At 46.4% G+C, this 144179-nt stretch overlaps 1 protein-coding gene across 6 annotated transcripts; it reads right to left on the reverse strand.

Annotated features, from left to right (window-relative positions):
• Nucleotides 1-13942: 13942 nt before the first annotated feature.
• Nucleotides 13943-118729, reverse strand: Atp2b4 (ATPase plasma membrane Ca2+ transporting 4). Of its 6 annotated transcripts, none has more exons than XM_021633770.2 (22): nt 118314-118729; nt 72092-72750; nt 59009-59206; nt 58255-58512; nt 57640-57765; nt 57103-57228; nt 55617-55652; nt 54080-54241; nt 45207-45421; nt 44658-44900; nt 43549-43790; nt 42141-42375; nt 41046-41225; nt 40257-40344; nt 39146-39252; nt 31251-31442; nt 30577-30790; nt 29556-29767; nt 28434-28541; nt 26471-26638; nt 23024-23137; nt 13943-18377 (listed from the first exon to the last, which is right to left on the reverse strand). In XM_021633770.2, the coding sequence occupies exons 2-22, from the start codon at nt 72282-72284 to the stop codon at nt 18075-18077; spliced, it is 3720 nt and encodes a 1239-aa protein (XP_021489445.1). In that variant the 5' UTR covers nt 72285-72750; nt 118314-118729; the 3' UTR covers nt 13943-18074. The 6 variants fall into 6 exon arrangements, with proteins under 6 accessions (XP_021489445.1, XP_060220305.1, XP_021489443.1 ...); XM_060364322.1 differs by lacking the exon at nt 23024-23137 and adding an exon at nt 112359-112550; XM_021633769.2 differs by having other exon boundaries at nt 18200-18377; nt 22963-23137; nt 118314-118728.
• Nucleotides 118730-144179: the final 25450 nt, after the last annotated feature.

Here is a 144179-nt window from a genome sequence, read left to right on the forward strand (position 1 = left end):
ACCTGCTTAGCTCAAACAGATGGCTTGATGGCAGCTGGCTATAGGGCTGGAACCTAGGTCTTTGCTTACATTACCTTCAGATCAGGTCTAAATAAAAAGCAGGATTTCTCTAGCTGGGCGGTGGCAGCACATGCCTTTAATTCCAGTAGGCCCATCTGAGCTTGAGGCCAGATTGGTCTAACAGAGCAAGTTCCAGATTTCTCTCTGTGTGTAATGATCTCTGTGGTTTTCTCAGCCTGCTTCAGCCAGAGCAGCCTTCCCTCCATTCTGCTGCCATGCCTGAGTGATACAACCTCAGAGGGATTCTCCCCTCTGCTGCTGGCCCACATCCCTTCACTATCCTGTTCTCCTTCCCTCCCACAAGTCAAATCTGGCTAATAAATTAAGGTAAGAAAGTGGGAGTACTTTCTCAGAATGGTAGGAGGAGAGTGTCTTGGGAAACAGGGTATATGTTTTAAACCAGATTCTTCTAGTGTTCTTTGAAACCTTTCAAAATCATTTTAGGAATTGAGTGTGACATATGATTATAAACTAGTAGGACTAGTTTTATTCTTGCTTATTTTCTTCAGTCAGGGTCTTGCTGACCTTGAACTCCTAAATCCTCCTGCCTCAGAATTCTGAGTGCTGGGATTATAGGCATATGTTGCCAAACTACATTCAGATTGGTTTTAAATATATTGGTGAGCAAAGTTTCTTGACGGAGGTGGAGGGTTGTATGCTGTGTTATGAGTGCCTTGAATACCAGAATCTTTACAGAAGTCTTCAGTATGACACAAATTCTAGTTAAAGGCTTCCTCAACTGCATTCAAATTCTAACCACCCAGAGGATCCTTGTAGCTTTTATTATTTTATTTTTTTATTTTTTGGTGCTATCTTCTTAGATGTAAACTGGCAATAGTAATTATATAATATTGCTGTGAAAATTAATTGGACCACTAACGAAAAATGTCTGGCTCAGAACTTCACACACACACACACAAGCTCATTAAACAGGGCCTATTATGATGTTAAAGTGACATTAATCTCATTCTCTTATATTTATAAACTGTAGCCTCAGTTCTTAGGAGGCTGAGGGAGGAGGATTGAGAGTTTGAGGCCAGTCTGGGCTCTGTTGCAAATAAAACATCCACAACTCTCCTGTCCCATAGTTTTCTACTCATTTCAGGGAGCCAGTCTTAGGTTTTCCCTTGGCATGATATCTGTGCTACATGGCTTCTTGTTAGCGTACTTAAAAAAAAAAAACTTTTCAATTTACATTTCCTTTATCTTTTTCTCCCTACTGCACTCCAATCCCTTCCAACAGCCCTACACCAGATAAGAGAGAGAAAGGGTTAGTGGGGGAGGGGCCGCAGTTCATTCTTAGCTGCTGCTTCATGGTTAGGGTGGCCAGGTGTGGTGGATCCAGTCCAATCCTCATTTCAGATCTCCACCTTCGTGTTTCACAACAGCAACCAGGAACAGCAAGGAGGAAGCAGGAGCAGCCTTGTTCCTTCTCCCAGCTTCTCACTCTCTGGGCTTTGGCATTTATTCTCTCTCCGGAGTCCTCAGAATTAAACTATTTTGCAACTGACAAAGAGCTCTTCTCAGAGCCCGAATGAGGCAAATAGCCTGCTGCTGTGGACCACCTGAATTAGCCCCACATCCCACACCTGGCACCAAAACAAAAACATGTTTATACCCACAACAGCTTCTCCCTTGTGGGCGCTTGTATCACACACAGATCTTACTTACCTTCCCTTGTATGGTCACTGCCCAATTATCTTTATTTTATCAGCATTTTCCCCTTGTACAAGCCCAGTAAAGTCATATCTGAAACTGCGTGCTGGTCCTTTCTGGTTTGCAGGCCTTGAGGTAATTGTTACTATCTTCTTTGGACCCTCACTGCTGGGATTGTCACAACCATCAAACTTTTTTTTTTTTTTTTTTGAGACAGGGTTTCTCTGTGTAGCCTTGGACTGGACTCATTTTGTAGACCAGGCTGGCCTCAAACTCACAGAGATCTGCCTGACTCTGTCTTCTAAAGTGCTGGGATTACAGGTGTGTGCCACTGTGCCTGGCTCAAATGTTATTTTTAGAAACAACAACAACAACAACAACAACAACATAGAAATATATATTTTTAATAAAAGGAAAATGTGGCTCAAGAGTCACCACTGAACAGGGAAAATAAAAAAGAAATAAAAAGGAAGGGCATGACTGCTTCTAGGTATGGTGGAGGAGAAAATCGATTGTAGATAAGAGGGACAGCATAGTTAGAGGCAGGAACATCTGGGGGAGTTCGGAATGGACACAACCCTGAGCCACGCTAGGAGAATGGGGAAGGAAAGGAGTGAAGATGAGAGACCAAAAGATTGGAGATTAGCAGCTATTATTTAAGGCCTGAACTAGCTGGGTGGAGAAGTCCAGTAATGCCCTGAGGGGAAGAACCCACCTTACTGCATTCTTTCCCCACCTACTAGAGTTAACAGTTGCTAGAAAACTGGCTCATCCCCCTAGGGAGGGACACCAGATCATTAATGGTCTGGGGACCTTTCTATAACCAATCAATTTAAAATGTAGCATTTTGACCAATAGATGCTTTCCAGGCAGGAATTGCCCCTGCCTTGGGCATGCTGGGAGGGACCAGAATCTTTAAATCACCCAACTGACTTGAGCACGGGGTGGGAGGTTGGGGGTTGGGGGGTGGGGGGGTGCTCAGCTCTCACCCCTGCGGTGGTGGGGGGTGTGGGCCCAAGCTGCAGCTTGTAATTTACAATAAAAAGAACCTCCTGTATTTACAGAGGAGTCTGCTTATTCCTGGTCTTTTGGGGTTCGTGAACTGGGCAGAACAGAGAGAGGGAACCAGGTACAGCAACCACGAGGGCAAAAGGTAAAAAGAGGTGAGTAACCAAAATGGCTGAAAAAGCCCTGGAGGAAGGGCAACCCAGTCCAGTGGCTGGAGTGTTGGGGGAGGGGCAACGGTAGAGAGCAAAGGATATGGCAGTCATAGCCTATAACAGTTAGGGAGGCTGGGAGAACTGACACCTAGGTCTGCTTTGATATGTTAAATAGGCACCTCAGTCATTTGTCCAGGCTTTGAAACAACCACTGCTGTGAGCTTTCCCCTCTAGGGACCTGGGTCTTCTGTGTCTCCACAGCTCTGTAAGTGACATGGTTGAGGACACCTGCCTTTGATGTGAGTTTGTCTCCCCAAGTGGTCAATGATACCCTTGGGGCAAAAGAGTGGAATTCCTGAGTCTAAGAGCCCAGATTTGCTCACGTAGAGCTAACTGGAGCTCTCTCGACTTTTCTGATTCTTGCTGCTGGGTCTGTGATCCACAGTATGATGGTGTGAGACACTGGACTTCAGTGGCTTTTCATTCTTCCTGCTCTGCACTCTACCAAGGGACAAGGGCAGTGCTGCTCTTACAGGAAGGAAGCCTGGGCTCTTGTGGCTGATCTCTGCCCCACAAAGGTGTTACCTGTCACTCTTACATTTCTGGAAAAAAAAAATGTCTAAGTTGCCTTGTATGAAAGAGTGAAAAACAACCTAAACCTAGCTTCCTTTTTTGGAAGTTTTGGGGGCTGGGAAAGCCCTAGATGACAGGAAAAGTTCTATGGAGTCCTTCCCCTTCACTCTTTTGTCCCTGAGGCCTTTCCAGTCAAGACAGGTCTGAAGCAGAACAAAGGTGGCAAATTCCTTCCTTTTGAGCTAATGATGTGAGAAAATCAGTACAGCCCCCTCCCTATTCTGCTCCAGCCTCCATGCCATCCTAGAACTTTGAGCAGCCTGGGGAACATTCAGAGGGAAGGACTGGGGCCAGGCAGGGGCAGTCCCTGCACACCCACTAAGACTTGGACCTTGACCTGGTTGGTGTTGGTGTTGCTGACAGAAAGGGAAGTTCCAAGGGCAGACCTGGCCTCTGCCTCCTTGGTTCTTCTGGGGTTTTCTATTTAGCAGCCTCTACAGCGTTCCTAGGGACCCATCAGTTTGAGAGCTAGAGAACAGCGGTGCCCAGGTATGGCCTCTGTCTTTTAATAACAACCCAACTCTCCTTGGTCCCCAAGGTGCAAGTGGCCAGAGTTTCTCCTCTGAGAGGACAAGCAGACGACTGCTGACCCGTGGGTCCTGACAGGAAAGGGTAGCACCCAGCATAGGAAACAGTGATAGTCACAGCAGGAACCAGATGGTTGTAGCAAGTCTCAGGGGAGCAGAGCAGGCACAACACCTATTTGTAGCCCAGGTGGTGAATGTGACAGCCACACGATGAAAGGTGTAGGTCAAGGCTGTTTTCTCTGTGTCTTTTGGAAATGAGTAGAGCACTCTGAGCAATAAACCATTGTGTCGTTTCATTGACCGGATGCCCCAAGCACAGGAGGGTGGCGTCTCCATTTTGCTGTTTTGTGTGCCACAAGACAATGGCATGGAATGGGGGACTTTTCTGTTCTCTTAGGAGCTTAGGCCACTGAGGTATGGCTTTCCCTTGTCTTCTGCACCACAGCTGCACAACAGGTGGTGTGAGCCCTTTAAACTGGAGGGCAGATCTTCACACCCTCGTGAGGACCCTCTTCTGAACTCTCATTGCACACTCACCTCCAGGCTCTGATCTGCCAGTTTTGCTCTCCCACACAGTCACTCAATTCCACCTGTGATCTTCTTGCTTCAGGGCCAACCCTTGCTGGTACTTATCCATTCAGTCTTCTAACTTCCTCCAGATATTTTTGGATCCACAAACATCTGTTACAACAGCCTTCCCTGACCATTCTGTTCTCCCCTCTTGTGCTCTCTCTCCCCCCATTTACCTTACTTTCTATCTTGGCCATAATCACCCTTTGACATGGCACATATTTGTTTTGTCTCTTTCCCATAAGAGTAAATTAAAAAGGTTGAGGGTGTGTGTTTCACTTGATTCAACTTTAATGCACACACGCCTGACACGACCAACTTCATTGCTTACTGAATGAGTGGACCAATTTACAAAAACAGGAGAAAAGAGGACAGTGCCCTCACTCAGGTCTTGCTGGCCACAAGCTTGGTCAGTGCCTGAATTGAATTAGAAAAGAATTCTTAGGCTTCAGGGATGTGAAGCATTTGTCTTTGTTAGAGATACAGGTGGCTGGGCCCAAAGGGAAGCCTGCTGGCACATGCCCCAGTGTGTGTAGTGTTCAAAAGCACACGATTACAGTGCATTCCAGGGAGACAAAACAGTGGTAGAGAAATTCCACTCCGCCTCTGATAGTTATTAGTAACAGCTAAAGCCTAGAGCAAGAATGGACAGAGTATCAGAATGGGGAAGACCTGAAGTCACCCAGCAAGTGAGTAGCAAGGTCGGGATCTGACAAGGGCCTTTTAATTCCCAGCAGGCTCTTTCCACCTCAAGTGGCTCCTCCTCACTTCTCTCAAATTAACAATATTTGAGCTGGATTACATCTTTGGGTTTCCAAACAACTGCTCTTTCTACATCAAATTCCAAAACAGTTTTTCATTCTACTATACAATCAGCTAGATAATACTATCAACAGGCTCCAATCACTAAGTTTTATAGATTTTATTTGTGTGTATGTTTGCTAAAAAAAGGTGGGGGAGATACTTGAGGTGTCTAAATTAGGCTTGTTTTCAAACGTATATTTAGATCTGTGAAAGGCAGAGGTCAGTGGTCTGGTCTGAACACCTTGAATGATGTTCTCAGTAGCCACCCATCTAGGTTTTGTTTTTTGTTTTTTCTTTTAAAGAGAGGTTTCTCTGTGTAACAGCCCTGGCTGTCCTGTAACTCCCTCTGTAGACCAGGCTGTCCTTGAACTCAAAGATCTGCCTGCCTCTGCCTCCTGTGCACTGTGATGAAAGGAGTGTGCCACTACCTCCTGGCCTTCCTAACTTTGTGGGAGAGGGTCTTTATCTGCTCACTGGTTAGGCTTGCATGGCTGGCAGGCCAGCGAGCCCTAGTTTTCTGTCTATCTTTGTCACCCCAGCTAGGTAAACTGTGTCTGCTACAGGCAACTGTGCCCTTGGTCTCTGGCTAACGCTGACAAGCTGTTGGAACAGATTGTACCATACCAACCTACTGAGTCAAACCTTGCTCTTGTTACACCTTGACAGGTCACTACTCCTATCTGACCAATGGGAACAGACCATTTGTCTATTCCTCCAGATTCTCCTCTGGGATGTCTTCTGGAGAATTTCAGATTTCTCCACCTAGCACCTACTTTAAGGGTATCTAAGCTTACAGCCTCTTCAACCAGACTTGGCCTCAGTATCCCTTAGATGACAGATCCAAAACAAAATGTTTTTGAATTATTGCCAGCAATCGGGTTAATGGAGGTCCCATGTTCAAGTCTCTTCTTCAATCCAAAACCTTCCCTCTCTACTTGCTCTCCCCAAAGTTTCAAATGTACACCTAAAGGGAATTTTCTCTATAACCTACGTAACTTTTCCTTCTGCCCATATATACATTCTAGTATCCTGCAGGTCATTCCTACACCTAAGACAGCACCAAGGCAGCTCCCCACAGATGCTCCAGTCTAACTCTGTAGACTGCATCAAGCCAGACCTGCACTCTCCCTCCCAGCCTCAGATATTCTCAGATTCTGGATAGCAAATACTATAGCCTGCTCTTCCTGGACTTGGCCAACATTCCAGACTTGTGGCTTCCCTATGACCACCCCAGTGTCAGCAGGAAGTAGCCAGAAGAGAGTCATCACCCATTCTCTGTTCATCATCAACAAAAGGCTAAAATAGTGTGCTTCAAGACAAACAGCTCCAGGTTCTCCCAGCATTCCTTGGTCCCTATATGCTGGAGTGCATGGCTGGAAAACCCCAACCCTTATCTTGAACTTTCCAGGGCCGGGGCTTCCCCTCCTCTTCACCATGTAATCTGGACGTTTTGGTGCTCTTTTCTCTCTTTCTCGATCTCTTACCCCCCTTCCACGGTGATCAAGAGCTTCCAATAAACCTACGTTTATATGCTTTAACTTGCCTTGCATGAGAAGCAGTCCAAAGTCCTCATTCCCACCTCAGCACCCCTCCCTATTTTCTCATTTTTTAATTAAACAAAAGGAGAGGAATGTTATGTTGTACAAACAATTCAACCGGCCCGCCCTCACAGGCCTTTAGAGTCCTGACAACATCCAATGTCAGTACCTGTGTAAGACCAGGGGTCTCACAGCTCAGGAGTTTAAGATCGCACCCTTCCCAGAAACTCCCCCAGACCAAGACTCGTTGCAAAAGCAAGAGGTTTATTAACCATTGCACAATGGGGTCACCCCTGCCGGTCAGCAAAGAGTGGCACCGGGAGACAAAGGCCTTTAGGTTTTTAAAAGAAAAATTGCGGGAAATTTGAAGTTGCAGTTTTGGCAATTTAGGATTGGATAAGGAAGTTATAAAGTAAGATAATTGGTTAGTCTTAGGTGCTCAAGCTTGGCCAGTCCTGCCAAGTGTGGATGCAGCTGCAATTTAAGGTGGGGTGGTTAGCTCATCCTTGAAGATTAGGGGCTGCTGACTTTTGGCTGGAGGTCAAAAGCTACTCAGAAGAAGTCTAGGTTTGTTTCTAAGAAACGCTATCTCAAGGACAAGGGTCTGGTCCTTCTTTTGCTGAGTGAAGGTCATTGCTTGCTTGCCCTTTTTTTTATATTTGTCCTCACAGATAGGGTCACATTCCTTCACTCTCTGGAAAGGTACTAAGAGGCTTTAGCTTAACCTGGACCTAAAACTCAAAACTATAGGCTTTAGAAGACATACAGGTTACAAAGTTATTCTAACCCTTTCACCTGCGTCCTATGTCATCTTCCTGGGCAGCTGCTTCAGACAGAACCAGTCTGCTACCCCCACCCTCGCCCTCTTGCTCTCCTCTTTTGCTCTCTCTGCTTTTGTTTCTCTGTCGTCCCCCCTCCCATCTCTCTGCCCTCATGGCTCACTCAGGTCCTAACTCTCTTCCACTTCCCTTCCCCCGAAAAAACTCTTTCATATAAGATTTGTTGTGTGCATGGCATCATTTCTATGTAAATACTAACAATCACTATGCCTGTTTTTTGTTTGTTTGTTTGTTTGTTTGTTTTTTCAAGGAGCTTCTGGGGACTGAACTCAGGTCTTCTTGCTCGCATGGCAAGCACTTTGCTGACTTATCTCCCCAGCCCTCTGTTTAATTTTGTTGTTGTTGTTAAATTAGAATCAACATTTTAGAGATGGCAAAGTCCTTCTAGATAAGCTAGTTCAATGTCCTTTTTAAAATTTTTTGTTCATTTAAATTTGTATGCATGTATGTATGTCTGCTGTAAATACATGTACCATGTGTGTGCAGGCACCCATGGAGGCCAGAATTTCAGATGCCCTGAAAATGACATTACCAGATAGTTGCAAGCTGCCTGATGTCAGTGCTGGGACCTGAACAGGAGTCCTTGGAAAAAGCAGCAGATGCCTGGATTGCTGAGTCATCTCTTCAGTCCCTAGTTCAATGTTTGTAAGTCATTTAGAAAGGTACAGCTACTCTGGAGGACAAACCCAAAGCAAACCAAACAACAAACAAACAAACAAAAAATCAAACAAAGGGGCTAGAGAGATAGCTCAGCACTTAAGAGCACTTTTTGCTCTTACAGAGGACCTGAGTTCGTTTTCCAGCACCCATATGGAGGTTCACAACCACCTGTAACTCCTGTTCTAAAGTATCTGCCCTCTTCTTACTCCTTAGTCACCAGGAGGTACACACATAGATAGATATAGTCAAATACTCATACACATGAAATAAAACAAACCCTACAAACAAACGTCTGTCTTTTGACACAGGGACTTACTTACTCTGTAGTTTAGGTGGTTCTTGACTCAACGTGTAGCATAGACTTTTGTTCTTGAATGCATTGCAATTCTGCCTCAGGCTTCCAAGTGCCTGGATTACAGGCCCCAGTCACATGGGTCAAAAACAAACAAAACAAAACAAAACACTTTTTAAAAAGAACCACTATTTTTGTCAAACACCTGTGCTCTGAATCATCTTTGAGGATTTTCTGAGCTTCAACATGTAGTTTTTAAACCAGCCATGTATCTTGATGCCCTTACAGAGCTTGGAAAACCCAGGTAGTGAAGAAGCAAAGCTGAGATCAGAGTCCTCTTATCTCAGTGCTCCTTAATCCACCTGAACTTTGTTACTGCAGTTTCCTCACCACTGGGCAAGCAGGCATATGCTCAGCCTTCTTCCTTCTCCTGCCTTCTTAGCAGCAACTGGCTCAAAGGGTTGACAGAAAAGATGTAGAAATTCTTGCTCAAGTAGAAGTATTTATCACATGTGATGTGTGATGCATGTGTCCCTGCGTCAGTGTATGAACTGGTTGTGAGCTGCTTGATGTGAGTTGTGGAACCCGAACCTGGGTCTCCTGTAAGAGCAGTAAGCTCTCCTAACTGCCTCCCCCACCACACACACACCCTGAGAGATGACTATAGAGGCATTTTTTCTTCCTCTCAGGCATGAAGGCGCTTCCCTCCCAGCTGTGGTGGTCGGAGTAACAATGGCCCCCATAGGTTCATGTTTAAATGCCTGGTCCTTTGTTGGTGCAGCTGGGTGTAACTGGGAAGGATTAGGAGGTGTGGCCTTATTGGAAGAAATGTGCTACTCAGGAAGTTTGAGGTTTCAAAAGACTGGTGTCATTCCCAGTTAGTGCCACCCCCACCTCTCTCCCCCTGTATATGTAAAGTCTCAGCTATGTGAAGGCCATGACTGCCTGTCTGCTGCCATGCTTCATTCTATGATGACCATGAACGCTGGAGCTGTGAGCCCCCAGATTAAACACTTTTGTTTATAAAGTTGCCGTAGTCATGATGTCTCTTCACATCAACAGAAAAATAACTAGTATACCAGCCTTCTTTTTTTTCAAATAAAATTTCAGATACCTATTTAGTTTTTGAGATGCTGTCTTATAGATCCTAGGCATCAAACTTATGGTAGCTGAGGGTGACCTTGAACTGATTCTCCTGCCTCGCCCTAAGTACTGGGATTACAAGCATGCACTACCACAGCAGTTTATGGTAGAGGGCACTAGTCCCCTAAGATCCATGGGCCTAAAGAACTGGGGGTAGCTCTCTGTGTGTGTCTGGGTTTTGTATTTAGTCCCACAAACAAGACTTTTAAATAGACCTCCTGCGAACGCCTGCAGTTCAGAACAGATCTCTTTCAGAGGAAGTCCCTGAGCATACTAGCAGAGATGAATCTAAGTACTTGTGCTGTGTTGGGAAGGGGTGTATGCTAAAAGGAGTTGGCTCTCTATGGCAGACACGTGGAAGAAACCGAGTAACCACTGAGTTTCTACACAGCCTGGGTCTGCTGACAAGTAGAGACAGAACATCCCTTGAGGGTGGTGGTAGCAACAATGCCAGTGGTTTTCAACCTGTGGGTTGCGACCCCTTTGGGGAGGTCGAATGACCCTTTACAGGGGTCACATAAGACCATCAGAAATATTTACATTACCATTCATAATGTAAGAAGGAACCAAACTGGAGCCATTTTGGATAAAACTTCCATTTTGAATAGGGATCAAATAAAATTTAAGTTTACAAGATCTTCTCGGGGAACTGACATCCTGCTTGATAGAGAGACCTGTACATGGGTAACTGACATCCATCCTGGTTGACAAGTCACCCCACCTCAGTTGAATAACCCAACCAATGGGAACAGGGTAAGTGTACCACAAAGACATGTTCCTAAGGAAGCCCCCCACCCCTAAATACTGATTGGTGGGATAATTTGGCACAGATGTTTGTGGTTTTGAAGCTTAAAAACTCTGTAACATTTTGGCTGGGGTGGCAGGGCTAGGGAATGGGGATTGTAGTTCAGTTCCTAAGTCTGCAGCCCTGATCGATCAGTAGCGGCCTGAGTACACTATAAATTTTTGTCATCTGCTTAAATACTTACTAAGATGAATATTTAAGGATGCAATCAGCTCCTGAGTCTGTGCTATTGTCCCTGATTGGTCAGTTTTTGCTGCCTAATTCAAATAAACATCTTGCTTTGCTGGACTCTTGTGATTTCACAGGTTGCATTGGATTTTCACTAATTAATTTTACACTAACACTCGTAAAATTAAACTTGTGAATCGGCAACAAAAATAACTTTATGGTTGGGGCTTACCACAACATGAGGACCTGTATTAAAGAGCTGTAGCATTAAGAAGGTTGAGAACCACTGGGCCATGCAGACAGTTCAAGTATTTGCTCTGCTTAGATTTCATGAGAAGACGCTTAAATTCTGGTTGTCGTTTGATTTCCCAAACACATGGATTATTTAATGCCTTAGTTTAAATGAAGAGCTGCTGTGTTGTGTCTGTGACATCATCCTCTTAGAGATGGCAGAGAGAGCATTATTTCGAGGGGCTCTCTTGTACTTTCTAGGGCCAGAGAAGTGGTACTGGTCCAGAGAGCTATTTCTTGAAAACAGTTTTAATAGAGAAGTCAAGCCTTGCTTTTAACTGGCTCCACATCAGGATTCAGAGCCAAAAAGTACCTGTTTCCAAAATGAATGTTTCCTGGTTTACACACATAGCAGGGTCTTTCTTTCTTTCTTTCTTTCTTTCTTTCTTTCTTTCTTTCTTTCTTTCTTTCTCTCTCTCTCTCTCTCTTTCTCCCTTCCTTCCTTCCTTCCTTCCTTTCTTCCTTTCCCTTTATTTTATGTGCATTGGTGTTTTGCCTGCATGTCTGTCTGTCTGAGGGTGCCTGATCTTGGAGTTATAAACAGTTGTGAGCTCACATGTGGATGCTCGGATTTGAACTGGGGTCCTTTGTAATAGTAGACAGTGCCCTTAACCACTGAGCCATCTCTACAACCCAGGATATTTCTTTTTCTTTTTCTTTTCTTTCTTTTCTTTTTTCTTCTTTCTTTCTTTCTTTCTTTCTTTCTTTCTTTCTTTCTTTCTTTCTTCCTTCCTTCCTTCCTTCCTTCCTTCCCTCCCTTCTTTCTTTTTTTGAGACAGGGTCTCCTACATAGCCCTGGCTATCCTGGAACTCACTCTGTAGGCCTTGAACTCACAGAGATCTGCCTGCTTCTGCCTTTCAATGTGGGGATTAAAGGCACATGCCACCATGCCCAACCTATTTCTTATGACTTAGGTTCACACTGAAGGCAGTTAGAAGTTCAGGACACCACACAGCAATAAGGACATATTTGTTTTATTCATAGTAAAGTTGTAAAATCATTTGCCTGTCAAGACAGACCATTCCTCTTCTTCCTGCCTCCAGTGACAAGATCATGTCCTGACAGATGCAGAGCAGGAGCTGGTAACCACAGGGGTTATCTGTGGACCTGCTGCAGCACCCTGGCTTGGGAAGGAATCAGGCAGACACAGCAATAACTTTAAACTACTCAGTGACTACATTGAGAAGACATATAACCAAGAGAGGAGAACTTTCGAATTACTAAAGATGCAATTATTATTATTATCTTCTAAAACTGGAAGTAAAGAAGGTAAGAACCTGCTCTCTTTCATGTTCAACTGTGCCAGAGGAACCAAAGTGGCCTTTATGCTCCACAGAACTAATATCTTAAGAAACAGCAGTCTTGGCCAGACACCATTCCTTACTACCCAAATTGGGAGGTTGTGTTTTTAAGATCTGATGTCTTAGCAGAAAGGCTCAGATATACGCCCAGTAATGACAAGATGGGAGGGTAAAAGGAGAAATATGGGGTCAAAGGATCTTACACTTACACTTGTGTGTGTGTGTGTGTGTGTGTGTGTGTGTGTGTGTGTGAGACATCCTTTCTAGCAAGGGTATTTAGGAAGGCACTTACAATGGGAAAAAAAAGTAAGTTCTATTGTGACTCTTTTATGGCTTTCGTTATCAAATAAGGCTCCAATTCCTTTAAAATTTAAATTTGTTTAAATTAACTACCTTCCAGCCTCCATTTAAAAGAAACTAAATGGTCCATATGTCAGTGCCTATGGAAAGCAATCAGGGACAAATGAGAAAGCTGGGGATAATCCTTAGGCTGAGGGCTGGAGAGATGGCTCAGTAGTTACGAGCACTTGCTGCTCCCAGCACCCACATAGAGGCTCAAAACCATCTGTAAGTCCAATTCCAGGAATCCAAAGATATCCTCTGGCTTCCCTGGGCATCAGGCATAAGGTATATAGACATACACGAAGGAAAACCCTCATATACATAAAAACAAAAAACTTTTTTTTTTTTGAGACAGTTTTGTCTGTGTATTCTTGGCTGTTCTGGAACTCACTCTGTAGAACAGGCTGGCCTTGAACTCACAGTGATCCTCCTGTCTCTCCTTCCTGAGTGCTGGGATTAAAGGCATGTGCCACCACTACCCAACCTTTTTTTTTTTTTTTTTTTAAGAGACATAGCCTGAGTCTTTTCATTCAGGTTGGTCCTACTTTTGAACCAGTACCTTTAGAAACTACCAGTGAATGCTGGCTGTCCTTCACTAACATACTTTTCCTAAGGAAACCAAGGAAAGAGACAGGGGGTGGTTTTCTAGAGGGGGTGACTTAAAAGGGAGCAGGGAATGTGGCTGTATACCTGGGTGAGAGCTACAAGGACTCATCAGGGTCTAATGCCAGCCATGCCCAAAGGCAATGAAAGGGATGGTTAAAAACAAAAACAACCATGGAGACTGTCTCCCTGAAAAAAGCAGTCACTATAGGGAAGGACTAACTTTGTCAAAAAGCATTTTAAGAAGGGAAGGGGGCAATGTGAGAAGGGGGAAGAGATGGGGAGGAGGGGAAGAATGAGAAGAAGGAGGGCTTATGCCAGGCATCGTCTAGCTCATCCTTCTCAAGACCTCAGCTTTCCACGACCTGGATTGTGCACTCTACCCAACTTTAACTGTGCACAAAAACGCTGCTTCTTCAAAGGAATGAGGCTGGTCCTCAGGGTAGTGAGCCCTAAGCTTGCTCCAAAGGTGGTAAAGGGAAAACCGTTCTCAGCTCCAGCAGCTCCAGCGGTGCGACCCAAAAGTATAAACACATGGACCACAGCACATTACAAGTGGGCACGGGTTTTTATTCTCAGTGCATGGCATTGGTTTCTGTTCATCAGCAAAAAGCTTTATTGGTTCCAAAAAAATTACCCCCTTTAAAACTCCTTTTCATCCTGTGTCAATGGGATAACACATTTGCAGTACAGATTTGTCAGTTTATAGCTTCCCCCCTCCCAAGAACCACATAAATACATGCAAAAAACATTATACATAGAGCTTAAATAATATCAAATGCAAATACAGATTGGGTGCACTGTTAAGCTGAACTGCAAACTATAGCAACACACGCTGGGATATACATTGCTTTGATATCATGTCTGTCATGCAGACCACAAAAGTCAATTTTCTGGTTTTTTTTTTTTCCTTTTTCTTTTGTACAAAAATACCAGTGCTCATTATACTAGTTAATGAGAAGAAACTCAAAATTCCTATCTGCATGCCGATTAGAAAAGATGGCGTAGATCAATTTGTTGGCACATATATGGCATATTTACATATGGCATATATACATACGGGGAGAAAACATGAACCAAAGGCTGATTCAGTTGCAGGGAGCTCATCTCCCGTCACCTCTCCCAACCAAGAAGAAAGGGGACAGCAGGCCTAACTGCAGAGCTGGGAAGGCAAAAGTTCTGGCTCTGAGCTAACGGAAGGGAGGGAGGGTGGGTGTCTGGTCTATTCTGAGGAGGAGGCTGGAATGGCTTTAGAACAGTAGGCATTGTAAGTGTCCATTCCCCCAGTGCCACGGGGCGGGCCCTGGATGCAGAAGGGGATTGGGTGTGCAGATGGGGATGGTACCACAGGTATCCTCAACTGTAAGGCGGGGGTGGGGGGGAAGGGAAGGGTACAGGAGAGGATTCTGGCACGCTCAAGTTCCAGTGCCCCTCTGGGTTTTCGGCAGTGAGGTAGTCACTCTGATTGAGCTGTGCAACTCTCCCCTAAAGCCTGAAGGCAAAAAAAAAAAAAAAAAAAATCTAAACCCAAGGAATCCATGAGTGCCCAGAGGGAGCCTAGCTGGTCTCTCTTAAGTCTTTTGGGATGAGGATAGTATGTTAAAGACAGCGAAGGACAATTGAGAAGGACCTAGCCTAAGACTGTCAGACAGAGCTGGAAGTAGCCATTGTCGTATTTATCTTTTCCAATTTGGAGCTCTGTCTCCAGTCTGCTGTATCATATGAAACAGAAGGATGTCACAACTCAGATCTCACAACACAGAAACTCACTGATGGGGTCACTCCAGGGGAAAGAGGAAGTGAAAGAAGAATAAAGAAATGAAAACTCCATATCAGAGTAGCCTTGACAACCAGGAGGGACCAGACTGTCATACCATTCTGCCATCTAATTCCTCAAGAGACAGAAACCCAACTGATCCTCAAGCCTGGTTACCAACAAGCCTGGCACTTTCTCTCCATGGCAGCATACACCCATGTCCTGACAGCTGAGAAACCTCTTTGTAGGTGTTTCCTTTGCTACCTGCAGGTTCTTACCCATTTTTCCTAGGTTTATCAAACAAGGGCTCTAGGATATAGTCTCTTTCTCCCCATCAGACCTCTTTCAAATCCGAAGCACCATTTAGGGGAAAGTGTTATTAACTTATGTCATATTTACTCACTGCTACCTGGATCACTGAAACCGAATAGAAAAAACATATAAAAACATAAGCACAGAAACACTTGAACTCATTCAATTCCATATCAACAAAATTCATATTAAAAAAGTCTAGAACCCAACAATTTTTTTTCCCTAAATATAAAGATGGCTGCTCGGAGAAACGAAGTATGTTATAGTTTTTTTTTTAAAACCAATTACAAATATACTGAGTCACCTGTCATGTCAAACAGCTGGTTGTGTGCTCCCTTCCACAGTGTTACATGACGGCACTCTATTTGAAATTCTTTCAACAACATACATACATATATATATATATATATATATATATATATATATATATATATGGCTGACTCAAAAACATCAGTTTCTGATCTAAAGAAAACTATAGTTTTTTTGCATAATATTTCCCTATTTTCTCTCTTACTATGGAAACTAGAACATGCACACACACAAAAACCTGTTGACTTTGAAAAAGTAGACATAAGCCCTCGGAGTAGCCTGCCAGGCACCACAAGATCCTTGGAAGCAAGGATGGTGAAATGGCCCTCGAAGCTGGTTATTGGCTTGCTTTTACAAAATTATCTGAGGTAATCAAATCTTCTAAAGTACTTAAATACACATTTTTAGATAACTAACACCTCAAGTGAGATGCTTTTTCCTCCACAAGATGATTACTGAAGTGTGTAATTTCACAAAATCCAACTTAAACTTTTTCCCTACTTCCTATAATGATGGGTTACGCTGGAATGAGAGTGGAATGGCGACTGTTTCTTTACTCATGCTATCTGGGCAGCTTGGGTGACAAGTGGGGAAAGAAGATCTATAGAAGAAAAGGCTAAGAGTGGACAAGTCCATCTTGCCTTTCTCTCCCAAGTGGAAACCTGTCAGTTCTCATGAGCCTCATGTACCCTCTCTTATTCCCATCCCCTTAGAAAGAGGGAGGCAGGCTTCACTGACCTAATGGGAGACAGGACTAAGGGACATGAATCCACCTGCACAAAAATGCTTAAATCAGCACAGCAGGGATACAAACGGAGCACCTGGGAATGTGCCTCCACCTTGTCCCAGTAAGGCGAAGTCCCTTTTGGTGAACTTTCCAGCTCTTGAGAGGAAGGTGGGCAGAGGATGCTCTGGGCAGTGTTCAGGGCAGAAAGGCACGGGCTTTCCCAGGCTGCCATGGAGCAGGCTGCTGAAGGCTGGAAGAGGGTGTGTGAAAGCCAGGAGAGGGGACAGAGAGCTTTCCAGGGAGGGCCTTTGCACCTTGAATCTGGGCACTGTCAGAAAGTCTCCTCTTTTGGCTATGCATTTTCAACATTGAAGTATTTGCAAAAGTTAGGGACCTCCTTAGAGATGGAAAGCAAAACAAAGCATAGAATAAGGACAAAACAAAGCATAGAATAAGGAAAGTGAAGAGAATGGCAAAGCTGGTACCCAGGCATCTAGCCTGCAGGGAGATTTTCTTAGACCTGGGAAGGATTGGCTCTTTAGTCCCTCCCAAGGATTTGTAACACTCATTCCCCCAACAGTAGTTTCTGCCCTGAAAGAACCTTGGCAAATGCTCTTGAAAATAGTCTGCTTCTTGATTTCTGGTCCTAGGCCTGCCCCATATTGGTCCTGAAACTCTTCATCTAGCTAGAAGGCAGGGTCATGCCCCATTCATTCTCTTGCTACTCTACAAGGAGGAAGCTCAGGCTTATGGTAAAAACTGTCTATTACACATATGCAAGCTTCACGGTCATGGCTGATTTCCCTGGCACTTAGAAACCCCTATGCACCCAAGAAGATTGACATTCAGAAGTCGGAGCTGACCCGGTAACAACAGGGAACTATTTCACCAACTCATTTGCTCCAAAGAGACCATTTTAGCCAAGAAACCTGCCAGCCTCTAGAATTAAAATGAAAGGTTCTCTTGGGGCCAGAAGGGCCACAGTTGACTCAACATGTCCATGTCCTTTCAATTCTTGTAACTACCACAGCTTTTAAAAAAAGAATAAAAGGAAAGATGATAAGGGTCATAGAGAATCTAAGATCCAGAGAACCTTGGAGAGGTCAGACTGAAGGGCAGGAAGAGCTTGAGGCCTTAGAGCATACATTTTCAAAATAGAAAAAAAAATGTTTTGAGAATAATCACTCTACTGAAGCACAAACACAGGGTATTTGTCTCTCCCTGAGCCCACAACTTAGCTTGTAAATGGCAGAAACTCAGAGAATAAAATCTCCGAGTCAGGAGGTGGTGACACATGTGGGAATGCTGTGGAATCTTTGGGTTGGGTGATGCCAAGGAGTACTATCATTGTTTCTTTAAAAATGACAACTGGTATACCTAAGGAGGAGATCTACCATTACCTGCCCAGGGTTTGAATCCTTGTAGGTCTCTGCTCTTGCTTCTTCATGGTCAGGTGGGGGTTCTCACACACTTAGGTGCAGCTGACATAACAGTGACAAGTCCCATCATTACCTTATAGATGGGACAGAAGAGAAAAGAAACAGGGAAAGCAGGGACGGGAATTAGAGAACAGAAGTTCAAACTGATGTCTCCAGGCTTTGCAGAGGGCTGCCGGAATGGGAGGCAATGATTTGCTCTTGGTTGCAATCCACGGCATTGTTGTTTGTGTTGTCTTGAGGAGCAGCCTCACCATCCAACAGGAGCACCCTAGTCTCCTCCTTAGTAGTTGATATATTATCTTCTTTATCACCTATTAATGTCTGTGGACATTCCTCTTCTGCAGTATATTCAGGCGAGGTCATGAAACTGTGGATGGAGCTTTGGTTGTTGGAATTTTGAATGGCGTCTTGGACATTATGGAACATTTTGACCACTTTGATCTATACCAGGGGAACAAGAAAGAGGATGAGAAGATAGGGAGGTGAGAATTTACAAGCAGAACAAGAAAACTTGAGTGGTTAGGGGAGAAAAACAAAACCCGAGCCACCAAACATGATGGCTCAACGACCCAAACCATTGCACACTTCAGATCTCAAGCACAAGGGGTGGAGTGAGTGATGCAGACAATAAGAACACTTCAAAGGTTGCATTCCAAGAAGCAGCACAAAGCAAACTTAGCATTTCCAAACAACCCTCTCTTAAAATGAAGTCAAACCAGGAATTTCATTAGTTCTTTTGGATGTAGTGCAGCATGTAGGAACCAAGTTGACATTAATGAATGAACTTAAAAGACAATTCACATGGTGACTTTCTGTATGGAGGCCAAACCTTTTGTGAATGTGGAATGGGAAAATTACACACTGCAGTTTTGTGATATGTTTAAACCCCTCAAAAGCCAACATTCACCAATCTGCGCACGATAAACACCGGGTGATGCGTGACCCTGGGTACTGTGCACAGGCAGACAAACTAACCTTCATTCTACAGCATGCGGGAAATTAAACGTCCCTAACTGTTGGTTCAGAAGACATGCACATCTTTACATCCCACAACCTCCACTGTGTCCCCTCTGCCACAAAAGCCTCCCCGCTATGCGCTCGTCCTCTAGAAGATGCAGATAAATCATCGGTGGGAAAAGAAGCCTTTCCCTGTCTATTGAGGAAGGCCTGGTGTTCACCATTCAAGTGCACGTCTATGCCCAATCTACAGCAATGTTGCTCAAACCCGAAGTGTAAATTCATGCTGCTTTGCCCAGCCATTTGCATAGTGTGAAGAGGAACATGACCCAGTGTGAAAGAAGCAGAGGATCTGGACAGAAACCTAATCCAGGAGGCCAGAATTAAATGACTGGCTTTTCTGACAGGACAGTGGAAAATAATGAAGAAAGGAGACACTTTGCAGTGTTCCTGGGGAGAGGACAAACATGTTGCCCTGTCAGTCTTCAGTCTGCTGCTGAGAAGAAGGGGCTCAGTCAGTCAGTCAGTCAGTAAGGAGTCTAGAGAAGACTGGCTGCAATCAATACTGGGAGTAGCTTTTGCTTAATCATTAGCATTTATCCTTTTGGTGTCTCCCCCTCCACTGTTATTGTTTTGCTAATTCTACATTTCTGAACTGTGTTACTCAAGCATGGTTTATAATCTGGGTTGATTATAAACTGGAGTTGATTATAGACTGGAGTGCGGTGTTGGGGAGGGTTAGATGCCAGAGGGAGGCCAGGAAAGGCTGGGGGTTATAAGATGGTTTTTGTTGGGGGAAGTGGTCAATCCTTGTCTGGTTCAGATGCATTCTCAGAAAAGAAATGAGAGTAATGCAAAAGAAATTGCTAGGTCAGGAGGAGGTTAGGAAGGAGTAGAAGACATTGGGGTAAGAGTGTCTCTTTCATTCTTCTGCTGTTAAATAAAAATAATTCCTACAGAAGAAGCAAGAGTATGGAGGTAGCATCACACAGTCAGCCAAATAAACCAGCTGGATTTCCTGTCCTGGGACCTCTCATAATTTTACTGATCCCTCAAAGACATTGCCTACAGCAGCCTCACCATCAGAACTGTGGTTCTCTCTTCTCTGCTGAGGCTTTCCTTCTGTGGCCTCTCTCCTCTATAGTAGCTACAAACCCATCCATGACTAGAGTGTTCAGAGCTTGGAAGGCAAGGGACTCTTGTCACTCAACTGTCAACTCAACGTTGCAGCATACATGAGAAGCGTAAAGGCATCTGGGACCTCCTGGAAGACAGTGAGGGACTGCTTTCCATCCTTCTGTAGATCTACTGACCATCTATCTGGTGGTGGCTTTCACCAGTCAGGTTGCCTCTGTTCAAATCTGGGTAAGATCAGGCAGAATGGAGGCTCCTAACGTCTGGGTGGTCCCAAGTTAGCCTATACTTGAAATATTTGCACAAGATAAGTTAGATTAAATGAGCTCAAACTCAGTGTCTTCTCCCTTAGCCCTGGTATAGATACTCTGGTGTGGGGAAAAGTCCAAAGCCTCCTCTCCTTGGTAGGTGCATAGCAGTATTTTTGTTGTATGCTGTTGTATGCTGTTGTATGCTCCACATTTCTCAGGGTCTTACAGAAGGGAAGGGACCTTTATATCTATCGCTAGTTCATTGTCTTCTAGTTTTTTGTTTGTTTGTTTGTTTTGTTTTGTTTGTTTTTAAGCAACTGGACAGTTTATTGTAGCAATTATATGTGAAATCCATTATAAAACAAGAGTTTAGTTTTGAAAATTAGGGTTGAAGAGTCTGGGGCTTGTCTGTGGGCTTTTTCTTTCCCCTGTTGGGGTGATTCATAACACTCTTATGGGCAAACAAATAAAGGAGATAGAGTGAAGAGGGATGGGCAGGTGGGAAGCAAAGAACAGTCATCTATTAGATATCAAGACTTCTAGAGACTTCGGGGAGCCAGGCACCTGTAAGGGACCTCAAGCAAGGAGTCACGGAACTGGGGAGAACCACCTGGACCAGGGGGTAGGGGAAAGGGTGAGGGAGAGAGGCAGGGGCCTGGGCCAGAGTACTCAACTCCAATACTGGCTCAGAGAACATGTGCTGATGGACAGTCACCAGTGGACGCCAGGCTGGCATCCCGTGCCAGGAGCACAGGGTCTGGTGTGTGAGCAGTTTGTGGGGACAAGGAGGGCTGGTAGAGCTCGCACAGGGAGAGTCACACATTCCCCACTTAGCCAGCCACCTGGAACATCATTTCTCAAAAGCTCTGGGCAATGTTTCTTGAGGGGCTGATTGAAGAGTAATTCCTTCAAGAGGCAGGAGCTGGCCCATCAGGGGAGAGTGGAGCACACTCTGAGCTCAGTGTAGATCTGAGGAAGGTGCTATTTATCCGCTGGAATATTTTACTTTTCTACTCGCCTTTCATAGGCTAGGGTTAGAGACGTCCTTCTAGAGGGAAGCCTTTGGGACCTTAGGAAGAGCACATGCCCAATTGAAGCCATTTAAAGCACCCTGGAATGGGAAAGTGGGCTTTGAAAATATACAACTTCAACTCCTAGGACCTCCAGGGAAGGGACATGCTAGAGAAGGAGCACACGTGGCCCATCTCTTCTATGGTCTAAACTTTTGGGGGCTCAGGGCACATGGCTTACAAGCTCCTCTGAGCCCACTGGTCTCTGGCCTCTGCCATTGAGTCCCTGGGCAGCCAGCACTAGCCCTTTCTACCACAGAAATGAATGGTAAAGCAGGACAGAAACTAGTTAGAAAGGATGGGAGAACTAAGAAAAAAAGGGATTAAGAAAGGAATGTGGAAGGACTAGAGTGAGAGGCTTTTGCACTTTGCAGGGCAAGACTTATTTAGTGCCTTCAGGCCTGTCTTTGAGGGGTGTGGGGGGACAGAAGGTATCACTATATCACTATAACTCAACTCCCATTCCCAACTCATACCAGAATTCTGGAAAACCTGCCCCACAGTCATGTGAAACACAGACAATGCGACGTAGGGCTGACGGGGGCGGCGGGGGAATCCCTGTGATGTGTGAGACGGTGGAGCATGGAATCGCCTCGCTGGACAGCAAGCTGAATGCCTCTCCTCTGCTCCACAAAGGGAAGTTAAACCAGCCAGAAAGAGGAAGGCATTAGCAAGTGCCCGGCAACCTCCCAGCGAGAGTAGCCAGGTCTGAGGCTGAAACCTGACAGGTGCTAATTAAGCCTGGGCAGTCAGGGTTTCCTGAAACAGAATGTACAAAATACAATACACAGGGTTGGCTGGTTCACAATCAAACTAGATGAAAAGATGAGAAAACAGGGGGGCTCTTAAGAAACTTCTAAACTCATAACCCTCTTGCCTCAGCTTCCTGAGAGCTGGGATGCCATAGACCACCAAGTGGGCCAAAAGGTTTTATTTCTGCTGCTCATGTGTGCATTAAATAGTTCTTGAACGAGCGTTTGATTTAACCATCTCTGAGAGGTTAAGAAAACAGAGGCTGGACTAACTTCTTCTTTCCAGTGGAGTTATAACTTTCGTTGCCAGCTAACAGTGTAGTGGTAGCGGAAAGAAATGTAACTAGTCAACAAGTTCAGTCCTGGCTCCATTAGCACAGGCCCTGGTGAAGGGTCCCGGGATAGGCTCCCACACGTCCAAGAGAGTTCCTAGGTCTTTGTTGTAACTAATCTCATATCTAAAGAGGCAGAGTCAGAAGAGGAGGGAAGGAACAAAGCAGCAAGCAAAATCTGAGGCTAAACAAAGCAAAGCAAAGCAAAACAAACAAACAAACAAGAAAAGAAGCAGCAAGCAATGCAGAGGAACAATCAGAAAATAGGGTTATTGTCTTTAAAACAGTTAAGGTATAACTTTCCAACATAAAAAAATTAAATAAAAGGGCATACAGCCTGGTTTTAGCTGGAGTTGGGGGAGGATTGTTTTTTGTTTTTTTTTTTGTCTTTTCTTTCCTTAAGTCAAAAGATCAAAGGTGGAAAAAAAAAAACACAAAAGGACAAGTAACCACGGTTGGTTAAAGTGGATGTCACGTGCTCTCTTGTGGTCGATTTAGCAAATCATGCATTGTAACAGGCTCTGACTCACTGCCCACAGGAGGAGGTGGACCGGCAGAGGAGGTGGAAGGGGAAGATTTGACTGGTGCCACTGCTTCTGAATAGGAGCTAGGAGCCAGCTTTACATCAAGGTGTTGGTTCATGTTCTGTCGCTTTAGGACTCCCTTAAAAGAAGCTCCCGTCTGGAATGTGTTAATTACTTCAATCTGTAAAGAATCAGAGAGTGAGACAGCTTTGCTCCACAGAGAGAAGGAAGAGGAAGGCGGGGTGAGGAGGGCTGGGGAAAGGGGTTGGAGAGCAAGAGTGATAACCCTCAAACTAAGAGCAACAGGTGAAAAAGAGGTGGAAGAGGGCATTAATTGCAAACCACACTTCGTTTAAAGAATTATTTGCTATGGATTTTCAAACACTCAGCTACAGTTCAGTTTTCTTTTCTCTGTAGCCCAGATTGGACAGGTGTCCAAAGGCCTTTAAAATGTAAAAGAACTTCTCCCCACAACTAAAAGCTAGGCAGAGACCAGTGGCTTATTCATTATTTTGACTTGTACTCTTAAAAATAAGGCAAGCAATTTGACATACCAGAAACAAAATATGTAGTACTGAAATTTAAGGCTCGAGAGCCTCTAAGTCAATCAATTTTTTTTTTTTTTTGCAAAATTTCCAGGAAAATAACTTGTGTTTAAAGAAAAATGGGGAATACGTAGTCTACACACAGTGGCCATGGTGAAAAGACTCCTACACTCGGCTGCTTAGTTTGGATGACTTTCCTGATCCTTCCTCTGGCTGCAGTGAAGCTCAGGATTCTGAGGCAGAATTCGGCTCATTGCCACAAAGCCCTGGAGACCTTTCCTGGCAGGCTGGTGCCCCACGGGTGGCAGTGCTGGAAGGCTGGAACTCTTGGACCACTTGTCTATCAGATCAGGCCGTTGGCTTTCAGCTTACTCCTCAGGGATGCAGGCAATTAATAACCACCACTTTCCCCGAAGATGCACTGCTCTGGGTCTTAATCAATCTACTACCCTTTTTCTTGACTCCTAAGTACTGAGGAACAAATAGAAAGGGATTCATTTATCCTTCACAGATCAGTTGGGATCCTCTTAGGACTACCGGGGATGGGGGTGGCAGAAAGAAGGTGCTGACTCTGTCCTTTGACTCTACCCTAGAAGATGGGATGGCAGGTGCCTCCTGAGTCAGGCTCCTGTTCCTGTATACAAGCCTCTGGAGAAGCCGAGAAATGCTTAGGAAGAGACCAAGCTTGAGCTAAAACACCACCCTTAAGGTGGTCTGAGGGCTGAAGATGTAGGAGGTGAGGGCTGCCCTTGAGAAGGCTGTAGCCCCATAAAGAAGTCAGAGGCTCCTTCCTAGGTGCTTACAGTGTTATACTGTCCATTCTGCACAAATGAAATTGCACTCCACATTTACTGTGCTAGGAGTACAGCCCTTTAATTCTTCAAATATTTGCTCTCTAGCGTTTTTATCTTCCCCAAACTACAGGGTAAAGGTGAAAAGAACTGCCTAGAATCAGGTAAAGGGACAATCCAAACCAGGCCTGGACAGGAGCTTTGCAGCATTTCCCCTCCCCAACCCCTGCCCCCATGCTGCAATATGACGGACGATGGACAATCCGATCAGCAGCCAGACAGTACGTGTTTTGTAGGGATCCAGCTGAGGCTGAGCAATCGGTGGGGGTGGGAGGACTTTGGACATGGAAGGTGCAGTTAGCACACTAGCCTCATTTGCTCAATCAGGTGCCAATCATAACAGACCGGATGGATCTTGTCAGTGGCATCTTTAACAGGTTGCCTTTAGAGCCTAAATTTAGGCCTTTGATTATCTGTTTTTGAAGTCGGATCTAGCTAATATAGCCCAGGCTGGCCTGGAACTAGGAATCCTTCCATCTCTGCCTCCTGAGTGCTGAGATTACAGACATGTGCCACCATGCTTGGCCTCAAATTTAGGCTTAAAAGCCATTCTGGCCCAGCTACCATATGCTCTAGTAGGGAAAGAAGTATGCCTAAAGCTATGTGTGCAGTGGGATTAAACAGAGGAGTACAGGCAAGGGAATGGAAACTGGCAGTGAAGGAAAAGGAAGGTCCATGAATCTCAGCTCCCCAGAAGGAAAACTGCCAAGAAGAAAGGAGGTCCTGGAATGAGGGATCCTGGCTAGGAAAACACAACAAAACAAAACAGTCACACAGTAGAAGAGGAGGCAGGTGATCCTGGATGGAAGAAAAGCAAAGAGGTTATTTTGAAAAAAGCAGACCTGAAAGACGGCAACAGGGACTTTAGAGGTGGGAGGCAAGGTGCTAAGATCTACAGGCACCGGAAGGACTCAGAGGGAGGGCTGGTGGAGGTGGGGACCATCATGAGGCAGTCTTTGCTGGTCACAATTTGATTCCCTTCCTGGGAGAGAGAGGAAAGGAGCCCCAGGGTTTTCTACCTATATCTTGCCCACTGTTCTACGTGGTGTCTTGCTCCAGGGAGGATAGTTCCTATCAGGTAGTTTAGAGTGTGCATTTGCTTATCTTCTCTGTGCACCAACGAGGGGAGGAGGATAGTCAAGCAGTTCTCTAAACCAGCCGAAGGCCAGTTTTTGAAAATGAAATATTTTGGAGATCTCTATCCAACTGGGAGGAAGGAATAGGCCTTACTCAGGATAGCCCCCTCAAGATCTTGGAATTGATGGTTTGTTCAGGAATCTTGGCAGTAAAACAATAAAGGGTCAAAGAAAAGAGCAGAGGAAAAGCATTATCAATGCCAAGGCCAGCCTGCTCACCCAGAAGGTAGCTATGCACGGAAAATGTGTGTGTATGTGTGTGTGTGGGGAGGGGTTGTTATGGTTAGGGCTACAAGCAGGGGACTCATTTGTACTCCATTTCAGAAATTATGAGAATGGAAAGGGGTTAGAAGAAAAAACAGCCTCTTCCTTTTTGAGAAATAAGTCTGAATCCTTTCAAGGATATCAGGCACTGACAGACAGCTGTTTATAGCCACTTAATCTTCAGATTCCCCAGAGAGGCCTTGCATCAAGGCAGGACGATAGAAGAAGGTGAGCCCCTTTAACAAAGACCTCCCCAGACAACAGCACTCACCACAAAGGCAGCACAAAGGTCACACCCAGTGACTGCCAGGATGCTAGCTGTTCCTTCCAATTTTATAAAATCACGGTCTTTTATTTCTTCCTTCAAGGCAGGGAAGGCCTACACATTCCCTATCCTGGGGTCATGACTGGAGCTAGAATAGACCTATGTGGGAAGACAGCTCCGAGGACAGACCTGGGATGGGCTGTAGCCAACCAAAGCTAAGAAACTTTGTGGATAGTGGCCCCTGGTCCCATCTGTTGACTATTCCCTCCCAGAAGAATCCCTCCGAGACCTCTGGCCCTGTTGGCCTTGAAGCTAAGGAGCACAGGCTGCCCTTGAGCAGCGAGCCTTACGAAGGGGAAAGGGTGTTGGCTGCCAGGAATTGCTGCTTACCCACCCTTTCCCATGATGGAGAGATTTCTTCCCCCAGGGTGAGGACAAGCTACTACAGAGTACCTGAGTCTGAATCCGGTTTAGACCACGGAACCAGAGGACCTGGCCTCGGCGCAGCTCCATCTCAGCAAGATCAATCTCTTCCTGTCCCTCTTGGAACTCCTCCTTGATAGTGCCATGCCCAGCCTCCTTCAGGAACTTCAGAGAATTGGTTGGTATTGCAGAGATGACCTGAGAGCAGCCACAGCAAAGGGCAGGGCAGACAGCCAAATTGGAGAAGAAAAGATGTTAGCTGGCCTGGGCCAGGCCCTTGAGTGGTTTGTCAGCCACACGCTTTGCCCATCAGGATAGCACCAAGAAGCACCAATCTCTAACCAGTTGTTCCAGCCTCAGCTCTTAGGAAGGTGCCAGCATTCACAGACACACAGAAGGGGGCTTGATTCCTGTCATCTCCCAGCCATGTGCATCGATACACTTCACGATACTCACGCTCAGTCTTTGTCTGGGTTCTTTTTCCCAGTGTGACCCTTGTCTTTTAAGACAGCAGAACAGAAGTACAAAGCAGGCACACAGCGGGAAGAAATGGGGCTGGGGCAAACCAAGCTGGGTGACAGGCACATTGTATATATGGAGTTGAAGGACTGAGAAAGGAACTGGAAGACAGTTAGCTAAGAGTTTCACCCCTTCCTTACTCCCATCCTTAGCTTCTGAAGGGGGCACTAAGGGATTCTCAGCAGAGACATTACATCTGCAGAGAAAAGGCCAGGCTGGAGCTAAGGCTGGTACTAACAGAAGGGTGAAACTTGTTGGAGATTGGTCTGATGCTAATTACTGGCCCTCTGCATAAAAACCTGCCTAAGTCATTAGACCCAACTGGCTAATTAAACAGCCTATACCTGTGCAGGGAAGAATGGGGTAGGCGTGGCTACATTTCCCTGGCTTTGGAGAATACCATAAGGAATCACAGGAGGAGAGGAAGGAGGAGGATGCCACGATGGGTTAGTGTGGAGAAACAACCATGTGGGCCGAGGAAGTATTCCAATAATGGAGTGAAAAGACCCAGATGAAGAATATAAGCAAGTATCATGGGATTATGGATGAAAGGTAGTTCAAGTGAGGAGGATTAGGGTGGATGGCACTGGATGGGGGCTGGGAAATGGATGGTGAGGATACTGAGACAGTGTAAGTGAAATATCTGCTCAACTCAAGGTAAAAAGGCAATTATAAATCTAACAGGTGTTATTTGTGATAGCGGGTTAAATGATACCGTCATGATAATTTTAGGGCTAATAATAAACATTACATAGCCCAACACTCTTTTCTATTATTTACTACAAAAGAAACTCAGCTAAGATGACATTAGTGTCCTTAATATTAACAGTCACAGTACTTTCAACAGGTACTGTCATATTTTTTTGTATAGTAACTATTTACTGGTTAACAACAATTAGTGATGCCTCTTATCCTATATGGGATAAACGGAGCGGTTAAGTGACCTGCCCTGCTCAGCCTGTGAAAAGGAGCAGGGTGATTCAGCCGCCAGAGGCTGTGCTGATCAATGAGCCATACTTCTCTGGAGCATTTGTAGTACTGATTTCTCTCACGAGGTGGTTGGTTATTTAACCGGCCATCATGAAGCACAGGAGGGAGAAGCCCTGAACCAAAGCAGTTCAATAGCTCCTGGCCAGACTGCTGCTTTGTTAGCATGACGTCTGTCCTGTAAACTCTTCTACTTTTAAGATTTTAAGATTCTCAGATTTAATTGCTAAGGAAAAAATTCCACCTTTGTTTAAAAAAAACTTATTATTATTTTTTTTTCTAATCTCTAGGCATGGGCAAAGAACCTAAAGCCCCTCAAGTAAAGGTAAAGATTACCCCAAGATAGAAGTTACCTTGAAATTGTGGAGGGGAGGGGGAAAGAGGGAGAATCAGGTGAAACAAGGACCTGGGAGGCTAGCCACGTGTCCCTCTCGTTCAGAGCAAAGTCTGCAGCACTGGCGATCTGCAGAGGGCACAGCACACTCACCTGGCCCCACAAAAGTTCTCCAATCCCTATGAAGATGCACCACAACCACTGTTCCAGGCTGAGGCTGGTACAGCTGAAGGGCTTACCCCCTAACTCCACGATCAAAATCTGAAACAGAGGAAAATAATGGGCAGTCCAATCACAGGGGGTCAGCCTTCCAGGATCATCAGGGTGGCAGAGACCACAGCGACCACTGCAGGGCCCTTGTGGTGCAAGTCCTATTTTCTTGTGGAACAGGAAAGATTAACTAACAGTGGAGAAGGGTGACAGAAATAGTTTTTATAGAACACTTTGATGGGAATCATGCTGTCACTATGACTATTGTGACAGTGATTAGCAAATGGTCTGGCAGAAGTAGAAGACACTGGAGGCTTCCTGTGACTGAGCCTAGTGTGTGACAGAGAGAAGGCACTGCAGAAGAGGAACGTGTGTGTGTGTGTGTGTGTACGTGTGCCACAGAAATCAGAAGAGTGTCAGATCCCCTGGAGCTAGAGTTACAGGTGATTGTGAGTCAAGTGATGTGGGTGCCAGAATTCAAACTCTGGTCTTTTCGTAACTGCTCAACCATGTCTTCAGCCCCAAGAAGATGTCCTTGGGGCCTGCTCATAACCCTTGGTAGCCACATGTCTTAGTGAGCCTCTGATTAGGGCGAGAAGGAAGGAGCCCATCTTTCCACTACCAGGTAACCATAACAGTTCCCATAACAGGAGCCCAGGCCAGGGTTAGCCCAGCAGCTGCACATGCAGCAGCCATCCCTTCTTCTGTGAATAGTGCAGCATTTTCAATCATAAGCCCATTCAGAACAAAAGGGCAGGGATGGGGAGCCTACACTACCAGTACACACAGATTTCATGCGCACTGACACGGAAAGAAGATAGGAGAGAGTGCACATTTATAAAGATCATGAATGTATATAAGTCATATTTGCAGGTAACATGCTGACTGGGCTCAGTTCTAGAACAAGGTGCACACGGAAGCAAACTGAGGATCCCAAAGTGTTTACTCATAGCCTTGGTCCCCATAACCTCCCCTCTTTCATCTTGGGCACATTAGAGAGTTGTGGCTGTAAGCTTCTGCCCTGTGTCTCCCAGCCCTCCTACTCCAGCTCCTGAGGGATCTCACCTGGCAGAAGAAGGTGCCCAGAACCACAGTGCAGAAGATGATGTTGTGGTGGATGCCTGCAAAGATGTTCTTCTCGCCGTGGATCTTCCGGGAGTTGATCTCGTTGAAGAGCTGCATGAGCACAAAGGTATTGAAAACAATGGTATAATGCTGGCTGGGTGGTGAGTGGAGAGGTGCCTTCCGTCCGCTGTCGATGTCAAACAGCTTCTCACCTAGTAGGAGCAGGACACATGTTAGAGGATGACTGTGGTCTCGGTGAGGGTTCAGGGTGAGACAGAAAGTGTTGGGAGAGCCATGCTGGTGGCTTCTGGTCATTAGAAGATTCACATTGATCAGTTTCTGAGTTACACAAGTTACTGAACATTTACTTTTTTTAAAATAACCCATTAAAATTATCTTAGATTTATTTTTTTTTGTTGTTGTTGTTTTTTGAGACAGGATTCCTCCGTGTAGTCTTGGCTGTCTGGACTTACTTTGTAGACCAGGCTGGCCTTGAACTCCCCTGCCTCTGCCTTCCGAGTGCTGGGATTAAGTGTGTGCCACAACACCTGGCCCATATTTATATCTTTTATTTTATGTGTATGAGTGTTTTGCCTATCTGTATGTATGTGCCACTGGAGGTCAGAAGGGGGCATCAGATCCCATGGAACTGTATTTACAGATGGTTGTAAACCACCATGTGGGTGCTGAGAGCTGAACTTGGGTCCTCTGCAAGAGCAACAGTGCTTTTAGTTGCACTTCCTCCAGCCTGCCTTAATGAAGTATTTTAAATGTTGGCTCTGGTCTCAACCTATCTGATCTTGCCTGCCGGTTGGCTTCACTGGTATTTGTTTCCCTGTGTTGTGGCATGATGGAAGGCTATGTCTGGCCTGGGAATACTCAGTGAACACTCACTGATGAAGATGCTATTGCACCTGTCTGTACTTCACTAGCTCCCATGCTATGTTCTCTTTCAGCCATCTCTGGCCCTAACTAAATCTAGCACCTAACAGCTGTCCTCCGTCTCCCAACCATGGCTCACCAGCAAAGACAAGGAGGAAGATGACTGTGAGCTGATACACTGCATGGCCCAAGATGTTCTTCATCATAGTGCGCGAGATCAGAGGCTTGTTTCGTCCATAGGGGCGACGCTTCAGCAGAGAATCGGTTGGGGGCTCTGTGGCCAGGGCCAGGGAGGCAAACGTGTCCATGATCAGGTTAACCCACAACATCTGCACCGCTTTCAGTGGGGAATCCTAGTGGGAAGAAGAACCAGTCCTTTCAGCTTGCTCAAGAACCAAACCCATCGCATTCTCCAGCTCCATCATCCTGTTGAGGTGGCCTAGCTCCAGCTACCCACTAGACCTTGAATTTGGCTACCTGGGTACAGAGTGACCTTGACAAATTTACATATCTGACATGAAAGCTTGCTTTGAAAAGACAAAGATAATCCATGTAAGTGTACTTCATAGCTGCTGACCAAACCAAACCAAACCAAACTAAACCAAACCAAACCAAAAACCACTCAAAAAACTAAATGAATGGTAGGTAAATCATTATTCTGACCAAGCAGATAGAGACTGTAGACCTGGTCCAGCGAAGTGTCCACACAGCATTAGGACATCCTTGTCCTCACTTCTAAGTAGATACACTGTACCCCCTACCCTCTGTTCCTGAGCTCCTTGCGTCATCCCTGCCATCCAAGCCCTGCCCTACCTGAGTGATACAGGCTCCAGTGAAGGCCACAATAACTGCCACCACATTGACGGTGAGCTGGAACTGCAGAAACTTGGAGATGCTGTCATACACATTTCGTCCCCACATCACTGCCTTCACAATGCTGGTGAAGTTGTCGTCAGTCAGGATGATGTCTGACGCCTCCTTAGCCACATCTGTGCCTGCAATGCCCTGAAGGGGGAGAGGGAGGCAGACAGTGAGCAGTTAAAGAGTAGGTAGCACACTGAACCCAGGGTTTAAGGACGGGAAGCCTCAGAACCAGGTGCAGGCACTAGAGGGCACTGTAGCCACAACAGAAAACAGAGGGCACCCACTTGTCTGCCCTCTCAGAGCCTCTTGCAAACACCCTGTGAAAGGTATGTGCGCATGAAGCTCGGCCTCCCTCATTGCCTCTGCTCTTCGTTCTGAAGAGACTCTGGGTTGCAAACGCTGCACAGGTGACAGAGAAGTGATGGGTTGATGCACTTTTGTTGGAAGTGCTGAGCTTGGCTAGGCTCCCACTGTGACAGCTGGGTCCATGGCTGCTTGATGGTAGAAGAGAGAGACTATTACTCACCTGGGGGTCTGACATCATTGCCTGGCTCCTCTCCCAGATGAGGAGTTAGGCGTCTTCGAATAGTCTCTTTCCCTACCCTATTACTTCCTCACCCCAGAATTGAAAGGGATTGGGCAAGTCCCATTTATGCTACCTTCAAATTCCTGCATTTCTTTCAACACGAGCAGGACTGAAGTCCATGCCTCCTAAGCACCTTTCGGAAACCCTGCAGTTTGTTCTAGGAGGAACCGTCCTGTAACATAACATGTTCTGTCCTTGTTTGGAGCCCTGTCACTGGGAACCTATGGAGGACTTCTGAATAGATGGCATGGAACTCTCTAGCTGACAGTCCATGTCCTCACAGTGACCCTGTATTTATGCCCCAGCCTGCTCTCAGGCAAGCTTTCTGCTCAAAACTTACTGGTTTATTAAAAATCTCCAGAATCACCCTTACCTTTTTAGTCTGGGCTTTTATTCCCATCATTTTTCTAAATCAGAAACATCCTCCTTGATTATATGTTTGACTCCTACGATCTTTATTATCTGGGTCAATTAAACACTGCCATTCTAGCACATATGTCACTGCTATACACAGCTTCTCCCTCTTCCTCCTCTTCTTTGCGTTACAGTCTCATGTAATTCAGGCTGGTTTCAGATTCGCTAGGTAGTCAAGGCTGGTCCCAGATTCCTGGTTTTCCTGTGTCTACTTTCCAAGTGCTGGTGAACAGTACAGCCCCAGTCTGTGCTTCTATTATACATCTTGCAACTTTAACCCAAAAGAGCTTATTCTTTTGTAGAATCTTTAAACTTTAAAAAATCTTTATGTGTTTCTGTGTGTATGTACCTGCAGAGTCCAGGGTAGGATGCTGGATTCCCCGAATAAGGAATTACAGGTGGTTATGAGCCAGCCAATGTGGGTGCTGGAAACTAAACTCAGGTCCTTGCAAGAGCACCAGTCATTCTTTTTTTTCCCCCCAGCAATCACTCTTCTTCTTCTTCTTCTTCTTTTTTTTTTCACCAATCATTCTTAACTGCTGAACCATCTCTCTATCTCTCTAGCCCCAGGAACTTATTCTTTATTTTGGTGTATACTTGATTGTTCTGTTTATCTAGTAATATTAGTTTACTATCTAGATTGCAGCAAATGAAGACTATCTAGATAAGAGAATGCAATTCAGTTTCCCTACCAAAAAGTTCTATAGTGTAGGGCATGGTAGCATGTCTATAACCTCAAGGCAGGAGGTTAGCCTAGGCAATCCTGTCCTCTCCCCCTAAACCTCAAATACAGATACATGCTGCCCTCTGTGCAGCATCTGTGCCCTGTGGAAAGAAAAAGGAGGGTAGTTTGCTTGCATCTACTCACTACTATGATGTAATATTCAGGCCACACTGTTTCTTTTATATTTTTCTAAGATTTATTTATTATGTATACAATGTTCTGTCTGCACATATACCTGCACACCAGAAAAGGGCACCAGATCTCATTATATATAGTTGTGAGCCAGCATGTGGTTGCTGGGACTTGAACTCAGGACCTATGGAAGAACAGACAGTGCTTTTAGCCTCTAAGCCACCTGTCCAGCCCCAGGAAATACTGTTAACTGAAGAAAAGAGAGGTGGGAAAGAACATATACCATTTTATCTAGGAGGATGAAGTAGAAATATATTGTATTCACAAAAAAAGATTTATTTTTATTTTGTATATATGGGTTGGTGCATGCCTGTTGGTGCATCACAGGCATGCCTGGTACCTGTGGAGAGCAGAAGAGGGCACCGTGCCCCCTGGAACTGGAGTTACTGATGGTTGTAAACTGTCATGTTGGTTGCTAGAACCCAAACCAGGGTCCTCTGGACAAGCAGCCAGTGCTCTTAACTGCCACGCCATCTCTCTAGCCCCTATTTGATATTTTTGGAGCTGAGTGGGGTTTGAGACAGGGTTTCTCTGTATAGCCCTGTTTGTCTTAGAACTCACTCTGCAGACCAGAGGCTGGCCTCGAACTCATAGAGACCCACCTGCCCCTGCCTCCTGAGTGCTGAGATTAAGGTGTCTGCCAACACCACCACACAGCTCAACTGCTATTTTTTTAATTTAAAGACTTAAATTATTTCATTATATATGCACTGGTGTTTTGCTTGCGTGTATGTCTGTGCACCAATGCCTGATGTCTCCAGAAACCAGAAGGGGGCAGCAGATTCCATGGAACTGGAGTTACAGGCAGTTGTAAGCCACCATGTGGATGCTGGGATTAGAACCTTAGTCCTCTGGAAAAACAGTCTGTTTTTAATCTCTAGACTCTTTCCAGCCTCTATTTTTTCATTTAAAAATTATGTTTTTTAGATGTATTTCTAGTAAGAGATCACTACAGATAAAAGACAATAAGAATAATATATATGTACAGAATTGTCAAACAATAACAAATATTTTTAAAAAAACTAAATAAAAAGATAAATATTTAGCTCAGTGTGGTGGTACATGCCCAAAATTTCAGTACTTAGAAGGCTGAGGCAGGGGCATTGTGAGTTTAAGGCTTTCCTGGGCTATATAGTAAGGGTGTAACCAACCTAGGTTCATAGTAAAACCCTGTCTCAAAACAAAATGATAAAAGATTTTTTTTTAGTAATTCTTTTTTTTTCTTTTATTTTATAACTATTACATATGTTTTTAGACAAAGTCAATAATTACATTAAAAGCACTAGGAGTCACAGTTTTTTATCTGAAGAACCACAAACATAAAATTAGGGAACCTAGAAACAAATTAGAGAATTAGAAATAAAGTAGGTGCTTAGCATTCCAGAATTTTAAATTTGGGTGAGAAACATGAACATCAATTTAGGAAGTATTTTTTTTTCTTAAACACAGGTATAGAAACAAAACTGGGCCGTGAAATCTCATTTTTTTTGCCTCGTTATCCACTAACTAGAATTAGAAATGGAGTGTGCTCAGAGAGAAGGTGCATCTTCATGTTATGATTGTGTTCCCAATATGGCTTGTCACTAAAATCAGGCAGAGCACACTTAAGGAGTGCGGGATGCCAGACCTGAGAAAAAGAGTAGGTCCAGCCAGGTGGTAAGTAAGTCCAGCCAGGTGGTAGCAGTGCACGCTTTTAATACCAGCATTTGGAGGCGGGGGCAGGCAGATCTCTGTGAGTTCGAGGCCAGTCTAATCTACAGAGCAAGTTCCAGGACAGCCAGGGCTACACAGAAAGATACTGCCTCAAAACTCAAAACAAGACAACAAAAGGCCCAACCTCTCTGCAGTGTCCTATCAGGCAAGAAACTGGGAAAGTGATAAGAGACACTGAGGGTTACATCAAAAGGACTCAGAGACATGGAAGAGGTTTCTCTTGGCTAATGATGGATCAAATTTGAGCATAAAGACAATAATAATAAGAACAATGGGTTAAAATGCATCATACATATATTCAAATTCCCTTGTTTTGGCTGAGGCATTTCAGTGGTAGAGCACTTTTCTGACATGCATGAGGCCCTAGGTTCAATCCAAATACTAAAAAACAAAACAAAATAAAACATGTGTCTGTAATAATACTTAAAGAATGAAACAAGACATCAGTGGTAAGGAAAGAAAAAGAGTCAAACATTTAACCACCTTTCATGTGGGAACTGAAGCAGAGAGTAAGGACAGAGGTAAAGGGAAATCTCCTTCTGTGTAAGCATTCAGGTTAATAAATAAAATGGAAACTGTCATTTCACAGCTCCCAATGAGCTCTAGAACTTGATTGCTTCTAGACTAACCTACATAAAACACAAGGGACAAACCAGTGTTGTACAGTGTGATTCCAGCACTCAGGATACACAGGCAGGAGAACTGCTTTAATTTTCAGGATAGCCTGGGCTACAGACTCAGGGGAAGGCCTGACCATGTCTGAAACCCAAAATGAGGCAGAAAAACTAAACAAAATGAAATAAACAAACAAGCAAAACAAGCCAGATGTGGGATGCAGGACCCCTTTCATCCCAGTGCTTGAGGTAGGGGCAGGCTTGGTCTATGCAGCCAGTTTCAGGCCAGGCAGGTAGAGCAAGACACAGTCTCACAAGACGCACTTGTCATGCAAATCTGTTAAATTGAGTTTGATGCTAGGATCCCACAGTGGAAGAAGAAAACCAATTTCCAAAAACTGTTCTCTGACCTCCACACCCATACTTTGGTGGGTCCAAGACACACACAGACACAAAGACATACAAACATACACAGACACACGGGGGCGAGGTGCAAACAAAATCATAAAATCCCACCCTAAATCAAAACCAAGGGATCAAACATTTAACATTGACATTATGTTAAAGGAGAACACATTTGTGCTGTTGGAACAGCCTGTGTAGACAATAAATCCAGTTTCTTCAACATGCTAGCCATGCCAAAGGTGAAAGAGAACTGTGCAAAATCTCAGCGCAGTGGCCCCGAGGCCGCCATCCTTGGAAAGGCCTACTTGCAAGGCTGGCTCCTGGGAACATGGCTCTCAGAACACTCCCTGTGGTCAGCACTTAACTGAGGCAGGCGGTCGCTCTGCCAGGTATCCAACCTTTTGACACTGTGACAACACTGTTATCTACAAAGTTCACACTCAGAAAGGGTGTAACGGAGTTATAACAACAACAACAAACACCACAAACCCTCCGAAAAAAATCTCACGGTATTTAGAGTACATTTTCTAATTTCGTGTTGGGCCTCTGTCCTTGGCCGCACGGCGCCCACAGACCGGCAGACCATGCTGAAGTCATCTGGCTCCTGCTTCCCATTCGGGGGTCTGGAAGCTTGATATGTGTTAGGAACTCCCCAAAGCCAGTACTAATAAAGTCTTTGGGAACTGATGTGACAGGTTCCCTGTCAGAGGCGTTACACACACGAGAATGAACTCCCCCCGCCCCTCTGTGGCAGGGAGAGCACAAAGAGACTGCTCCCGAATCCCCTGGATTCTGTTAGTGTCTTTTTCTCTTGTGATCTAACTCTATCCTCAGTACGTGTCTGTGATAAAGGCCTTCCATGTGTGAGCACATAGGCCGGGTTCCACTGAGCCCTAGTAAATCTGTGAATACAAGGACATCTTTGGGACACAGGCTGAATCAGTGGTTCTTAAACATTAGGGCACACTAGGATTCCCAACTCCAGGTCTTCTGACCCAGTAGGCTTGGGTGGTGCCTGAGAATCTGCATTTCCATAGGTTTCCAGTTACTGCTCTTGCACTGGAAGTTGGGCTACATTTTTTTTTAATTAATTTTATGTGTATAGGTGTTTTGCCTGTATGTATGTATATGTACCCTATGTGTGCCTAATATGTCTGCTAGAAAAGGGAGTCAAATCCCCTGGAACTGGAGTTACAATCACTTTGTAGGTGCTGGGACTTGAACCTTCATCCTCTGTTAGAGCAGAAAATGCTCTTCTCCACTGAACTGTCTCAACAAGCCCACAAAGGACACACTTTAAGGTCCACTGATGTGGATTTAGAGACGTCTTAGAAAACTATAAGGCATGGATTCTATTTGGATTCTGACTCGGACAGATAAACTATAAAAACATTTATGAGTCATTGGGGGAAATTTAAACACCAACTAGAATTTGACAATAGTGAGGAATTATCAGGTTTGTTTTTTCTTTAACATTTACTTATTTTTATGTGCATTTATTTATTTTTAATGTATTGCCTGCATGTGTTCCTGTGTGAAGGTGGAACTGGAATTAGAGACAGTTGTGAGTTGCCATGTGGGTGCTAGGAATTGAACTGCAGTACTCTAGAAGAGCAGCCAGCCATCTTTCTGTCCCTGTTTCCCCCCCCCTTCTCCTAGACAGGATTTTTCTAGATAGCCCTGGCTGTCCTGGAACTCGCTCTGTAGACCAGGCTGGCCTCTGCCTCCCAAGTAATGGTATTAAAGGCATGTGCCACCACCACCTGGCTAGAATTAGCTGATTTCCTGCCCCAGAGAAGGGCTCTCTGTGTAGCCTTGGCTGTCCTAGACTCATTTTGTAGACCAGGCTGTCCATGAACTCACACTGATCTGCCTGTCTCTGCTTCCCTGAGTGCTGGGGTTAAAGGCATGTGCCACCATGCCCTGCCTGAATTATCAGGTTTTTTTTTTAAATGAAAAATTCTATTATAATTCTCTACAAGCATTTATTGATATATATTATTTAGAAGATATATTCAAAATTTTATGAATACAAATGACAAAATGTCTTAGATGGACTACAAAATAATTCTGCTGGATAGCGGAAGCTGATGGGAGTACCTACTGATGCACAGTGACAAGTCTGTGAGGACCCATTATATGATTCTAACTTCTTTAGCATATTTAAAAGTTTCTTAGAATTAAAACTGTGGTTTTGTTTCATCTTGTTTTAGGGCTTCCTAGGAAAGAGAGAACTGGTGGTTAAGGGCATGCACTCTTGGGGGCCAGAGTTTGATCCCAGGCTCATACGTGGAGTGGCTCACAACTGTGTCTAACCTTCATGGGCCTCCTCCTACTTGTGCATATACTTACAAACAGATGCACATATATCCATCTAATTACAAAAAAAAAAAAAAACTACAAAAAAAATTTTTTTAAAGAGTTCCACAGAAGTTGGTTATTTTCTTTCTTTTTGAGATAGAGCCTTAGTAAGTATCCAAGATGATTTGGAACTGGTTTGGACTGGGCTGGTTTTGAACCTGAGATCCTCCTGCCTCAGCTTCCCAAATGTTGGAATTATAGGTATGTACCTCCAAATCTGGCTAGTCTCTCACTCTCACACACCCCTTCCTAAATTCCCTTCCACTGCTTAGATCCCAACAACAGTTAGACAAGGACAGAGGCTAGGAGCAATAACCTGCTTGAGTGTGAGGATGCGCTTTGTACTCAGAACTTCTAACCCTCTCTGGACATCAGAATCAACTGCTGTACTTGCAACAATCATCACACCTCCTGTAGCACCAACAAAAACCTCAGACTGAACCAAAGCCCCAAGCACTTTTGGCACCCACCCTCCTGTACTGAAGCAAGATGCCTCTTTGGGACACTTGACTTTAAAAGGAATTTGCCAAAAGATCCAGATACTCCTGATCTCACATGTGAAGGGCACAACACTGAACATGTTCTATGTGGAAGCTGAAGCTCCTGGAATTCGCTCAGGCAAACAGCATCACCGCAGTGCTCTTGTTTTTCTGGGTAAGCCACTTTGTGATTTCCTCAACAGCCACCATCTGTTTTTCACACACATACTACTGGCCAGGTAGGCGGGAAGAGATGGAGGTGGGGAGAGGCCACAGGTGGGATGTGAAGGCAGAGGAAGCAGATGCTTGCCTGGCTCCTGATGAAGGCAACCCAAGGGGGGACCTGGTGAGCTTACCATGGCAAAACCGACGTCTGCTTTCTTTAGGGCGGGTCCATCATTTGTTCCATCACCAGTGACAGCCACCACCTGCCGATGCTCCCCAACAGTGCTGTCAATGATACCTGGGATAAACAGACACACACCCAATAGTGAACACACATGTGCTACCTGAGGTCATGTGGCAAGTACTGTTTCCCATCAGAAAGACATTTTTGGTCTCCTCCCCCATCTCTATCATTCTGCCTCTACTCTCTCCTCCCCCTTTCTCTCTGCTGCTGGGTCTACAGTGACCACCCAAGGGCAATTGTTTCATTAAGGTCATTCTGAGCTGAGAAAGGCAGTCTTCGCCCAGTGCCTTATGAAGCTGCTCGGTAGCTGGGAAGGCATGAGATGGCTTTGAAGACAGACACCTGGGTTCAAGTGTCCTACTTCAGCCTACCAGCTGCAGACTAATAATGCCACCCTCAGCTCTAGAAGCTGTGATGGCCTATCCCTCAACTCTAGTACTTGGGTAGTAATGGTAGGAGGATCAAGAGTTCGAGGCCATCTTCAGCTATTTAGGGAATTAAGGTCAATCTGGTCTACACAAGAACCTGTCTCATCCCCTCCCCCACCCCATCCCCTGCAAACAACAGCAAACAAAGAACTCCCAAACCCTACTAAAACCTTAAACCAAAAACCACAACTCTATATATAATATACTTGCCAGGAGCTCAGACATTTGCTAAACTCAATGCTCTCCGTATTAGCCTGGGACCGCTCCCAGGATTCCTTACTGGGGACAGGAGAAGAGTTTGGCTGATGGCTCTTTTTGTTTTGAGACAAGGTCCCATGTAGCTCAGGCTGGCCTTGAACTCACTATGTAGCCAAAGATGACCAAACTTTGGACCCTTCTGCCTCCACCTCCTCCTGAGTTTTAGGACCACAGGTGTAACTCTTCAATGGGTATACCTTTTCTATTCCTTTTGTGTGTGTGTGTTGGGGGGACAGTGTTGGGAATTGTGTATACTAAGCAAGCACTCTGCCCCTGGCTACATTTCCAGCTTGGCCTAGGATTGCTCTTTAACTTTCCTTTTCCTGCCCTGCCCTCATCTATGGCAGGCACATACTCACAGGCTGACCTCACCTTTCACCAGTGTGTGCTTGTCCGTGGGAGAAGACCGGGCCAGTACCCGAAGCCTGGGCCAGACCTTGTCCAGCTTTTCTTGTTCAACCTGTCAATACCAGAGGCACCTTGATCAGTTAAACTCGGTGCAGCTTGTTTAGTGAAATCTTGCCCCTTCACATTATCCCTGCTTCCAAGAGTGCTCGAACTTTGTAGCCCTGGAGAGACCCTTACCCCCTGGCCTCTGAGGAGATGAAATAGCCAGTATGGTTTCACTGATGGTGGCCATGCAGGGCCTTATCTTCTTTCCCCTCCCAATTTCCTGTCTGGAAGCCAATCCTTATATCTCAGCCCCATTTCAGGAGGAGGGTCAGGGTTGATGCCTTGCTTGGGAGGCTACCATGAAACTGCTGGGGTCTTGGGTCTGATTCCATGTAGACCAGGATGCTTTTGTCTATTCTCTAGTCACACTGCATCCAAGCACAAGCCTGTGCTACCCACAGCCACAGGTTGGTGACATTGGAGGGGTAGGGTAGGGGAAAAGCAGCACAGAAATTATTCTATGAGTTAAAAAAATAAAACAAAACAGAAAGCTAATGAAGTTAGTGATTCTATTCCCCAGAGGTAACTGAATGAAGATAAGATGACTCCCCAGTCACCGGAGGAGCAGCTGTGGTGGGAAGGGCTGTTTCCCGACGAACAGACTTCAGTTTAGAAGCCGCCGCCTGCTCCCACAGCCGAAGGCGCTGCGCACCGGGACCAGCCATTCCCCTGTAGGTGGTGCCCTTGCTGGTCCCTCCACCAACCTACCTCACCCTTCTCGTTGCGGATAAGCCTATTAAATTCTTTGCCTTCTAAGCACAAGAAGTCATCTCCAGGGGTCAGAATGCCACATTTGGTGGCGATGGCCCGTGCTGTGTTGACGTTATCACCTGTCACCATTCTGACAGTAATGCCAGCCTGTTTGCACTTGGCAATTGCAGCTGGTACCTAAGGAGAGTAAAGAAGAAGAGAAAAAGAAAAGAGAAAAACAGAAAAGTGGTTATGAGGCTGGTTATGAGTGTGGTTATGAATATGGCTCACTGCCCTGGTTCAGCTCTCACTTCACTGCAGATGGACAGAAGCTATGTCTGGTTGTCTTTATAGTATGCAGTGACCCCTCTGCGCCTGTCATTCTCACAGGAGCCATTTGAATTTCACTCCTGGTCCCCTAGGTAGAGGGGGAATTTACTCTGAGAGGTAGATGTGAACACTTGTGCCTCCCTTTCCTTCAGGCTCCCTGGGAGGCTTGGTCAGCATCCAGTGATACAGTCACTGCTCTCCTTCCCAGAAGCAGCTCTGACCACTCTCTATCCACCTGGTCCAGGCTCCACTCCATGAGCTCATGGTGGTGATAGGACACCTCACCATCTCAGCCTTCATAGGTACTGGTCCTACCTAGCTGAGATTTTTAGCTTTTCATTCTCTTGTGCCTAGAGAATGAAAAAGCTGAACATAGGGACTGCTCAAAAAGAATATGCTGGTTGAAAGAAGATGGCTGAAGAATTGCCTTCTGATTAATTCCCAACTATTCCCGTGTACCAAGCAAAAAGCCCAACAGAACTGTGACTGCTTGCTCCTCAGATAGCATGGACCCTCGGGATGCTGCCTTTGACCCACGTGGCACTCCACAGCTGATGTGTGTGGAAAGCAGGTATTGGAGAGTTGTCTTTCTCTGCAAGTGACAAGTAGTTAGGCAACGTGTCTGGGGTCACAGCTAGGCCTTAAATCCCTGCCTTCTTCTTGTGACTCCCAGGTGGCTCATTAGGTCACACTGGATCCTGTACCCTAACCAGTGACCAGTGGGAGACAAGCATCTCTGCTTTCATACCTTTTCTCTTCGGTTTAGAAACTGACAAGGCTTACCTCTGGGCGCACAGGGTCCTCAATGCCCACCACTGTAATGCAGGTCAGCTCAGTGAGGACTTCAGCCTCATTATCCCACGTGGGCTCTGCATCATCATCAAAATCCCGGTAAGCTATGCAGATAGTTCGGAGTCCGTCACTAGCCATGGGCTCAATGACATTGTGTATCATATTGTCTCGGTCCTTATTTTTGAATGGTATGGCTTTTCCTCCCTTGTCCAGAATCCGATTACATCTGGGCAGATGTGTAGTGAGAAATCAGTGTCTGCCTTCCCACTATATACATTTCAACAATCACAGGCATTACGATGATTCTGTATTTTTCCTAGAGACACTATTTCTTGGTCAATACATCTTTTATCTGTCATCCATCCAACTCTATCTCTCTCTCCTTTGAGATAGGGTCTCAAATAACTGAGGTTAGCCTCAAACTTGTTATATAGGTTGACCTTGAACTTTTGGTCATCCTGCTGCTATCTTTCAGGTTTTGGATTTATACAGGTCTGTACCACACCTGCTTTAGTACCCATTTGGCAAACACTGTTCCAACTAAGATATACCCCTAGTTCCTAGTTTCTTTTTGAGGAGTCTTTTTTCTTTTTCCTCTCTCTCTCTCTTTGACAGGCTCTCTCATCCTGCCAGTACTAGCACTTGCTATGCACATGAGGCTGGCCTTGAACTCACAGAGATCCTCTTGCCTCTGCCTTCCAAGTGCTGGGATTAAAGGCATATGCCACTATGCTAAACTTTCTTTCTTTTTTCCTTCTCTGTCTCTCCCTCCTTTCCTTTCTTTTTTGAGATGGACTACCCTAGAATGACCCTGAACTTGTAACTCTTCTGCCTCAGCCTCCCCAAAGCTTGGGTCATGGGTATGTCCCATCCCTCCTGGCTACATACGGAAGTTGGGTTGACTGGGACAAGCTATAGGCAGCTTAGCTACTTTTAAAGATACACAGCGTGTAATCAGACTTGAGAATGGGAAGGAAAGGGATCAGAGAAGCAGCACTGCTAGCTCTTAGTATACACAGGGCATCTTATGCTCACCGACTCTTTTGAGCACAGTGACACAGGACATATTCTGACTACCTCCACGAACTCGCTAGGAAATGGAAGCTCAGGCTGTTCCAGGCTGAATCCTGGCTGTAGCACTGTTAACTGCTCTCTCTATGAGAAAGTTACACAACTTCACTGCTTCTATTTTCTCATCTGCAAAAAAGTCAAAATAATACCCACCTTGCCGAGTTGCAATAATTAAATAAAAGGAATCAGCAAAGTTCTTAAAAACAATTACTATCCTGAGTAAAAGCTCAGATGTCACTACCTGGCTGGAGGGTCACTCATCTTTCAGACTGGTTTGGCATGGGCCCTCAGACCTTCCTGAGGGGAAAAACGGGAGGAGGGGGCTCACCTGCGCAGCATTATCTCCGAGGCTCCCTTGCTGAACATGCGGAAGCCCCCTTCAGGTCTCCTGATGACAGTGCTCATGGACTTGCGCACCGAGTTGAAGGTGTACACCTTGAAGAACTTCTCCTCTGGCACCTCTTTGCGAACTGCCTGGTAGTCCTGCTTCAGATCTGTGACAAAGCCCAGCAGAGCACACTCTGTCTTGTTGCCTACTTGCCGGGGTAGGCCTCCCTCCTTTTCTGGAGGCTGAGAGAGAAAAGAAAAACAGAAACAAAAACAGACATGGAAGCGATGAGTGAGATCCCTGGACAGAGAAAGAGCTGAGGCAGGTAAATGTGGTAGGCATGCCAGTGCCCACAGGGGAGGCAGCAGTTGATTTTGCTCTTTCAAAGGTGACCTTGTCTCATAGCAGTACAGGTCTTGGTACCTTACAGTTGTTCTATGGTAATGGGGTGCCCCATCCTCTGGACACCATATTCTAATGCTTTCTCTCTGTTTCTGAAAAGTTAGTAATTAAATCTGGATAAGTGCAAGTCTGCTGTAGGCATGAGGTTCCTTCTCAGAGACACTGCCATAGGTTCACACTGAACACCTTCAGTCAGCAGTAAGAAGAGGAATGGAATGTAGGATGGCAATTCAGATGAAATAAATAATAGAGGGTGTGGTGGTTTGAGTGAGAATGTCCCCCATAGGCTTAAATGAATACTTGGTCCCCAGTTGGCAGAACTGTTTAGGAAGGATCAGAAGGTAAGGCCTTGTTGAAGGAGGCGTGTCAATGGGGGGAATCTAGGGAGAGAGTTTGAAGTTTCAAAACACTCATGTCATCTCCAGCATGCTTTCTGCCTCCTGCTTGTGAATCAAGATGTGAGCCCTCAGCTACTGCTCTGGCACAATGCTTGCCTGTCTGTTGCCATGCCCCCTGCCATAACAGTAATGAGCTCTAACCCTCAGAAACTGTAAGCCCTCAACAAACTCTTTCTTCTGTAAGTTGCTTTGGTCATGGTGTTTTAGCACAGCCATAGAAAAGTAACTAGGACAGAAGATTTATCTCTGGCAAAGTGAATATTGCTCCCCATCACCTATTCTAGGTCCCCAGGCAATGGCAAAGCTTACCAGAATCTTAGAAGTGTAAGCACTGTTGATAGAAATGCCGTTGACTATGAGGTCCAGAACATTGGGTGGGAGGACATCGGGGCTTGGGATCTCGCGGTAATGAGTGTTCCCAATGTAAGTTTGTACCACTGTCATGCGGTTCATGGTCAGCGTGCCTGTCTTATCAGAGCAAATGGCTGTGGCATTGCCCATTGTCTCGCAAGCATCCAAGTGCCGTACCAAGTTGTTGTCCTTCATCATTTTCTACAAAAGAAAAGAGAAAGAAATTGAAAGAAGACCAATGGAGTGCCCTTAAAAATACATCAAAGGTTAAGTCCTAGTCAACATTTTTCACTTTGTTTTCTAGTCCCCCACAAAAATGTAGAGTAGCACTGTTATGAGACTTGAAGATGCTAACTGAAATGTTCATTTCCTAGAGGTAGGGCTTCTGCTTATGGGACCATCTAAAGTATATAAAGGACAGAAGAGCTTTTTCTTTAACTGATGGGCAGATGATAACCTCCTTTTCCATCTCTGTCCTTCTAGAACACAGTATTTTTCCAGTCTTACCTTCACAGAGTAGGCCAGTGAGATAGTGACAGCCAGCGGTAGCCCCTCTGGCACAGCCACCACCAATACAGTGACGCCGATGATAAAGAACTTCACAAAATACTGGATGTAGACAGGAGTGCACTCAGGGAGCCATTCTTTGTGTTGTATCACAAAATTGTCAATCACAAAGTATAGAATCAAGATGATAACTGTGATGGTAGACATGATCAGACCTGTCCAGGGCAACAAGGCACATCAATGGGGCTAGCTTGTTATATACCCTTTCTATCATTTTTAACATTCAAAGCATTTTAAAAAATGTATATGAGTGCTCTATTTGTATGTACACCTACATGCCAGAAGAAGGCATCAGATCATAATATAGATGGCTGTGAGCCACTATGTGGTTGCCGGAAATTGAACTCAGAACCTCTGGAAGAGCAGACAGTGCTCTTAGCCACTGAGCCATGTCTCTAACCTAATTTTTAAATCTATGAGCTTTAGAAAGTTGTGTTAAAGTCTTCTCCCCCATTGTCTGTTGTTTGCATACAATGACAGTAGAGGGTTTCTGTTTGTTTGTTTGTTTAGCAAAACAAAGGCTCTAAACCCAGTGTTTCCAAAGGTATAGATTCTGTTCTTGACACAGCACCACCTGAAGCACACCCTTGGATTAGCTGTTCGATTTCTGTGGGTTGAGTTCCTAATTTAAGCTCTTCTTTCATAAAGAAGAGGGTTGCTGGGTACGGTGGCAAACACTTATCCTTTCAGCACTGAAGAGGCCGAGGCAGGAAGGTTGGAAGTTTGAGCCAGCCTGCTCTACCTACAGAGACCTTGTTTCAAAAACAAACAAATTAACACCCCCAACCCCTAAAAACCAACCAAACCAAAACAGTGAAGAGTAAGTTAAGACATGAGTTTCTTCCTAAAAGACCTTGCTTACTCTTAAATGGCCAGATCCCCCAGAGCTCCGGTCATGCCTCCTTGCCAAGAACTAACTCTCCTCCACCCCAGGCAGAGAATTAAGAAGCCGACTATGCAGCGGCTTGAGTGCTGGAAGCTTACAGCACCTGGCTCTTCATTGTGTATGCTACACTGAACCAAATCACGCAATGTGAAACTTCCCACCATAGTCCCTAAACTTCTGGTTTTTCATTTGTTCTTGAGATCTGTTCAGAGGGTCTAGTGCCCCTTCTCTCACTGGGTCATGGCCTCCTCCTAATAAACAGCAACTTCTGAAGGGGACTGTGTGCCAGCTGCATGCGGACTGGCCACCGCTGCGTTATTAGTACTTCTGTTACATTAAAAGGTGGCCTGCTTTGTATGATTGCATTCCATAGTTTACCAAGGAGCAACTGCATCTGTTCACTTATCAGCTTGCCGACGTTGGCTTTCCCTCCACTGGTCTATGAATGTTCCTGGTTACAGGGATGTCCCACAGTGCTAACACAGCACCTACATGATGGCTCCTATCATAGCACGTCATGAGGATGACAATGACAGCAATGGCTTACACAGGGCCTGGCACAGGCCAGCCAAGCATTCATAACCACTTCACAACAGCCCTCGGAGAAAGGGTACTATTAAAAGGGTTAGACTAACTTTGTAACCTGTATGTCTTCTAAAGCCTATAGTTTTGAGTTTTAGGTTCAGGTTAAGCTAAAGCCTCTTAGTACCTTTCCAGAGAATGAAAAAATGTGACCCTATCTACGAGGACAGATAAAAAAAAAAAAAAAAAAAAAAAAAAAAAAAAAAGGCAAGCAAGCAATGACCTTCACTCAGAAAAAAAAACCCTCCTGTCTTTGAGATAGCATTTCTTAGCAATGAACCCAGACTTCTTCTGAGTAGCTTTTGACCTGCAGCCAAAAGTCCGAAGTCCCTAATCTTCAAGGATGAGCTAATCACCCCCACCTTAAATTGCAGCTGCATCCACACTTGGCAGGACTGGCCAAGCTTGAGCACCTAAGACTAACCAATTATCTCACTTTATAGCTTCCTCATCCAATCCTAAATTGCCAAAACTGCAACTTCAAATTTCCCGCAATTTTTCTTTTAAAAACCTAAAGGCCTTTGTCTCCCGGTGCCACTCTTTGCTTACCGGCAGGGGTGACCCCATTGTGCAATGGTTAATAAACCTCTTGCTTTTGCAACGAGTCTTGGTCTGGGGGAGTTTCTGGGAAGGGCGAGATCTTGAACTCCTGAGCTGTGAGACCCCAGGCCTTACATTTTTTGGTGCGTTGGCCGGGAAAGGGCGTGCCCTTTCCCCAACCCTCATCAGACTGAACTCGGAGGTCGAGCTCGGAACAGGTTAGTCTGTTTCTGTCTTACCAATCTGTTTCTTGTCAGAGATGACTGCCATGAGGCAGCCTCTCAATTAGATTTCTGTGGTACCAATCTGTTTCAGTTTAGGCGCCTATCTGGACCTTTTTGGTCATCTGATCAGTCATTGCGATAGACAGACGTGTCAGAATATCGCTTGACTGGGAACTGGGGGATTCCCCAGTTTCTGTTTGGGAGGTTGGATCTGAGATGGTCCTCCTCTCGTCTGATTTTCGTAGAGAACGACTGCCACCAGGCAGCTGTTCTATCAGAGCACTGTGGTACCACTCACAAGGGCGTCCTTGTTTGATTACTTGCCTTATTCTTTGTGTTTCTGTTGTTGTTGCCTCTCTGACTCTTTTGACAGAGAGATGGTCTAGCTCGAGAGCATCTGTAGAAGGGGTTTGAGTCCCCTGAGTGGTTCGAGGCCACTCGCCTGGAACGGTTTCATTAAGGCAGACAAACATGTCATTAATGCCAAGTCCATGGGACATCCTGTAGGATGCTCAGCTTGCCCCTTTCTGTGAACAGGGAGGAGCAGAGAGATTCTTCTCCCCCAGGAATTTAAATCCTGTGTTTCTCATGTATGTATGTATTTTTCTGTTTCTGTTTCTTTGTAGATTTGGACTGATGAAAATTTGGACAGAGGATAGTTAAAATTAGAACTAGTTCTCGGCCCGGGAGTGCACACGGCTGCATGGCAGGACACCAAGCAGTGTGCTCTCCCTCCCGAGGGAACCAAGGAGGGAATGCTTTCGGGTGGCTGGGGAGACATGTGGAGCTGGGGCTGGAGCTTGGGCAGGAGGTGCTCAGGCACTTGAGCGTCTGTGGAATAACAATGCACACCCAGCAGGGCATGGGCTTGATGCGCCATCCCCTTGTTGCGATGGACAGCCAAAGAGCACGGGGGACGGGAGAGGCCCAGCCAGGAAGCAGGTTCAGGACCTACGGGGGAGGTAAGCTACAGTAGAGCTCACAAGGGAGCCAAGGGAGTAGGCAAGGCTCATGGGCTTGCTGGGTGGAAGTCCTTAGACATGGCTAGGCGGGGATTGGCACCATAGCTGCTCCATGATAGGAGCTGCTCTGGCTACGGAGAGTGAGGAAAAACTCCTCTCCCTTGCCTTCATGTCATTAGATCACCACGCCCTCTTGCTCCTCTCTTCCCTCCTCCTACCTAGGGGGCTTGCAACTTACAGATCAAACAGTAATTTAGGAAAAAACTGCACTTGCTGTAATGTTTAGAATTACAACTGAGTCTGTCTGTTTAAATATATGGCCATTATACGATTGTTTTCAACTGGTCTTAAATGGTTAATATGATAAAAAAATAATTGGGTATGTTTTAAGGTTAAATTGAAATTCTTGTTTAAAACACGTATATGTGCCTATGTGTTTGTAGGGTCTATAAATGCATATGTTTAAATAACAACAATGTAAATTGCCACAGGAAAAGAACAAAGGTTGCAAAATCTCTGAGTCAAAATGATTTTATTTCCTTTTAGGATAAGAAGAAAGTCTTGTTCTAAGTTAATATTGGTTCTAAAGATTGGGTTGTTTTCACTGATAAATTTTGGTCTTAAAATCTGGTTTCGACTTTTAAAACTATGGTTATGCTTTGTAAATTCACTCCTAAAGAAGATACTTTGCTTTGATATTGCAGGGACGAGTTTTAAAAATTGTTTAAATGTTTAAGAGGATAAAACATTTATAGTTTATCAGATTTTTTAAGCAATAACTCTTGGGCAGTCTAACAACGAACTTGAAACAGTTTCCCAACCCTTAAAAAAATTAAAAAAAAATTTAATGGGAGTTTTTCTGTTGTCTAAAAAGAAAGAGAGGGTAGTAAGCAAGAGATAATAAAAAAATTCTGGCTGATAGGTTTGGTATGGTTAAAATAATTCATACAGTTTTAAAATGTTCTGTACTGTTTTGTTATGCAGTTGGTTCTAAAACTTACTTAATCACTATGTTAAAACTTTTGGTTGTGGGGGATTATGGATGCTCCACAGTGTTTGCTGTGTCATCAACAGCACCTAATGGCTATGTTTGGTATTGTCAGTCACAGCCTGTGCTAACACATGGCTAGCCGCCATGATGGTTCAGGGATAGAGAGCACGTGAAGCTGTAGTTTTGCTGCCATATTTGTTTAGGGCTTTCAGCTGAGTTCAGTTATACGTGGCCAGCCACCATGCTGGTCCGGAGATAAAGAGGGTGGAGCCATGAGTTTACCACCATTTTGTTTAGGTCTCTCAGTTATGTTCAGTCCTCTAATTAGTGTTAAGTGCAAAGCTTTTTACTGTTCAATTTTAATACAAAGTGGTAGGACCAGCAAGATTTACTAGCCCCTCTATAAACTATATCTGATTAAAATGCTTGCTTTAATTTTAGTTTAAAAAGAGCAGACTTAAAGCTACGCTAACGACTGCAGTTGGTTAAGGTGTTGAGCTTTACCTAGTGTCTTTGTATAGGTTTTTCTAAGGTTAAGCCTAAGATGGATAACTATAAAGTTTGCCTATTTGTCTTAAAATATATAGTTCTAAAACATGCATCTCAGAAATATGCTAGAACTAGATTAAGTAACATTCTGTTTTATAGGACACAGTTGAAAACAGATGATAAAAACAAAGAGTAACTCAGATATGCTGGCCCTCAAGCTTATCAGAGATCTGATAAATATGGCATTTTAACATATGTAAGTTTATTGTGGCAAAAAGTCCCAAAATCCTGGCAGTAGCTCCCCAAGGTCTCCAAAAAGATTTGGACAACGAAGGATGACTGCAACTCTGGATTGTGGTATGCTAACCACTGGGCAATACTGCCCCAACTGGCCCACTGCTAGGGCCCAGCCTAAACTGCGGACAAAGCTGGGGACACCTGAAGAGCCATTGTCTCACACTGTGAGAGGCAAGGGGAGGTCAATCTCTCCTGTTCCTCTTTCCACAGCAGCAGTTTCTCATCCTCTATGCCTGATGGCTGGACTGCCTCTGCTCAGAAAGCCAGGAGACCACATGAGCCAGGGACACTGCCTAGGTGATGGACTAACTAGTCATCTCTGTCATTTTGATTGGTACATTTACTTAGCTTATAATTTATCCTTCTCAGGTCTCTGATCACATTGATGGCTAGGCTGGAAGGCTAGGCTTAGTTAACAGTAACTTGGCAGCTAAAGAGCAGACAGTTAGGTTCACTATCAGCTCATTGGACAGTTCATTAGTTAGTTAAAACTACTAGGTACTATATCTTTTGTGTAAAAAAAAAAAAAAAAAAAAAAAACAAAACAAAACAAAACAGGTTTGCCCTGCTCACAGGCTTTACATCAGTTGCCAATGTTTTATAAGAATAGTTAAATTAAAAAAAATAAAGTTTATATAGGGTCTGAAAATATAGGAGTTCAGGTTATAAAAATCTAAAAAAATGTTGGTCTACATACTGATCAAAGTGTCAATTTAATGGACGTTAGGTTAACACTTAAGTCAAAAAAGAAAAAAAAAGTACAAGCAGTTTCTCATGCAGGCAATTTTACTTAGCCAAAATATAAGAGGGTTTACTCAAGGTTGCACAGAGCCTGCTGTCTGGTTACTATGGTTGCACGGAGTTTTTCAGGGTCAGAGCAGTCCGCTGTAAGACCACCAAGGTCAGTCTGTGAGACACTAGACTTTAAAAAATAGCCAAGAGGCTGTGTTCCGCTGCTCAGATGCCGTTAACTCCAAAAAGGCTGCCACGTGGACACACTTAAGTTGTTTATAAAAGATATAAAACAAACAGATGACTGATACCCATGCTGTTGGATATAGTTTTTACCTGTTACTCTCAAAATGTTGTTGTATTAGATTTGCTGATATGTTTCTTTTCTGGGTTTTTTAAATATATATATATTTCCTTTTGTGTACCAAAAATTCATATGAGTTTATAAAAATCAAAAGGTCATGAGACCTAGATCTGGCATAGGTCAAATGGATCCCAGAAGAGTTTTTCCCTGGTGTTGGGATTCCTCACTTTTTCCATTTAACAGACAAATCTCAACTTCTGTCTCTAGTCTAAATTTGTCTCACAGATTTTCACCTGGTTGACTCTGGGCTGCAAGCTGAAATCTGGACTTGTTGGAAGCTGACATGACTGCTCCCTGTCTCTTCAATTGGATCAACTAACCAGAGGCTGTTAAGGACTGCCTCATTGACCAGCCTTTGACTGGCTCCTAGTAATCTTTACCCATGTACTCTCCCCAACTTTTGACCAGCATTTCAGCCTCTTTCAAACTGAGATATCAACGATCCAATCATCAGCATGAAGAAATTCCAGAAGATGGATCATCGGCCCATTGTCCCATTCTACAGGCTGAAATGTTGAGTCAAAAATTTTTTTTTTCTTAAGATAAAATTCTCACTCTGCAGCTACTTCATGATTGAAGCAGTTACAAGGAGAAGGGGGAAATAAAAGGGTTAGACTAACTTTGTAACCTGTATGTCTTCTAAAGCCTATAGTTTTGAGTTTTAGGTTCAGGTTAAGCTAAAGCCTCTTAGTACCTTTCCAGAGAATGAAAAAATGTGACCCTATCTATGAGGACAGATAAAAAAAAAAAGGCAAGCAAGCAATGACCTTCACTCAGAAAAAAAAAAAAACCCTCCTGTCTTTGAGTTAGCATTTCTTAGCAATGAACCCAGACTTCTTCTGAGTAGCTTTTGACCTGCAGCCAAAAGTCCGCAGTCCCTAATCTTCAAGGGTGAGCTAACCACCCCCACCTTAAATTGCAGCTGCATCCACACTTGGCAGGACTGGCCAAGCTTGAGCACCTAAGACTAACCAATTATCTCACTTTGTAGCTTCCTCATCCAATCCTAAATTGCCAAAACTGCAACTTCAAATTTCCCGCAATTTTTCTTTTAAAAACCTAAAGGCCTTTGTCTCCCGGTGCCACTCTTTGCTTACCGGCAGGGGTGACCCCATTGTGCAATGGTTAATAAACCTCTTGCTTTTGCAACGAGTCTTGGTCTGGGGGAGTTTCTGGGAAGGGCGAGATCTTGAACTCCTGAGCTGTGAGACCCCAGGTCTTACACTATGATCCCTCTTGCTTCAAAGAAGAGAAAGCTAGGGGCCAGTGAAGCTTCCGATAGAGTACACTGGCAGGGTGGCTGTCCTGTTTCTGGGACTTTCAGTGAGAACACTGAGAAAGTTCCAGCCAAATGGGACAGCTGGTAACCTTACATATTGGGGTATCAGTGGCTACCCTGAGGGTTAAGGATCAATATATCCTTATCTGCGGCATAGTATTTGAGAAATACTCATATTACAGCTGCAGTCTGGCCCTGATGTTTGAGGCACTTCACAGCGAGGCCATGGGGGAGGGATGATATCAATGAACGCAGATTAGTTTGGTTTTAGCGTGGTTAAGGCTAGGACCAGAGTAAGGAAATAAAGCTCCCATGGGATATTTAGGGACTCTCTCTCTCTCTCTCTCTCTGGGTTTAAAGGTACCCTGCCTATTTTTCCCAAGTCCTAGCCTAGCCTGATATGTGAAACAAACCACAGGAGCCCAGTGGCTAGTCTGTAGGTAGTTCTTATCCCCAAGGAAGAATGAGGCAGGAATGATGAGAACACTTGAGCTAGGGGAAATGTATTTAATATTTCTGACCTAAGTACTGGGCTCAACAACTGGTGTTTGCACCCACAGCTCATTTCTTCCACAGAGAGTTTATGCATAAGGTTTCAAAGGTAGTCAAAATGAGCTAATTACCAGACTGAAATGAATTGCCCAGGTCAATATACTCCATCCAGAACTTTCTTTGATGCTTAAAATGCTCTCACTTGGTGCTGTTTACTAAGACAGCTGGAAACATGTGGCTATTGAATATCTAAAATGTGGCTCCCTAGGAGCAGGTTGTAGACAGTGGCTGCTGTTATGTCTATCACAGATCTGCACAGACTCTCAGGCCCTGCTACAGACTTTCTGAAGGTAGCCCACACTTTAGCAAGGACCTCTGGAGAACTGTTCCCAGAAAAGCATGCTGACTATGATGGCAACAAGCAGAAGCCGAGGTTAGAGATACTTATTGGTAGACCACACCTGAAGGGACAATGCACAGAGGAGCCATTCTCTTGTCCCCCTTCCTGCTGTTCTCCTTGGCCAGCAGATGGCAGGGAAGTGTAGAGGTGGGTGACAGAGAAGCTACTTGTCACCCTAACTATTAGACCCTTCTTTTGAATAGAGCTGGATAGAGTCTTTCTCGCCTTCCAGTCTTTACTGTGTATTTATTGCTTTATGCTGGGCCACAAGATTCTACCATGGAGGGTGAAGCAACTGCAGCCTCCTCTGTCCTCGAAGGATTTAAAGTTCTTAGGGCCTTCTTTCTTGCTAGCATGACCCTCCCTGTTGTTTAGATGAAAGCAAAGAGAAAATTTCTCTCTTCCAAAGCCCAAGAAGTGGTAAAAAATACAGCTGTCTAGACCCCAGAAGCCACCCAAAGTGACAGCTTCCTTCTGCCAGTCCTGCTTGGCATGGTGAAAAGGAGGAGGCTGTAGTAGCCAGCACACTGGGCAGCAGTTTGAATCAGAAATGGGAGACAGGCTTAGCCACTCACCTGCCTTCCCGATCTGCACGGCCAGGCGTGTGAGCTTTCCCTGTAGCACCGACTTCTCCTTCTTAGGTGCCTTCGTTACTTTCTTCTCCTTTTCCTCACTGTCAAGAGCTTCCTGGCTGTTGAGTGGCTGGATTTCCAAGGCCACTCCATCCTGGGTCTTTGCTAGGGTAGACACACAAAGGAGACCAGTGAGCATGCAACAATGAACAGTGAACAGCAGGCAGGTAGAAGATAAGATGTCCTTCTGTCTTCTTTCCAGAGTGTTCCTTAGGCCCCTGACCCCAGTTCTGACAGGGGACTCCACTAGGGTTTTGGGGGCAACTCTAACACCTGGAGATGAGGTGGAGGATGCTTTTCCGATATGGACTTCCTCTTCATGACAACATTCTGGCACCCCATCAGAGCTACAGGCCAGATTTCTAGCAATAAGGGGATAAATCATACCACTGAGGCACCCACCACAAGCAGCCTTTCTGGAATCCAGAGCTTAAAACAGTGAATGTTTATTACAGAAAGGTACCAAAGGAAAAATCTAGCAGATGTTTCTAGGACATAAGGGTCCTAGTGTGTTCTGTTAGAAAGCTCCCCTCCCCGCAATCAGAAGAGAAACACAGACTTCTCCCACCAAGACCAAAGTTACTTTATTCTTCAGCTGCTTCTTATATAAGCTGAAGGACAAGGGAATAAAGAGCAGGACCTGAGTCGAGTATTCTAGGGGGAAGGAAAGAAGCTGCCATAGAGTAAGGAAAAGCAGAGACGCACAGGACATCAAACCCACTGAATTCTCCTTTAGAAGAAGAATAAAGAGACTTGAAAGTTAAGTTCTTTCTGCTTAAACCCTGGGACTCCGATGGTGACTTTACTCCTAAGAAGTACTATGATGTGTGTAAAAAGGGGGGGAAACTTGAGGAACTACGTCCTGCTGGTCCCCGATTCCCTATCTAGTGCTACCGTTTGCTCAGGAACTCCCCCTGAGATGCAGTCTCTTCTTGTCTGATGCACAAACAAGACAGGGATGGAATACAGACACAGCCACCAAGAGACACAAACCATACCAGGAGGAACAAAACAGACTGTGGCAAGAACAAAGGAAGAAGTGGGCAGAGGAGCGGCAGAGGGAAACATCTGTCTCCAAAGCCTCTGGGACGATGAGCAAAGAAGTAATACAGACCAGAAGACACCGATGAGGCAGCTAGCGGAGGAGGGTGCAGGGACTGTCTGGCCAACGCCCTCCACCATGACTTCCAACCCAGAAACTGCCGGTGTGGACAGTGAAGCAGAGCTCAGCACTCTGGAAAGAACAGAATCTGTGTCCCACACCACAAGAATTCTGGACATGCGCTTCCTCAAGCCAGCAGAGGGTGCTGCTGTTCTGCCTTCAGCCCACCCCCAGATCTCTGCACCGTCCTCAGGATGAGGCACTGGGACACAGCAGCAGATAACAGATGATGGAGAGGACAGGGAGACAGATGGCCTGGAGAGGTGTGGTTTAAGCATGGGCAGGTAGAGATGGTACATGAGTGGATGGAGAGGTTACCTTTGTTGCGATTTTCAGATACTCCTTGTTTTTTACCTGTTTGAACAAGAAAGAAAAAAGTGGGGTGGAGACCAAAGTGACTAGTAAGAGATGATCAGCTATCCAATTTGTTGGTCCTTTCCCAGCATGGAAGGCAGGCTGCAAAGCAGGGATATATTTGTAAAGGATGCTCATGTCTCTGCTCATTCATCCTTCCTATCGATTCAAATGAATTCCTGGGATCCAAGCCTCAGACAGGTACACACATGGTATTGCCTAAGCTTCTCTTGCAGCTAGGAAGGAGGATGCTCTTGGTTTGAGTCAAGTCTCTTAAGAAAATGGGGGTGGAAGTTGGAGGAGGGCAGGAAATGGCAAGGCCCTAAAAGACATCTCCAGGTCATTCAACAGCCCTGGGCAAGCTTCCTAAGGGTTCACTGGAGGGCAGCTGTAAAAATGAGTAGTTGGGCACTGAGAAATTGTTTCTTTTTCATAAACTTTTCTCTACTAAGAATCTAGGATGATCTTTGGCCAAATGGTAGAAACCCTTCTCTCCCCTCAGAAAAAGGCATTTGTTTGGCTTTCAAATCTGGGTCTTTTTCTCCTGTCATCCCCACTCCAGGAACAGTGAGTGACCAAGACTATCTAACTGCAGGATGGATATGGCCTCTCTGTCCCGCTCTGGTAGCTATGTTTCTCTTAAGCGGAGAGCCCACAGTTTCATTGGGATCCATGTTTTCTTTCTTTCTTTCTTTCTTTCTTTCTTTCTTTCTTTCTTTCTTTCTTTCTTTCTCTTTTTTCACTTTGTATCCCCACTGCAGTCCCTTCCCTCCTCTCCTCCCAGTCCCATCCTCACTCCCTCTTCTCCCCCTATGCTCTTTCCCTAGTCACCTGATAGGGGAGGACCTCCTCCCTTTCTACCTGACCCTAGCTACCATGATTTCTTTAAGTAACTTCCCTCTTAGCTGTGATGGTTCATTTACTTCTTAATTCTTGAAGAAGAAAGTAAGGGAAGAGGAGGAGGACATGGGGCAGTGTATTTGGAGTACCTGCCATTCAGGGCAGAGCTAACTCAGCCCTTTACAACCTACCACAGACACAGGAATTAAGGTTCAAAGGCAGTCTGACTTGAGGGCTTTGAGCCAGGATTTGGTGGTTTTCATCAGAGCTCCCTTGTGTGTGTGTTGTACATACGTATCTGCACATATGTGTGTTTGCCATGTGCCTTGGATCCACGCAGGCAAGAAGAAGGCACAAGATCCCCTGGAACTGGAGTTATCAGTGGTTATTATGTGGGGGCTGAAAACTGAACCCAGGTCCTTTGCAAGAACAAGTGCTCTTAACCACTGAGCCATCTCTCTAGCCCCACAACTGATATCTGCATCTTGGCCAGGAGTTGGGTCTGCTTCACCCCAGCAGACTTTTCTGACAGCTTCCCATCGGGATCTGCTCTCTGACCTCCAGGTCGTCCACAGGGCTGAGAGAGAAGCTCAATCAGCATGCCCCTTACCTTTCTTCCTCTTCTCCTCCTCAGCTTCCTCGCCAGTCCCCAGCAGGGTGAAGATGATTCCAGTCTGGGAGTTGATTCCCACAGCAGTCACCACTATCCGGCCAGAGCCTTCCATCACATGAGTCCCTTAGCAAAGGGGAGGAGAAGATGGGAATGAGTGCTGTTTGATATTCTTAGCTGTCATCTAGCATGAAACACAAACTTAGAAGCATGCTGCTCCCTTTTCTCTATGGATAATAATCTATTTTGTAGGCAGTAAGAAAAGGCTAGGGGATGAAGCCATTTAAAACAGACAGAGGTCAAGGTTAACATGGTAACTTCATGCCGTCTTCCTGAACGACAGAGCTCCTACAACATTTCATGGCAAATGTCTCTCCGGTTACTGACATCCCTGCATCAGGGCTACCCATGTGTTTCTACTCCATCTGAACCCAAGAGGAGTGGAAAAGATGGAGCCAATAGAGGGCATTGGATCCAGAACCCTTGCCTGACTATCTGGGGCTGTGCAATGATAACGTGGGCAGTCAGATGCTATACCTGAGAGCAACATGGGGTCTTTCTCCAGAGTCTTCTTGACATGATCTGATTCTCCTGTCAGAGTGCTCTCGTCAATTTTCAGATCATTCCCCTGGATTAGAATCCCATCCGCAGGCAGCAGGTCACCTAGTGTGAAATGAGAAGTGTGACAGTAAGGGCGAGCCGGTAAGACCTGCTGCGGGACTCCACCCAACTCCTCCGCCTTAGGGCTGCTCTCCTGGCAGAACCTAGAGGGCTGTGGTCCCACAAGGATGTCAAGAGCCTCCAGACCTAACTCTAGAGTTGGGGTGGGGCTCAGTGGCAGAGGGCTTACCTACACTGTAAACAACCCTGGGCTTGATCCCTAGTGTCACACATATCTCGAGCTGACACTTTTCTGTGGCCTAAACATTCGATTCTCCTCAGCCATACAGGGTATACATGTGACAATCCCTTGGAAGAGTTTTGGTTACGGCTTTCTTCAGAATTTCTTCTCACAGCCCCCTTAAGTTCTATCTGATAAGTTAGCACAAGCTGGGGGATTATTTTGGAAGGTTTTCAGAGACTCCTAGCCTCTTGTGTCAATGGACCTACTCCTCAGATGTGGTATGTGTCAGAGAAATATGGTGCTCTCACCGTATTTGACCTGGGCGATATCTCCTACCACAATCTCAGCTACCGGGAGTTGGATGATCTGCCCATTCCGGATAACAGAGAACTTTTGCTCGAGTTCAATGCGACTCTGCAGTCCCCGGAACTGCTTCTCTTTGCTCCAGTCATTGAAGGCTGTCACTAATACCACAATGACCACCGAGGCAAGAATGGCTGCTCCCTCAATCCAGCCGGTTTCTGCTTCCTTCTCGTCTTCTGGGTTAATTGAAACGTGACCACAGACTATCCAGGGAGGGAAGAAAAGAGTCAATGAAATGAGGGTGCTGCTTCCACAACCTCCACAAGATGGAAAGTTGTGGAAAGAGAGCAATAGAAAATAAAACTCTGAGGTGGAAGATGTCCTCCAAGGAAATTGGGAGATAGCAGGATGGAGTCTCATCTTGCCATCATTAGATCTAATTTTTGTTAATTACTAAACTGCACAAAGTATGTTGATGCAAGTCACATGAAGTCCAGCTCACTGTCATTTCCCATAATGCGAAGCACTAGGATTGGGACACACTGAGAAGCAGAGGTAAGTACAAGGGACAGGTGGCATTCTGAGTAGGGATGTGGTGGGGAAGGGGAAGAGCTTGCTAGCTGCTGCTCGCTCTCCTCTGCAGGGCCTGCTGGGTAACAGCAACATTTGTTACTATAACCTGTCAACCACTGGTGCTAAATATGGTTGGTGGTGTGGAAAGGACTCAGGTCAGCCACGTGGAGCAGCTCAGACACTCACTTTCATTATCTCCACCGGGAGGTCGATAGAAGGACAGGACCAGGGAGATGATGGCTGCGATCTCCAGGATGATGAGAGTGACATCCTGCAGGGCTTCCCACACTAATTCTAAGAAAGTCTTGGACCTTTTCGGAGGTATCACATTCTTTCCAAAAATAACTTTACGTCTCTCCAGATCTATAGGGTTTCCAGATAGACCTGAGAAGGAGATGAGAGAGAGAGTGAGAGAGAGGGAATGAGAGAGTGAGAGAAAGAAAGAGAGAGACTAGGGGATAGGGGAAGTGATTTCAGACGTCAAGTTAAAGGTCTATTTATTTATTTGTTTACACATCTCTGTGTCTCTCCCTGCAAGTCTATGCCATGCATGTGTGCGCACCTATAGAGGCCAGAAAGGGGCATTGGGGGTCTCTCAAAGCCAGAGTTATAGGTGTTCCTGAGCTGCCTGATGTGGGTGCTACTACCACGATACAGGTTTTTCTAAGTGTTTGACCAGCAAGACTATCATGGTCGAATAACCACAGAAGATGTAAAGGCCAGAATCTAGCAGAAGGAAGCAATTCCTTATCAGCAAAGGTAGATTTTTGCTGAAAAGAACCCCAGTACTCCAAAGGAGACCACACTTGATCTTGTGTTGAGACTTTGTGGTGCTTAGAAAGGGAGGAAAGCCTAAAACTACCCTCAAGAAGTAGAAGAAGGTTAAATTGGCATACTTAAAATACTATAAAATGATGAAAGCATCAAAATGAGTCACCTTCATCAAGAGGGTCCTTTGGAGGGTGCCTTTGAGGTAGCTGCTCTGACAGACATTAATGTTCTAGGCATTGTCCAACTTACAAACCAGAAGGCTGTGTATGGTTAATAAAAGACACAAACTAAAAAACAAATAAAAATAAAGACTCCTTGTCCAGTTGTGAGACTCGGGGTGGGGGTACAGCACGCAAGCGGCCAACCATCCCAGTTTGCTCAGGATTCCAGGATCATGGAACCTTTAACGGCTTAAAAAAATGACCAAATGGTGACAACTTGGCCTCAGGATGAAGGTCTTTTGATTCTAGTGACCAGGCTAAGTAAACTTCCTCCGTTCCTCAAGTGCTGTGCTGCACAGCCAGGCCCTAGTTCTCAGAACAGGAGCACTAGAATGCTCTTGGGATGCACAGAACACCCCTCTCACAGGAGTATGCAAATTCTAGTAATGACCTGAGCATGCTGGCTCCCACACTTGGGCCGGAGAGAGCTAGCTACCTGCCGAGGCTACCCAGGTGTTTTTGCTCCAAGTTCTAGGAGCTGTAGATCACCGAAGCAGAACCCTCAATGCAAGGTGAACAACCCTGCTCTTCTGTCTCTCACACAACTGCCAACAAGCTGTTTTACTCAGCGCTAAGTACTTCATATGGACTAGACAAAGCACTACAGCTCAGGTTGAATAAGAACTAAGCAAGGCCACGAGTTTCCAGATAGTAGCCAGTTCCTGACAACCAGCGCATTCTCCACTAAAACAGAGCACGTAGCATGCCTCCCCCAGCCCCAACGCACACACACAGTCCCAGGGTAGGGTTGGGGAGGCAGAATTATACTCAGTGGCTTCCTGAGATTTTTGGCTCCCCCTTTTTTTTTTTGGACCCTATGAGGGTTAGAGGTTGGGGGGAAACCATTCATTAAGCTGTTTACACACTGCAGCAAATTAGGTTGTTTTTTGTTTGTTTTGTTTTGTTTTGCTTTTTTGGCTTTCGAACTGGATGCTGTTGGCTGCTTGTTTGACGGGTTCCATCACAGGTAGGGTGGAGCAATCTTTGTCTTGAAAACAGGTCAACAGCTGAGGAAGCTCAGACTCAGGGGCAGGGGATACCCGACTCAGCTTCACACAAAGCAAGGACAGGTGTGTGCTTGGAAGGAGCAAGGACAGAACGGAGGCCAGGGTGTCACATTTGGTCATCAGGGAGTGATGTATCTCAGGAAGCTACTGAGTATAATTCTGCCTTCCCACCCCCACCCTGGGAGAGTGTGTGTTTGTGTGTGTGTGTTGGGGCTGGGGGAGGTGTGCTACATGTTCTGTTTTCCTGAGGAAAGTGCTGGTTGACTTTCCTCATAGCTGGAGGCCTTCCAACTATGAGGAAAGAAATAGGCAGAGTGTGAGGGCAAACTGAACAGCACAGAGCAGTGTCACAGGAGGAGGATGGGGTGGGGAGGTGGGGTGGTGAAAGGGGACGGGGGAGGTGGGGGGCCTCAACACAGAAAAAGATCTTGAAGATGGGCAAACAAGCACACAGGGAGCTCTGCCTGCAGGGTGGGCGAGGGCTTCTATTTCCCATGCTCACAAAACAAGCCGCAGCTGGCGTGGAGAGGCCCCTGGTTCAGAGAGGGACAAGTCAGAAAGAGGCCGGAGGAAAAGCTGGGTAGGGCAGCATGATTTGGCCTCATACTGTGCAGTGAGGGACTGGAGGGCCAGGGGCAGGGGACTGTTTGGGAACATGGTGCCTGAGACTGTAATCCAGGACCCTGTAACCCAGCTTTAAGTCCCCTGCTCCAGCTGAGCAGTTGCTCAGCTGAGCTCCAGAGGGGAGCAAGGCTGGGTTCAGAGCACTAGAAGCCAAGTTGAGCATCTTTCCAGCAGTCCCTGGCCTCCTCCACCGCCCTGCCCTGGGAAGTCAGGTTCCCAGTTGGAAAGGCAGGGAAGGGCCTGGGAAAGGAGTGTTCTGGGCAGGGCATCTGGATGCCCAGGCAGGCAGGGGCAGGGTGGCCAGGAGGCAAAGCTTGCTGGTTCTTTGCCCTAGGGGACCAGAAAGGGCAGGGCTGAGCCAGCTTGAGAATTCTGCTCTGGATGGACAGATTGGTTTGACGGAAAAAGAAGTTCAGATATTTTGTTTTGCAAAGATGTAGGATTCACAATGCACTGGGAGGAAATGTCCTTCCCTCCTTTTTGGCAAGGATCAGGAGAGCATTGTGAGGGTGACTGGGATGTCAAATACTAAAGAGCAGAGCTGGGTGTGGTGACTCAGGCCTGTATTCCCAGCACTTAAGAGGCTGAAGTAGGATGATGGACAAATGTTCAAGGTCAGCCTGGGCCACAGAATGAGTTCTGGGTCAGCTTGCGCTATAGAACCCCATCTTAAAAGCTTACCCTGATAGTCTAGTAACACTCTCCCCAGGTGAGTCTGCCTGAGCAACATACTTGAGTGTGCGGGGGCAGGGTGACACCGCCTTGCCAGGCTCTCCTACTAACATCTAACGATCACTGGTGACTCCCGCCTCTCTTTCACCTTTCTCTCTCTCTCCCACCCTTGTTCTCCAGTTCTCAGCCTGCTACACAAAGATCATTTTAAAGATGTTTGTTGTTTTAAATTTTATGTACGAGGGCCCTGCATGTACACCTGCATGCCAGAAGAGGGCATCATATTTTATTATAGATGGTTGGGAGTCACTGTGCGGTGGCTGGGGATTGAACTCAGGTCCTCTGGAAGAGCAGCCAGTGGTCTTAACTGATGAGCCATCTCTCCAGCCCCTTCTTTTTAAAGATGGAAGGTGGTACATGCCACTCAGCTGCTCAAAACCCTATGTGGCTTTTACGTGGAGTAAAACTGGGCACCAAGACCTTTGATGGCCTCTAAGGCCACTTAGGAACCTCCCTCATTTACCTCTTCCCATTTCCCAGTCATCACTGAGTTCTGGCTCAGTATAGTTTCTCTTACTCTCCAAACATACCCCCTACCTCAGTTTCTGCACACACTGCTGCCCCCGTCCCTTCCCCATAGAACATCTTCCTGGGCTGTCTTTCCCATCCCTCAGCTCTCTGTCCCCATCTCAACAAGGCTAAAGTTGTCCTCAGCTGTGGTGCTCTGCATTCCCGGTACTACAGCTTCCTCCTACAGTCTTCTCATCCATAACACTGAGGCCCTACTCATCTATTGCTTGGCTCCCCTCCGTGCCCCCAGAGCAGAGTGTTTGACTTTGTTCTGGAGGCCTAGACCAGCATATGGCATAATGCACACACTCAAGCCTGTTGAATGAACCGAGTGAAGAGTAATGAACAAAGTTGCTAATGTTTCAGTGATGGTTTTGTGGCGGGCACTTCACCAGGCACACTTTGAGTCTCATTCAAACATTACTAGCATTGGAGGAAGTTACTGTGAACCCCACTGACGGGCAAGATAACTGCAGCTTGATTAGGTGATGGGCTCCTTGGGCTGGCAAGGGCAGGGGCTGTATACCACCCACAGGAGGCAGTTAGATGCCAACCTACACCCAAAGCTCCTCGGACATGAGGGCGGTAGGGCTCAACTGAGGCTACGTTCCAGTGTGACCAACTTGCCCTTGTTTTCTGGGACTTCCAGCAGATGGCTACCTTGTTCCTTATGCTAGAAGGTTGGCCCACACATTGTCACCTCTGTACCTCCCAGCAAGCCAGGGCTGCCTCTGGAAAGGTTGATTCCGGCCTTTATTTCTGTCCTCAGAGATAGTGGTTTGAGGACCATCAGAGTCCAGCTTATGAAGTCTGGGCTCACTGAAAGGCTCCTATGGCTTTTTCTGGACTCAAGCAAATGAAACAAAACACATTCTAGATAATGTAAAAGGTGGGGCTTGCCCTTACCTACGTGCTCCCTTAAAGGAACACACTTGTTCCCCCTTGCCCTTTTCTTTCACACACACACACACACACATACACACAGAACATGTAGAAGTTCATTCTCTCTTTCCACTACATATGTCTGGATAATCAAACTCATATCATCAGACTTGGCAGCAAGCACCCTTAGTCACTGAGCAATTTTGCCTGCCTCACCTCATTTTCTACTCATCTATCTGCCCCACCTTCAGTCGCACACAGACTGTACAATAGCTTCCTTAAGAAGCCAAGTGGCTGTCCAGATTCCCAGAGGAGGGCAGGGCGGGCCCTGGATGTTAGCCTGAGCGGCCTTGGGAATCCTCCCTGACATGTGGTGTTGCACAGGAAAGCCATGTGGGGCTGGGAGCCCTGCCAATTCCCAATTTTGGGCTTTCCACTCCATTCTTTCTGCCCCAGAGAGGCTTCCCAGCCTTGATCTCAGCAGCTTTAATTTCACACAAATACTTGTCCAGCCCAGAAAAATGTTTTGGGCCCTGATCTCCATAGTGGCTTCTCAAATACTTACACAGCCTCCTGGAGAGGAAAGGAGGGCTTGGCAAGAAGGCGATGCAAAAAACACAGGAAAAGGGGTTCCCCCAGAAATTCATGAGGAAAATTTGTGCTTGAGAACAGGAGACACAGCCCCAACCAAATGGAGAGTGCTGTTAGTCTTAGAATCAGACTGAGCACATGAACTGGGAGAGGCAAAGAGAATGTGAATCTGTGAAGTCACTGCCTGCACCCATGCTGGGAGTTGCAGGGTGCCTGCCCAGGGTGGGCAGGACAGAGTCAGTCAGCAGCAGTGTGCATCGGTGTCTGCTACAAGCCTGTGCAGGACTGCACCGGGAGGAGTGAAGCCTAGTCTGAAAAAGTGTGGCTCCAGCATCAAAGGACCTGGGTCAGCCTCTTGTCTACACCAAAGATGGTATGGGTAGAGGCATCTCTTATCAGAGCAGGCTCAGCCCCAGAAAGGGTGGGTCTAGGTCAGATATCATGAGGGATTTCCCAGCTGTCTGAAATATGATACCTTGCCAAAGAAGGTGGATGAAAAGCCTCTCCCAGACAGATAGTTCAAGGGAGAAGTTTCTTGAGGTGGATTGAAGGCAGTTCTTTTCCGGTGCATGAGAACAGACATTGGAGTACATTTCAAGATCTGGGTATGGAGCTCAGTGGTAGAGAGCTTACCTGGCTTACAGATGACCAGGCTCCTTTCTCAATCCTCACCTCTAAAATAAAAATGCATCTTCAAGTCCTACTTAAAACACTGGTCCAGCTTCTAAGGAGAGGAGTAGCTTAAGATCAGAGGGTCTGCGGGATGGAGCCAGCTCCTGCTCCTGACCAAATGCTGTGCTTTCAAGCAGTGTAGAACACCTTTCCTGTTTCAACACCTCCCATTCAACACAACACAAGTAGGAGCTGTGGGGTCCTGGACTTCCAGCCCTGAGATGGAGGGACAGGCTCAAGTTAAATGTAAGAGGACACTGGGGACAATCTTCCCCCCAGAGTGACAGCTTCTCCAGGGCCTGTCTTTATCACCCCGCCCCCCTACTCCACTCCAGCTCTAACACAGGGAAGAGAAAGGTCCCCAGAGCCTCCACCCTCTTTATCCTTCTGCTTTGCCACCTTCCTGCACTGTATGCATGTGCTTCCTTCTAAGCAGTGTCATATTCCCGGTACTCACACCTTTGAGCTAAATAAAAAGAGCAAAAGCCCTACTTCTAAAATGCAACTGTCTGCCTCAGCCAACAGGGGAACACCAATTTTCTTTCCCCCTTGCTGAAGGTTCAACACAACAGGTTAAAAGTCAAAGTAGGAGGAGCTGGAGACATAGTTCAGGTGGTAGGACACTTGCCTAACATGTACAAAAGCTCTGGGCTTGACCCCCAGCATCATATAAAACACAGCAAAGCAGTACAACATTTTAATCCCAGCATTTAGGACAATCAGAAGTTCAAAGTCATCCCTAGCTACAACAGCAAGTTTAGGCCAGCCTATCCTGCATGAGACCCTGTCTCAACAGGAGAAAGGGAAGGGCTGGAGAGATGGCTCAGTGGTTAAGAGCACTTGTCGCTCTTGCCAAGGACCTGAGTTCAGTTCCCAGCTCGCACAAAGTGGCTCATGGTCAGCTTTAACTCCAGTTCCAGGGCTCTGGTGGCCTCTTCTGACCTCCTCTGGCACCAGACATGGTACACTTACATACATTCTGGTAAAACACTCTTACATATAAAACAAACAAACAAACAAAATCAAAGTAGGAACCAGGAATGGAGCATGCAGAGGTTGAGGCAGGAGGATCACTGTGAATACAAGGCCAAAAAATGAACAAAAATCCCCACTCACCTCAAATTAGAGGCTGGAGTGGGATTCAGAGGTAGAGGGAGCAGAGGCCACTATTCAAATAGACAAAAAGACAAACCAAGCTCAGAGGACACACTGCAATGCTTGGGTGGGCTGCTGCTGAGCTGCCACGGTGCCCAGCACAAAGGTTCCACAGCTGGGGGGGAGGGAAAAGCAGGGAAGGCTCTCAGGTCCAGAGCCCTCCCCAAACTCTCCTATCCAGAGCTCTAACGCCTGCTTTGTGCAGTGTGCCAGTGAATTCACGCTCCACTCTGGGTGAGGAGGGGCTGGATAGCTAAGGATTGGCAGAGTATGAGGTTGGGTGGGGATAGTTCTCCTAGCCCAATTCAGCTCTAGGCAAGAAGCTTAAACCAGACAGGGAAATTCCAGGGTGCCAGAGGCCTTCCTTGTTGTGTGGGGGAGGGCATTTTTACCCTCCAGTTTTCCCACTCTTCCCATCCTCTTCCTCCAAATGTTCTAGGAACCCTTCTCACTCCTCCAGCAAGCACTAAGAATTTCTCCAGTGAAGCCACTGGCCAGGCCCACACTGCTTGCATCGGGGCAGATGGTCTCTTTCTAGCTGTTGGAATCAGGTTGTGCACATGTGCCCTTCCCTCCCTCCAAGATATTCCTCACACTTTAGATGAGTGCTAGCAGCTTTACTGGAGGTGTGAGGGCTCAACGGACCACAGAAGCCTGGTCCCTGCAGCCAGGCCCAGAGAAGTTGCTAGGAAGGAATTCAGCAGCCCTAGGAGAGGGGGAACAAAGTCCAAGGAGAAGGCTAGGGGCAGAGGCCATGATGAGAGGTTGTACCTTTCAGATTCATGAGCTCTGCTAAACTGACATTCCAGAATGGACTATAAACATTAGAGAGGAAAAAACAAACAAACAAACAAACAAACAAACCACAAACCAAAACAAAGTAGCCAGGTGCCTGTCTTCCCAGGACACCTATCCCATCTAGCTCTCCCTTTTCTCCAATACTAACATTCCTCAAAAACATGTGTGTGTGTGTGTGTGTGTGTGTGTGCGTGTGCGTGTGCGTACGGTCATGCTTCTATCTGCTGGAGAGCAGGGAGAAGGCATTAGAACTTTCTATATTACCTCACCCATTTCTATGCCAGCATGTTTTATTATATAAATAATTTTAGTGTTAGAAGGACTAACAGTAACTCAGATGTGACACAAGGGAACATTCAATGGGTGTGCACCAATGTTTTTTTCCAGATTGATAATGCTACTAAAAATTTCAGGTCTGAGGTTACAGCTTGGTGACAAGCTCTTGTCTAGCACTGGCAGACCTGTAGCTTGCTCCCTGGAAGCTTTCTGGAGATGGTGGTGGAGGGGGATTTTGATTTATTTCAGTGGGCCCTGTGGAGGGAAAGCCCAATCCCAGTACGGTGCAGGGAGTGGGAAGATGGCTACCTCTAGACAGTTCATGGAGACAAGAACACAGTAAAACCGCAGTGATCTTATGGTGATGGAAGCTGTCAATCCAAATTTTCATATGAGTGAGCTCCAAATCATAACTTGGTGTGTTTTCAAACAGATTCTTCTCCTTCTGGCTAGTCCCCAGAAGAATCCCATCTCCCTAAACCCAGCAGCTACTCAGTAGTTAGGGAAGGCTAAGATGTTCGCACTGTTAACTAGGAGCACTCTGGAAGGGGCGTGATCACCACACAGCACAGCCGTGAGGGAGGGAGTAAGGCTTAGATGACACAGAGGGGAGGGGTCCAGCTCAAGCTCCCAAGCCTCTTTCTTCCTCATCAGTTGTTAGCATTAGGGTTAGGGTTAGGGTTAGGGTTAGGGTTAGGGTTAGGGTTAGGGGTTCTTCATCTTAGCTCCTGTGCTGTGTGCTCCCTCAACACTATTCTTCCCCCACATAGAACAATGGCAATATTTTAGAATTATATTTCATTTGTGTACAACTTCTATTGATTTGTAAACTCTGTGGGAGGGGGACAGTTCCTGCTGTCATGGTCACCAATGTGAGGTCATCTACAGTATAGGTGCTAGTTGCTGCAAGTTTGTTGGAGGCATATCAGAGGACCTTAACTGCTGATTCTGTGGGGGTGGGGGAGAATGATGCGGAGGGCTAGACATGGAATATGAAAAAGGAAGGCCAACCAACATTTATCTTATCCAAATCTAACAGAAATTGTCTTTAGCCATTTGAAAGAATCCCTGTCAGTGATTTATAGTTTATTTAAAGCTCCCCCTCTGACATTTCTTCTCTGTGCCCAGACTTTTTCCCATTTGCTAGCCTACCTGCTCCCTAGAAAATGCTTCTCCTAAGTAGGGCAGTATGACAGAGAGGCGTAGAGAAGGCTCGATGGAAGAAAGAATACATACTTCTATCTAGTCCACAGTCTCTCACCCCGCATCCTCCTTCCGCACCAACGAGCACTGAGACTGTGAACGTGCCTTCTTCGGCTGTCCCCAAGGCAAGGGGGAATCCTCATTCCAGACTTACCACATGTTCCTTCCTCAGAAGGCCCTGAGATGGGGGCTGAGGGGCAAGCTCAGAGGATAAGGGCTGTCTTCCAGACCAAGTCACCTGACCTGCTCTGCTCTGTGGGACTTAGAGAGATTTCTGGAAATGGGGCAGAGAGAAAAGATGAGAAAATACAAGGGGGTATGGAGGAATTAGTGTTGAAAATTTGAAGCGGCTGGGTTACACAATGACGCTCTGTCACGAGGGAGAGGGAGAGGATGAGAGAAAATGGAATGGGAGAGGGCCCGTGCAGCCCAGCCCTTCTCAAGGGTCCACAGGCAGTTAATGATTTCTTGGTGTGGGGAGGGGAAGACTTTTTCTCCAGGGGTGTACCCATTGGTAAGGTATTCATGCTCCTGTAAATAGCCTGTCATCCATGTTTGTGTAATAACTCTAATGAAAGTCAATGGGTCATTAGAAGAAGAGGAGGAAGACATGATGACATGGAAGTAGAAGGGAGACGAGTTGGGAAGATGAAGTGATCAAGAGGAGTGAGATGGTGACAAGAGAAGGTGATGGTGAATGTGATCAAAATCCATTATACATAATATAAAAATGTGGTAGTGATGTCCAATATCAGATATAATTAATAATATAATATTATAAACATTTGTTTTTGTTTTTGTTTTTAAAGAAGGGAACTGGAACTGGGAAAGAAGCAAGATAATGAATAGTTCGGTGCAAAAGGCCGAGTCCCTCTACTGATAAGCCGACATTCACAAAGTGTCCTGATAACTCTCACCCCCGTGTCTTAACTTTTGTTTATACAAAGCCATAAAGTCTAATAACTTGGGGCTAGAATGATGGCTAGCACTGGCTGCTCTTCCAAAGGATCTGGGTTCAGTTCCCAGTACCTGCATGGTGGATCACAACCATCTGTAAATCCAGCTCCAGAGGCTCTGATGCTCTATTTGACTTCCATAGGCAACAGGTTTGCACATGGTACATATGCATAGTATGCAAACAAGACACTGCCACACACAACGTCAAACAAACAAAACAAACAAATAAAAATGAGTAAATAAATAAACAAATTTAGACTGGCGTCTGTAGCTTCTTCCACATCTTCCATGCCCCTTCTTATTTCTCTAGATGTCCTTCCTCTTTTCTGGTCACCCTGTCAACCTTGTGGCCAGTCACAGTTGAATGCTGAGATCTCCCAGGACCACCCCTGCCCAGGTCCTCCTTACTCTAACCTACTCTAGACTGAGAAGCAACTGCTACTCCAACACATTAGTGCAATGCAGAAACAGTGGTAGCATGCACACTGGGCCCAACCCCACATTTTATCAAAACTAGGCCTGGAAAGATAGCTCCGCAGTTAAAAGCTCTTACAGCTCCTGCAGAGGATCTGGGTTCAGTTCTCAGTATCAATTCACAATTGCATGTCACTCTAGTTCCAGGGGACACCAACTTCTGGGATCTTCAGGCACTGGCATACATGATATACATAAACTCATACACACACAGACACACACACACACGAAACATCTTTTAAAGTGCTAAACCAATTTTAAGTCCTCTGTACTTCTGTATGCAGGAGGCAACAGAACATTAATAGGCTGTGAGCCAGAAATAGAAACTGCTCTTTTGTTTTCTACCTGGTGCAAAGACCTCAGGCAGGTCATTAAAACCCTTTAGCCTACATAGAGAATACTAAAATTAAGTGCTAGTCAACAACAAACTCAATAAAAAAGTAAGAAAAAATAATTAAAAACTAAGTCCTGTCTGCTTCTAGAATTGGATAAATAGAGGCTAACAGAATCATGTTAGTATCAAAAATCCCAAGTTCCCTTAAGGCTCCTTATTAGTGCTAGCTACACTAAGCGTGCTGTCAATCCAAGCAGAAATAAAAGAATAAGGGTCGCAGTCTATTTCCCTAACCACTACCACTTAACCCCACCCCCCAGGAACTGGGCTAACTTCAAACATCCAGGCTCATAGACCTTCCACTCTCCTGAGTGATAAGGACTTTTAAGCACTCTATCCGGGACTCCAATCTACTCAGACTTATTTCATGTTGGTTTCTAACTAGAATCTGAACTCACTCTCATATCTTTATTCCCATTATTCACCTGCAGGAGCCTCCTACTGGTGACAAATCTTAACAGGCTGTCTTCTTTCAGAAGGTAAATTGTCATAGCTATATGAAAGGATGAGAGAAATGGGAGGAAAGTCTGGGTCCTGCTCTGAGAAGCCCCAGGGTCTAGCTTACTGGATCTCCGAGTTCCACTTTGTGAAACATCTGACCTGAACAAGAAAAAGAGGAAAACAAAAAGATCCAGCTTCAGTTCAGATATAGGTCTGTAAAGTTAAAACCTGCATTGTCTCAGGAAAGCACAAAGTACAGACTTTCCTCACAGCCCACACTGTAAGAGTCATTGAGAAAGTCGCTTAGAGGACAGGCTTGGTGGTGCATGCTTATAATTCTGACACTTAAAAGCTGGAGCAGGAGGATCACAAGTTCCAGGCCAGCCTTGGTGGCAGAGTGACACTGTCTCAGAGACCCAGGAGGTGATGGTGGGCGTGGCCCTGCATGCCTGCAAATTCCAGCAGGTGGCTCAGGCAGGATAATTGGTTAAAGCCTGAACCATCCTGGGCTCCAAAGTGAAACCTTGTTTCAATAAATAAATAAAAACGAAAATGAAAAGCTTTAGCTGGGAGGAAGTGGCCAGTGTCTAAAGGGTAGTATCAGACACCAGCTAGAAGGCCCAGGGAGCTGCCTGAAGCCTGGCAGATAAGCACTGCCATCTCAGCCAGGCCGAGCAACTGTCGTTACACGTTCCTTAGCTACGTCACAGATTATGATTTTTCCAAATTCACGGGCACTCATATTCCAGCAAAATCTCCAGGCTCATGGGCTCTGTTTGATTTATTCAGTACTTATGATCAGCTTTCACATGCACACGCATGTGCACACATGCACTGTACTATTTAATTCCAGTAGCTCTATGGGCTAGATGTATACAGTTTTTCAAATATCTGAATTCAAAGCTTAGGAGATATATACCAGGCCTGTAAACCCATCTACTTGGGAGACTGAGGCAGGAGAATCAGGAGCTGAAACCCTGCCTATACTACAGAGTGAGTTCAAGTCCAGCCTGGGAAATGTAGTAAGAATCAGTGGGGCGGTTGTGCAAAGCCCTGGATTTGATCAGACAGGGTTAAAAAAACATCACTAACCCCAAGACAGATGCAAAGACATGCTTATGATACACCATCCCATTTCTGTGTACTCAGATGGTTGGAATACTGCTTCCATCGCTTTTTCTCAGCCACTGAGCTTTAAGATAAGTGTGAGGAAGAACTCTATTTTAAGCTCTTCTGTAATCAAAGACTGATAGAATGGGGGAATTGATTAATATACAGATAAGTGCATCTACATCACAAATAAGTTCCCTCCATCCTATCAACTGACAGGTAAACAGGAGGAGAGAATGCTTTGTAGAATCACAGTTCCTAAACGCGACAGGGGAACAAAGCTCTTTATGGCTTCCCTCCTTTCAGCACCATAGAGGACTGTATTCCTCCCACCAGGTGAAAACCAGCCCATCGGGTCTCCAGAAATGGACCTTCCCTAGAAGATGGAAAATAATATTTCAAGATCTTGGTTACTGTCGTCCAATTCCCAGCCCTTAAAAATGGCCTTTACCTTCTGTCGGGGAGGTTTTCAGTCTAGTGCAGATATCCTGTACACCTCCATAGTGGGTATCGATCTGGGTCACTGCATCAGCTGCACGAAGCTCCATGAGCTTCCTCATGTCCATCAGTGTGCAGCCAAACTCCCCTTCATTGCTCTCAGTTACTGAGTTGGCTGGCAAGCTATGTCCTGATGGGTTCGTCATTTTGCCTGCAGTTACCAGACTCTCAACCAAAGAAGATGTAGAGTTTCCCTCCAACTGATCAGTGTCTCTTGCCTTCTCTTCCCGTATCTTCCCCTTCTTTCTTCTCTGGGGGCGCAGTTAGGGGATAAATTGACAATATCTTGTGCAGTATGCTTCAGAGTAGTAACACCAAGCCTAGATCCTTTTTTTCTATATCAAGTCTACTTGTGAGAGGAGGAAGAGGTTGGGGGAACCTAGTAGAAGACGGACTTGGTGTCACGACGATTGGTGTCCTCTGTGTGGTGACGGAAATAGTTGTGCAGAGTAGGTAGGTTCCTAGCTTAGACTACTTGTCCATATAGAAGTGTAAACAGGATAAGTATGTTACCATGGAGGCAACCTTAGCAACAACCAGTAATCGCGATGACAGAGCAGCAGCGTCAGGAGAAAGAGGAGGGCTCCCTGGATAATGATGACAGCTAGGTCTCTGGAATAGAGATGCAAACAAAGACAAAAAGAAACAATTAGAACAGCCATGAGGATCCACGATTTGCAAGGTACTTTCCAGCACCAGGGTTTAAATGACAGTTGGTGTCTGAACGGAACTGACAGCTTAGGCCTAAGCTGTGTAGCCAGTCATGGGTGGTCCTGTCCACTGATGATATATCGGATTTATCTCAGAAACACCATCTTCAAGTATTACTTCTTCCAAACCAAGGCACACAAATTAACTTAAGAAACTTGCGTATAAAGGTCATAATCTCTAATGCTTCCCTCACCCCAGGGGCTGACTTATCACAGAACACTTTAGTTTGTCCTTACCTGTAAGATGTGAGAAGAATAAGGAAAGGAACCTAGATCGATTAGCCATATTTTCCCCTACTCCTAACACATTTACAAATCAGGAAGACAGGCTAATAAAAGGTCTCTTAGAATTCTTAGCCTTCAGTCGCATGAAAATTTGGAAACCTATGGCAGTTTTATGGCACCAAATTTTGGTCTTACGGCTAAGCCGTCCCAGAGGTTTTTCCTGGTAAGGAAAGAGTAAAATGCTCCAGCGGTTTAGGATACAGGGTGGATTCAGTTTTTCTACAAGGGGCAGGTGGACCTCTGAGGAAGAAAGATAGTAAGCCTGAAGCCTCTGAGCATTCAGGTTTCTTCAGTGTAAGAGAGATAAGAGAGCTGTCAGTTCAGCCTGTGCACAGACTGCAACACTGTCGTCAGAGTGAGGGAGTACCTGGCTCCTGTCAGCACAGGGACGCATCAGAGAGGCAGGCACTGCTCCCTCAGCAAGACAGAGGTTATCTGGAGCACATACTGGCTGAGGCATGCGGGCACAGTGAACTGTACGTAAGGATGAGTGGAAGGTGGCATAGAGACTGTGCTCAGCTGCAGACAAAGGCTGGCTTCATGTCATACATCAGCCTCTCTAATGTGGGGGGTTCAAATATGTAGGGCCTCATTTTGGTTAAATAACCATCCTGCAATTGAGTTATGTTACCAATTGGCTGGGTAATAAACAGATGCCTTTCTTGCTTTCAGAAGGTGAACAAAACCCAAGAGTCATCAGAGAAGGACTGGTTCTTTTTTATTAATTATTTTCTCCAGAAATTCCATTTGACCAAAGCTCCTGCTGCTCCAACCAATCCTGTTTCAGGCAGGTTCCTCTGGGATGAAGGTTGTCACAACTCTCCCTCTGCCCTAGCCACCTTCCCAATAGTCTGCCTTATAATAAGTTAAGCAAGCAGGGAATCCTGAGGAAAAGAGGTCTGAAAAGAACCTAGGGCAGTGGATCTAACTCCCTCATTCAGACTGGAGAAGGGGCAGAACCAGTGCTAGCAGTCCCCTCTTATTCAAACCCCACGGAGAAAAGAGTGAGGATGGCACAAGAAGGGGGCACCCGTTAACATAACTATACTGTCACAATTGCCTCATTTTGTTCTTAATGATCTTTGTCAGTTTTTTACTGTACCTAATTTAGTATGTGTATATGTGTGTACATATGCTTATAGGAAAGAGGCAAATGTTGGGCTAAGGTCTCTCATTGACCTAGAGCATCCCAATTAGACTAGGCTGGCTAGTCAGTGACCTCCAGAACCCCCCGTCTTTGCCTACCTATTGCTGGGATTACAAGCACATCCCACCACCCTGGCTATTTATATGGGTGATGAGGACTGAACTCAGGTCTCCATGCTCTCATGGCAGCACTTTACCAACTGGGCTCTCCCTAGTTTCTGTGCCGAATTCTAAACTAAACCGTATCACCAGGTACAGTGGCATCTATCTATAATCCCAGCTCTCAGGAGGCTGAGGCTTAGTCTGAGCTAAAGCAAGGCCCTGCCTCTAAAAGTAAATGCTGTAAATATTTTCCTTTAGGACACAATCTTGTCTGTATATGTATCCACAGGGCTCTGTTCTACTCAGAGCTCCAGTGGGGCTATGGGAATGTATCTTCTCCTACCAACTGTCACAGGACTTTTTCCCAGTTTTGTTCTTCAAGCCTGGAAGAACAAAACTGGAAGGAATGAGAGGGACTATAGCAGCAAGAGACCCATCTTGACCCGTAACCTCTGAAGCAGATGTCCAAGCAGCTGGTAAGCATGAAGTTGAAAGTCAGATTTTACTTTACTTTTCTTTTCTACTCTTTTACTTCCTTCTATTCTTTTTTTCTTTCCTTCCTTCCTTCTTTTTGAGACAAATTTCTCTGTGTAGCCCTGGCTGTCCTGGAACTTTCTCTGTAGGCCAGGCTGGTCTCTAACTCAGAGATCTGCCTGCTTCCTGAGTGCTGGGATTAAAGGTGTAGGCAACTATTGCATGACAGATTTTTACTTTTCTTAATTTAATTTTTTTTCATTTTATTACTTTATGTATACGCGTATTTTGCTTGCGTGTATGCCTGTACACCATTTGCAATGCCTGGGATCCAAGGAGGCTATAAGAGGGTGTCAGATCCTCTGGAACTTGAGTTACAGATGGTTGTGAGCTACCATGAGGGTGGTGGGAATAGAACCTGAGTTCTCTAGTACAGCAGCCAGTGCTTGTAACTGCTGAGCCATTTCTGCAGCCTGTACCTTTGTTTTTTATTTTTTTAAAGACAGTCTTGCTGTGGAGCCAGGTTGGCTGTATATTCATGATACCTGAGCTTCTGCACCTCAAGTTCTGGGATTACAGGTGTGAGCTATTACTCTCTATGGAAGCTTTTTACTTTTTCTGTCCCTGCCTACCAGAGTGTTTACTCTGTAAGGCCAGGGATCCTTGTACTCACCTTGCTCTCCATTGCCCAGAAGATAAGTTGTTTCTAGTAGACATTTAGCTGGTATTTTTATAATGAATGCACCAGAAGCACATTCAGAAACACACCCACTACCTTCCCAATCCCCTTCAGCAAGTCACTTAGCCTGCTCAGGACCTTTATTGGCAGAAGAATCAGCCCTACCTAATATGTCATGCTAAGGAAGTAATAAAGGAAGGGGGTTCTGGACCTAATGAGCGAGCATTTCAGAATGTTGGAAAGATGTTGGGTGTTTAGCCTAGGGCTTTCAAGCAATGGAAGAAAACATTACTTGATCTGAGCGAACTTTTTGTTTTTTTATTCTTTAAGCAGCAGAAGGGCAATTGCTCCATGAATCTCTCCATTTTTCCTCTCCAGGGAGTACCAACCCTTTTAGGAAAAGAAAATTCTAAGGCAGCTTCCTTAACAATACCATGAACTGGGTTGCAATCACTAACAATGGTCATTAGCATCTATAGTCCTGAGCCTTAAGAGAATGAGAAAGGGCAGTCTAATCCAGTCTCTGAACCTTTCCTCAGGTTCAGAGAAATAAAGTCTTCCTCCCACACAGGCGGCCCATGGAAACGTGCACAGAAGATCAGAAGGCAGAACGCTACAAAACTGCTTCAGGAGAGGCAGAGACATATACAAGGCAGGCCAGCTATCCAGCCATTAGTACAGAGGTCAAGGAGCAGTGTATGATGGAGACCTCAGGTTTCAGTGGGATCCACTGAAGTCCTGCTACACCGAGGGACACATGAGGTTTATAGAATGTGAGCTCTTGGTAACTGCTGAGCTTGCTCCTACCCTTATTAGGCAACTGCCAAAGAGGAATCTCCAGCCCAGGAGGTGCTGGCTCAGTCAGGTCAGGATTAGTCAGTCACTTGGAGGAAAGCATTCTGGCCTAGGTATGTTCTTGATCCTGTCCCCAGCTTTTTCTAACCCAGGGGGCAGGAAGGCTGAAGTCTCATCCTTTCTTCCTGGGACAAGAAATCACATTACTTCATGTGCTCACCAGCCCTGCTTCCCGGCACACCTGGGATGCACGCCACCCACACCTGATAAGCATTGTGTAATGAGGCTCACTAGCAAGTACCCCAAGTAAGACAAAAAACCCTATGATCCAGATCTCCAAAGCTGGACAACAGCCTGATAGTCTTTCCCTCAGTTCTGTCCAAGGAACCCCTTCCTCCCAGAGACTCTCCTGGGTTACTGAAGAAGGGATTTGTTTCCACACTATCACCTGCCTGTGGAGGTGACAGAAAAGGTCATCTTTGCGACATGGAAGGACTCTGTCCCCTGATCCTCCCACACCATAGGTGCCACTGAAACTGGATGAGGCACAGGCAACAAAGCATGCTTGGAAACGGAGAAAGGGGCAGGGGGGACCTGGGCTCAGGCCTGCAGCACTGCAGACAGACCTGCCTGGGATAGTAAACGGCATAGGTCATTCTACTGGGGCTGCTTGAGAGAGCAGACGTTCATGTCCTACTCTATTTCTGTCCCTTCCTCTGGGGCAAGAGCTTTTGCTTTAGGGTGAGGTGTTAGTACTTGGGGGCGCTCTAGGAATCACTGTGAAGCATGGTGGGGGGATGATGATGGAAGAGAGCCCTTGGGTAAGAAGGCTGGTCCTGTCTACAGATGCACCAAAGTGAAATCTGAAGGCTGCTACCTCATACCAAACCTCATACCAAACGAGGTTTCACTTTTCTCACACTCAGGAGCAGGGCAGGGGTGAAGAGAGCTGGGAAGGAGGGAAATACTATATTTTTTTAGTACATTCAATATGTCAGGTGCCATACATGTGAAAATGAGAATGATACTAAGTGTATATGATATGAAGGCAAATATTGTATAGCACCTAGTACAGAGGCTGGAAGGTCCTGGGTGCTGTGTATCCAGTAGCCATTATCATTATCACACAATCTGTGCCGCCAAATGCTCATCAATAACCTTATTTTACAGAAGACAAATATGGCTTTAGAGAGCCAGCATTTGAGTCCTAGCCTGAACCCAAATCCACTCTACCTCAAAGACAAGACCAAAGCTACAGGAAAGTGAAAACAAAGCTATAGATTTATTCCCTAAACTGCAAAGGCCCATAGAAACCTACTGGTCCCTTGCTCATGACCCATAAAATAAAGGCTTTAAATAGGTGAGAGAAAAACACCTTTTGACTTTTCTAGGCTGTTGGTAGACTCAAAGCTCATCATGGAAAAACACTGCCCAAATTTTCCTCTCTCACCCACGCTGCATCACCACTATCCCAAAGCAGAATGAACTGAGCTCTAGACTGACAGGGCTCTAAGAGTCAGTAGTCCCCAGCTGAGAAGTGTGGCCACGCCTCTGCTCCGCATCTCTTGGTCTTTCAACCTTTAGTCACCTGTACTGAGGGGTCCTGCTCAGGTCTGAATCTCTCTGGCAACCTAACGCTTCCCAAAGAGCTGTTTCCTCTCAAGAAAGCTGTCAAGTGGGCTGGGGAATATAGCTGAACTGGTAGAGTGCTTGCCTAGCATGCAGGAGTCCCTGTGTTCCACCTCCAGCACCATATATACCAGAGTCAGCATGATGGTGAACTCCTGCAGTCCTAGCATGTGGGAGAGGCAGGAGATCAGGAGTTCAAATCCAGCTTCTTTACTGAGTCTGAGTTTATAGTTCTGCCTGGCCTGCATGAGACCCTGTCTAAACAAGGAACAAGAAGACCAACCAGAGAGCTCAGAGGACAAAGGCACTTGCTGCCAAGGCCAATGACCTGGGTTTGATCTCTGGGACACACATGATGGAAAGAGAGAATGGACACCCACAAGTTTTCCTCTGACCTCCACGCATGACTTGGCACACATGTGGCCATATACATATTCCCCAATACAGATAAGTAAATGTAACTCTAAAAGTTTTGTTGTTTTTAAAGGAAAAAGAAGAAAGTTTGGCAAGAGCCTGGGGCATATACTCCTTCTAGTTCTCGGGGGCCAGAGGCAGGAGGATGGAGAGTTCAAGGCTTGTTGGGGCTACACAGACGCTCTAGGCCATCAAGAGTTATACAATGAGACTGTTTCAAAGACAAAATAAGAACCTGGCTATAGCAGGCAGCCATGTCTGAACTGTCCTGAGCTGGTCCTTCATACAGCTCCCCGTCTCAGACACACATGGGAAAGAGGTCGGAGGCAGGATGCTGGGCCTTTCCAGAGTGTTGACAGTGCTTAGGGGGTGGTGACATTGCTGCTCATCAATCCCTAATAGCTATACTCATGACAGGAAGGCAGACGAAGACAGGGGAACTGACGACAGGATAGCACTCTGGCTGATCCAGGAACCTGAAGCCATGCTGGTCGCTCTTGGACCTGGCGGGTAGTAGGCCAGTCCTTCCTGAGGGAGAGCACTGCTTCCTGCTTAGATGTGGTAGTGCATGCCTCTAATCCCACCCCAGCACTCAGGAGGCAGAGGAAGGAGGGTGAGGGGTTTTAGGCTAACCCGAGATACAAGGGAAAGAAATGCAGTGTCAGCCTAAGAGTAAGTACCTGGAGAAAGTGTGGAGATCCATAATCCAACCTCCTCCCCAAAGCACTGGGTATTTCTAAGTTTAAGTATAAAGCACACCCTGGACCCAGCAAACAAAGCCTGGGGGCACCACATAACAAAGTTCTCACACAGGACCTGATGAGGACATGCACATTGACAACCCCGGCACAGCATTTGGGAGACTGAGGCAGGAGGATTTCTGTGAGTTTGAGGCCAGGATGGGCTACAGAATGAGACCATGCATCAAAAACAACACCCATCAAAAAAAAAAAAAAGAAAAGAAAAGAAAAGAAAAAATGCAACACAACACCAAGACCTTTCAATTGTGGAACGCCTGTGTTTTCTGGGGGATGCTGTAACAGTCACAGCAAACCTTGGCATGTCTGTGGGAGGCAGTTGATCTATGGTTGATGGCCTGCTCCTGTCTGGCCTACCCAGACCCAGCCTGTGACAGAGACTTCAGGACACACAGCAGATGACAACAGGAGCTCTGTGGCACAGGCATAAAGGTGGCAGCAGGAATGTGCCTTCCTTCTAGGACAATGTCACAGCCCTATCTCCACTCCTAGCCCCACCCTAAAACAGCACTAATATTATCAGGACATGGAAAGGCAATACCCTGGGAACCAGAGCCACGAGAAAGCACCCTCTTCCAAATCATCTGGAACACACTGCCCCATGTCATCTCCATCCTCTTGGGACTAGATGACGATGTGTGTGCGCGCATGTACCTGTGCGTGTTTGTGTGTGTCAGGGTATGCAGAGGGAAAAAAGCAACCATATCTTTCTGTTGGTTAAAGAGGTCGAGAGTGGATTTTGGGTGGGTGAGACAGTACCATCTAGAAGGCCTAGCATATGGGGAGCTGGCAGGTCCCCTACCCCCCAATCATGAGAAATGCTTGGGAAGAAGGTCAGTTTGGAGAATTTCCTTCTCACTCCTCGGAACTAGAACAGGAAGCTGCTGGGACGCATTCAGTGCTTAAGGGCAGTGACATTCAAGCATTCAATATATACACGTTCTTGGATGACATAGATTGCCTTTCTTGGGGCTGCTGTGTGTGGTTTTTCCACACATTGGTTCCAAGGGAACAAAGGGGCTTTTTAGCAGCTGGATTGGCTCTGGGGATTATTTTTAGAAACAAATTTCATCAGCTTCTGTCCTGCTCGTGGAGAGAAGTGGAGGGTCAATCTCTCTTGGCTATGGGAGTATGGACCTACTGGCTCCCAGGTGACACCTTGTCTTATCTACCACAGAAGGGTGCCAGGCAGCTGCTTTGTGCCTAGGGTCTCCACAGAAAAGACAGCAAAGTGATTTTGCTGCATGATGTAGATGCTCATTAGAGGATCACACAGCGGCCATCCATTTACCCCTTTTAACCTTACGAGTCCCACTATACACAGAAAAAGAGATCCTGTCACTCTGGCCTTCCCTCATCCCAACTAGTTCCTGAAATACACAGGCAAAGGAGTGAGGTCAGCTTGCTGAAGATATTTATTAAGAAAGCAAAAATTAAAACAACAACAAAACTAGGTGTGGAGACACACATCTGTCATCCCAGAACTTGGGAGCATGAAGCAGGAGGATTACCATGAGTTTGTGGCTACATGGTTAAGACCATATCCCAAAGAAAAAAAAAGGGGGGGAGGGAAGAAAAGGTGGAGAGGATTCAGGATTCAGGAGAAAGGGAAGAAAAGAAGGCTTTAGAAGGAGACAACAGGGCTCCTAAGAGCTGGTCCTCGACCAGCTTCCACATCAGGACTGAAGCCAGCCTGGGAATGGACCTCTCTCTCTCTATTCACCTATTCTTTTTTTACCTCCTCTTCTTCCTTCTCCTCCTCCTCTATCTCCTTTTATTTATTATTTATTTATTTTGAGACAGTGTTTCTCTTTGTAGCCCTTGCTGTCCTAGAACTTCATCTGTAGACCAGGCTGGCCTCAAACTCAGAGATCTTCCGGCCTCTGCCTCCCCAGGGCTATGACTACAGGCATGCTCCACCACTGCCAGGCTGGAAATGGGTATTTCTAACAGCTAGATGGTGAATCTGTGGGTCAGGGAATCATTTGAGAGCGCTTCCCACCATCCAGCCGTGTGGATCAGCAGTACCTCAGGGTTCCAAGGCTTTGAAAGCCTGAAGCAGTCAGAGCATTGCCCTATCTCCAGGCTGACAGGCAAAGGCAAGGCTGTGCCACCTCTCTGCTCTTGCCCTCTCCCTGATCCAGTGCTCTTTGGATGCTGGTGTCCTTTTTCTTCATCTCAGAGACCCATGAGCTTTCCAAGGAGAACTGCTTCTTTTTATAGGCTACAGCCAGAGCCTGAGTTTATTTAGGAACTTGGGCTCAGGTAGAGCCGAACCCGTCACTACTGCTTTCTGTCTCTACAAGAGAGGGAGCAATACACAGATGATGGTGAAACAGCACCCCCCAATCTGTATCCTCCACTTCATCCCCACCCAGCCAAGGGCCTCTGCCTAAGGGTCAGGCCCACTATCTCCACGACACCTCCCGAGAGCTTGCCCATCACTCCCAGGCCAAGGGCCTAATTGTGCTGGTGGGGGCAGCAGCTGCTGTTTTCCAGGCTAGCTGACAGGCTGTTATAAACACTTGTTTTAGGTTGCTATGGCAAAGAGAGTGTGTAGCCTGGCTACGGTGAAGCTATTTATGTGCCTGAAATGGCAGAGTGGTATGTTTTTTATTACTTTACTTTGAAAGTTTTCCTTTCCCAACCCCCTAGAATGACATTAAAAAAAAAAAAAAAAAAAAAAAAAAAAAAAGGAGGGGAGGTGACTACAACTTTCTCAGAAACAAAAAGAATAGAATCAGAAAACAAAGCTTGTGCCTTGAGCTGGGAAAGGGAACCCCGAAGTGAGAGCGTGGGTAAGCTGGCACTTTAAAGAAGGAACGACAGGCTTCTTGCCACCCGCTGCCTTACCACTTGGGAACTGGAGTCCCAAGTCATCAGGGAGAAGGGATGAGTCCAGGTCCCAGTCACCTCTCCATAAATTTCTGCCAATGAGAAAGACAAGGGCCCTTTGTCTCTGTCCTCCAGTCACAGCATTCCTCACTCTCCCATATCCTGTCACCAGGATGAAGACACCCAGGGTCCCCCAGCATCAGGGGAGGGGAGCCTCAGAGCTACCACACCTTCACATGGGCAGCAGGGCCATCTGGCATAGGATGTGGCCACATGTGGCTGTAGATTTACAGGGAACAACCTCTTCGAGTGCCTCTGAAGAGAGACTCATTCCTCTACTTGCCATCTCCAGGGAGTGAGAGAGAGAGAGAGAGAGAGAGAGCCTGTGTGTCCATGTGTGTATCTCTACAACACAGCTAAGATGTTGGTAGAGGTGGTGAGAATCCAGCCATACTACTGAGTAGGCATTTAAGCTCAAATGCTATAGGAGGATTAAAACTGAGCTCAATTTTTGTTTAGACACTTGTGTCTCTGGGCCACAGAGCATAGGAAAAGATTATTTTGGCAGAGGCAGAGAGTGATCAGAAATCAGGCTCTCCAGACTACCTTTTTAAGAACTATGGCTCTCAGCCTCGTCCACTCTCCCACCCCAAAATAAAATAAATAACGAGAAAGAAAGAACTAACGAACACCAGGCATGGTGGCACACACCTTTAATCCCAGTACTCAGGAGACAGAGGCAGGCAGAAAGAAAAGAAGGAAGGAAGGAAAAAAGAAGAAGGAGAAAGGAAATGGGTGTGGACCACATGCAGCTCAAGAAGAACAAGAGAGAAATCACTAGTTATGAGATAAACTTGCACCTACATCTGCAAGCAACATACAGATTGATGCTGAAAGTGTGTACTGACTCTACTGACTTGGCTGAACGTTCTGTAGCCACTTAATGGCGGGACAAAAGCCACCTCCCAGGGGCCACTGGTTAGACTACGAAAGACACTGCTGGTTGGAGATACAACTCGGTGGCAGATAGGTCCCATATTCAATCCCCAGTGCCAGAGAGGAGAGAGAGAGGGAGAAGGAGAGACAGGCTGATTTCAGGATCTTATCATCCCATTTTTCTACCCTATCCCAGCTTCTTTCTGATTTGTAACCTCTTTCTAGTAAGGAAGAAACTTACACTGCTGTCAGGTGTAGTTACTAGATCAAAACAAAATGAAGACAGGGTTTAAAAATACAAATTCCTAGGCTGTTCTAGCTCCCTCCATATTAAAAGATAACTTTTGGATGACACCATGGCTAGGAAAGAATACAGAAAACAACCCCTATAGGGAAAAGAGAAAGCAGGAAGAGTTGGAGGAGGATTCCAACTCCCCTGGAGGGAAGCCCCCTTCTGCTGCCTCTGGAGAGGTCAAAGTCTAACTGACAGCCCCTGGGGCTGATAAAGTGGCATTGCAAAAATCAGAATTCAAGACACATATCAGTCTTGGCAGCACCTTGAGGTCAAAAGATCAGAGCAGACAGAATTTCTAAGCTTGTCAAACTAACTGTCATCAGCTTCCCAGTTCCTGGAGGGTGGGAGGGTGAGGGGAGGGGTGAGGGAGGGTGCAAAGCAGGCAGTGGGTGGGTATTGCTTTGGACAGCTGGGCGCAAGCTGGTTGGAAGGTAGCAACCACGACCTCTCACCCTCCAGAAAGCCAGTGTGTGTCTCCTGGGTCTAGGTGGGTGGACACGACTCAGGAACTTCTAAAACAATACAGATGCTGACATCGACCTGTCTCAGAATCCCATGGTAGAACAAGCTTCCAAAATCATGGCCTGTAAAGAACACCCATGCCAAAAGGCTCACCTACGTGGTGATGAACAGAGTTCACTGTTGAAAGAGACACAGGACAGGCAAAGAGGTGACTCAGCCACAGCTGGCCACTGCTGCTGGGTCTCTCAGCGGACAGAGAGTGTGTGTTACTTCTTCAAAGTGAGCAGAAAGGTTGCACTGCCTCTGTATCCCGGCTGCAGGCTGGTGCTCGACTCACCGTGTGGAATTAACAAGCAAGAGAGAACCTGTGTGATATCACCTGCAAGGTGAGGAAGAGTAGACAAGTCCTGAAAGGGTGAGTGTGCACCACACCTCGAGAGAATCAGTCCTTGTGCGCCCCAGCACGATGCCTCCTGTACTGGCCCATTTCGCCTTTTAAACGTCATGACCTTGGCAGCCTGACTGGATGGGAGGCACTGCTCCCTTGGTCTCTGGGATTGGGGTATAGGAGACATGTGGGCTGTCAGCACAGGAGTCACCCACTCTCTGGTGAGAAGCGAAGGGGTGTAACTCACCCACACTCTCACCCACACTACGCTGTCACGTTCACGACAGCCAGTATCCCCAAAGCTCTAATATCTCCAAGAACCTGGGAGAACTGTGGGTAGGGGTGGGAAGAGAGAGCTGGTGGTACAGAGATGTTTTCTGGATTACAGGTTATCAGGCATCATGGAGGCTGGGGAATGTCTGGCATCACTCTTTCTACCTCCACATTTTCCTCTCTATACATCATTACAAAATATGGACTCTAGTCTTTTCATATCTAGGCATTACACCATCCCATCTGTTTATTTCAACATCCTAATCTCTCTCATTCTCTCTCCTTAAACATCTTCTATGACAGTCTAACTGTGCAGAACTTAATTTGCCTTATTTGGATAATCTGTGAACCGGATCACCCCCATCTCGGTCCACACAGGTGGTAAAGGCCGCAGATGTATGCAGAGAAACAATGAGGCAACCATCATCGGCACCGACATGGAGTTCTCTGTGTAGCATTGGAGTCCCAGATAATAGGACTCTGTGGCTGTTCTGTATTCTCCCAAATCCATCAGAGCCTGCCTGATGGCCAGGTCAGCTATTCATGTGGTCTCTGACAGCCTGGCGCAGAAGCAAACTGTTGCTACTAAGGACTGATAAGCCAGGAGCCCTAACAGAAGAAGAAGAGATATAAGAACCCCCTATGAACTAAAACCCGAAGTCAGCATTTTGTGTTCTCTTCCAACCTTTGGAGAGGGAGTGGCTAATGGAGGAAGCATCTGGAACACTGGAAAGATGGACGACAGACTCCAAGATAATTGCTTTCAAGGTTCCCAAGGAAACCCCTAGGATGGTAAGTTTTTGCATGCTACAAGATGGCTCTGCTGTCCCTCAGGAACAGAAATGGAAGAGATTTATCCTGCCTGGTGGCAGAGACCTTCTCCTTTCTCTCCCCACCACTATGCAAGGATTCAGAGATGAACCAGAGGTAGGGGAGTATCACCTTCCCTAAAGGAGCAGCCAAACTTCTAAACCTCCCTTGGGCATCTCACAGGATCTGGCTGGGGTTTGTCAGAGTGAGCGTTCCCCACGCTCCCTGGCCAGCTGTTTGGAATTAGTAAGATCTTCATCACCAGGGAACAACCCTTTGTGGTGTTGGGAAAGCTTGTGCCTCTCTGTCCCTGTGAGTTGCCGGCCCAAAGACAAGCTGAGGACACAAACCAACCCCCTTCCCCAGACAGCCTCAGAGGACTCTCCTGAGGGGCGGGGGAGCAGGGGCAGAGCCGGGGCAGGGGCATGTGGGCAGCAGGCTAGGAGAAACTTTGCCGTCTAAGGCTGTGGAATTCTCCCACTGGGCTCCTCCTTAATCATCACAGCGCGACTGTATCCCCAACTTGAAGCTTTAAAAGGCAGCCCTGCAGCAAGAAAGACAAACATGTCAGGGAGAAGAAGGGCTGGTATACGCTGGTATAAGCACCTCCAACACAGCTCTGGAGTAACCAAGGAGCTGCAACAAGAAAGAGTCCCCCCCCCCTCCCGCAAAGGGCACAAGCCACATGGCAGAGATGGCTTCCAGACTCCCATCCAACACAGCCTGTAGCCACATTCCTGACCCCGTGGAGAATTTTGCTCCCATTATGAACCTGCCCGGAGAAGGAATGTCGAACGGCTGGTGGGGATTGTTTGATTAGTTTTTGGAAACTTTCTCCTTTGAGCAGATCTGAAAAATCACAGGCTTCATGGCCTTTTGGGAAAAGGAAAAAAAAAGTGCTAGAGCACTCGTAGGTCTGAAATACTAGCTTCTAAGATGGTACAAGTGGCCTCTGAGGCCAGGTTGCTATGGTTTCCAAGAGGACAAATAGAAATTTGGGCCAAAAGAGGGGTAGGAGGGGAACTGCCTTTTTCTTCCTATGGGAATCGTTTCAAGAAAGGAGAGTATGTGCAAACAGAGGAGAGGGTTACAGGACGTGGGACAAAAAGTGTGCAGCCTCGACCGCCCCAATCCTCCTGCAAGCAACAGGGAGGAAGTCCTTGCAGGATAAGGCTCTATTCAGGGTGAGATCACTTCAGGACACCCAGGAAGATGAGCACAGAGCCAAGGCTGAGCGCCCTCAGGAGAGCCTGGACCTGGAGGAGACAGGTGAGGCCAGCAGCTCCCAAACCGTGTGTAGGCACAGTTCCCCTAGCTGAGGCGGGTCTTGGCCACTTGCCCCCACATAGCATCAACACAACGCCTTCCTAAGTCTCCTGATTGCTGCAGCTTTCAATCCAAAAGAACAGGATGGGTGGGCCAGCGCCAAGAGGCAGTCTGCTAACATGCCTCCCAGCAGGAGCTGTCAGCAGAATGTGGCCACCTAGCCAAGGAGTTCCCTTTTAGGCCATGGGGAGCTGCGCTTTCTGAGAGCCTCCATCTGGATGAGAGCAACATCCTCTTGCCTCCTTCTGGAGAGGTGGCAAAGAAGGAGTTTCTCAGGGTTCTGCCATCTTTAGAAACAGAGACTTGGGTGCTACAGTGGACTAAGTTCTACCATGTCCTATCGCTTTCTCAAAACAGAGGGAATGTCGTCAGCTGACCACAGCCAAGAGGTCAAGAAATCACAGTTCCATCACTGACAAATGCATCAGTAAATCCATGGCCTTTTCTGGGAGTAGATCCCTGCTTCCCTGCCAATGACAGCAGTGGTTCTCAACCTGCGGGTCATGACCTCTTGGGAGTTGAAGGATCTTTTCACAGGGGTCTCCTAAGACCACCTGCATACCAGATATTTACATTGTAATTTATAACAGCAAAATTTGCAGTTATAAAGTAGCAATAGAAATAATTTTATGTTTGGGGGTCACCACAGCATGAGGAACTATATTAAGGGGTCGCAGCATCGGGAAGGTTGAGAACCCCTGAACTACAACATGACACAACTCACAGAATCCCAGAGTCCCAGCCTTGTGGAGGACTTTGGGGAAGCTAATAGAAACCTCATGGCTTTACACAAGTTGTGGGACAAACATGGGGCCTCGCATTGGACAAACATGCCGCACAGTCTAGATGGGAAAGCAGGGTAGAGGCAAAGCAGGGAATAAGGCAGCTATATGAGGCATGGACGGCAGGCGAGCACTGTCTTCCTTTACCTGTTCACTCATGTGAATCCTGCCTCTCTGGGGCCTCAGAGCTTTATGCAGGATAGCTCATTCACAGCCTAGATACCCTCCTCCCCATTATGGGTTTAGCCCTATGCCCTGAGAGAAGGGGACCTTTCTGCTTTTTCCAGGCTACTACCTACAGTTGTATTGGGTTTGCCCTGCACACAAATACCAAGTAAGGAGGTGACTGGAATACAAAATCTATACTTTTGTTGTTATTTTGTTTGTTTGGATGAGTCTGTATCATGGGCTATATTCATCTTTCTAAAATTTTTGCTAAGGGGGCTGGAGAGATGGCTCAGTGGTTAAGAGTATTGTCTGCTCTTCCAAAAGTCCAGGGTTCAATTCCCAGCACCCACATGACAGCTCACAACTGTCTGTAACATCAATTTTAAGGGATCTGACACCTTCATATTAATGCACATAAAATTAAATAAATTATTTAAAAAATATTTGTAAAGAAGCATAACAGAACTAATTATTCTTAACTCTTGGCCTGAAACATTATCTGGACCAACAAGACCTTAAAGAGGAAAACCAGCAGTGAATCCTGTTTGCCCAGGGATATACCAGAAGCAGAGCTTAGGATGCCAAAGCAATCAGGTACATAAACAGACAGGTCCAAGGCCACCTACATCTCCACCAAGGAGACCAGACCTACCCACTCTTGGCCATGCTGCTGCCTCTGTAGTTCAGATTCAGGACTGCTTTTCCCAACCTGTCTTTTCTTAGTCTTGTCCACAGCCAGAAGGCTGAAGCAGGAGGGTCATTTTGAAGCTAGCCTAGGCCACATAGACCCAATCTCAAACCAATAACAAAACAAAGTAATTCACCAAATAAAAGTGGGGGTGTTATAAAGGATTGCCATAGTCATTGGATGAAGAAGGACCATAGAAGATATTGGAGAAGAGGCGTAAGCTTACTGTCCCTCTGCAAGAGGCTACCAGTTCCTCTGGCCACCATGTTGCTATGCTCCCCATTCTGGATCCGACCCTCGGTTCCACCCACCAGGCAGACACTGGCTTTCCCTGTTTTGACTCTTCCCAAATCTCTAACTTTTGTAACTGTCTTGAGGAATCTGCTGGCCATTTGTTAGGTGGTGTCAGCAAGAAGCCAGAGGTGGAAAGAGTCCAGTTGATTTAAAAGAATGCTACGCAGGAGCTTGTCCTGAGATACCACTTCCCAGGCCTTAAAGCACTCTGCCATTTGGTCTTCGTGATAATCTTTTAAGAAAGGGTGGATTTTAATAACACATGGGGCTCACTGGTGAAGTGACTCACTAATTAAGACTATAAAACCAGCCATACACCCAGGAAGAATCCAGAAGCAGCTAAGATATATGACATGCTGCATGGTCCAATCAAGGAAGTTGAGGGAGCCAGGCCTGGGGTTACAGGCTCATAATCCCACCTACTTGGAGACTGAGTCAGGAGGACAACCATATTGTCTATTTATTGTCTATATATTGTCACTCCATTGTCAGGGAGTTTTGAAAAACCAAGAACTTCCAGTCTTTTCTTGGGTTGCAGACCTAGTTTAAAGTCAGCCTGGGCAGAAACACAGCTGGAGGTGGGTCTGGGACCAGGGCCTTACATAGCTGGCTGGTTTATCTTCAGCTCTGTTCAAGAACATCCCTGGTCTCAAGATAAATAAACAGAAAAGCCTGGCATGGTATTGCCTGTAATCTTAGCACTTGGGAGGTGGAAGCAGGAGGATCCAGAGTTCAAGGCCACTCTGGGCTACATAGGATTCCACCTCAGACCTAGAGTATTAGGGATAGAGCGCAGTGGCAGAGCACTTGTTTTCTATGTGGGAGGCTCTGGTTCCATGGCCAGGACCAGGAACACTGCCTCCCCATAAATACACATACACTGGAGAGTGGAACAGGACAGTCGTACACAGGAAGAGGATTAATTTAGACAGAACACTGGAGCTAGGGGATTCCTGTTTTGGTGAGCTCCGAGGATTATCACAGGCTTCTCTGACTTCCTCGCAGAGGTGATTGTGTATGTGTGATGTCTGTGTGTGTCATCGTTGTCATTGTCGCAGGCACCTTAAGGATACAGATTGTGGTCTAGACAGAGGCTCTGCAGCTACGGGTGCACTGAGGGTGCATAAAAGAGAGAGCTGCAGAGGAAGAGTAGGAAAGGAAGGGAGAGGGCTCTCCTCTAGGGGTCTCCCAGTCTGGAGAAATCAGATGAAGGAGCCAGGCCACACCATATAAAAGAGCCTGTGGTCACAGTACAGTTGTGAACACAGGAATTCAGGAGGCTCTAGGTGCTGGAAAACATGATCCACAGGCTCACAGCAAGCACACTCCCTGGGACAGGCCAGTTAAATCGAGGTGGAGAGCCCAGGTAATTCCCCTCAGGTAAACTCCTCAGTAGCACTCCTGGGCCCATGTGATGTCACACACTTTGTTGAAAGAGATCTCTGGAGCTAGGTGTAGTGGGCCTTGCATTTAATCCCAGAACATGGGAGGCAGAGGCCAGCCTGGTCTACATAGTAAGTTTCAGGACAGCCAGAGCTGTATAGTAAGACTCTGTCCAGAAAAAAGAAAACAAAACAAGAAAGAAAAAAACAGAAGTGGTCTCTAGAAGGTGAGTCCTAGAAGGTTTTACACCTACTGTCACTATCTGCAAGAGCAGGCCCCTGGTTTCCTGCCTCTGACTTACGTGGACTGTGCCTTGCCCAGAGTCAATTAAAGTAGAGTCTGGTTGGTGAGCACACTGCACATTCGCACAATGGAATTGTTATTCAGTTATTCAAGGAAGGAAACTCTGACACATTGCAATACAGAATCTCAAAAACATGATACTAAGTGAAACAAACCAGACACAAAAGGACAAATACTGTAGATTCTATTCATATGAAGGACCTAGAATAGAGACAGGAAGGAGAGTGCTGATTACCAATGGCTGGGGATGAGGGGGAAGGTGTGGGCATTGTTCAGTAGGAACACTTTCTGTTGAGTAGATAAAAAATTCTGGAGATGGATGGTGGTGATGGTTTTATAAGAGTGTGGCTATACTTAATGCTAGTGAAAAGGGTAAGTTTAATGCTTTAGGTATTTTAACACACACACACACACACACACACACACACACACCTTGAGGGCAGAAAGCAAATAGTGCTGTTGAAGGCATGTTATGTGTGTGTGAGTAGCACAGAACTTAGTTCAGGGTTTGGGCCCATCATGGTCACAGAGGTAAAAAGCTGGAGCTACAAAGTATGGTCAACCATAGACAGTGACGGCTGACATGCTTAAGCCTGGGAGACCAGGAGGGCCTGGTAAACAGCAAAGAGCAAACAGGGGACCTGGTGAGGATGGAAACAGCCGTGGAGAGGGGAAACAGACAGGGCTTTCTAAATACAAAGGGTGGGAGGTGGTGGAAGGGCAGCGAGGATGCTAAACAAGAGTGCGACCGAACACTTATGAAGGAGCAGCACGAAAAAGCCGGGTGCCATCTACTGTCACTTCCAAAGTCACACAGACCTGGCTGGAGTAAGGACAACGGCAGAGGGCCCCTAGATTCCTACGCACCTCCTGCATCATCTCACTGGATCCCCAACAGCCTTGGGGTAGAGGTGCCTACCACCTCAATTTCACAAGGAGAAAACTGTTGGATACGTGTCTGGAGACACACAGAAAGAGGCAGAGCCAGAGTTCACACCAGAGGCTGACAAAAAGCCAATCCACCCAACAATCTTGCCTTTGAGATATACTCTAGGCATGGAGATTCTTTCCAAGGCATCAGTCGTTCAAGCATTGTGCAGCAGTCAAGGACATAGGCAGTTTGTGTACAGCTGGCCTGAACTCGAGAGCCATCACCACTACATGTCTGACCCTCGTGTATGTAGTTAAAGACTTTGGTCTTAAGTTTAGGCGTGAAAGACAGACACGCTAACACACACACACACACACACACACACACACACACACGCACACACACTAATGGGGTAGGGCTAGATAAGTTGGTGTTATTGTTTGGTGGTGTTGGGAAGCAAACCCAGGGCCTCAACTGTGCTAAATACAGACTTTACTCTTGAACTACGTCATCAACCTCCCGGTTGGACTGTCTAGTCCATTTCATTTGCTGGGTCTGGAGCCAGTAGGGATCTACTTCACAAGTCAGAAGGTGAGAAAAACTATCTACCAACTGGTAGAAGAAAACGAGCCTTCATTGAATTCTAATGAGCTGGATTGGAAGCCACGCTCTGATTTTGGACAAGTTCCCCAACAACAGCCACCACTCAGTGTCCAGGTAACATGAAGAGCAGTGTCATGCGCCAAGCGTCATTTGGCTTATTTCTGTAGAAAAGCACTTTGCTTTCATTGAATTCTAATGAGCTGGATTGGAAGCCAAGCTCTGATTTTGGACAAGTTCCCCAACAACAGCCACCACTCAGTGTGCAGGTAACATGAGGAGCAGTGTCATGCGCCAAGCGTCATTTGGCTTATTTCTGTAGAAAAGCACTTTGCTTACGACCACCAAGGTCCTCAGCACGAGAGGCACATTTCGCCCTCACCCTACTGACTTCTGACCATACTCTTTTTTCAGAGGCCCTCTTTGCAAACCTTTAGGCACGAATATCCATGCCAACTTAATTCCTTCTAAAATCAGTATGACTTCCTACCTAAGTTCCAAGCTTTGATTTAGGTAAAGAAGCTAGCATGTTTAATACCTACTGCACCATTATATATATTACGTGAAATTTTGACCGTTAGTGATTAAAGAGGCTAACACAGCAGCTGCCCCAGAAATGGTAATAGTTGTTTTTCTTTGGATCTGAGCCATAACATATTTTCATTTTATGCGTGTCCCTGCTTTGCCTGTGTGTGTGTCTGTGCATCATGTATGCGCACTGTCTGTCTGCAAAGGATAAAAACTGTCATGGGATCCTCTGAAACTAGAGTTACAGATGACTGTGAGCTACAATGCTGAGCACCAGGAGCTGATCCCAGTCTTCTACAAGATCAGCAAGTACTCTTAACTGCTAAGCCATCTCTCCAGCTCCTAGCTTTAATACAATCTTTTTCTTAACTGCCACATTTACAGTCTCCATTTGTGTTCCTTTTCCTTTACTAGTTTGGGAGATACAGTTTTCATCTAGAATTTTAAAAAAGCACATACAAAAATTTTCTGTTGTGGGGGCATGCGTGTGCCACAGCACTTGTGTGGGGGCTGGGGGGCCGCTGGGAAGCCAGCTCTCTTCCCCACCTCCGCGTGGAGCCTGGGGACCGAACTGTCAGGCTTCCTCAGCAAGTGTTTATCCGCTGAGCCATCTCTCCAGCTCTCACCTGAAAACCTTAACCTGGATCTGACGTTATCTGCAACCTCTTCCTGAATTATGCAAGGATCTACCAACACTCCAATGACTCCAATGACTCACCTTCCCATTTATATGCCATAGCCATTAGGATGATAATTACAACTTCATTTTTTTATCTAGACACACTAGACGGTGTTATTTTTATTGTCTTTATCATCAATTACAATTTCATTTTTTCATCCCTATATACCGGACATTGTTATCTTTATTGTCTTTTCCATCAATATTTAGATTTAGCTCTGTGCTTATCATTTCTTCTGGAATTTTAGCTCTTTTCCTTAAGTAATTTTTCTTCTTGAACTATGTCCTCTAGAACTTTCTTCACTGTATGTATATATGTAATTATTTTTTACTGTCTTCTAATTTATAAGGAAACAGCAGTCAGCCTGATATGGTACCTTTAATCCCAGCACTCCAGACAGACAGATCTCTGTGAGTTAGAGGCCAGACTGGTCTACACAGTGAGTTGTAGGACAGCCAAGGCTATGTAGAGAGACCCTGTCTCAAAAAGCAAAAACAAAATAAAACAAAAAATAAATTATGTATGTATGTAGTATGAGATAGAATTTCATCAATTTTTGAGCATTGTGTCTTCACACAAGATCTTTTGTAGGTGCTGGCAAAATATAACATATAGGCCAAGATGCGAGGGCTGCTTGTTTTTGTAAATGATGTTTTATTGACACAAAGCCACAACTACCATTTAAACATTGTCCATGACTGCTTTCATACCATAATTGCACAACTAGTAGTTATGCAGAGACCATATGGCACAAGGCCTAAAATGTTTACCTTCTGGCCCTTAAAAAAAGAAAAAAAAAAAAAAAGAAAAGAAAGAAAGAAAGAAAGGGAAAAAGAGCCTTTTTTTTTTTTTTTTTTAGAGTCAATTTGGCTCTATTCTCAAATTCAGGGTCAGGAGCCTTATCAACTGAGCTATCCAAGCCTTCTGTTGGCTCTATTCTCTAACCCTTTACACTTTCATTTTTTTTCTTTAATCTTCATCTCTTCCATCTTCTATATCCATTTCTTCAGAAAAATCTTTTTTACTAATCTTGTTCTTAGTTATACTAAACTATTTAAACCAAGCTTTTAAGTGTTAACTCCTGAGAGCCTGGGATTGTACCTCTGTGGTATAGCACTTGATTTTGGGCTTAATCCTCAGCATCCTCAAAAGCGGAAAGGTCATAAAAACTAAATGTTGCAGGGCTGGTGGCTCATTTCAGTAATTTCAGTACTCAAAGGCTGAGGCAGAAGGATTACCATTAGTTCAAGGTCAACCTCTGCTTCAGAGTGAGATATTGTCTCTAAAAACCAATAATAAACCCAGCTGTGGTGGCTCACTCCTTTAATCCCGGCACTCAGGAGGCAGAGGCAGCCAGATCTCTGTGAGTTGGAGGCCAACCTGGTCTACAGACAGCCAGGGCTACACAGAACCCTAGCTCAAAAAAACCAACCAACCAAACATAGACACCTCTCCCCCCAAAAAACAACCAATAAAAATAATAAAATATGATTTTCCTTTATTCTACTTGGTTCTTCATCATATCTGCCTGGCCAACTGGGTTTCCTTTCTCTTCATTATTCTTTCAATACCGTGCTAACTCTGATTATCTGCCATTTCTGTGAGTCTGGTCTGAATCATGTCTACTGCCCAACCTCCCCGGCAATCTGGGAAATGCAAATGTAGAACGGGAAGAGACAGGAGCACTCAGGAGGACTGTAAAGTTATGGATTCATTGTGAGCTTCAGGTCAGCCAGGGGTATAGAACAAGGCTCTGGAGAGCGTGTGCTATGTGGGAGGAGGGATGGGGGAGGGAGTGTACCAAAGAAGAGAGGGAAGGGAGGGGAAGGGGGCATTTTCCAGGTGCACGGTCAAAGCTACCAATGGAGGCAAGGCCCTCAAACTTAAACTCCTACTGTCAACACGCTTTGAACACGTGAGCCCAGCAAGCGTTTTCTCAATGAACGAAATTCTCAACAGAGCCTGATGTGGGTGGAGAAGGCAGAGTCAACGCAAGCAGAGCAGACTTGCTTCTCGACTGAGTTAGAGGCAAGGGTGCCAGCGAACTGCAGAAGCCTGATCTCCCTGTTTGGGTGGGACTGTAGAGAGCCATTACATTTCACAAGGGAAGCAGGCTCAGTTGCCCCACAGGCGTTGAGTGTGCCTCTCCTCTGGGATCCACAATAAAACAGCCTAGGGCACGACCCAAAGCCCTTCCAGGCCAGACTTGTTGGATTCTAAATGGAGACCAACCCCACCCAGGACGGAGTGGTAGCTGTGGGCTCCAGAGACCGGGCGCAATGACTGGTGCAGGAGATTTGTCCTGTGAGGACCTCGCTGCCGCCCTTGCCCTGGGCGGGAACGCAGCGTCTGGACCTGCCTCTCCCTGCCCTCCGCCCGCAGGCGCCCGGCGCAGCTGGCTCCCAGCGCTGCTGAGGATGGTGAGCAGCTGGGGAAACACAGGCCTAAGCCCCTGGGGCCTGGCTCAGCCCAGAAACCCAAAATAACGCGACTAGCTCCACCCTGGCAGCAGTTATTGCTCAAGAAGGGGACCGGTGACTCATGGCAGCTCAGCCAACCTATAGGCTCAGGCTCCTCCCTCTCTAAGACCCCGCCCCCCTTTCCACCAAACTCAGGAGGACCTCGCCCTTCATCTAGCCCTACCAAACCTTAAACAAAAACTGGTGATGGCAGTGGCTCTAGCAAGGTTTTCTCTGGAGGAGCCCAGTGCAGACCCCAGGACCGCTGAGAACACAGCTCCACAACTCTGTGCATTCTTAATCAACAATGGTAAATCAAGGGGTGCCTGGTCCTCTCTGGAGTGCGAGTTTGGAAGGTAGCACTGGGTAGAAGAGAGGCCCCTGAATCTCCCTCTCAGCAGCAGGGACATGGCCAGGCAAAGTGGCCAGTACCCCTTGAGTATGTGGGGAGGCTGAAATCACAGAGTGAAAACTAACCAGCCTTCTCCATTGCCAGTGGGGACTACCAGTTTCTGTGACCTCAATTTTTACCGTCTGGTTTAGAAAAAATCTGCCTGTAAATCACAATGTTTTTTAACTTCCCAGAGATGTCAATTTAGATTCCATCCTCTAGATTACCATAACAATTCTTTGTGGTTAGAAGCAGATGACAAATGGGGCTCAGAGGTTAAGTGCGAGGTCAAGCGTGGAACTCATCCTGGAGTCTCAGTTGTCTCCCAGGATTGCCAGGCTTCCCCTCCACTCTGAGTAGGCCATTTCGCTGGCTGAGACTCACTGTCTTACCTACAGTATAAAGAAGGCCCACTCTGCTCAATTTGTGGGAACTGCAGAAATACCACCCTATTCTGGGGAATAGGGAGCCCAGGACACTCACTGGACAGGTCTCCTCACTCCAGCCTTCAAAATAATGTCCTGTATGCCTGTAGGCATTCTAATGGTATACAAGGTACATTCACATTTCTTACAGGATTTTTACAACAACCCTGTAAGGTATTCAGAATTATATCATCTGATACTTAAAAAAGACAAAAGGCAGAATTTAGAGCCAACTGGCACGTTCTATTTTCTCTGTGTATTGCTGCAAGAGGTACTGAGTGAATTAATGTGACAATAAGGATTCTTCTATATTAATCATGGAAACCCCAAATACTTCCCTCCATTTTCTTCTCCATCTTCTAAAGATGCTCAGGAAAGAGGAAGATGAAGGAGGGAGACCTCTCTACTACCCAGGGGCAGACCGTGGGCACACTGGCCCAGAGTTAACCCAGAGTCACAGAGCTTGTGAATGAACCCAAGACTTCACGCAGCCTGTGGTCCTGTGCTGAACATGTGCTAGCATTCTTTGGATGGCCTGTGTCTGCCACAGAGGCCACAGTGACTCTTCATTACTTTGAATTTATGGAAACCAGTTTGTACAACCTCCAACAGGTTGGCATCCAGACTGGATTCGGGACGATCCTAACTGCTTTAGGGTGTCAGGTGGCCTCTCTGTCCCCACCATATACACTGAACCCCGTGTTTGTTTCTGGCCACACATTTGCTTGTCGCCCTTTTGATGTAGACAGCCCTGCTTAAGCTGCCTAATTCCTTTTTCACTGTCTCTCCCTGCTCTATTCTTGGATGATATTTTAAAGTTTCTTTTCTTTAAAAATATAACTGCAGATAGAATATACTTAGCTTGTCTTTACACATGAATGTGTAATAGAACAAAGACAGGAAAACCTCATAGTTCTCGCCAGCCAGGAGCCATGGTGAGAGCTCAACCTTGCAGGAGGGGCCAGTCCTGGTCATTACTGAATAAACTCACACGTTTACAGGGGGCTTTATTTAGGGTATTATTCTGCCAGAATGCCTGGCATTGAGCTGAGCCTGGGTAGGAGCCACTTTGCATTTGTAACTCCCACTTCAAACACAAGTTGGTCTGCTCTTCTCACACCTTCCTGTGGGATCCAGACGTGCAGAGGAAGAAACATCCCCAAAGGCTGTCTGAGAGTCCCAAACCTTCTTGCTGCTCATACCTGTCATCACAGCTCAGACTCCACACCCTGTCGGGCTGGCTCCAGATCACAGCTCTCAAAGCAGAGGCTGTGGGCCTCAGCCTCTTTCTTTCCTTTTGTAGAATTATATTGATCTTCCCCTTCTACTTGCTTCTGCTGGACCATGTAACCAGTTCCTTGTGATGTAGGACCAATGCTCACTATCCGATTAAGTAGGGAGAAGTTTAAGTCAACAGCTCAGTACGTAGCATGTTCCAAATTTCTTTTAAAAATGTATATACTAACCTGGGTGCAGGGTGCATGCCTGCAGCCCCACGTACTCAGGGGGCTGCTAATTCTACTCAAGGAGGATTATTTAAGCTCAGGAGTTGGAAGCTGGCCTGGGCAATGGAGTCAGAGTGTGTCTGTCTGTCTGTCTGTCTCTGTCTCTCCCTGCACATACATTTAAAAGAGTGAAGAAATATATAAACACATCAATTACTATAAGTTTGAGTTTATTATAAGTTTATTTAGGCTTTTTATCTCTCTCTAATTTTCCAAGCCTCCTAGAATAATCTTGTGTAGAAGCAGAACAGAACTCAAATACGGCATCTATGAGGCACAGTTTGAATTCCACAGCCTTCACTTGGCACTCAGGGGAACTTGGGTAAAGTATGACTTTATCTGTTGGCTGGGTGTCTCTTTGAAAGGGAGGATGGGCAGGACACCTTCCTTCTAGAGGAGATGAGGCTATGACACTTAGCATCTGTCTCTGTGGGTGTGAGTAACACAAATGTTAGATACTTACATATTACTGTTATTCCTAGAGGAAAAGGTAAACATCCTTAGAAATGACATTTGGATGCTACTCTAGGATATGAAACCCTGTCTTTAAAAAAAAAAGCACTTTACTAAAGATACACCATTTGCACTAAAAGAAACCAACAAAAACCCTCACGCTCTTCAAAAGGTGTCTTTGCCAGTGACTGGAGCAAGAATAAGCACAAAGGATGGTTTAGATGTGTAAATGGTCACATGAAAAGAGAAAAGTAGGAGAGAAAAGGGGTGTCAAAGGAGCAACCACTGAGACAAACACAACATTCGTGAAAGAAAACAGAGATGGCGTTTTCTCCTCTTACGGTGCAGGAGACTAACCAAAGGGCTAAGAATTCACTCTATCACTGATCTACACTCTAGCTCAAGAGGGGTTTTGAGGAAAACAAAATAAAACAACAACAACAGAACAACCCTAAACCAAACCCATAAAACTAGCTAGGTCAGACCACTGATCTAGTCTGATCAGAGCAACTGATCCAACTCTCAAGCACTAAGCTTAAAAACAACATACACAGCGACACTCCACGGCACCTGTAACCCCAGAACACTGGAGGCTGAGGCAGGAGGATGGAGGGTTCAGGGCCTCCCATCCTGGGTGACACAGAGAGACCCTGTCTCAAGCAAAACAAAAGATCCCCAACCAAGGCAAAAAGAAGAAACCAGAGCTGAACTGCGTGCACAGCAGCACTAGAGGAGAAGGGCCTGCTGGTTGAGTAAGCACGAGTGCTCTGCTTGGTTAGGGTGCTAGGGATCATTCTGCCTGCTGCCTCAGCAGGGTGACCAAGGGGCTCAGTGAGAAACAACTCCAGCTCAAACGGGTATGGAGGTGGGGATAAGAGGCTGCGATGGCTGCGATGGAGAGCAGGCCTTGCTATGGTGAGTGTAGTTGGGACCCTGGATTTCTTTATTTTTTATTTTTTTGACAGGATTTTTCTTTGTAGCCTTGGCTGTCCTGAAATGTCCTCTCTAGACCAGGCTGGCCTCGAACTCACAGAGATCCACCTGTCTCTGCCTCTGGAGTGCTGGGATTAAAGCGACCACTGCCAGGCTTTACACTGGTTTTTTAAATCTGACTTTGCAACTTGTCTTATCTGTTTTGTGCCAAGAATGTAAGTAGAGGATGGATACCAGAAAAAGGAATTACCACCAGGACATCAGTTCTCCTGAGGACCTCTTACACCGGTCTCAACATGCGGATGGGGGACCCTCAGACTCCTAGCATGTGTCTGAGCAAGGCGAGACACTGAAAAGTGAGGTTTGCTCAAACAAGGCTTCAGCCAGCCATGGTGGCTTACACCTAAAATCCCAGCACTTGGGAGGTTAGAGGCAGGAGGATTCTCAGGAGTTCAAGGCAAGTCCGGTCACTAATTCCAAGTCAGTGTGGACAACAGAACAAGACCCTATCTCAAAACAAGCAAGCAAACAAGCAAATAAACTCCCCTAAGGGTTTCCTAACGCCGGGGACCAAGACCCAAAGTAGCATCTCCCGGGGCACTGACTGGCCATGGTTTGTGTTTTTGTTTTCACATCCCCATTACTAACGTCCCAGGAAGACTCCCCTAGTCCCTGTCTTCTGAAGACTCCAAGGACACAAGAAGAGGTTCCCAGGCTATCACCCTAGCACATGTACTTTTGCCTTCACTCTTCAAGGACTTATTTCCCCCTTTCTAGGGCTGCATGTTCCAATGTTTGTCGAGACCAGGCAGAGAACAAAACAAAGTGAAGCCGACATCATTCAGCACCAGAAGACACAGCCAGAAGCTTCACAGCCATCAAAACAGAGCTGTGGTTGCTTAGCTCCTGCTGACTGTTGCCATGGAAAAAAGGTAGGCTGAAGCATCTGGGCTTCTGGTTTGTTTGTTTGTTTGTTTGTTTGTTTGTTTTGGGAGGGTGGGGTGGGGTGGGGTGGGGGGGAACCAAGAAATTTGTTTCTGTGTCAATCTTCTTACTTTTAAATTTTGGTAACCAACTATAATTAATCTGCAGGGTTGTTTGGATAGGAGGAAGCAGAGAATTTGAGAGTTGAAATGTCCCTGAAGTATATTCAGCCCAAACTTTATTTTAGCCATGAACACATTGAAAACTGGGACGTTTTGGTGAGTTGCAGAGGCCAGGAGCAACCCAAAGGACTCAGTGTCTGTTCTCAGATCATCTCCTCTAGACAAAGCTTCTCAGCGACTTGGATGTGAGCACCTTGAAAACTCTGACAACAGCAGAAGTTTCCTGAGCATGTAATGGCCCGAATCAATCCAAAATCAAGTGTATTTGTAGGAGGGTTCTAGAATTCAAAACCAACTATACTTCTATGGGGTTCTGGCCGCACGTGCCTGTGTTGTATGGTGGGACCTCACTTCGGCCTCGGTTCTTAGGACACAGTGGAAGCCCTCGTGGATGCTGTCACGCCACGAAGCACCAGGGAACACTGTATGAAACCCTTTGGCTCAGACTCCAGGCTCCTGTGTGTTGTGAACTGCAGTGTTTTCAGTGTACACACTAAGCTCCCCCTCTTGTAGAAACATACTGGTTTAATTACAAAAGTTAACGATTTTTAATATTTCAGCATGTATCAAGTTAGTGTATTTTGGGATTATATTGTTAGAATGTTTCATTTTAGCCAGGGATGGTGGCTCACACCTTTAATCCCAGTACTCAGGAGGCAGAGGCAGGCAGACCTGATTTCCAGGCCAGCCTAGTCTATATAATGGGTTCCAGGACAGCTAGGGTTACATACAGACAGACTCTGTTTGTGAGGTGGGGTCTCTCTATCATGTAATTCTGGCTATTCTGAAACTGGTCCAGGCTGGCCTCGAACTCATAGAATGTTTGATTTTAAAAATTGCTCTTTGACTTGCTGACTTAAGTTCCATTTATAAAAAACAAAACAGCACTGTTGGGAGCCAATGAGATGGCTCAGCATGTAAGGGACCTTGCTGTCAAGCCTGATGTTCTGCATTTGATGCAGGGGACCCACTGGTGAAAACAGAGACCACCTCAAGTTGTCCTCTGGTCTTCACACTTAAATTGTGGCAAAGCCCCCCATGTCTTCGGCACAGACACAGAATGAGTAAACGCGTGTTTAAAAAAATAGCTAAGTTGAATTTTGCTTGTGCTTAAGAAGAATTTACAACAATTTCTGAAATGGCTTTAACATACTTCTGCCATTTTGTGCTTTGTATTTATAAGAGCAGCATTCTCAGAATTGACAATTATAAAATCAAAATATTAGTCAATTTTGAAAACCATTGAAGATGTTCTATGTTCTCTAGTATCAAATCAGCAGCCAAGATTTAATTCTTTGTCTAAAAATAAACAAGCATGTCTCATTAGCATGCAAAGTTGCTTTCATTTTTAAATGGTAAAATCATAAGTATACCAACCAAAGAGTTGTTTTTAAAATAAATATATTTATCATTTATTATCAGTAAGTGTTTGGTTTGTATACTTATTTTAACTTGTATACTTATTTCATACTTGTATATTTTATATACTTGTATATTTTTTACTTGTATACTTATTTTATACCTCTATACTCGGGCTCCTGTGAAAAGTATGTAGCTCTGGCTGTTCTGAAACTGGACCAGGCTGGCCTCAAACTCACAGAATGTCAAAAGAGGTCATAATTAGAAAAAGTTTAAGCAGCCTTACTCTAGACCATCCTGTCAGTCATTCAGAGGCCTTCACAATTAATTATTCAGACATGGGATGACGAGTTGCTGAGCAGGGATTCGAGCTCTGGGAAGGAAAAGGGTAAATTTACTGTGGTCTTAATTTGATTTTAAGGAAAGATTTTATTTGTTAGTCCATCCATCCATCCATCCATCCATCCATCCATCCATCCAGGCATGCATTCTTCTCTGATCACGGTATGAGGCAATGTCTGTGCTGTATTTAATACTGGCTACACAGAGATGACTGAAGCATCACTTCTCCTTTGAAGTAGCACACAGGCTGCCTAGTAGGTTTGCTGGAATTGCTGTACCTCAGCAACTACACTGCAGTAGCCTGTGAACTCTCAGCTAATATTCACATCTGCATCTGTAACTCACTCCCTCTGAAAGCATCTCCCAGTGCCAGGTGCTATCCTCAAGGACTGAGAAAGGACTGTAGACTCTCCTCCACCCTGAGCCCAGAGCACTGGAGTGATCCACAGGAAGTGAGAGCACTCAATGCCAAGCCCTTTCCAGGGCAAGAAAGGCAAAAGTGATTCATGCATTACCTTGACCCAGTGGCTGCTGCATTCCAGCTGACATCTCTGTGAGTGCATACTAGGGAAAGCTGGGGAGATTACAGCCTAGACACTCTTGCCTGCTTATCCAGTGGTCTGCCCAATTCCAGTAGCAGATGGTAGTTGATTGGGGTGAACAAATAGTGACGCTTCCCTTGGGTCATCATAGTTTCTGAAAAGAACTTTGCCACCCAGCCTGACTCCCTCTGAGGACAAGAGTTTTCCCAGCACTGTCTCTTTTTGTCCAGCAAAAGTAATTCAGGGCAAGCACAAACATAGCAAAGTGGCTCAACTACCTCACCTTCAGCTCCGCCTTATCTTGCCAGGACTCTCATTGCCCAAGCATCAGGCGAAATCCTAGTGCTGTCACCAAGAAGCAATCTTATCACAGAGAAATGACAGAGCTCCTGGGACACTCCTAGGGGAGCTTTGCTGGGGGCTGCAGGTGGGGGAACAGATTGGTTATTGGGAGATCATGAGCTATGACAGATGCCCGGATAGTTGGAGAAGGGAGGAATAAACGGATAAAACAGTGGTTCTCAACCTTACACAGGGGCCAAGCATCGGATATCCTGCATATCAGATATTTACATTATGATTCGTGACAGTAGCAAAATTACAGTTATGAAGTAGCAAAAAAAAAAAAAAATGATTTCATGGCTGGGGGTCACCACAGCAGAGTCACAGCATTAGGAAGGTCGAGAACCACTGGGATAGAAGAAGGAAAACTTAAATTTGTGGTGCACCTACAAGGCCATTCATTCATTTGCACACGGCCAGACAAACGTGAACCCAGTGCCACCTGATTCCCTAAACTTGTGCTCTCGTGTAGCAGTCATCTACTGGGATCAATACAGCCGGGGTGATCTGGGACACAGGAAACTTTTGTAGAGAAAAGCATTAAAAGGAATTAAAGATTTGATCAATCCTGGCCATCGGGCTGAAAACCCAGTAAAAATTAGCATTCTTTCCATCTCCATACAGGACCTCTCTGTCCTAATCCTAGTTCTATTACACAGATTTTCCAGTGTTAGGGGAAATCTCCCTTCTCTGGCTTTCCTCATATAGATAACATCCTAGGTCAGACGCATAAAATAGAAAACAGATCTAAGGCACACTTTCCCACATTAAGACATGGCTCCTAACATTTCCCCATAAAAGTTAGGGCCAGAAGCACCCCACAGAACTGCTCCGCTTCTTTCAGGGTCCATTCTCCAAGGCTTAGAAAATAATCCCTTTACTTCTGACCTTGGGGAGTTCAGAGGTCAAAAGATTCCCAAGTGAAAGCTATACAGGTATTTTTGTTTTGTTTTTGACATGTTGTAGTTAGAAACCTAGGCTCTCGTGAGGCTAGCGTCCTATCACAGAACTACGCTATAGTCCTGTAGCAGTCTTTTATTGAGTACTTACTACATGCTTGGAAGATGTTACTGAACAAAAATGGCTAAGATCTTTGTTCTAATGGGACATACACCCCAGGAGAGTTAGGACTAAGGATGCAGCTCAGTGAGATGCAGCTCTTGCCTAGAGTGGGTAAGACCCTGGATTCAATCTCCAGTATTAGAGAACATGGGGAAAGAAAACAAATACTCCAGGAGAATCAGACTCAAATAACTAGGTTCAGCAGGCAGCCCCCAAGTAGAAAGGGCACAGGTTTATGTCAGACAGGCCCAAACCGAAGATCAGCCCCAATGTTAGCCAGCCAGATGGCCTCTGGATAAGACAGGACTGGGTAGCCATGTCTGACTGGGTCCCACACCCTCCAGAAGGCCACAGATAATGGGAAGACATCAGAGCTCAGCAGGAACCAGCATCTTTTGGCATTTGGAATGAGAGCCTGAGCTGATTTATTTAGAGAGCTGGGTTGAGCCTGCTGCTTAAGCTTTGTGCCTGTGAACAGGGGAGGAGGAGCTGCTCCTGCTGTGAAAGGAGTACTCCAAGGCCTAGGGAGAAGCCCCAGCCCAGCCAGGGTTACCCTCCCACACCCAAGTTCTGCAACGTTTCCCCATAACCTTTTTATAAAATGCCCCATCTATTCTTTTTCCTCCTGCTCTTTTGAGTGAGTTTCTGTTCCCACAACCATATGCTGTAGGCCAAATCCTATACCTGTCTCAGAAGGTGGTTGTTGTGACATAATTTGAAAGCAGTTGGCGCTTAGTTGACATTCAATAGATGCTGTCGAGTTTTTCCAAGCTCTTGTCAACCATTCAGTCACTCAGCCAAAGAAAGAGGAAGCCCATAAATACGTTAGACTCAGGTTGCTTCTCAGCCTTTTATTTTAGAAATATCTCCATTAATCTGTAAACTGAAGACTCAACATTGATCTCTTTGTAAGACGGGAAATGTTGAATGAGATGGTCCAAGTCACATACTGATCACACAGTTAATACATTAGCTTGGATTATTGTACCCATTGCTGGTGTTATTTAAGATGCAACAGATGTTGCTTTAGGTTTTGTCTGGGCAAGGAAGGAGGAGGTGGGCCAGGGAGGGTCAGGGCAGAGAGCTGGGCAGTAGAGAGAAAGGCATGAAGTGTGGAGATGGGGGAACAAGTACAGTAAGCCTTACAGATACCTGGCATGTTCCCATTTGCACAATGATCTTCATCATACCTAATTTGGCTGTCACAATACTATGGGGTGTACAAGGGAAGGTGGGTGCACAAGGAAAGGTGGCATATTATGTTTTCTAGAGGAGGTGGCATATTATGTTTTCTAGAGGCCCAGTAAGCTTGTGTGCAGTGTGCACCCTCTGAAGCTGAGCCTGCTGCCTCCACAAAGGGGGCAGAGGGACTGAAGTGCGTAGGAAGGGCTGGAGAAGAAACACGGGGTTTCCCATAAGTCTGTTGTTGTATTCCTAGGTACCATTTGGATCCTTTCTGGGTATCCTGGTGATGTAGCATCTTTGCCTTCATCTAAGAGGGGGCTTGGGATGCACACAGGCATCAGGCAAGGCTGAGATGCCACCAGGGACTGAGTCCACCAGACTGGACAAACAGCCAGTTCTCACATCCTACCATGCTCCAATGCAGCTTCTTTTATCAAGAGACAAGAGCAAGCCCCACACAAGCCCTACTAAAGCCACAGCCCATTGGCAACTGCAAGGGCTGCCAGCAGTGCTGGCTCTCAGAGGTTCTTTACCTCCTAGAGCAACAAAGGCAAATCCCCTGGAACACTGCCACAGTTAGGGCTTTCTGTGAGTCCCTCAGCCACTCTGGGCCCTCCCTGTCACCTGGAATACCACTTTCCCACCCCCAACACAGTAGCCGGCCTATGGCTTGTACTCACTTCCTGTTTGTTCAATGACTGAATACACACAGAAGCAAATGAGTGACAGGTCAGTTCTATCTAAAAACCAGCATACATTTTCATATTATAGTTATGATATATAACTGCTTGTTGGCTCTTTGACCCCCAAATCAGAAGCCACAGGCTAATCTGGCTTAGTCAGGTATCCTGGAAGAGGCAAAGATTTCATAGCTTCCTCTCTGTACTTCCTCTGATCTTTCAGGGTGTCTGCACCAAGGAAAAGGCAGGCACAGGGATACCCAGGCAATGGTACTGCCTCTTCCAGCTCAAGGCCCCACCATATACAGAGCAGGGAAGAAGACAGCCTGGCTCCCTTAGCCCCTGTGTGGATAAGGGTGGTGCTCCCAAGAGCACCTCTCTGCATTTTCTCTAGTGCTAATGACCCTGACTATCAATAGCACAGCAGCCTCATGGTTGCTAGCATCTTTCTTTCAAAGTGCTCCTAGCGCATGACCTCGTGGCAAGGCACATCATCCTCTAACGTACAGGAATGGTTCTTTCTGTTACACGAGGAGAGAGCCTGAGGCCAGGGATGTTCAGAGATGAACAGTGTCACCCAGTGATGACATCATGGGGGTTGAGCTCTCAGTGGCAGGCTTGGAGGGAAGGAACTGGGCCCTGGCTTTGCCTCAAATGAGCCAGGTGTCCTTGGGTAAGTGTGTGGGTTTCTGTTTTTCTCCTTTGACAAAGAAGAAAAATGCACCATTTCCCAGCTCCATCCACCTCGCAGGCTCTGCCTCAACAAACCAAGCTGCTTCTCAGCCCCAAGCCACCTCCCTGTACAAGGTCAGCCAGCTCCGGGAAGTGTGGGTGCCAGCTGTGTCTGCCCTCGCATCCTAACAGATGTCCTACGAGTGCTCCCCACAGAGAAGGCTGTGGTAAGACAGCAGGGAGGAAGCATCAGAATCATCCTAATGGTCCCTGGCACCAGGGGAGAAGGTAGACAGCAGCTGCTGTTGAGGCCAGATGCCATCCTGCCTGTGACACCGGTGCTGGCTCAGGCAAGGCTAGAGGCATGCCAGTGGGTGGGCGCAGACAGCCTCCCTCACCTGCTGAAGCATCTGACTCTCCAGCTCTCAGTGTCTGCAGTCAGGATGCAGCCACACAGACCTTCCTCCAGCTACTCCCTGCCTCCCTCTGCCCTGCTCCTACCTGCCCTTTCCGTCCCCTCAGAGCCTGTCTGGCAACTGCCTCCCCCAATCATTATTTTCAGTTGATTCAGGTCTGGTGGCACAGGCCCATGATACCAGCTACTTTCTAGGCTTAGGCAGCAGGTTTGAAAGTCTAAAGCTAGCCTGGGCTACAGCATAATTTGGCTAAGTTAGTGAGACCCTGTCTCAGGGTAAAAGATGGCAGGGGGTGTATATCTCACTGGTAGCATGCTTCCTGCAGCTCTAGCTGCAATCCCTGCTCCCACAAAATAAATAATTATTCAGGCATGGTGGCACACACACCTGTAATCCTAGCATGTGGGAGGCAGAGGCAGGAGGATAGCTGTGAGTTCTAGGTTAATCTGGGCTGCATAGTAAATCCCAGCCAGCTGGGGCCCCTGTAAGTGTGTGTCCTTTCTGCCACAGGCAAGGGAGAAGAGTAGTTTGTTTCTGTTTCCTTGAACTTTCTTCCATCTTCAAGAGTCAAGCCAGGTACTAGGAACACAGGGACAGTCTTGTGACAAAGGATGGCAATTTCTTCTCCCCATGGGAAGCTGTTTTGGCCATTTCCAGGAAGGTTAATGCAAAAATTTCAGTGGAAGTTTGGACAAAGACTTGGTCAAAAGGTGTACCACCTCCAGGGCCAAAAATCTGTATTGAGAGGGAGGGCAAGCTGGCCTAGCAAGTGTCAGCTTACCCAGTTTTTGCCAACCCCACTAGCCCACCAACTAACTATGCCATCCCTGATTTCCAACATTCAACACTAATATTTAGGCTGAACCATAAGAAACTACCTTTTATAGAGCAGAGTGTTCGCACACTGGTCACTTGCTAGGGTTCAGTCTAATGGGTCTCTTGTGGCCCCTAGAAGAAGTGAGTGCCTGCAGACTTGGATTTCTCTACCTCTAGTCAGCGTTAGGGGTAGACGCAGTGCAGTCATGGCTGGGTGTGGTGGTTTGAATGAGAATGTCTCCCATAGGCTCGTATATTTGAAGGCTTAGTCACCAGGGAGTGGAACTCTTGGATAGGATTAGAAGAATTAGGAAGTGTGGCCTTGTTGGAGGAATTGTGTCACTGGGGGCTTTGAGGTTCCCTGTCTCTCTTGGCCTGAGGATCAGGATGTAGCACACTCAGTTGCTGACTAGCATCATGCACATCACCATGCTCCCTGGCATGATGGTAATGGAATAAGCCTTTGAAACTGTAAGAAAGCTCCCAATTAAATGCTTTCTTTTACAAGAGTTGCCTTGGTCATGGTGTCTCTTCACAGCAACAGAACAGTGACTAAGCATCTAGATTCCGAGTGTCTGTCTACACTTGGTTTCATGTACAGTTGGTACAGTGAGGGGGATGAAGGCTCAGAGAGATGGTTGTCTCAGTCAAGGTCATACAGACAACATGAGGTCACCAGGCCTCTGACTCCTAATACTGTGCTCTTATGGCAGGCCCAATGGCTCCTAGAACAAACCCCTCCCTGTCTGTCCTGGCTTCTTCTCCCTCAGGCTCCTGAGAACACGGAAGAGGAACTGACAGCAGGATCAATAGTCCTTTCCTATATGAAAAGAGTCCTAAATTGCACTGGGCCCAGCCAGGAGCGGCAGGAGGTTTGGGGGATGGGGGGAGGTATCCCAGGAAGAGAAAGACAAGCAACTCCTGAAACTGGATCTCTCTCCAGAGCCAGGGCCAGGCTTGGGAAGCGGGAGTGGCCACACTGTGATTTGGGGTACACTGTCCCCAGCAAGGGAGCATCTGGAAGGCCTTGCTTAGGCCAGCCACCAAGGCTGTGAGCAGGCAGCAGGTCCTTAAGAATCACCATATGAGAGGTTGTGAGGGAGTCAGAAGGTCAGCGACAACTTGGGGCTGTGGCCATATTCTTCCTGGGATATTCTTACAACTCGGGCCCCTCCTCAAGTGGTGAAGCACCCAGATCCCGAGGCTTCCTGTAGGCCAGGGCACAGTGTCATCACGCCTCCTGTGCATCTCTCAACCCACTAGCCCACTCATTGGACACAGAAGTGAGAGGGAGGGCCTAAGAGAAGTAATTGTGTGGGAAGACCCTTCTGTGTGCTTAGAGAAGATGGGGAAGGAGTCTAGGAATCCAGAGTCCCTTTCTGCTATTTAGATCTCTCCCTTTCTTAGACTGTTAACTTTATCAAACCATTATCAAATGCAGAAGGAGGAGAAGAAGACAAAAGCAAACAAACAAAAAATGAAAAAACAACAACAACAACAACAACAACAAAATAAACCCCAGTTGTTTCTGTCTTGTTTTCTTATAGCACTGGGGTTGGTAAGGGCTCTGTGCAGAGTAAGGAAGGGGTCTCATCCTCAGCAGACCGCAGTCACCATCACCTTCTCCTTTGGAGTTTGTGCACCCACGCATGCACACATTTTTGCTGAACCATTTGAAAATAATCTTACAATCACTTCGCCTTAAATATTTTTCATGAAAAGGATATTACGGCATAAAACCATATTACCAATTTTGCATAAAAATGTAATAGTGATTGCATATTACCTAATATCTAGACCAAAATATTCCCAACTGTCCCAGGATGTCTTTTGAAATATAACCTCCCTCCTCATGCAATTAAAATGTATATATTGGGGCTGGAAACATGGCTCAGTGGTTAAGAGCACTGGCTGCTCTTGCAGATGACCTAAGTTCGATTCCTAACACCCACACAGTGGCTCACAGCTGGCTGTACTCCTGTTCTAAGGGATCCGATACCCTTTTCTGACCTTCACAGGGACCAGGTACACATGTGATGAACAGACATACATGCAAGGCAAAACATCCATCCACTTAAAGTGAATAAATGTATCCACTTAAAGTGAATTAAGAAAAAAAATTAATAAGAAAAAATGTATACATTGGGCCAGCGAGATGGCTCAGTGTGTAAGGGACTTGTCACCAAGCTTCAGCACCTGAGTCTGAGCCCTGGTACCCAGATGGTATAAGGAAAGAGATAACTCCCTCAACTTGTCCTCTGATCTCCACACATGTGCCAAGGGTGCACACTTGAGAGCACACACACACATACTAAATGCTTAAAATTCATACATTGTATATGACATGACTGTTCTCTTTCGTGTCTCTCATTTCCTTATTTTAAAAGATTTAGTTTTTAAATTTATGCGTATGTGTGTGTACCTGTGTGCATTTATGAGTGCCACATGAATATGCATCCCCTCAGAAGCTAGGAAGCATTTCACACCCTGGAGCTGATATTAAAGGAGGCCTTCAGCCCTTGGATGTGGGTGTTAGGAACTGAACTTGGGCCCTTTACAGCATCAGGGAGCAGCAAGCACTCTTACCCAGTTAGCCCCGTCTCCACCTTTTCTTTTGTTTCTTTTAATCCACCTTCAGCCTTTTAGCCTGCAGTTACAGCGTTTTTTCTTTTACTGATTTTGTGTTGGGTGTGCACGTGTGGAAGGCAGGACAGCGTCAAGGAGTGTTCTCTTCTGCTGCCTATTTGGTGGCAGACACTATTTACTGCCAGGCCGTCATGTTAGCCCTCCCTCCTCTCTCCTCCCTCCCACCCTCCCTCCCTCCTCCCTCCCTCCTCCCTCCTTCCCTCCCTCCTCCCTCCCACCCTCCCTCCCTCCCTCCTCCCTCCCTCCCTCCCTCCTCCCTCCCACCCTCCCTCCCTCCCTCCTCCCTCCCTCCTCCCTCCCTCCCTCCCTCCCTCCCTCCCTCCTCCCCTCCCTCCTTCTCTCCTCCTCCTCTCTCAAGAGTCTTGGCTGCTGTTTAGCATCTCCTCCCATTTAGATGTCTCTGTCATCTCTTTGAAACTAGATCCGGCTAACAAGTTTGACTAGATGACAGATGGGTTGAATTTCCTATTGAAAGGCTTAGGGAAGCTTTCCTGTCTAGCAGGAGAGGGGTCCCCACTGCTGAGAAGTCTTGGTCACTTATTAAGGTGACAAGGGCATGGTCCTGCTGAAGACAGATCCCCTCTCCCCACCCTGCCCACCCTGTGAAGAGCAATCTGTGAGCTGCTATGGACTGAACGTTTCTGTGTCCCCCGCCCCACCCCGCCCCGCAGCTATCCCACCCCAATTCACGGAAGCTAAATCATCAAAAGTGATAGCGTGAGACGATCAGGAGGGAAGGTGCCTGGTGAATAGGGTTAGTGTCTTCCTAAGAGACACAAGGAGCTTCATCATCTCTCTCCCACCCCTCTCCTGAGGATATAAGGAGAAAATGGCCTAATCAGGAAGCGGCCCTCATATGACTCCAGTTTTGCTGATGTCTGATCTTAGACTTTCAGAAATGTGAAAAAGCAATTTCTGTTAAGCCAGTCACTCTGCAATGCATGCTGGGACCAACTTTTTATCTCACAGTGCTTGCCCCTCCCTGCTTAATAATTTTATCATCTATTAATGAGCCTAGCCTGAATCAGCTTATTGTCGGGGGAAATTCTGAAGGAGAGGGCAGGTTGGGAACTATTGGCCACAAGATACAAAGTTTCAGTTAGAAGGAATAAGTCTTTGTGATCTGTTGTCTGGTGTGGAGACTACAGTTAAGTGTATTTCAAAACTGCTAAGAGATGAGACTTTAAGTGCTCATACCACAACATTGAAAAGATACATATGTGGTCCTGGACATGTCAGTCATCTTAACGCACTCATTCCATATTATATATCAAGATGCCACATTGTTTCTATATATAATTACTTTTTAGTTAAAAATCAAACTTAAGGGCAGGCATGGTGGCATATACTTTTAATCCCAGCACTCAGGAAGCGGAGACAGGTCAATCTCTGTGAGTCTGAGGTCTACATAGTAGGCTTCAAACTAGCTAGGGATACAAAGTGAAACCTTAGCTCAAAAAAAAAAAAAAAAATCAAATCTAAACACTTTTGGGTTGGAACCTCCCTATATTGTCCAGACTGGCCATGAACTCACCACCTGTGATGGTCTGGTTGGAATGGCCCCTTTAGAAGAATGTGTTTGACTGCTTGGCCACCAGGGCTTGGCACAATCAGGAGATAGGGCCTTGTTGGAAAAAAGTGTCTATGGGCTTTGAAGTCTCAGATGCTTAAGCCAGGCCCAGAATGGCTCTGTGCCTGCTGCCTGTAGATCCAGATGTAGAACTCTCAGCTCCTTCTTTAGCACCATATCTGCCTGCATGCCACGCTTCCACCATGACGATAATGAAACTAAACCTCTAAAACTGTAAGCCAGCCCCAAATATATGTTTTCCTTTAGAAGAGTTGCCATGGTCATGGTGTCTCTTCACAGCAATAGAAACCCTAACTAAGACACCACCTTCTAGCATCCCAAGTAACCTACAGGCATCTGCCATCATTCCCAGGTAAATAAATGAGCTTACTTAAATACATTTATTTATTGTGGCATAAGGAGTTGAACCAGGGCCTGACATATACTAGGCAAGTGCTCTACCATTAGGCTAAGTTCCGAGAAATTTTTACATTTTTATTTGGAGACGAGGCCTTTCTAAGCTACCAGGCAGGCCTTTAACTTGTGATCCTCCTGCCTCCGTGTCCCAGGCAGCCACCAGGGACGACACCTAAGTTGAAATGTGAAGCGTTCCATCACTTCTGCATCTGCATCTGGCTAGCTGGCTGTCTGTGAAGTTGTCCCTTCCCACTCTTCCCTGCCCCTTCAGCTGTTAAAACTCACGGAAGGCCTCTTTATTCCACGGCTCATTCTCTCTTCTGCTTCTCAGTATCTCACATCCATCGGGAAGTCCCTGTACGCAGCTCCTGTGTTCTTTGATATGAGCACGCTCCGGCTTCCTGGCATAACAATAGTTCACTGTCCTTGTCCAGTCTTAGACCTGATAACATTGGCTTCTAAAAGGAGAAGTGGTACCTAGAAATAAAAGCCCGGGGCTGACGAGATGGCTCAGAGGGTAAGGGTGCTTGGCATGCAAGGTTGGCAAGTTGGATCCCACCCTGGATTCTACAAAACTGTTCTCTGACCACCCCTTCAGGCATGTACCTTCTCCACACACATCTTATACACACACATGTGGGAAATAAAAATAAAAAACTGAGAATCTAGGCGTTGGATGTAGCTTTGTTTCTAAATGCTTTTGGTGGACAGACCAACAAAACAGATAAAGAAGCAAAGAATCCTGGGCTTCTTCCCCCTCTCCACCCATGTTCTTCCCTGTCTCTTGCCATACTCAGACCCCACCTTTTAGACGTCTACGCTCCAAGCATAAATTCCCTTCTCAGTTGCCCTGTGACAAATAGAACAGTGTTCTACACAGGACAACAATGCTGTGAACAGCACCTATGAAGCACAGTACAAACCTTCTCTCCATTTTTAGACTAGATATTTTACCAAAAATATTGAGCAGTAAGACTGAAGAATATTTGAAGGAGCACATGCCTGTAATTCCAGCACTCGGGAGGATGAGGCAGAAGGATCACTACCAGATTAAGGCCAGCCTAACCTTGTCTCAAAAAAACTAAAACAAAACAAAATCTTAAAATTTTTGCTTAAATTAATTCCTTGTAGTGAAACTGTTACTCCATTAGTCAGTGTTTTTGTTGTGGTCAGATTTAGGGTTTTCTTGGATCTAATTTAATTGTTGAAATTTGTAAGTATTTTCATCAAAACTGTCTGGAAAAGCATACTCAAAGAGTACACACACACACACACACACACACACACACACACACACCTTTCTCATGTTTTGAGACAAGGTTTGCCTGTGTTCCCCAGGCTGGCCTCTAACTCACAGCACTTCTCCTGCCTTAAGCTTGCCATCGCTGGGACGACAGTTATACACCAGCCCGCCAGCCTTAGCTATGCTCTTAAGAACGAGCAGTAGGACGGTTTCCAGAGGTTTCTATTTCAGATGCACCTTGACTCACCTTGTCACACATGTTCCCTTACTTGTGGAGATGCATCTTTGGGATAAAGACTTGGGCTGCTGTGTGGATGAGCATGTAGCCTCTCAGATACTGCAAGCATCTATTCTAGGACTTATACTACTTTGAACCCCTGACACTGATGCTACAAACTAGCCAGACCTCACTGTGAGCACTCTGAGCTGAAGCACTTTAATGCTAGACAGAGTCCCAGAAGTGTCTAGCAGTAAGCACACCCTTGGCCCCAGTGCCCACCCTAAGTGATGGTAGGCAGGAAGAGGCTGGCCTCCTTGATTCATTCCAGTTAATTTTCCCAAACTGTTGAGATTTGTGTATGAAATTTGGTAAACCAGGAGAAAAGGGCTGAGACTGACATTTCAGCCTGCGAGAAGGCAGAGTGAGACGAGCAACAGGAGAGAGGGAGGGACCCAATCTTTGGTTGGTTCTCATCCCTTTTTCTCCTTTCAGTTCTCTTCTGTCCTTGCTGACCCACAGCACTTCTCTGAACAAAAGACATTGGCTCTAACTCTAACTAAGCCCTTCCTGAGTTCTCTCTTCAACCCAAGTTTATGTGGGCTGAAGCAGCTTAAGGGGGGCACAGAAGAGAGTCCTTGTTATTTCTGTTTGAACATGTGCAAAGGAAATAAGTCAGCGGAACAAGAGTGGCTCATCATAGGAAAAGAGGAGACAAAGAGATGCTGAGAGAGGAAACAGAGTATGAAGCATTCCACACAGCTCTCTTGGACTCTAGCCCCAGGGCACAGGCACTGGTAGGACCTACAGAAAGGGGAAACGCTATAGTCATTATGGAAAACATCATGCAGGTTCCTCAAAACCAGTAAAAATAGAGATGGAGTGTAGCTCAGTGACCGAGCCCTTGCTTGGCATGCAAGAGGCTCTAGGTTTGATTCCCAGTGCCACACACACAGAATTAAAAACAGAACTGCCATTTGATCCAGCAATCCCACTACTGGGTGGGTATATATGCAAAGGAAATGAAATCAACATGGAGAGACATCTGCTGGCTATGTCTATTGCAGCACTATTGAAAATAGAAAAGAGATCAAAACAACCCAGACTTGTATTTTCTGGTAAAGAACAGGAGGCGCTTCCACACTACAGTGTTCAGCCATGAAAAGAATGGCAGCCCATCATTTGCAACAACACTCAAGGAACTGGAGGCCACCTTGTTAGGCAAAACCAGCCCGGCACAGCAAGACAAATACAGATGGCCTGGTGTGGAATCTGGAAAGGCTGATTTTACAGAGCTATGGAGGAGGGATGAAGTCGAGATGATGAACACCACCTCGCTGGAGTTAGAGAGGAGTAGTAAGTTCTCTTGTTCTATCAAACGATATGCCTGGAGAAAATGATAGCATGCTGCTCCCTTCAAACAACCTGCGAGAAAACACCTTTGAATTGTTTTTTGTTTTTTAGCCACTAGGAAATGATAAATATTCAAGATCTGAATTGAACATTATATAGTATGTATGTATATCAAAACATGGCACCTATAAATATGTATGAGTCTATGTCAACTTAAAGCAATGAGTATATAATCTATTTTCTAGAGAGAGAGAAAAGTGGAGAAAAGCTGTTAGCCGGGTTGGATTGCAACTAGAGGGTGCCTGCCCCACCCTATGCTCCTCACCTCTACTTCTCTCCCTATGCAAGGAGTCCTAGCCCTCCGACGAGCAGGCAATGGGCTCAGTGGGCACTATGTCCGGGAGTCACTTGAAGGAAAGGAACAGATGGCCTTCAGGGAAGGGCAGGCCCGGGGTCAGCCATTTACTTGTAAGGTAGCATCAAGTATGCTTCGTAGGATCCTAGGTGCCACAAATAAACATATCCCTCACTTGCATCCAAAGTTTAGTAGATTTTAATGTGGGCTGTGAACCGCAGAGCACTGAATAGAGAGCAAAGGACCATCGGTACTAAGAAGAGTCTCAGGTGGCAGTCTCAGGCCACCTCGGTGCCAGCAGAGCCGCCTCGGTGCCCCTTCTTCTCCAGGTCTTACAGAAAGCGAGAGTGGGACGCAAGGCTCCCTGCCATCCCTGCTCAGTGGCCTTCACTCTTGCAGCCCCTTCCTTCTTGCAGCCCCTCGCCTTGGACAGATGCTGACTATTCTAGTTGGGCCCCTTCACTTAGTGCCCTCATTTTGATTCTCTTCCATCAAAGACCACAGCAATGTGACAAATCTGACTCAGCCACTCCCTCCCACCATTTCTGTGGTGAGCAGGATCCCTAGAGCAAGGAGAAGCCATAGAGCAGAGGGCAGGCTAGGGGCCCCTTCCTGCTCCTCCTCATCCATTGATCCCCAGGTATTAACACTCCACCCCTTGGGACTAGCAAGATGGATCTGTGGATAAGGTCTCCTGCCTTGAAACCTTTGAATACCCAAGTTTGGGTCCCATAGACCCACATGGTAGAAGGAGAAAAGAAGTTGTCCGCTGACCTCCAGATACACCCCCAGATGCTTTATTTGTTTGTTTGTTTGTTTGTTTAAATAAGCTGCCCCTTTCTTCTCATTGTGTTGACTGGGTCCCTCTATACATCCCAGCACTGTGCTAAAAGCTGAGAATGTGACCGGTGAGGCAAGCTAAACTCCTTTGACTTGACCTTGGATCCAGGGACACGGAGATGGAAAATAGAAGGGGAAGGGTCTGAGGCACCGGCAGAGACCAGAGGGCAAGAAGCTTTTACTCCCTCTAAGCCCTTTCTCCTCTGAGTACTCAGACTAGGGCAGAGCCAGCCAGAGGGTGGAGCCGGGCTGCTTTGAGGCTGACAGTAGGGCGGGTCATCAAGGCAGCTGAGAGGAGGGGGCCTAGATCCTGCTGCAGTATTCCCAGTCCTTTGGGTCTCACAGCAGGGCTGAAAAGCAGTTCCACATCCGACCCTCTCCGCCCCCACTGTCCAAGACCCAGGACGCAAGGCCAGAGCAGGCGCTTTAGCAGGCACTTACACAGCAGCCATCCTTGTCTACCAGCCTCTGCCCCTGGGATTCTCTCCTCCCCTTCCTATAAAACAAGGGCACCAATTCTTCTTGGGATCTCTTAGAATACAGGTAGGGTAGAGTGACTGAGGGGGACAGTCTGAGCCATTGCCAAACACCCCAAATGAAAGCTTGCTCTTGTGGCTCTTCTGACTACCTTTTAAACTCTCCTAGCCTCTGTCTTTTTCCCAGGGTCTCAGCAAGGCTTTTCTCATAGCCCCAGAAGGTAATTTAACTAGCCTGCCTAAATCATAGGGTCCTCTTCTGAAATTCTCCTCTCCCTGGGCCCCTTTCCATCCTGATCCTAGCCTGGAACAACCCCGGTCTTGATAAAGAGAACCTAGAGCGGGGGGGGGGGGGGGGGGGGAGGGGGAGATACAGGAAAGGGTCTCTAGACAGGAAGAGCCAGGAACATAGAAAGTCCATGTGGGTGGGTGGGGTGTTAAGTGTAGAGCAGGTGGATCTGAAAGCTCCCCGACACACACCCCAACTGGAGGAGGACATGGCTTGCAGAATGGGAATTCGTTTCCCTCTCTCTCTACTTCGTTCCTCTCTTGGTATCATCTGATACTTCATATGACACCACCACAATCACCCACCCAACCTGATGGGGTCAGGAGCGGATTGTGAGTCCTGCAGGAGTGCCCAGGAAGGAGACGGCTTTGCTCCCAGGATTTGTGATCCCCTCCCCCATCTCCCCCACCTAGCTGGAAAGAAGCTAGTAGGCATTCTTCCTGAAGAGAACACTAATGTAAGGTTCAACTTATCTCAGGGAAAGATGCCAGGCAGTACCCAGGTCCAAGACCGGGATAGAGGAAAGGGTACGTGTGTTGGGGGGGGGGATCCCAGCCTTAATGTTTATCTCTTAAGCGTTCTTTTCAAGGACCCTCTTAAGGTGCCAGAGGCCCAAGCCTGCCCAACCCACAGCCTGGGACTTGAAACTGAAAACTTTTCGGGTCCCTTCTCTTTTATTCCCTATAGAAGCATAGATACGTGGGGCGGTGCCCTCAGAGACACTCATACAGTTGGTTCTGGACGCTTACACTCACTCAAACAACAGCAGTGCGAGGGAACTCCCAGCTTTTTCCACAGCTAATTATAGACGTCAAAGTCTGAGGATGTTTTGTAAGCCTCAGAGAGAAACTGCTGAGGTTTCTATGCAAAGCCAAAGAAATTCAATTTGTGCACTCCTGGTTCTCACCCTCCAACTTCTAGCCTATCTCCACCTTATGCCCCCAACGTGCCCCCCTTGGCCCTACGGCCTTTCTTCACGCTGAAGATTTATTTGGCTCTATTTTTCCCATCTCTCTTTGGGGCTTTCGAGAAAGGGAACAGACGCGGAAAATATTTTTCTCCCCCCCCCCCGCAACAGTTTTCCATTCTGCGACTGGTTCCCAAGCCAAGGGGGAGGGGGAGGGCAGGAGCGGATGGGGGGTCGGTTGGAATAAATACTTTTTTCCAAGAGCTTAATTTGGGTGCGAAAAAGACAGTCAGTCCCTCCATTTCTCCACCCATCCCATGATCCAGAGGAAAACGCAAAGAAATCACTTGTTTGATTATATGATTCTTCAGAACCCAGGGAAGAAATACAGTGTTGAAGAAATCATTCTCATTTTCTCCGCTCCCCCCACCTCTCCATTCCGCCACCCCACCCCTCCCAGAATCTGCTAGCATGAGGAAATTGGGGTACTTCGAGAAGCCATGGAGATGAAAGAAACAAAGTTTGCAAACCCCGAGTCAATTCATTCTCTGCAAGCCTACCTCTCTTTCTAGCAAAGATCCAGGTGTCTCGGAGCTGGACTCTCCCTCCGCGTTTCCACGGACTGAGTAGGGTGGGGTGACCACCCACCTCACTCCCCAGTGTGGCAACCACCTAGCGAAGCTGGTTTCGCGCTCCGGCCTTTCTGCCACAGCTGGGGGTAAGGACTGGGTCTTTTTCCCCAGCCCTTCCACTGCGGAGGACCTTCCTGGAAGAAAATGGGTGCAGCGAGCTGGGCGGGTGTCAGACCTCGCTGTCTTCAGAGGGATGCTCCTCCAGGAAGTTCGTGCCCCCACCCCACCCCCAGCCTAAGACGGTCTCAACGGCAGAGCTGTCTTAAGAAAATGCTTGTCATGGCAACAGCTCCAGCCAACTCCAGCCAGACTGGGGCTCCCCAGCTCTCCCCTAGCCGAGCCGGAGGAGAAAGGGGCGGAGCGCGAGCCAGCGGGGGTGGGGCTTGGCGGGAGGCCAGAGCATTGCTCAGCTCTTAAGGTGGCCCGAGTGCAAGGCGCGGCGGGATGATGCTATTTGGTCGGTCTTAAGGCGGAATGGGGAAGTCTAGGGGGAATCCTCTGCCCTCTTGGCTGGTTCTTTCTTGTTTACAAGAGAGCAGAGCAGGGGTGTGCGTGGGTGGAGGTGGGAGTGGATGTGGGCAGCGGTCTTCAACCGTTGCTGTGTGGAGGGGAAATAAAGGAAGTGTCTGCAAGCCTTTTGGCTTCCTGCAGCTCCTCGCGGCCTCTCAGTCTCATACTGATTTAGACCCAGGGCCCAGAAACCTCAGGAGTTTGTGGGCATTTGCCCTACTGACCCGGCCTGAACAGGGAGTTCACTGGCAGAGATTGCACAGGGTGCGCACACACGGACGTGCTTCCTCAGCCTTCACACACAGGTCACTTCTTGCTCTCTTTTGCCTGTGTACTCAACCAAAGGGATATCCACAGGGCACAGAGCAGCTGATTGCCCGTGTGTGGGTTGCACACCCAAACCTTTGCATCTACAATATCATTTCTAGCCCTCGTGGCAGTCTCGAAAGGTACTCATTACTGTCCTCATTTCATGGTTGAGGAAATTAATGATTGAGGGACTTGCCCAAGGTTATACATCTGGTTAATGACAGCCAGGATTCAAGGGTAAATCAGACCCATTCCAGAGCCTATGTGCTTTTCTCCCCCTGTATCATACTGTCACACATTTCCATTCTAGATTGTGTACACTGAGACATCCGTACACGCTTAGACACAGCCTATAAACTGTTAATCACACCTCCGTGCCACACGCCCACCAGCATTGTGCAACAGTGCCACCCATAGCTTTTGCATGGAACCCTATGGCTTTCAAGTACAAACATGCACCATCAGCTGGCTCGCACAGCGAATCTTCATTGACTGATACATTCCCACACCTACCTCAGCAGGCATATGCGCTCATATTTATACGCTTGTGAAAGGCAGGCTAACGTAACCTCACAGGTTATAGCGTACGGTATGCTGGGAAGAAGAGGATTACCACAGCTTCAAACCTATTAACAGAACTTCAAAAAGGCCCCCACACCTCGCCAGGTCTGGTGGAGTGCTCCTGCAATCACAGTGACCAGAAGGCTGAGGCAGGAGGAATGTTGGGAGTTTGAAGGCAGCCTGGGCTACACAATGAGTGCCAGGCCAGCTATAACTACACAACAAACAATATCCTGTTTCCAACAAACAAGCAGACTAACTTTGTACCTCACATCATGCCTGTGCTTCTCGGCTCCTTTCTACCCGAGGACGAAGAGGCTGTGAGCAGGAAGAAACAAAGACCAGGAACCCCTCCCAACTTCTGGCATCTATCCTCCTCTAACTACTGGCTAATTGCTGGGCCTGTGTGACCACACCTAACATAGTCCACTGTTTCTCAGTAACTCATCTACATCCTATTTCTGAGCTAGGGAGAGGTTAAACAGCAAAAGTAAAGGAAATATTTGGAGCAGCAGAAGTCAGGAGTTCCTCTCTGTCGCTGAGATTATCTGCCACCTGTCTAATAAGGGAACAAGATCCACACTAAATCCCTGTCTGTACTGGTGCTATTTCTCCTTAGCCCCGCCCAGCCGGCCGAAAGACCCGCCCAGTTGCAAGACCTGCCCAGCTGCAAGGTAGGGGAAGATTTTAGAGTCATTTTCTGCTGAAAGCAAAACAAAACCCAAAGATTATTGCCTAAGAAGTCCTTCCAGGGACTTTAGCTCTTTAGCTGAGGCACTTAGAAGACACCAAAGGTGACATTGTTCTGGTATGTCCCCACACCTCCAACTCCCCTGGTCTCTCTCCAACCCTTAGGCATTTCCCTGGAAGATAGAGGATGCCTCATTAAGTGTGGTAGGTCCCACCAAAATATCAACTTCAGGAGCCTACATTAGTCTTTGGGGGCAGACATAGAAAGGAAAAGGGAGTGGATTCAGCCAGACAGACTCAGAATTAATAATAGCTTGTCAGGTTCCCTGCAACAGTTTGACATTTTGGTGCCCAAATGAGTGTCAGTTGCATCTTTATCATGAGAAAGTCAGTTTCTGAAATGGCTCTTTAAATGTATGAAAGCATTTTCCCAGCTCTCAGTGGTGGCAGAGGTGGAGGCATTGCCTAACTGTTGGGTAAACTTGTCTTGGGGGAATAACAGCTTAGACCAGATGTGTGATCCAGCACAGGAGACATGTACTTTGGCTTCCTGGCCTGTGGGGGCCATGGGTGATACCTGATCAGAGCTGGCTAGCTTGTGAAAAGCAAGATCCTCTCCTAAAGGCCTCTGGGCTGCAGGGCTGTGGGCACAGTGTTGGTGGTGTTGCTAGGTATAACAGCTCTGCTGTCCCACCTCAGGTTGGCAGGCCAGGATGCTAGTGTCTACAGGAACCATAGGTCCTTCTCTTGAAGTAGTGCTATCTTTTGGCTGGGCTTTGGGGCTAAGAGAAGAGGACCCTCCTTTCTCTTTTTCAGGTGATTCTAGAGGAGAGACCACAGTCTGGATTCTGTAGCTGACCTGGCCACTGCAGCCTGTGTTTTCCAGAAACCTAGAAGCCTTGGTGTCTGGTTTCTTCCAGCTGCAGGTTTGAGGTCTAGAGTGGGTAAAAATAAATCTGTCCATAAAAATAACCTCTAGATGTGGGAAAGTAGAGTTGCCTCTCCGGGGCAAGGGGTGGGGCGCTGCCCTCGGTGCTCATAGTCAGGCCATCCCCATCCCTCAGTTGAAGAGAATGTATCAAGTGCTCCCACCCTGGGTGCCTCACGGAATGTGACTCTGCCTCTTGAGAGCTTAGCCTTGGGTTACCCAAGACCTTCATCATTCCTCTGCATCTCCCTTGAGTGCAGATAGTGTCACTCTTTTTTGGATATCTGTGGTAACCATCCTCCCTACACCCAGACCCTGGGCTCTTCTTTTTAAAAAGGCTATCTACAATTCATTACTATTTCTTTGTGTCTTTGTGTATATGTAAGAGAAAGAATTGTACAGGCACAGGTATACAAGAGTGCATATCTGTGCATACACACGGAGGCTAAAGAGGGTGTCTGGTATCTTTGCTCACTCCTAACTCCTCCAAGGCAGGGTCTTTCTTTAAACCTCACACTCACATCTTTTGGCTAGGCCGGCAGCTGGCAAGCCTATTGATCCCCTGTCCCCAGTAGGCTGGGGTGACAAATCAGTGCAAAACTACACCTGACCTGTTACATGGGTGCTGAGGTGGGCACATATATCCTCATGATTGCACAGTAAGCACTCTCATCCACGGAGTCATCTTTCCAGACACCCAGGCTGCTTCAAGATGCTCTTTCTTCTCAATGTTAACATGAGAACTGTCATTTCATTAGTATCCCTGCCCACCCATGATCCATACTTAGCCAGTTACACTCTTCCCCCAGATATTTGTTTGTTTTTTGAGACAGGGTGTCTCTGTATAGCCTCGCTGTCCTGGAACTCCCTCTGTAGACCAGGCTGCTTCCCCCAGATCTTTAAAATTGTTTTAAAAATTACATTTTACATTTATTTGTATGTATGTGTGTGTGCACATGTGTGCCACAGGGCAAGCATAGAGGTCTAAGGATGACTTACAGGGATCCATTTTCTCCCTCCATCATGTGATCTCAGGAATGAATTCAGGTGTCAGGCCTGGCAACAAGAGCCCTTCCCCGCTGAACCATTTTGCTGCCTCACTTCCCTGAGATGTTTGGATGTAAGATGAAAAGAGAGAAAGAACAAGGCTCAATTTATCAACATCGTGAGTCATGAGACACTGGAAGTGTCAGGAGCCATGCTCCCTGTCATGTGGAAGAGGCCCACCCATAGGAAAAGGTCACATGAAAAGAGAGGCAAAGAAGAAAGCTGAAGAGTGAGAGCTGCCCTCACCTCAGACTCCAGAAGTCAGAGGCAGGAGGATCATGAATTCAAGGCTAGCCTAGACTACACAACAAAAGTCAGCCAGAACCATGCAAACCCCATTTCACAAAGAAACCAAGCCCAACAACCTACAAAAAAGAGATCTGAGCATCTGGAGCCAGAGGTATCTCCTACACAGTCTCATCCTTCTTTTCCTACAGGTGGGGTCCAGGACAAATGAGACATGGTAGAGATGATAGCTATGTGAAACTGGGGTTTTTAGTCATTTGTACTAAGTAATATAGAAATGTGATACGGAAACCCTTTGAGACAGCCCTTCATTTGATATACCCATTCATCACATTTATTCCTTCAGCAAGTATTTTTGAATATGCAGTGCAACAGACACACACTGAATGTTTACTACACAGTCTCTGCTAGCTGGAGAGGCAGCATGGGTATGGAAGGTGTGTTTGCAGCATGAACAGTTACTACAGAGGATGCTATAGTTGACCTTCAAATACATTCACTGAGTGTGTACTGCGTGTTGGGCAGTCCATGAAAATATTTGTATGGAAAGTCCAAGGAATAATTTGCTTTTGATGAGAACAGTAGCCAAGTACAGGGAAGGAGACTGTTTGGAAGTATACAAACAACTTTGAAGAGTAAGCTTTAGGCTGTCTGGAACGGGACCAGGAGGAAGCGGGACAGTCAAGATGACAAGGAGCACAGGTTCTAAAGTAGAAAGAATAGAGGATACAGGCTGAGGACATGGTTATGTCTAGTGTACAACAGGCCCCAAGCAGTGTCCATGTGTCTCTGTCTGCCCTACAGACAGTAGGAGCAGTGTGTAGAGTGAATGAGGAACTTACATGTAGCAAGCAAGGAGAATTCAGGCACAGTGTAACCAATGGGCATTTTCATAAAGCAAAGTTACATGTGTTAAATGAAACCATTTTGGACTAAGCTCCTGCATTGGGTCACAACAGACCAGAATGAAACTCAAAATGGAGTCACCCATGCTAAAGTTTCACATTGCCAATGACTCAATTACTGTCAGACTGTCTAAATAATCAAGGGGAAAAAACTGGGTATGGTGCACATGCCATATACCAAGCATGGGGGTAGGGTAGAGGTAGGAGAATCAGGAGTTCAAGATCATCCTTTGCTACACATTAAATTCAATTCAAGGCTAGCCTGGCCACATCAGACCTTTCCTCAAAAATAAAACAAAATAACCATAGAAATGATACCAAAAGAGGTAATGCCAATGCTAAGATAATGAAGTTATTTTTCTGTACTTTAATATTGTCCTAGCTAGAGTTGCTATTGCTATGATGAAACACCAAGATCAACAGCAAGTTGGAGAAGAAAGGGCTTATTTGGCTGACACTTCCACACCACTGTGCACCATTGAAGGAAGTCAGGACAGGAACTCAGACAGGGCAGGAATATGGAGGCAGGAGCTGATGCAGAGGCCGTGGAGGGGTGCTGCTTACTGGCTTGCTCCCCATGGCTTGCTTTCCCATAGAAACCAGGACCAGCAGCCCAGGGATGGCACCACCCACAATGGGCTGGGACCCCTATCATTGATCACTAATTAATATAATACCCTACAGCCAGATTTTATAAAGGCATTTTCTTAATTGAGGCTCCCTCTTTTCAGATGATTCTAGCTAAGTTGACATAAAACTACCCAGCACAAATCTTTATGCAAACAACTTAACTGATCAGTTATTTTTCTGCTGTTCTAGCTCTCTGTTCTTTGACTGGCAGGCAAGATAACTTTGAAAATTTTATTATTTTTTGTTTTGACTTTTGTCAGCCTTTTTCTACCTATAAAACTCACCTTCTCTAGACAGGTTGGTGGAATATTTATTTTACTTTATAGAATGAAATATTTCGGGGCTGGAGACACAGCTCAGTGATTAAGAGCACTGTCTGTTTTTCGGAAGGACCCGGGCTCAAGTTCCAGCACCCACATGGACACTCACAACTGTCTGTAATGCCCATTCCAAGGGATCTGACACCTTCATGCTAAAGTGCATAAAATAAAGTCAAATAAATAAAAAATAAAATAAAAATATTTTTTAAAAGAATGAAATGTTTCCTGATTCTGGAATTGTAAAATAATGTAAATCAAAATCTTTCAACTAGCAAAATTATATCATAGAGTCCCTGCCTTCCAGAGGCTTCTGATGCCGTTGTAGAGACACTTTAAAACAGGTAAAATCAGGATGAAATTTTTGGTCAAGTCTAAAACTTGGCCCTCATTAAAAAAAAAAAACTCTGAGTAACCTTAATCCTGGAGAAATGGAAAGCAGACTGAAATCTCCACGAGGCCACCATGGACCTGGTGGGACTTCAGCTGAACCTGGAAATCCCTTCTTTCTTTCTTTCTTTCTTTCTTTCTTTCTTTCTTTCTTTCTTTCTTTCTTTCTTCTTTTCTTTTCTTTTGTTGTGAGGCTCTGAACAGCAGAAATCTTTCTGCTTCAATTTCTTGAGGATTACAGGTTTTCATCAAGATACCCAGCCTAAAGTTTTTCTTTCTACCTTTCTGCAGAGTGAGCCTGGTGATGGCTAAAGACAGGATAAACCTCATGCCCTGTGCTTTTTCTTTCCATACATAATCAGAGCAAGGGATGTAACAAGGAAGAAACCAGGGTAGGAAGACTGCTTGAGATGTTAACTTAGCTGTAGGCTGGCCCACCAGCAAGCACCAGCTAGAAGGCCAGAGAAAAATGCTAGGCATACACATCATTCATACATCCCTGAGCTTGGCCTGAGCCAAGATGGCAGGAGACAGGGGGAGGCTAGGCAGGAACTCAGATAGCCATACTGTACTCCTCCCTCCTCCCAAGGCATCCTCATCTGAAATGAAAGCAAGTCCGAGTGAAGATGGCTTCAGGACCCGCAATGGGAAGACTGTATTCATGGAAGACAATAGTGGCTTCAGCTTATAGGCAAAGACTATAAGGATGGCTGTGCTGGTTGTGTTCATATGAGAGACAAGTGAAGAGCAGCAGCGCTGCGGCCCAGCAAACACAGCTTGCAAACAGGCTACTTCAGCACTGGCATCTTGCTGGGTCCTCCACAGGAGACCTGGCTTCCAACTTGCCCTTTAGTGCATGTGGGTGGCCATCTATCCTCCACAAGCAACAATTTCACTTTCCCACTTCCTGGGATTCCTGTGGAGAGAGTTGGAAGGGCCAGCCTCTACTGAGATCATTAAAAAACAGGTGTGCATCAGCCAGGGTGGGAATTCAAGCAGAGGACGTATCCTGCAGTGGCTTAAGTGGTCCTTAAGGAGAACCACCTAGACCAGTGGTCCTCAACCTTCTTAACCCTCCAACCCTTTAATACGGTTCCCCATGCTATGGAGACCCCCCAACCATAATATTATTTTCATTGCTACTTCATAACTGTAATTTTGCTACTGTTATGAGTCATAATGTAAATATCTGTGTTTATCAATGGTCTTACATGGCCCCTGTGAAAGAAATTGTTGGACTGCTGAAGGGGTCTTGACCCGTAGGTTGAGAACAACTGAGCTAGACACTGTCACTGGGGAGAGCTCTGTGGCTCAGTTGGGTTTCCTGGATGTTATTCTTTTTGTTCCATCACTGGTTTCATGCTCTGATTATGGTAGCGTTGATGTTGGACTGGGCGTGCCAAGTCCCATTTCACTGGGATTGTTGTCCTGGTAGATGAGTGTTGGAAGAGGACAGAGCTGGTCAGGAGGTGTGTGTTTCCCAGGAGGATTCTGGGCTGGGCTGTGTGTTCTGGGAGGGAAGGGATTGTCTTTTCCTCTCTCTGATGCAGTTGGTAGCACGTCTGAGACATTTGGTGCATCTGTGGAATGAAGGAGGATAGACTTGTATTCCTTTTCATGGACTGATTTACCTATTTTGCAAGTTTGAGTCAGGGTCTTGCTATACGGCCTAGTCTGGCTTCTAACTTGTAATTTCCCTGTTGTCACCTCCCAAGTGCTGGATTTACAGGTATGTGCCACCATTCCTGGTTTGGAAGCCCTAAGAGGTGAGGAGGCAGGGGTATCTTTCTGAGTCAAGGCCTTGGATGACATGCAGAATTAGTTTGATTTTCTTGGGAACATATTTTGCTGTTCAAATTTCATTCTGGTTCAATTGTTTTGGAATCTACAGTGTTCAGTTTTTATTTCACTTTGAACTCATTAATTTATTAAGTTATTGTTTTGTTGGTCCCCCCCCTTTAAACTCCACTTTGGTTCATGATTTGTTTTTCTAACAAAGTATTTGTCTCTCATTTGTTTTGGGCTACAGCAAATTAGTGCCATTTAAAAATAGTTTTTGTTTAATGACTGTGATCAGTAGAGCCAAGGAAGTGATGTGTAGGGGAGGAACATGTGATGAGGGTTGCGTTTAATTTTTAATCCTAATTAGAGCGTCAGCAGTGCCCTAAGTGCTCATTAAGTCTCAAATGAAGATCAAAGGAAGCCCAGTGGAAGTACCCTGCCTGGCTCCCATGCCAGACAGAAAGCATTTGCCACCTGGCCTCCATCACACACCCTATTCCAGAGGTTTTAAAAACCCTCTAGGTTCTTTGTAGTTCACAGAGGGGTTCTTCCTTGTTCTCTCTCTTTGTGTGTATGATATGTATGCAGATGTGTATGTGCATGTATTCATGTAGGGTGGGAGGACAGCCTCTGGTGCCCCGCCCCGCCTCTCGTCTTGATCGAGATAGGGCCTCTTTGTTGTATTGATGTTGAGTATGCAGGCTGGCCGGCCTTTTGGAGACACTCCTGTTTTGATTTTTGTGGTTTTATTTGTTTATTTTAGTCTTACTTGTTTTGTTTTATGTGTATGAATGTCTTACCTACATGTTCATAATATGCATGCCTAGTATCCAAGAAGATCAGAGGAGGTTGTCGGATCCCCTCCAGCTGGAATTGAGGATGGTTGTGAACCACCTTGTGGAGTTTGTTTATGTGTTTGGTGTTGGTTTTTATTGAGACAGGGTCTTGCTGTGGATCCCAGGCTGCTCTCTAACTCTCAATCCTTCTGACTCAGCCTTCTGAGTGCTGGTATTATAGCAATGGTGACCAGCTAGCATGGGTAATTCATAAACAGAAACTTATTCTTTGGAGTTCTAGACACCGGAAAGTTGCCTTGCCTAGAGATTTGTCTGATGACCATACATTCCAACTCTTAGATGGTTCATTTTTGCTATGTCCTCACATGGTGGGAAGGGCACACGAGTGCCCTCAGTGTTGGGGATTGAATCCAGGGCCACATACATGCCAGGCAAATACACTCCTACTAAGCCCCCTCCCCCAGCTCAGGCTTTGTCTTTAATCAGGGTACCAGTTACAAATGTCTATCACATTAGAAATTAGACTTAAGTTTTAAGGGGGAAAACAAACATTCAGACCATAGCTTCTCATAAGAACAGAAATCCTTAAAATAACTCAAGCTGACCATTTCCCGACAGCTACCTGATCAGCTCTGTTCTCAACTCCTCTGGATATCCACTAACCTTTGGGGATTAGCAGAGGTACCCTGAACTGGCAGGAGGTCCCTCAGTTCCTACTCTCCACTCCAAACAGAATTAACTACATGTGGCTCAACAATGGAAGTCTTCTTGCAGAGCGAGAACAGTTCTGACTTGGTTTTGTTTTGAGACACAATCTCATGTAGTCCAAACTGACTTCAAACTTTCTGTTGAGGATGACCTTAGCCTCCAGACCTTCCTGCTGCCTCCTCCTAAGCACTAAGATTCTAGACATGTGCCATCAGGCCCAGCCTGAGGGAGGCAAATTCTTTAGAGGGTCTACCAAGTATGTCCAATCTTCAGCCACAGGCTATATAAAGGGCATGCCACAAAGGACAGCTATGAGTGCATCCCAGTACAGTACCCTAAACTTAGAACATTGTGAATTCTCCCCCGCTTTCAGCTGTGTGGTTCTGAACACCAACTTTGCAGATGACACTGTGTCAGATTGTCAAAAGATTGGATACACCTGACTCACCTTGTATTTTTCATTGAAGATTCATCTAAGAACCTACCAGAAATAACATGAGAGAACTCACACAAGTTCTGTAGGTTTTTCCCCTACTCCAGACTTCCATCAGTGGCCTAGAGGTCTAGCTTAGAGTCATCTTCATTTTTTAGTGGTACATGTGGCAGGGAGAGAGTATCCCCCAAGCCACAGAGACAAGGAGGGGTTGATTGCTTCTGTGGCTTGCTCCTACCAAGTATCCTCTTGCCTTCTTGGCTTGTTCTGGTTTGGGTGATTGGAAACAGGGAGAAACCATAGGAAGAAAAAAAAGCTAGGCTTATTTGATCCCGTGGAGTAATGTGGATGACCGGAGGAGTGTAGATGGCTATAAGGCCTGGTCCTGGCTTGCTGAGTATCCCTTGACACAGTGGTCACCTTCCCCAGAATTCTCTGGGTTCCCGCATCCATGGTATCACAGCAAGCAAGGGGCTGTCATAGGCTGCCTTTTCTGGTACTGTACGACTTGGCTAATTAGACTGGGGGAACTGCAAGTGTGCGTGCCTTTACTGAACAGTATCTGGTTGTGGACCAAGAGATAATTCTGAAAAACAGGATTTTAATACCCTTGTGTGGTTATATTTCCCCACAGGCAACCATTCCTCCTTGCTCTGTGAGGCATAGATCCCTATTCCTATCGTTTGCATTGAACATGGAGGCTGCAGGTAGTCCATCCTGCCTGGACGCCCTGCCCGGGTCAGCGGATAGTATTCACTCCGAGTGGCCATGAGGACTGTGCTACAGTGTCTGCTTGCAGCTACTCAGGTGCAAGGGTACACTTGATGGCGAGCTTGACCACGGCTGCTGCTGCTGCTTCTTCCTCCTCCTTCTCCTCCTGCTTCTTCTCTTCCTCCTCTTCCTCACCCCCCCCCATCATTCTCCTTCTTTTGGTTTTTGGAGCCAGGGTTTCTTTGTGTAGTCTTGGCTGTCCTGGAACTCTGTAGACCAGGCTGGCTTTGAACTCACAGATATTCACCGGTGTCTGTCTCCTGAATGCTGGGATTATAGGCGTGTTCCACCACAACCTGGCTCGCAATGAGCTTCTTGTGAACTAAGGGCTGAGGAATGGAAGCGGTGAGTTAACTTTGGTGCAGATCTGCTTGTTTGGGAGTTCTGTAAGCCTCAGCTCCTCTGTGAAGCCTTCCTTAAGTTCCCTTGCATGGGAGCCTCAGGGATTCTAAAGTGTTCTGGGCTTCCCTCTGTGAAGGTACTTACTGTTTGCTGTCATGACAGTCTGTTTATTAGCCTGGTCCCCTGGGCCTCAGTTTCCTTGAAGGCAAATATATCTTATGCTTTTCTGTACTTTCAATGGCTGGCACGGTGCCTAACAAAACAAGAGCTCAATAATTGTGACAGTAAGAATGAAAGAATGAGTCAAGGGTGGAATGGATGTAAAGGCTGCTGGCACTGGAATGGGAGGGCTAGTTATAAGAAAGAGCACGGAGGGGTTTTTAAGGAGAAGCATCAGGGCCTGCTGCTGGTGATGCACTCCTATAATCCCAGCACTCTGGAAGTACAGGCAGGCAGATCTCTGAGTTCGAGGCCAGCCTGGTCTACAGAGTGAGTTCCAGGAACAGTCAGGGCTGCACAGAGAAACCCTGTCTTGAAACAAAACAAAACAAAACAAAGAAGGAGGAGGGAGAAGAAGAGGAGGAGGAGCAACATACCACCTGCCTGACGTGGATTGACCTGGGCAGAGCCATGAGAAACCCCTCACAAAGGAGTGTGTGATGGTTCTCTCTAGGAACAGACCCTCTTGGCCATCTGTTTCTGAATCTGTCTATAGCAAGAAGAATGTTGAAACTGAGTCTTAAGTGCACCCCAGCACTGGCCACAACTTCCAAAGTTTCTAGAACTATATTACAGGTTTTGGTTATGTCCTTATATTTAAGCCCCACATTGAAGGCACCATTATTCTCATTTTATAGATGAAGAAACTAAAGGCAAGGATGGTTCAGGAGTTTAGCCAAGTTCATTCAGCCTGTATGTGCTACTACTCAGTTTCCAGTCTGGTTTTTTAACTTGAAAGTCTGCTCATTCTTTTCTGAAATCTGTGGCCCATGACTCTTGGGCATCTGACTTCCCTCCATTCCTACCTCCTCCTGGTTTTTCTTACACTTACCCCAAGTTCCATGACTAAAGATTGCAAACTACTGGGTCTAGTTGCTTAGCAGATAATCTCAACCCTCGGCCCCTGAGCGGTCCGTAACCTCCAGTACCTGTGGGTTGGTGTGGCCTTCCACAGCCACATTCCCAATTCCATCTCCTGACTTCCCATTCTTCTCACTCCGTCTATGGCCAGGGAAATTTCTCTCACCTTCTTCTGTAAGAACAGAGGCAAGCCCTCTTCTGCCTGGGCACCCAAATCACCTTGGCTTTCTTGACGACTGTTTGTGTCAGAGTCTCATTATGCAGGCGAGACTGGCTGTGAACTCACTAGCCTCCAGCACTGGACTCCAGAGTTCTGTGACTGCAGAAGTGTGACTCCATGCCCAGTGATAATAAGTGCCGTATTCAAGTTGTCAGAGAATAGAAATCCTCGATTTTGAAAACTAGAGTTTTCTAAGAAGGTTCTGCCTCTTTTGAACACCTGGAAGAGATGAGATTTTATTGATTAAACATTGTTCATTTTTCTCAAATTTATGAGTTCCTCAGATGCCATGGGAGTAGTTCTACCAATGCTTTGACTTCATGCCAATCCCAACTCTTTTTGAGACAGGGTGTGTAGACCAGGCTAGTCTTAAACTCAGAGAGATCCACCTGCCTCTGCTTCCTCCTGAGTGTGGGAATTAAAGGTGTGTGCCTTGTTCAATACCAAGAAACAAAAGTGGATCAGGCTGATCTCTGGCTGGGAATGGAGAGATTAAGCCTTCCATCCCAATACCTGGGAGGCTGAGGCAGGGGGATTGTGAATTGTAGACCTATCTTGACTACAAGTTCGATCCTGTTTCAAATTATGAGAGAGAGAGGGGTTTCACAACCTCATGAAATAAGCATTCTTGTTATTCCCCATTTGCCAAAGGAAAGCTGAGATTGAGAATTTAGGCCCCAAAGCTATGTCAGGATTTGAACCAGTGTGTTGTCAAATACTCACTTTTCTCATCTGCCATGCTGCCCACCTCATCCCACCCACCACCTCAGCTGGTCCCTCCTTCCTGTGTCTTCTGATGACTCATTCTTTCTTGGCAGAGGCTGTGGTTTGCAGACATTGTGGGTTTTGATAACTTGGTAAATGGAGTCATCGTGTTGTCATAGCCGTCCCTGTGTCGGCTGGTTCTCTGGCCACCCACTGGCCCTATTCCCTGTGCTGCTGTGAGTCTCCTGGACTTTGTGGGAAACATGGTTCCCTGGTTGTATACTGTCTTTGAAAGAATGTGGGTTCCCCAGAGGCTGAGCAGAAGCCTCCCTAAGCTTCTGTTCCCTAAGGCTCTGCTCTATGTTGCTTATGTCAAGATATACATCAAGATCCAGTGTTTGGCCTGCAGCTGAGCTAGTTCTCCCCCATCTCCAGGATCCCACATGGATCTGCGGCCAGCTTTACCTTCCTTTTTCCTCTGAGGCTTTAAGTGAGAGGTGGCAATCCTCAGTCTCAAAAGCATTTTCTTTTATCTTTTTTTCCAGCTCCCTTGGTGCCTTGTCTGTGTGATAATATCAGTGGCCAGCATCAGCCTCCCAGAATTCTCTTGGTGGATGTGCAGTTAGCCTCCACCTGTGCCCCTTGTGGGAGCAGACTGTAGAGGGATGTGATACTGAGTAGAAGAGGAAGCAAATACTGAACAGGTTCTCTGAGCCAGATACAGACACACTTGTATCTTCAAGTTTAATCACAGTAATATATCAGTACTCTTGGCCTCATTTTGCCATGGAGACCAAGGTACTCAGCGAGGCTGAGGCAGCCTGCCCGAGAAGGGCAAAGCTCCTGGCCAGTTTGATTCTGAAGTTGCTGTTTAGATTGTACTTCATCTTGTAGGTAACAGGAAGTCACTGGAAGTGTCTAGCAGGAAGCCAAGAGACTAAAGCCTTGTTATAGGAAGATGTTTGACAGCAAGAAATGGACTGGATGACAGAAGAGTGGCCAAAGAGATGGGGACCAGTGAAGGGACTATACCATGCTAGATGGAGTCTTAACCAGGATGAGGGCTGAAGTAAAAAGGCAGTGACTGTAACAAGACAGCCTTTGATCAGAACGTCCTTCCTCTGCCGCCATTTAGGGCCCTGCCAGGGTGTAAGAAGTGCCATCAGGGGTGACACCAGTTGCCACCCTACTTAGGTCAGTCACTCAGGGACAGTATGGACAGGAAATTTGGAAGTGGGGTAGGGTGGGGACTTCTGTACTCTTTTAGCAGGGCCACAGCAGGCTACCTGCTCCTGCTGGGAACCAGGCTCTTGCCACCACACTGAGCATGCTCAATAAGGAGTAAGTGGCTGTGGTAAGCTAAGAAATGGCTTTGGAATAGACATGAGCTGTCATTGTTTATGTCCTGGGCTGGCATGGCAGACTGGATGACTCCTCCCTTCCTGATGAGGAAACTGAGGCTTGGGAGTTCCTGGATTTCTTTCCCATGGTTATCTAGAAGGCCAGAGGGCAGGGTTCAAATTGAGTGCCTCAGTCCCAACTCTGACTGCTCTCCTCAGCTCTTCAGTCTTTGGAGAAGTGAGGGGATTAATGACAAGTTTCCCAGGAGTGGGGCAGCTTACAGTTTACAGACTGCTTCCCATCCATTATCCCATTGATCCTTACAGCAACATATGATTATTATTCCTATTTTGCAGATGGGAAAACCAAGGCCCAATTATTTGAGGCTATCGTCATTCAGCCATGAGTAATAGAGAGCTAGAATTCCAGATGAGGATCTTTCTCTCATTTATCCTCCCTTCCCCCCTCCTTTTTTTTTTTCTTTTTGGAGAAAAGGTTTCACTTTATAGCACAGCCTAGCCTTGAACTCATAGCCATACTCCTGACTCAACTTCCCAAGTTCTGGTATTACAGGTGGGTGGAGGAAGGAGGGTGAGTGAGTAGAAGGATGTTTGCAGGGGTAAGACTTAGAAGAATTGCACATTGACTCAGGCAACGCCTTTCCCATTCCAAGGTTCTCTTTATAATCCCGCAAGTGACTCTGTTCTTCCCATCTTAACCCTTTTACAATATTTCATGTTATAAATGATATCCCTACCAATGGGAAAAGTCAGTATAACACAAGGAGGCGTGAGAAGTCCCAAGATGGTAGACGAAGTCTGCCTGTCCTCCAATACACCAGCATCTCTAAGGTTTTGCTGCATTTAGTCAGGCATGATCCAAACTGGACTGTGTCTTTATTGCCTGCTCAGGTCCACCTGCCACCCCCTTACAGCCGTGGAATCAGTAGTAGTTTCGGCCTCTTAGTGGTCTTTTGGTGTTGAACTCATTGGAACTGGGTGCCACAGCACTGGATTCTCACTCTGTTGACAATGCTGTGGAGCATCGTACCAGCCTAGAGTAGGTGCTAATGGAAGAGCTGATGAAGGGGCGACTGAAAGGATGAGTGACATAGCTGGCCATGACCTTGGCAAACCACCTCTCCATTCCTAACCTTCATGTCTACATCTACCAATTTGGAATTATGGTGATCTCCTTCTTAGTCACCCTCAAACCTCCAGAATAAATGGGTAATTGTAAATGGTGTGTGGACAGACACCAGGATTCAGGTCCAGCATCAGACAGGTCAGGAACCACACCACCTGTAGCACACATCTGTAATCTCAGCACGTCAGAGGTAGAAGTGGGGGAGGGCAGTTAAGGCCAGCCTGGTCTACAAAATAAACTCCAGGAATGAGAGGTCTACATAACAAGTCCCTGTCTCAAAAACAAAAACAAAACAAAACAAAATAAAACAAAAAACAGAACAAAATAAGATGTAAAACTAAGGTTTGAACCACCTAGTGTAACTATAAAGTGTCCCTCAGAATTGAATATGATTTAAAATTTTTAAATTACATTTATTTGTGTGGGTGTATTTGCATGAGTCTCTGTGTGTGTGTGTGTGTGTGTGTGTGTCTTTCTGTATGTCTGTATGAGTCTCTCTCTCTCTCTCTCTGTGTCTTTGTAGATGAGAGGACAGCTTGTAGGAGTCAGTTCTCTCCTTCCACCATGAGTCCTGGAGGTTGAACTCAGGTTGTCGGTTTGGCAGCGAGCTCCTTTACCCACTGAGCCATTTTTCCCAGAATTGACTTGCAGCGTCTTCTAAAATCCTGGCAAGGAGGATTCTCTACGGTATTTGGAGGCCCCTTCTCTGCCCACTTTCAGCCCAGGGCCTGGTGCTGGCAGAGGGAAAATGCCCAGTTACGTAGTCAGCTCACTGGAGCCTCTCATGAAAATGCCACAGACCCTTCAAGACTAGACGCCAACTTCGGCAGCAGCGGGCGCCTGTTCTAAACCCCCAGCTTTGAGCTAAATATAGTGGCAGGAGGGAAGGTGGTGTGGATTTGGAGGGAGTCTAAGCAGAGGGAAGGACTCGGGGAGGAAGCCTGGAGGAGAATGGGAGGGAGAAGAGAGTCAGGAGAAAGGAAAGAGACAGTGATGAAATAAAGGAAGGTGGGAAAGATGCTGAGGAGATCGGAAGAGTGCAGAATAGAGCAGGAAAAGGAAAATAGGCAGAACGAGGGAGGGGGGAGCAGGCTGTGCTCCCAGCTGGAAGTGGAGCTCAGCAAAGTATCAGTGGGGTGAGGACACCCAGCCTGCAGACAGGAGGATCCCCAGGCTAACCCCCGATTTGGCTAGCTAGCTGGGATCCTTCTGTTAAAGTTTTTATGCTGCAGCAATGACTGAGTGGAAATGGCACACCTCTCCTGCCCCCAACCTGTTCCCATACCTTCATTAGGGACAAGGTCTAGCTCAGTAGCTACCCCTGAAGACTGGGGCCAGCCAGCTTCTTGCAGTCTGGGACCCAGACTGGATAGAGCTTTTCCGTCATTGTGGTGATGGTGGCTGCCATGGGAAGAGTCAAGAGAGACCTGGCCACGGTGAAGGTAGAAACGTGGTAGGAGGGGCAACCTGAAGACACTTGAGATAATCTGTTCCCATGGCTTCTAACACCTGCCCTGGGGAGGCCTGTCAGTCAGCTGAGCTGAGCCAGAGTAGGCTGGCACTGTGAGCCATGCTGTGAGTGGATGGCTCTGGGAGGATCACTGAAGTCAACCACCAGGAAGGAGAAGCAGGGCTTGGGGATTTCCAAGGCTTGGGCAAGCCACAGTGTTTCCATCTAGGACTTAAGTGCTTTCTTAGCATCAAGCGGCCCTCTGTGGAGGCAGAGTCTGGTTGCATGTGACTCGGGCTCTCAGCTGTGCTGTGCCGTACCTCAGGGACCTGAGGCAGGGAGAAAGGGCTGGGAGTCTTTGCAGTTGTAAGTAGCAGTGTGCAGTAGCTGCTCAGGAAACACTTGTGGGTGGTGATATAGAGCGAGTGGGCTCTCTCCTCTGTCTCATCCCCTTCTGCCCTTTCCTAGAGGCTGGGAGTGGGAGAAATGAGTGAGGGGAGAAGATAGATAAATGAAACTTATCGGCCTTAACCCTGGCTCCACAAGAGCAGAACAGTCTTCCCGTATGGGAAGAACAATTATGATTTATGAGCCTGTCTGAAGTGGGGCTCCATGTGGGGAAGGACACAGGTGAGCTTTCTTAAAGTCACAGGAGGCTCTGCTGAGGAACTGGAGGGTCAGGGGACACCCTTCCAAGGCAGAGGAAATAGGAAGAAATGAGATCTACTGCAACGAGAAGTCTGAAATGTCCAGTCTAGAGAGGCTGAGAGGTGAAAGGAGAGGCAGTTGAGAACAGGGAAGAACTTTCCTATACCTTTGTCTTCAGAGACAGCTTCTATTAATGCTGACCCATCCAGAGCCAGCAGGACAGACGGAAGCCCCTGACCAGTTGACACACACCCAGCAAAGCCTGGGGATTTACACTGCTCTAGGCTGGGAGGGAACACCTGAGCATTTGGAGGCCTCCAGAGAAGGTGCCTGATTAGAAAGGGGAGAGGAATGGAAAGGGAAAGGAGCCAAAGTGGTTAGATGGTGACACTGCAGAGAGGGGTGGGGGTCCAGCCACAGCAAGGCGGAGCTGGGCAAGAGATGAAGCTGCAGAGTCCGAGACAGGAAGGCTCCTGGCTCCTGCCAGGTGGGGAAAGGGACTCACTAGGGAATGAGGAGGAGGGCCAGGCTCAGAAAAATGGGGAAAGAAGAGTAGGCAGGTGAGAAGGCCTAGCTGGCAAATGGAGCATGGGAGAGAAAGGCTGCCAGAGGCCTGGGGTCTGGTGGGGAGGGAAGGGTGTGGGTGGGCAGCCGTGGAGGGGGAGCGGTTGAGCAAGCAAAGGGAAGAGCACTGCTTTTTTCTTTTCTTTCATTTCAATTGCTATCAATAATACATTCCCAAGGAGCCGCCTTTGACAGCAATTAAAAAAGCATTTATGCTCCCAGAGAGAAATCGGAATGATTCCTCCCACCACCATCCCCTCTCCGGCAACAGTCCCTAGTGATGATTTCCCTGGTGGTGTGTCCAAACTGGGGACACAGAAGGGAGGGGAATGGAGGGGGGCAGGGGACTATCTCCTCCCTACCCACCCTGGAGGCAGAATTGCTGCATGTTGAACACCAGGCTCCTCCAGAATGTAGGTGGCTGTGGGGAGATAGGGTACGCAGACGCTGGAGATTTTAAATACACAGCCAAACCCTTTTCCGATTACCAAGGGAGTGTGGGGGGAGAAAACTGGGCTTCTTCGGCCCACTGAAGAGGACCTTTGCTTCTCTTTGCTGAAGGGTCAAGAGTCTGCGAGGTTGAGGAGGGAAGTATTCATTTTAGACTTCTGCTGAACCACTGAACCACTGTCATATGTCAGCCCATGGTAAAGTTGATTCAGAGCAGAGGCAGGTCAGCCCTGCAGGTGGTGGCTGGGAGGTGGGCAAGGGCTGTGCAGTTGGTGGTAAAGAGGTATTGAGGGGGCAGCAAAAGGCTGGGGTGCTGGTTTGGGTCAGACCTGTAATCCTAGTGCTTTTCTTGAGAAGGCTAGCCTGGCCTACAGAGTAAGACTGTTTCGAACAAAGTGAAGAAAGTCCAACGCAGTGATAGTGGAGAAGAAAGGAGGAGGGAGGGAGGGATGGTAGCTAGGGTGGGGGGCCTCCTGCTTGGGAATCCTGCCCCATCTTGAGGGCTTTGTGCCAGGTACCACATATATAAAACTTCTCCACTCAACCCTGGCAGCTGCCTCACAAGGGGCACACTCTCTACCAACCAAGAAACCAACGAGGAGATGACAATTATGTAATTCACCAGATGTTCCAGAGGGAAGTGACAGGGCCAGGGCAGTCTGTCCTCTCACTGCCTTATCTCCCTTCACACGGGGAGTTAGGCTCCAGCAGCCGTTTCCCATCTAGGTTTCAACCTGAAGGTGACCTTCCACATCTGTGAAACACGTCACATTCAATACAGACTGAGCCAGGCAGCTCAGTGGTAGAGCGCATGATCAGCATGCATTAGTGAGGCCCTGGATCCTCTCTCCAGCAGCCTTTACCCTCCAAAAGGAAAAAGAGACTGGAGGCTGGCCTGGTGGCCTGTGCCTATAATCTCTGCACTGTTGAGGCAGGAGGACCACACATTTGAGGCCACCCTGGTTTACAAAGAGAGCCTCTCTGAAAAACAGAGAAACAACAACAAAACCTGAAACAAACAGCCTCTTAAGGGGACTGGATAAATAGATTTATAGACAATGGAATATCCGCCGCTTATCAAGAGAAATGAGAGCACTTTGTGTCTGAAGACAGACTAATCCCTAGAACATATTGTTTAGTAAAAATAAGTGCAAGCACATAGCAATATGTAGAATAATCTGCCATCTGTGTGAAGGGGGAAGAGAGGGAGTATTTCCATACAGTTACTATCTTGCATGGTGTATCTTCTGCTTCTTAAAAGGACCACAAGTCTTTTGGACACTAACTTGTAGTATTTTGGAAGTGGAAGCAGGATAATAAGTTCAAGGTCAGCCTGGGCTACTGAGTAAGTTCAAGACCAGCCTGGAACCCTAACAAGACTCTGAGAAAGAAAGAAAGGAAGGAAGGAAGGAAGGAAGGAAGGAAGGAAGGAAGAAAGAAAGAAAGAAAGAAAGAAAGAAAGAAAGGAAGGAAGGAAGGAAGGAGGGAAGAAAGGAAGGAAGAAAGAAAGAAAAGAGGAGAGAAGGGATAGAACTTACCACCATTATTTGCGTCAAGTGTTAAGACTTAACCTATAAGTCCCCTATTTGTCATCAGGGATTTCCCTTCTTCGTGTTTTGTTGTTGTTGTTGTTGTTGTTGTTGAGAGGGGCAGTGTTGTCTGAGTTTCCTGGGTGGGGAGATGGCTTAGGCCAGGAGCCCTGGCTTAGTGCCAAGCAGTCCCCTGACCACCATGCCCCACTCCCCACCCCCACCAGGATACCCCAAGGCATGTCGCATTCTGGGTAGGATTCTAGGCCTTTCCAGCCTCTTTTTTTTTTTTTTTCAAGGAGCTTCCCATTGTCCCCGACAGCCAGGGACTGCTTCTAGAGGGCGTGGTTTGCACGGGCTACATCAGAGCAGACAAGGACTGAGCAGCAGTGAGGCTCTACAGGAGACCTGAGTCAGAAGAACGTGGTCCAAATGGGGACTCACATCCCCCGCTAGTCTCAATTTCCGCCCTCACAACGGACTCCCATGAAGATCAATACAGGCTAAAAGCCCCATGTTAGCACAGAAGCATGAAAAGTATGTGACGCTCGCTTCTTCATTTTAGGATTTTAAAATACTTTCTCAGTACTAGGCATCAGAGAGGGCCTCACAGGGTTAGGCAAAGGCTCACCACTGAGTCACATTACCTGACCCTTGGGATGGGTTTGATACAACTATTGTAGAAACTGATAAATGGGTCAGTAGACAAACTCTCAAACCAAGCCAAGGTCCATATTTCAAAGGAATATGAGCTGAACAGGACACTTTAGCTGATGAAGAGGCCTATTAACAGGCTGCTCAGCAAGAGAGAGGGAAGGAAAGCTCAGTAGGCAGCTATAAAGATGTTTCTGGGTTTTTTCCATTCACTGAATAATTAGGGATGGGTATCCTTTTATTGATTGTACTTGTAGAGTCCAAGAAAAAATAAGAGATAGTTAGTTCTATCTTATCCTTGAGAAATTCTCTGGCTTATATGGAGGACAGAGGTCAGTCAGTCAATCAACAAACATTTAAGCTTGTAAAATGGCTCTGACAGATGCCCCAGGTTGCTTAGCCACAGTCCCCACTGTGCAGATGCAGGGAAGACGATTCACATCACTTGAGGCTTGATTCTTCACGAGAGGAAATTACCATGGTGCTAGCTGCTTGTGTGGGATCTGAGGAAATGGGCAAGTGGTCAGGGCTGGGAAGGCTTTGCCAGGGGAGACTTCCATAGGAGGGTGGAGCTGGCCAGGAGAACCAGGGGGCCATGCAGAGGTGTGGGTGGCCCCGTGGAACACTGCAGAGCAAAGGCTAGGTTCAAGAGACTGACATAGGATGAGGTAAACAGGAGGGGCTGTTGGTGGAGGGACTGGAGCCGGGGAGCAGATGGACATTTCCCAAAACCCCATCTAGCCTGGCAGCTGTGCCCTCCTATGCACCTGGTGTCGAATCAGCTGCTTGCTATCCTACCTTTGCTTTACTTAGGGATTTTTGTCTAGTCAACATCAGAGTGAATGAGAGCCATAAGCCCTGGGCAGGGACAAGACAGGTGCCACAATGAGACAAGGGCTTGGATCAGCCCTGACAGTTCTGAGGGACTAGTCACTAAATTGTCAGACTGTGGCCACCTGGCTTTTGCTGACCTCAGCCTAGTTTAGGATGCAAGGAACTGGGGCCTGCTGGTCTCTTCCCCAGCTTTGTGTCTGCATTAAAGCCCGCCCACGCTGGGGACATGCTGGGCCTCCTGGGAGCCAAGCCTGGCAGAGGCAGATAAATATTGATTGTCTGCTCAGCCATCCGTGCAGAGTACCAAAGAGGCCAGGCAGGAGGGGTGGCCTATCAGGCAGTCCTGATGTGAGGCAGGTGGGCGGTGCCAAAGGCTGAGAGGAGAGGCTGGTTGTCCTAGAGCGATGAGCACCCAACCCTAGGATCCGGAGCTGTTGTCAGCTGCAAAGGGCGCAGGAGCCATCAGGGCGTTCAGGGGATCCAGTGCAATTAGCAATGTCTTTAAGCTAAGAAAGGCTCTTCAGAGGCCGTTGAACTAGCTTCAGTATCTCCATGTATGGCTGCACCATTCATGACAGCTTGTCTGGTGGCTGGAGAGGTTATAGGACCCTGCCCCAGCCTCAAGGAAGACTTCAGTAATCCATTGAGGTCTGAGCTCCCAAGCGCAAATAAGCTCTCATGGAGAGATTCCCAAACCAAGAGGAGCACTGCACTGTGTCTGTAATTCCAGCAGTTGGGAGGCTGAGACAAAAAGATTGTGAGTTTGAGGCTGACTTGGCTACATAATGAGCCTGGGCTACAGAATGAGACCTGGATTCCCAAAACCATACCAAACTGAAACACCCAACCACCACCACCACCACCACAACAAAAAGTGTGTTCCGGGGGAGGGTAAATGGGGCATGGTGACACAAACCTGTCACCTCAGGGTCTGGGAAACTGACACAAGACTGTTGAAGTTCCCAGCCAGCCTGGGTTCCCAAGGCCGCAGAACAAGCCGGGCCAAGCGAGGGTGTTCTTTCCCTAATTCAGATAACACATCCCAAGAGCTGCAAGTATAAGGAGGGACTGCATCTGGCCTGAGTCTGGACCCTGTCCTTGCTCCGTTCTTTAAGCCCCCTCCATGTTCCCTGCTCCATTCATATAATTATTCATACAATCGCCCTCATTCAGATACTCCCCGTGCCTCCACTTCTGCCGGTGACCCCACTGACCCTACATGATGAGCCCTCAGGGATGGGCCGGGGGCTTTGGGGAGAGAAGTGGTAGAGATGATCTGACTTCTGTGCTGGGTTTTAATTTTTATTATTGTTTATTTCCAAACAAACACCCTTATGAAGGACTGGGGATTAAGAACAAGCTAAGAATTTCCCTTAGAAATTGTTCTTTCTGTGAGTGGTAGGAATGCCTTTAATTCAGCACTTGGGAGGCAGAGGCAGGCAGATCTTTGTGAGTTCAAGGCCAGCCTGCTCTACAAATTGAGTTCTAGGATATCCAGGACTCTGTTACACAGAGAATTCCTGTCTAAAACAAACAAACAAAAAACCCAAAAAACAAAACAAAAGACCCAAAAATATAAACAAACAAAGGAAAAGGGAAGGAAGGAAGGAAGGAAGGAAGGAAGGAAGGAAGGAAGGAAAGATGGAAGAAAGGAAGGAAGGAAGGAAGGAAGGAAGGAAGGAAGGAAGGAAGAAAAGAGGAAACTGTTCTTTCTTCCCAGGGTCTGCACATGCCAGGCAAGCACTCTGACACTGAGATGCATCCTCCATCCACTGAAAAATTTCCTCCGTAGGAGCTAGTTGATGTGTCTAGAGTAGGTGACCAAGAAAGAGGCAGGTTTCCAGGTGTGATGGCACAGACCTTTAGTCTGAGGCGGGATAAGCTCCAGCCTAGCAAGCCTGATGTCAGCCTGGGGAATGGAGAGGCTCCTCTGTCTCAGAGCGGAAAGAAAAGAAGCCACAGCTGGCCTGGAACTCTCTAGATCAGATTGGCTTCAGACTTGCAAATGGTCCTCTCCCCTCAGCCCACTGAGCCCTGGGATTACAGGTACGTGCCACCGTGCCAGGCATCTTGATATTTTAATTTTGAGGCCAGGTCTTGCTAAGTTGTTCAGGCTTGTCAGTGGTTCAGTTAACACAGGCAAGCTTTGAGATTTCATTTCTGCTTACTTTAAAAAACATTTTTATTTAAACATTTAAAAATTATATTTGATTAATATCCTCTGTCTCTGTCTCTCTCGTATGTATGTGTGTGTGTGTGTGTGTGTGTGTATGCATGCAACATGACACACATGTGGACAACTTACAGGAGTTGATCCTGTCCTTTTACCATGTGAGTCCTGGGGACTGACTAAGGTCAGTCAGGTTTGCTAGTAAAACTAAGCCATCTTACGTAACATACATTTTAAAAGAATGCTCTTGGGGACTAGAGAGATGGCTGGAGGACCTGGGTTCAATTCCCAGCACCCACGTGGTAGCTCACAACCCCCTACAACTGCAGTTGCAGAGGATCCAGTGGCCTCTTTTGGCCTCTGTGGGGACTGCAAATACATAGCACACATACATTTATGCAGACAAAGCCTGCACATATAAAATAAAAACAAATAACCATGTATAACCACTGCTTTTATACCACGTGCTATGAGTAGGCTTGTGATAGAGCAGGGAATTCCTTACATTCAAAGCTTCTTTGGCTTAGTAACCCCATCCAGAAGTTCGGTGATTAAAATGGAAATCCGCAGGTTTGTACGACACACCACTTTTCATCCCCTCCCTCTCCTGCCTACTGTCTCAAACCCATCTAGGGCTGGCAGAACAGGACCACCAGCTCTCTGTAATCGCTCTGGGGTGGGGGACCTTCAGCCTATGGCTAGTGGGCAAGCACATGCCCAGCATCCCAGCTCACTGCCATGTCATCTTATGTGTTGCTTCCAGAGCAGGTCTTGCTTGGCCTGGATGTCCTAGGGCAGCATTCTGACCTTCCTGGAAGCTCTTGGTTCTCCGCATGCAGTGACGCCAGAAAGCAGAGACCAGAGCCTCAATCTGTGGTCATGGACTTTTTCCTCTGAGGACTGGCCCAGAGCCTAATATTTGTGGGTTTTTAGCTATTAAGACAGACAGGGCTGGGAGTCTGTGACCAAGAAATGTGGTCTGACCATGCATTTGGCCTCTGTTTGTGTCTAAATACTCACCAAGGAAGAGTGTGTTGCTACGTTGTACTTGTTTCTGGGACACATAGTTACTGTTTTATGCATGTTTCTTTCTTGGACCTGTCTACTCTTCCAGAAGTAGAAATTTCCTAAGTACAAAATGGTATGTCTAACATAAAGTCCTCTAAGGACCGATGACCTGCTTTCTGTGTCCCACCTTTAGGACTTGGTGTGCCTGCCATGTTCCTGGGCCAGCTTGTTGGTGAGAAAGCTGATCAAAATCATCAGCTTCTTTCTCCAGATCCTCCAAAGCACTTTATGAAGACCTTTGTTTTCCAGGGGCAAAACAGTCTGTGACACCAGAGGAGAAAACAGCCCCCCCCTTTCCATGCATCAGAGTTGAGAACCCCTGGGAAATCAAGCATTTTGGCCAGACAAACAAATCATAAACCTGGAAATGGCAAAGTCAGGCTTCAAATGCATAGGGCTTTTATCTCTGGCCATCATCTTGGCCCCCACTCCTATTTGATGGAATTTTAGCAGCTCAGAAAAATAGCTCACCGCATCAATAAGAGGTACAGAAACAGCTCACCAGCCCCTGGCTGGTGGTTTTAGCAACTCTCGCTCCTGCTAATGAATAATTCAGTCTGTCTGTGTAG

The sequence above is a fragment of the Meriones unguiculatus genome, chromosome 11 (assembly GCF_030254825.1).
Source record: "Meriones unguiculatus strain TT.TT164.6M chromosome 11, Bangor_MerUng_6.1, whole genome shotgun sequence".
NCBI lineage: Eukaryota > Metazoa > Chordata > Mammalia > Rodentia > Muridae > Meriones > Meriones unguiculatus.

What these genes read in the sequence shown, in the direction of transcription:
- Atp2b4 (XM_021633770.2), bottom strand. Translation starts at nt 72,284, where the DNA reads ATGACGAACCCATCAGGACATAGCTTGCCAGCCAACTCAGTAACTGAG. An exon ending in TCCCGGTGGAGATAATGAAA is followed by an intron (nt 58,513 to 59,008) that starts GTGAGTGTCTGA and finishes CTCCCTGGATAG; the next exon opens with TCTGTGGTCACGTTTCAATT. An exon ending in AGGACCCTGTGCGCCCAGAG is followed by an intron (nt 41,226 to 42,140) that starts GTAAGCCTTGTC and finishes TACTCTCCTTAG; the next exon opens with GTACCAGCTGCAATTGCCAA.